This window comes from Chlorocebus sabaeus, chromosome 3, assembly GCF_047675955.1.
Source record: "Chlorocebus sabaeus isolate Y175 chromosome 3, mChlSab1.0.hap1, whole genome shotgun sequence".
In the NCBI taxonomy this organism is placed as follows: Eukaryota; Metazoa; Chordata; class Mammalia; order Primates; family Cercopithecidae; genus Chlorocebus; species Chlorocebus sabaeus.
The window spans coordinates 12,501-122,591 of record NC_132906.1 but is presented as its reverse complement, the minus strand read 5'-3'; the positions used below and the strand labels follow the sequence as shown (position 1 = coordinate 122,591).

The 110,091-nt window shown below is 43.2% G+C and overlaps 3 protein-coding genes and 1 non-coding gene across 7 annotated transcripts; 2 read left to right on the top strand and 2 right to left on the bottom strand.

The window, feature by feature from the left end:
• Positions 1-44,062: 44,062 nt before the first annotated feature.
• On the bottom strand, positions 44,063-44,134 carry LOC119620134 (small nucleolar RNA SNORD27). Its single transcript, XR_005236598.1, has one exon. It is a non-coding gene; the product is annotated as a small nucleolar RNA SNORD27 (small nucleolar RNA).
• A 162-nt stretch (positions 44,135-44,296) lies between these two features.
• On the top strand, positions 44,297-51,622 carry SAP18 (Sin3A associated protein 18). The gene is made up of 4 exons (XM_008021635.3): positions 44,297-44,849; positions 45,055-45,164; positions 50,841-50,963; positions 51,206-51,622. The coding sequence occupies exons 1-4, from the start codon at positions 44,721-44,723 to the stop codon at positions 51,360-51,362; spliced, it is 519 nt and encodes a 172-aa protein (XP_008019826.1). The 5' UTR covers positions 44,297-44,720; the 3' UTR covers positions 51,363-51,622.
• A 5,047-nt stretch (positions 51,623-56,669) lies between these two features.
• Positions 56,670-83,854, bottom strand: SKA3 (spindle and kinetochore associated complex subunit 3). Of its 2 annotated transcripts, XM_008021631.3 has the most exons (9): positions 83,752-83,854; positions 77,735-77,796; positions 77,454-77,619; positions 73,089-73,500; positions 66,959-67,044; positions 65,097-65,182; positions 62,767-62,970; positions 60,862-60,980; positions 56,670-60,000 (listed from the first exon to the last, which is right to left on the bottom strand). In XM_008021631.3, coding segments are annotated over exons 1-9 (1,239 nt in total). In that variant the 3' UTR covers positions 56,670-59,999. The 2 variants fall into 2 exon arrangements, with proteins under 2 accessions (XP_008019822.1, XP_072868732.1); XM_073012631.1 differs by lacking the exon at positions 62,767-62,970.
• On the top strand, positions 83,776-108,022 carry MRPL57 (mitochondrial ribosomal protein L57). Of its 3 annotated transcripts, XR_012091674.1 has the most exons (4): positions 83,776-84,077; positions 99,435-99,560; positions 102,682-103,280; positions 104,797-108,022. XR_012091674.1 is itself a non-coding variant. In XM_073012641.1 (3 exons), exon 3 carries the CDS (start codon positions 102,807-102,809, stop codon positions 103,170-103,172), a length of 366 nt encoding a protein of 121 aa, XP_072868742.1. In that variant the 5' UTR covers positions 83,776-84,077; positions 99,435-99,560; positions 102,682-102,806; the 3' UTR covers positions 103,173-107,028. The 3 variants fall into 3 exon arrangements, 2 of the variants coding, with proteins under 2 accessions (XP_072868742.1, XP_008019824.1); XM_073012641.1 differs by having other exon boundaries at positions 102,682-107,028; XM_008021633.3 differs by lacking the exons at positions 99,435-99,560; positions 102,682-103,280; positions 104,797-108,022 and adding an exon at positions 84,272-84,875 and having other exon boundaries at positions 83,941-84,077.
• The last annotated feature ends 2,069 nt before the right edge of the window (positions 108,023-110,091 follow it).

Sequence of the window (110,091 nt, the reverse complement as noted above, 5' to 3'; positions counted from 1 at the left end):
TTTTAAAATTTGTGGTAAAATATACATTATATAAAATTTACCATCTTAACCATTGTAACCATTACAAATTCTCATTTCGTACAGTTATGAAAATAATTTGTTTACCAGGGGAGAAAATCTTCAGTATTAAATTTCAATTCTTATGCATGTTTTCCAGTATTAAAATCATGAGACTGTACATTTTCCTCTGATAATTTGTTTCTAATTGCTTTGCTTTTAGCTATTTTGGAAAACTGAATCTCCAGGAAAATACAGAGCAGCCTCTAATGCATAGTTAGGGAAGGCCCAGGGTTCCAGCAACTTTCCAGGGCAACCACCTGACCAGTCCCCGCAGACCTCCCTCTCCAGCCACCTCCGGAGACTCCAAGTGTAGCTTCATTCTCCAAATAGCCACTCTGCTTCTCAGATGAGTAATCAAGTATGTGGTTGCGTAAGTCAGAATTGCTCAATAATTTGAGAAGATTCATTCCCAGAAAAGCTCAAAGATATACTATGAAGATACAAATCACATTCTGCATTTAAAGAAATCTTGTGTTGACACTTACGTTAGTAAGAGAAGAATTGCTAAAACAATTTTTTTTCTTACCACATCCCCCGAAAGCTTACTCTTTCTGCTGAGTGAGCTATGACAGCAACACCAACTATTTACTTATTTCTCATTACGTTTAGAGTTGGCTGCAGCTTCCATTTCATTTGCAGACATGAGCAGAATGCTGCTTTGTCTATAATTAAAAGAAACATCCCATTGAAAAGGTGAAGTTTTAATTCTATATGCTCCAAAACCTTCCATTTAAATTTTTTGTCAAACGTTTGCAGTAAACATTGGTAAAACTTGCTTTAGGAGCAACAGGGTAAGGCCCAAACTTTCATCTCAACAAAAATCCATTTCCATAACAAAATCAATATTTTCAGAGTTATCTGAGCTAATCTAAATTGACAATACATATTGAATTGTGTAACTGTAAAGGAATCATTTTCATGATCTGTTTTTAAACTTTGAATTTAAAATTAACTACTAAATGTTGTTTTGGTTGTTATTTTACAGTTCCTTTTAAGATCAGTATTTTGCTTTATCAGCCGGGCGCGGTGGCTCACACCTATAATCCTAGCACTTTGGGAGGCCGAGGTGGGCAAATTGCCTGAGCTCAGGAGTTCAAAACCACCCTGGGCAACACGGTGAAACCCGCCTCTACTAAAATACAAACAACAACAACAACAGCAACAAACATTAGCTGGATGTGGTGGCGGCGCCTGTAGTCCCAGCTACTTGGGAGGCTGAGGCAGGAGAATTGCTGAACTTGGGAGGCGGAGGTTGCAGTGAGCCAAGATCATGCCACTGCACTCCACTCCAGCCTGGGCGACAGAGTGAGACTCGTGTCTAAAAAAAAAAAAAAAGAAAACCTCAGTATTTTGCTTTATCAACCAGACCTGACACATACAGTTATCACAGAGTGAGTTATCTTTGCCTGCTTGATAAATGGGTTTTGATAATGAAAACCATGATGAGATTATGATAAGGTGATTCACCTGCAGAAGTGGAAGCCAGCCAGTAACCAAGAGGCTGCCAAATTTCAGAGAGCAAAGGGAAATCTACACAAATCAGGAGCAGTCTCTGCAGATTGTATTTGATAGTTGGTAACCCCAGGCCAAAAAGAGTTCCTGGGTTTGAGATTGGAACTCGAAAAATGTCCTAGAGCTAATAGCCTTCAGAAAGACAGAGGTGGGAGGAAGAACTAATGTTTGAGGTAAAGACACTTGGAAGGAGAAAAGGGCAGAACAAAGTCACAGAGAAAGCCTGGTATTTGAGGCATGCAGATAATAGACTTCTGAGAGAGTAGGGAGGATGTTAGAGAAATAGGGAAGTGAAGTAAACAAAGAAATAGACAGATGAGATGGCACAGCTCTGTGATTCTGTACAGTCAAACTAATACTTGGGGAGTAAGCTGTAAAAAGTATTTTGGAGATCCCGGCGTGGTGGCACATGCCTGTAGTCCCAGCTACTTGGGAGGCTGAGGCAGGAGGATCACTTGAACCCAGGTCCAATGAAATGGCTATTTCCTGGCCGGGCTCGGTGGCTCAAGCCTGTAATCCCAGCACTTTGGGAGGCCGAGACAGGCGGATCATGAGGTCAGGAGATCGAGACCATCCTGGATAACACGGTGAAACCCCGTCTCTACTAAAAAATACAAAAAAAAAAAAAAAAAACCTAGCCGGGCGAGGTGGTGGGTGCCTGTAGCCCCAGCTACTCGGGAGGCTGAGGCAGGAGAATGGCGTAAGCCTGGGAGGCGGAGCTTGCAGTGAGCTGAGATCCGGCCACCGCACTCCAGCCTGGGCTACAGAACGAGACTCCGTCTCAAAAAAAAAAAAGAAATGGCTATTTCCTGCATAGGATCTGTCCCCATACCCTGCTTGTGCCTTTCCAGGCCTGGATGTCCCCTACCCAGTTTCTCTTTTGGTTGAAATCCTTTTCATTTGCAGTAGCCAGAATAATAGCCCCCCACAAAGATGTCCATGCCTTACTGAATGGAACCTGTAACTATGTTACCTGACTTGTCAGAGCGGGAGCAGTAGATGCGGTTGTGGTTACAAAGCTTGAACTGCAGAGACTATGCTGGATTATTTAGGTGGGGCGCAGCATAGTTAAACGGGTCCTTAAATGCAGTAGAAGGCAGAAGGGGAGGCCAGAAACATGCGACAGCAAAAGAAGGCCTTGACCCAGCTGCCCGTTGTGAAGATGGAAGCCACAAGCCAAGGGATGCAGCAGCCTCCAGAAGCTAAGAACAGCCAGCAAGAAACACTCCCCAGTCCTGTAACCACAATGAGCTGAATCAGGCTAACAGCCCAACTAGCAGGAACAGCCCCTTCGCTAGAGCTACATCCCCTCCAGGAAGGGATGTAGCTCTCCAACTCCTTGGTTTTAGTTCAACAAGATCTGCATTGGGCTTCTGACCTCCAGGACTATAAGATCATTAAGTTATGTTGCTTTAAGCCACTAAGTTTGTGATTCAGTAGTCCCCCCTTACCTGTGGCTTTGTTTTTCACAGGTTCAGTTACCTACTGTCAACCAAGGTCAGAAAACAGGTGAGTACAATACAGTAAGATATTTTGAGAGAGAGAGAGACCAAATTCACGTAACTTTCATTACAGTATACTGTTATAATGGTTTAAAGGTTCTATTTTATTTTTAGTTATTTTTTTTTTCTGAGATGGAGTCTCACTCTGTCACCCAGGCTGGAGTCCAGTGGCACGATCTCAGCTCACTGCAGCCTCCACCTTCTGTGTTCTAACGATTCTCCTGCCTCAGCCTCCCGAGTAGCTGGGACTACAGGTGCATGCCACCATGCTCAGCCAATTTTTGTATTTTTTGTAGAGATGGGGTTTCACCATGTCGGCCAGGCCGGTCTCAAACTCCTGACCTCAAGTGATCCGCCCATCTCGGCCTCCCAAAGTGCTGGGATTACAGGTGTGAGCCACTATGCCTGGCTAGTTATTGTTGTTAATCTTTTACCGTGCCTAATTTATAAATTATCATACGTATGTATGTATAGGAAAAACAGAGTATATACAGTCAGGGCTCTCTGCAGTTTCAGGTACGCACAGGGGGATGAACGTATCCCCTGCAGATAAGGAAGGAAAACTATTTGTTATGCCATCGACATGAAACAACTACACCATCCTTCATGGTCTGCTTCTCGCTCCATGTCTCTGAGAAGTTGTCCTTGATCTTAGCTAGGAACAGCCCCCTTTGCTTTTTCCTGAATTCCCAGGAGCTCTGTGGGACTTCTGCCCCCTGAGAAATGGTCTGGTGTCATGATTCTTTGTAGACCTGTCTACTATTATTAGAGTTTTAGCTCTTTGAGGTAAGAGGTTAGGATGTAGGCAGGTATGGTAGCTGCCACAGTATCCAACCCCTTGCTTAGTACATAGAAGCCACTCAACAAATTGTGTTTTACATAAAAATGGATAAATGGAAGCCTCCATAAACACGGCAGAAACAAAATAACTGTAGTTGGTACACTCTTTCTCTTCTCTTTTCCCACAAGTTAGTTATTATTCTCTCTGAAATTAGAAGCCATTTCTTTACTATCGATTGTCTGTGGCCTAAAAATTATTTGAATACTTCCTGTTAATAAGAAATATTATTCTTTTCACATAATTAATTAGTTATATTTCATGTGTTTCCAAAGAAGAGGACCTTAGAACTTTAGGGAATTAATAATAAATAAGAATGCCTGCTTGACCTGGCACAGTGGCTCATGCCTGTAATCCCAGCACTTTAGGAGGCCGAGGTAGGTGGATCACCTGAGGTCAGGAGTTCGAGACCAGCCTGGCCAACATGGTGAAACTCCGTCTCTACTAAAAATACAAAAATTAGCCGGGTGTGGTGGCTCACACCTGTAATCCCAGCTACTCGGGAAGCTAAGGCAGGAGAATTGCTTGAATCTGGGAGGCAGAAGTTGCAGTAAGCCGAGATGGAGCCATTGCACTCCAGCCTGGGTGACAGAGCAAGACTCTGTCTCAAAAAAAAAAAAAAAAAAAAAAAAAAAAAAAAGAATGCCTGCGCCTGGGCATGGCGGCTCACGCCTGTAATCCCAGCACTTTGGAAGGCTGAGGTGGGCGGATCACTTGGGGTCAGGAGTTCGAGACCAGCCTGGCCAACATGGTGAAACCCCATCTCTAATACAAATAGAAAAATTAGCCGGCTATGGTGGCAGGTGCCTATAATCCCAGCTACTCAGGAGGCTGAAGCACAAGAATCACTTGAAGCTGAGAGGCGGCGATTGCAGTGAGCCAAGATGGCACCACTGCACTCCAGTCTGGGAACAGAGTAAGAAGACCCCATCTCAGAAAATAAAATAAAATAATATAATGGCAGGGTGCGTGTTTCACGCCTGTCATCCCAGCACTTTGGGAGGCAGACATGGGCAGATCACTTGAGGCAGGAAGTCAAGATCAGCCTGGCCAACATGGTGAAACCCCATTTCTACTAAAAAAACCCCAAAACCAAAAAAACCAAACCAAAACAAAACCGGGCATGGCGGCCTACATCTGCAGTACCAGCTACTGGAGGGGATGGGGTGCGGGGAGGGCAGAGGCTGAGGTGGGAGGATTGCTTGAGCCCAGAAAGCCAAGGCTGCAGTGAGCTTCAACTTGGGCGACAGAGTGAGACCCTGTCTCAAAAAAAGAAAAATAAATTTAAGGAGTCAAGACAAAAAGAAAGTATTTGTTAAGCATTTTAAACAGCTGAAACTACACTAAAAATCACAACTCAGAGTGAAACTAACGGGCTCGTTTTCTAAGGAGGGATCAGACATGGTAGATGTTTTTCGCAGCCTGTCTTGTAAGCATCCACATCACCCTCGCAGATGGCCCTTCCATCTGACAAGTCTTGTACTAATTATTTTTCAAAATGTGTATGAGTTGAAGATCTCTCTAACGACTGTGCAACTATTCAAATGTTGAACACAACTTAGCTGGATAAATCTGGAGAAGTCTGGCTGGGAAGGGAAGAAGAAGCTGGAAAACAGGGCTAAGCCAAGACGTGCAGCTGCAGCAGAAGCTGGGAGTCAGAACGGGCTGGCTGGCAGAGAGCGCTGAGCTCCCAGCAGGGAAGAAACCAAAGAACATTGAGGCTCCTGCGACTAGAGGCCTGTATGTTTTGGGCGCCCACCCTGCTACTGTAGAATGGTTCTTGGCAGTAGATTTCTCAATTTCCTTCTCCAGTTTAATTTTTTAATAACAGTACAGTTAAAAATAGAGTAAGATCACAGTCTCCCAAGCCCAGTTCCTTATTTATTTGTGGGCCCCAAGAGGAGTCCAAAGTAAGAGCAGGTACGTGGGGGTACCCTGTGTGTCCTGGCATCATTTCACGGAAGATAAGGCCAGGTCACCGCATCCCCAGTACAGGGCTGGCCCGGCATGGTATCCACAGGAAACAGTGATTGAGCCCTCCTTCCTCCTACGTCCCCACCGCATCCTGGGCAACATTTTCTCTCTTAACTAATAACAGCTGAGTATTTGTATTTTTCAGGGAACTTCAGGAGACGTAAAGCCTTTAAGGTTTAAAGGACTGAATCTCTTCCGGTGCAATTTCAGGAATTACAAGTATTTTTTTCCTTTCTTCATTCATTCCATCAATACGTATGTTCTGAATGCCAGGCATAGCGCTAGCCATGGAGACCACAGTGGTGGGCAACGCAGACGCGACCCTGTCGTCACAAAACTTAAAATTTAGAGAAGACAGACGTGATAAAACAATCACAGAAACGAGTATGTGCTGCGAAGCGGTAGCAAGTGCCCCGCAGTCTGATTCCCCCGGCAGAGAGACCGGCCTTGCGGCGGGAGGCCCCGCGCGGAGGGAAGGCCGGTGCGGCGAGGCCGGGCGGGGCGCGCCGTTGGTGACCAGGGCGCGGAGCCTGCGCCGGCTCCACAAACGCGGTGTGGACGCCTGAGCCAGTCCGCTCTTGCTGGACGGCTCCGCAGAGCTCAGACCACAAATCCGCCTCTGGGTGGCGCTGGCGGGAGTGACTTAGGGCCGCAGTTAGGACGCGGAGTGGGGACTTGTCCCGAGCTGCCTTGGCGGACCCGGCGGCTGCGTTCTCCCCGAGGCTGCCCGCTCGGCTGCGCGGCTGAGGCCAGGTGAGGACTCAGCCCGCCCCCGCTCCCCTCACCCCTCCGCCCCCCCCGCTCCCCTCACCCCTCCGCCCCCCCCCGCTCCCCTCACCCCTCCGCCCCCCCCGCTCCCCTCACCCCTCCGCCCCCCGTCCCCCTCCGCGCCCCCCCGCTCCCCTCACCCCTCCGCCCCCCCCCCGCTCCCCTCACCCCTCCGCCCCCCCGCTCCCCTCACCCCTCCGCCCCCCCGCTCCCCTCACCCCTCCGCCCCCCCGCTCCCCTCACCCCTCCGCCCCCTGCTCCCCTCATCCCTCTCTGGCCCCCGCCTGCCCCCCTCCGCCCCACCTCCTCACCCCTTCACACACCCCCCCCCTCCCCTCATCTCTCTCTGGCCCCCGCCCGTCCCCCCTCCGCCCCACATCCCCTCTGGCCCACCTCCTCACCCCTTCGCCCCGCCCTCTCTCCTCACCCCTTCTCCCCCCACTCCCCTCACCCCTCCTCCCCACGACCCCCTCGCTCTCCTCCCCCCCCGCCCCCTCCCCGCTCTCCTCCTCCCGCCCCGCCTCGCTCTCCTCACCCCTCCGCCCCCCCACTCTCCTCACCCCTCCGGCTCCCGCCTGCCCCACCCCCACCGCTCCAGCCCCTGCTCCCCACACCCCTCCTCGGGCCTCACCCCTCTGCCTCGCCCCTGGGTGGGGACCTGCCCAGGCGGCTTCCCCATAGGCCAGTGCTGGGCCCGCGGTGTTTTAGCGGCCCAGGGAAAAGTTTTAATTTTTATTTCTTTTAAAATTAAAAGAAATAAGTCAATGTGATGACATTGAATCTAAATAATAAAAACTCCAGTCTGGGTCATGTTCGCCTTTATACACTACATCGTGAAACCACTTACATCTTCAGGAGGAAGGGCCCATGGAGGCTGCAGTCGTCGCACAGCCCGGGGAGTGCAGGGGCGGAGGGGTGGTGGCCGAGGCTGCAGGGAGGAGAGGGGAGGAGAGGGGGTTGGGGGGCAGCCAGGCCAGGCCCTGAGAGGGGAAGAATGGAAGTCTCTGGAAGCCTTAAGGGGGTGAAACTTGATGTTATAAAGAGCACGCTGTGGCAGGGAGCGGTGGCTCACGCCGTTAATCCCAAAGCTTTGGGAGGCCGAGGCGGGCGGATCACCTGAGGTCGGGAGTTCGAGACCAGCCTGACCAACGTGAAGAAACCCCGTCTCTACTAAAAATACAAAATTAGCCGGGCAGGGTGGCGCATGCCTGTAATCCCAGCTACTGGGGAGGCTGAGGCAGGAGAATCGCTTGAACCAGGGAGGCAGAGGTTGCGGTGAGCTGAGATGGCACCATTGCACTCCAGCCTGGGCAACGAGAGTGAAGCTCCTCAAAAATAAATAAATAATAAATAAATAAAATAAAGAGCACGCTGAGGTGGGGCTCACACCCATACTCCCAGAACTTTGGGAGGCAGAGGCGGGCAGATTGCTTGAGGCCAGGCGTTTCAGACCAGCCTGGGCAGCATAGCAAGACCCCATCTCTAAAAAAAAAATACAAAAATTCCCCGGGCATGATGATGCGGGCCTCCGGTCCCAGCTACTGGGGAGGCTGAGGCTGGAGGATTGCTTGAGCCTAGGAGGTTGAGGCTGCAGTGAGCCAAGATTGCAGCACTGCACTCCAGCTCGGGCGACAGAACCAGAACCTGTAAAAAGAAAAAAGCAAACAAACACAGAAAACAAACAAAAACGCACTCTGATTACCGAGTGGGAGCAGCAGGTGTGGGGAAGAGGCCAGCAGAAGTGAAAAGAGCCAAGAGGTCCCGTGGCAGCCGAGCACCGAGGGTGAGGGCTTCTCAGGGCAGGCCCTGGTAGTCAGTTAGGGAAAGCTCTGCCAACAGCGGGGGCCCTAAACAACAGGAGTTCACTCCTCTCACACTCATGGAGTCTGGAAATCCGGAACCAAGGTGTGGGTAGGCTGGGCTCCTGTGAGGCCGAGGGAGGATCTGTTCCAGGCCTTTCTCCTAGCTTGACGTCTTCTGGTCATCTCAGGCATTGCCTGGCTGGCTGGTTGCTGTCTTTTCCCTGTGACTTTTTCCTTTGTTTTCTTTCCTTCCTTTCTTTTCCCTCCCTCTCTCTTTCGACAGGGTCTTGCTCTGTTGCCCAGGCTGGAGTACAGTGGCCCAATCTCGGCTGACTGCAGCCTCTATGTCCTGGCCTCAAGTGATCATCCCAACTCAGCCTCCCGAGGGCTGGGACCCCAGGTGCGCTCCACGGCACCTGGCCCCACCTTCCCTTTTGAATGCCCTCGGGATGCAGCCTTGGGGCACTTTCTCTTGCCATCCTCTCCTTTGGTTCCCAGGCCCAGCTCTGCCTCCTCCCTCAAACCGGATCCAGCTCTCCTGCACCCGGGCCTGTGTGCAGCCGCAGGAGAGGTGTAAGGCAGCCTCTCCAGTGCGGTGCTTTCTGCATAGGTTTAGTGGTGGGGACCAACACGCGAGCTGGCGCTTTCCGCGCGAGCCCAGCATCAGGCGGAGGCCCAGGGCCAACCAGACTCTTGATCAAAGGGAGCCGACAAATGAGAAAGCAAAGGCACCTCAGAGACCACGAAGCCCTTCAGATGGAAATAGTCATCTCCCAACAGCCTCCCTGGACCTCTGCCTGCAAGCCCGGCCCACACATCTTGGACCCAGGCTGGAGACACAGACAGCCGGGCGGTGATGCCCACGCGCAGCTCCACGACCCCGGGGAGCCTCCGCCAGGCCGGAACCGGCGTCAGGTTTCTCTGGAACCTTCTCTCCAGGACGCTCTTCTGCGGTTCCTGAAAAAGGGAGTCTATGTGAATTAATAAGTGAAGGTGAAGAAGGGAGTGAGGAAGGGAGGGAGGAAGGAAGGAAGGAAGGGAGGAAGGAAAGGAGGGAGGAAGGAAGGAAGGAAGGGAGGGAGGCAGGGCCTTACCTCGTACTTGACAACAGCTCTATGGCAGGGATTATTTTAGTCTTGGTTCCATCCCAGGACCTAGAAAAGGGCCTGGCAAGTAGGAGGTGATCAATAAATGTGATAGAATAATTGAAATTAATGACTTTCTAAAGAACCAACCAGGCAAGTGATGTGAACTCATGGTTCCTTCAGCGGCCCAGGAATGCTGTTTATTTCTTTCTGTTTATTTTCCAGATGGTTTTGATTCTTAATACGTTTTCCCACTTATTGCTCTGAAAGCTCCCATTGCTCTTAAAACTCCTCCCAATCCTGCCACTTCCTTCAGGAAGCCTTTCCTGATCTTGTATTGCAAACATATGGCCTCTGGTCTGGGAGGCAGCTGAGTATCTGGGAAAGACTCGGGCTTTGGAGCCAACATATTTCGCTGGTTGTGAGATCTTAACCAAGTTTCTGAAAACGTCATAGGCTTGTGTTTTTTTCATTTGTAAAGCAGGTATTTATATCTGTTTCTTAGTGATATGAGGATCAAAAGAGATAATACATGTGAAGTCCCTGGCATGTGGTAGGTGTTCATTGAATAAATAAACCTTTTATCCAAAGAAAAATTGGGAAGAGCTGGAGCTTACCAAGTATCAACAGAGTGAAAAGAATATTTTAGAAGGAAAGATAAAGTCAGTAACCTTTCTGTAAATTTTAAGTCTAATGAATCAAATTATTAATATCAAATTTGGGGAGGGAAATGCATTTCTACAGAAGGTAATGGCACCATATGCTGTCAATTACAGCCCATAGCTGTGCATTCCTAGGATCGTGAACAGAACATCTAAAAAAAAGGCATTTATGATGATCTTAAGTAAGGCATAGTTGTGACAAACATCCCGTTGATATTGAATAGTTTTAAAATAAAACTACTTAGCTACATTAAATTCTGCGTGCTGTACATGCCAGAAATCTAAAAGAATTTGGGGACTTTGAATGGAATTTCCCTAACCTTAGGAAGGAACACCACAACTTGAACGTCGCCACTGCCAACTGTGGAATTAATTCTGAGCCATTCTAGGGCCTGAAAGTATTTTGTTTGGCGAGACTAGAGCAATGTATTATGGAGGATCTCTGAAATTCAGGGTTCTGGTTAAGGGATAATCCTAGTTTTTCTTTAATGCTATCATACAAAGAGAAGAAACATAGGATTTTCAGGTTAGACTGGAAAATACGAGAAGTTGACTTTGAACTTGCTGGTATCCCATGTGTTATGTTACCACTTCACCCTTTTTGGAGGTTTGTTTTTACATCCATCACATAATTAACTGAATTGATCAAATTCATGCTATCCTTTGTCAAGAGGAGACCTACACACGCATGTGTATGTGTGTGCACAGTGGCCTCTCTCGGCTGGAAATTAGAGGTGAGAGTGGTTCAGGCAGGCAGCTCCCTGCAACATGCTCTGTGAGGCAACATCCCATTTGGTCAGTTCACATACCCGAAAGAATGTGTCACTGCAAAACTCAGAATGTCAGGAAACTGAGACTATGGGTGAGGAGAAATGGTCAAATGATTTCAATTCCTTCCTTGAGAAGCAATTCCTCACACCACGGAGAATGCTTGGAGGAATTTGCTCTTTCACTTCAGGAAACAGTCCTCCTATCTAATGGGCATGATCACAAATGCCAGTGGGCTGACCCGGGACAAATGCCAGTTCGAGGGGCTCAGCCCTGAAAATTCCCTGGCATTGCTGGACGTTAATCTGCAATGAAGTCATCACATGCGAGTTCTACAAAAAAGCACAAATGACAAAACACTGACGTACGGGCTTTCATTTGTGTAAACAACAAACACTTGTCTGCTCAGCTGAAAACAAATCTCATATTTAAAGTTGCGTTCATTGCTCCATGCTCAATGCTGAGCATAAATCTGGGCAATGCAGGGGTAATAAAACAGCCATTTGAGTGAAAGCTCTCCTAGCCTCTTTGGCATATAGTTACTGTGTTCTTTAAAATGCCTTCAAGATCCCATAATAATATAATACTTAGTTTCTGTAGGTGTGCCAGTTAATAAGATTGTCTAGGACTGGATGTCAGCCAATAGCATCTACTGAGCACTTTTGTGCCAAGGGACTATGAAGCGAACGAGCAGAATAGACTGATGGAGAGAGCCCCCCACAGGAGAGAGGTAATGACAAGATGCTTTTTATAGAGCAACAGAACAACAAGAAGCTCAATGTAATACACTGGCAAAGCAAGGGCTTAGTGCTCAGAGGGTATTGTATAGAAATCCAGGGCTCAGTTGGAATCTAAAGTTCAAATGGGGCCAGCTGTACAGAAAACACAAATGAGGAACTCAGGGGCAGCTCTGGTGGACCATTTGCATGGTTTAAACACAGGTGCCTGGGCTTGGAAACATGATTTTAAAATAGCAACCCAACAATTAGCCTCAGAGAGCTAGCTATAATTTCACCTCCAAAATCTGGAAGGCGGAAATAAATATTTTTTCTTTTATTTATTTATTTATTTATTTTTGAGACGGAGTCTCGCTCTGTCTCCCAGGCTGGAGTGCAGTCCACTCACTGCAAGCTCCGCCGCCTCCCAGGTTCCCGCCATTCTCCTGCCTCAGCCTCCCGAGAAGCTGGGACTACAGGCGCCCGCCACCACGCTCAGCTAAATTTTTTTTGTATTTTTTAGTAGAGATGGAGTTTCACCGTGTTTGCCAGGATGGTCTCGATTTCCTGACCTTGTGATCCGCCCGCCTCGGCCTCCCAAAGTGCTGGTATTACAGGTGTGAGCCACCGCGCCCGGCCTATTTTTTCTTATTGAATTCTAAAAAGAAAAATCTGCTTTTGTTAAACTGCTATTGGTAAGAAGAAAAAAAAAATCAGTTTGTGTGACTTTTCACAGTTAACTGATATTTGGTTTGAAGACAAATTACCACTTAAGGTTGTGGTATTTGATAGTGATAAGACAGAAGGTATAAACAAGTGGAATATTAATTTAAAAATCAATTCAATGATTTATGCTTGACCTCACAGCCTTGTTTGTTTGTAGAAGTGGTCTAATTATTGACTGGTAAATTAATAAAATTTACCATTCCCAGCAAACAAAATATACAATAGGTTAATATATAAATAACACTGTGCTACATCACAGCTTTTGGTGAAGGTAAAGGGAAAGCCTTCATCATCATCACTTCTTGAACACAGGTCTGGATTCGCCAAAGGGAGCCAACAAATGAGACAGCAAAGGTACCTTACACCAGTGTGGTGAAAACCTGGAATGTATCCTAGACTGGGATAAGAGAAACTCTGTTCATTTGTAATTCACAGACTGGGGCCGGAATCTTCAAACAGTATTGTCTGTAGGCATAGTCGGAGGAGCCTGTTAAAAAAGCAGATTCCTTAATCACTTATCTCAGAGATTCTGAGTTCAAAATCCGTGATGGCTTGGGCACAGCACGGTGGCTCGTGTCTGTAATCCCAGCACTTTGGGAGGCCCAGGCAGGCGGATCACAAGGTCAGGAGATCAAGACCATCCTGGCTAACATGGTGAAACTCCGTCTCTACTAAAAATACAAAAAACTAGCCGGGCGTGGTGGCGGTGCCTGTAGTCCCAGCTACTCGGGAGGCTGAGGCAGGAGAATGGTGTGAACCCAGGAGGCAGAGCTTGCAGTGAGCCAAGATCATGCCACTGCACTCCAGCCTGGGCAACAGAGTGAGACTCTGTGTCAAAAAAAATAATAAAATAAAATAAAAAGAAATAAATCTGTGATGGCTCTAGACATGTCCATTTCAGTTTTAGTGAAAATTTTATTTTATTTATTTATTAATTTATTTTTTTGGTTTCGGAGTCTCGGTCTGTTGCCCAGGCTGGAGTACAACCATGCAATCTTGGCTCACTGCAACCTCTGCCTCCCAGCTTCAAGCAATTCTCCTAACTCAGCCTCCTGAGTACCTGGGACTACAAGCACACACCACCACACCTGGCTAATTTTTTGTATTTTTAGTAGAGACGTGGTTTTTCCATGTTGGCCAGGCTGGTCATGAACTCCTGACCTCAGGGCATCTGCCCGCCTCAGCCTCCCAAAGTGCTGGGATTACAGGCATAAGCTACCACACCTGGACTTTAGTGGAAATTTCAAAGCATTCACAAAAGTAAAGAGATTAATACTATGAACCCACGTGCCCATCACCCTGCTTCAACAATTAACAACTGATGGCATATCTTCTTTCATCTATACCTCTTGCCTGCCTCCTCTACCCCATTATTCTGAAGCAAATCTCAGATATCATTTTTGTCTGTATTTCAGTATTTATTTCTAAAAAATGAGGACATTAACAAATAAAAGGTATCCAGATTAGAAAGGAAGAAGTAAAATTATATTGATTTCACATGACATGATCTTCTCTATAGAAAACCTAAATAATACATATGTATACACACAAAACTATTAGACCTAATAAATGAGTTCAGTAGCAAGATAGAAAGGCAAAAAGTAAAAATCAATGGTATTTCTATACTCTAGCAATGGAGCAATCTTGTCTTAGTCCATTTTATGTTGCTATATCAGAAGAACTGAGGCTGGGTAATTTATAAAGAAAAGAGGTTTATTTAGCTCATGATTCTGCAGGCTAGAAAGTTCAAGGGTATGGCACTGGCTTCTTGTGGTGACTTTTCTGCTGTACCATAACATGGTAGAAAGTTAAAGGGAGAGGAGGTTTGTATGGAAAAGGGACCAAACAGGAGAAGAAACCTCATTTTATAACAACCTCGTCTCATAAGAACGAATCCATTCCTGAGAAAGCAAGAACTCCCTCACTCCCATAAGCTGGCCTTAGACTATCCTGAGGTATCTACCCCCATTACCCAAACACTTCCCACTAGGCCCCACCTCCCAACATTGCCACATTGGGAGTCAAATTTCAACATGAATTTTGGCAGGGACAAACCACATCCAAACCATAGCAAATCTGAAAATAAAATTAATTTTAAAAATCCACACAATAACATCAAAAAGAATAAAATACTTAGGGATAAATTAAAGCAAGAAGCACAAGACTTGTACACTGAAAACTGCAAAACGTTTTTGAAAGAAATTAAAGTATATAGACCTAAATAAATGGAAATACATCTTTGTTCACGGATTGAATAACTTACTATTGTTATAATGAAAGTAATTCCAAAATTGATCTACAGATTCAATGCAACCCAATCAAAATTTCAAATTTTGAATTATGGAAATGGATACGCTGGCGCTAAAATTCATATGGAATTGCAAGGGACCGGAATAGCTAAAACAGTCTTGAAGAAAAAAAGTTGAATTCTTAATTTCAAACTCTACTACGAAACTACAATAATCAAGATAGCATGGTACTGGCATAAGAATAGAATCAATGGAATGAAATTAAGAGTCTGCAAATAAATCCATACATCGATTACCAATTGATTTTTCTTTTGTTTGAGATGGAGTCTTGCTCTGTTGCCCAGGCTGGAGTGCAGTGGTGCCATCTTGGTTAACTGCAACCTCTGCTTCCCGTGTTCAAGCAATTCTCCTGCCTCAGCCTCCCATGTAGCTGGGACTACAGGCATGTGCCACCATGCCTGGCTAATTTTTTGTATTTTCTGTAGAGACGGAGTTTCACCATGTTAGCCAGGATGATGTCCATCTGCTGACCTTGTGATCCGCCCGCCTCGGCCTCCCAAAGTGCTGGCATTACAGGCGTGAGCCACCATGCCTGGCCAACCAATTGATTTTTTATAAGGGCACCTAGACAATTCACTGAAGAAGAAAATAGTCATTTCAACAAATGATGCTGGGACAACTGCATATCCACATGCAAAAAAAAATGGAGTTAGATCCTTACTTGATACTACGTACAAAAATTAACTCAAAATGGATCAAAGATCTAAATGTAAGTGCTAAAGCTATGTGTTAGTCAGGGTTCTCTAGAGGGACAGAACTAATAGGATAGATGTATATATAAAGGGAAGTTTATTAGGGAGTATTAACTCACATAATCACAAGGTCCCACAATAGGCCGTCTATAAGCTGAGGAGAAAGGAAACCAGTCTGAGTTCCAAAGCTGAAGAACTGGGAGTCCAATGTTCGAGGGTAGGAAGCATCCAGCATAGGAGAAAGATGTAGGCTTGGAAGCTAAGCCAGTCTAGTCTTTTCACATTCTTCTGCCTGTTTTTATTCTGGCCTTGCTGGCAGCTGATTAGATTGTGCCTACCCAGATTGATGGTGGGTCTGCCTTGCCCAGTCCACTGACACAGATGTTAATCTCCTTTGGCAACACTTTCACAGACACACCCAGGAACAATACTTTGCATCCTTCAATCCAATCAAGTTGGCACTCAGTATTCACCATCACAAGATATAAAACTCCTTTTAGGGGTGAATCTTTTTGACCTTGGATTTGGTAACGTTTCTTAGATATGACAGTAAAAGCACAAGCAACAAAAGAAAACATAGATAAATTAGACTTCAAAATTAAAAGCTTTTGTACATCAAAGGAGTGTCAAGAAAACAAAAAGACAGCACAGAGTGGAAGAAAATATTTGCAAATCATATATTTAGTAAGGGTTAGTCCTCAGAATATATAAGAAGTCTTACAACTCAACAATAAAAAGACAAATAACCCAACTAAAAGATAAATAAAGGATCTGAATAAACATGTCTAGTAAAAATATATAAAAATAGCCTATAAGGCTGGGCGTGGTGGCTCATGCTATAATCCCAGCACTTTGGGGGGCTGAGGTGGGTGGATGACCTGAGGTCAGGAGTTCAAGACCAGCCTGATCAATATGGTGAAACCCTGTCTCTATGAAAAATACAGAAAAATTAGATGGGCCTGGTGGCATACACCTGTAGTCCCAGCTACTCAGGAGGCAGAGGTGGGAGGATGGCTTGAGCCGGGGAGGCAGAGGTTACATTGAGCCAAGATCATACCACTGCACACCAGCCTGGGAGACAGAGCAAGACCCTGAAAAAAAAAAAGAAAAGAAAAGAAAAAAGGAAGTAAAGAAGGAAGGAAGGAAGGAAAAAGAAAAAAGAGGAAAGAAAGAAAGAAAACCAAGTATCTTTTCCAGCCACAATGATCTATTGATCAATAGCAAAAGGAAAACTGGAAAATTCAGAAATATATGAAAATTCAAAAACATACTACTGAACAAACAACGGACCAAAGAATAAATCAAAAGGGAAATTAGAAAATTAATCTTGAGACACATAAATTTAACAAGTGAATCTTGAGACAAATAAAAACGAGGCCCAGTATGGTGGCTCACGCCTATAATCCCAGCACTTTGGGAGGCATGGAAAAGCTTCCAATTAGGTTGTACAGCCAGCAAAGGAGAAGCAGGGTTTATTGGTTTATTTATTTATGTATTTATTAAATGAGATGGGGTCTCACTATGTTGCCTAAGCTGGTCTGGAACTCCCGGGCTTAAGCCCTCCTGCTTCGGCCTTCCAAAGCCCATACCTGGGATTATAGGCATGAGCCACCTTGTCCAGCCCAGGAGCAGTTTATCATTCATTTCTGTATGATTGGCTAAGGTGAACTTCAGTGAAAACTGTGCAATAAATGTGTGAAAAATCTACTCTTGTTTTGGTACCATGAAAAATACTGAGGTTCATACCAAAAGTGAGGAGTTTGAGGATTATTATCTTTTAATAGAAAAGGATTTTACTGTAACAATGAAATACTAGCAAATCTCCAGGTCCAGATGGGAGACACGGTGGAACACTGAAGGAGGTGACAGAAAAGAACTGAGGCAGATGCCTCCTCTTCTGGTCTGGTTCCTTGAGCAACTGTTGTTTTCCATCGTCCTGAACTTTGCCATCTACCCTTCATCCAACTCCTCTGAATTCAGAATAATTGTTGAAGTCTGTCTGGCAGATCCTCAAGAGGAGTTTCCAATCTTTACATGCTTCTGAAATAAATCTCAGCAAAATACCTCTCAGTCTGGCTAGGCAGGGATTCTGAATCTTTTCTGAGCCAAGAACCCCTTTGACAATCCAGGGAAGTTGGTGGAGGCTTCTCAGAAGATTTTCTAATGCATAAAATAAAATACATATGATTACAAAAGAAACCAATTTTATTGAAATAACCATGATCATGTGTATTAGTCCATTCTCACACTGCAATAAAGACATACCTGAGGCTGGGCAATTTAAAAAGGAAAGGATCTGATGGGAGATCTAGCAACTTCCATAGTTTTAAAGTAAGATTAACCATAAATAGTATTTGAAGAATAACTACAACAATTATAACGTCATATGAAAATATCTACGATTTCTCTGGGAGACAGTCACAGGTACTGCTAATATACTTGGATGTGTTGCCTACATTCGTAACAAAAGAGAATGCTGAGTTTCAGCTAGAAATCCCTAGACTTGTGTCCCTTTCATGAAGGGGCAGCCTGGTAAAAAGCTTAAGGTAGAATTAAATATTAGGCATGATTACAATATATGGCAGGTAATTTGGTTTCTTTCCAAATGCAATGACATTTCTGGAGTAATCAGTAACTATTTTTCAAAAGTTTGGAAAAAGGAGAAGTCTGGCTAACAAAAGAAGGCTTTAATAAATCCTAACCAGATTTAAAAAAAAAAAAAAACAACAAAAAACCCAAAAGCCATGTATTTTTGCAGTCAATGCTTAAAAAGGGATTTAAGATGGGCATGATGGCTCATGCCTGTAATCCCAGCACTTCGGGAGGCCAAGGCGGGCGAATCACTTGAGGCCAGTTCGAGACCAGCCTGGCCAACATAGCGAAACTCTGTCTTTATTAAAAATATAAAAATTAGCCAGGCATGGTGGCGGGTACCTGTAGTCAGAGGCTGAGGCAGGAGAATCACCTGGGAGGTGGAGGTTGCAGTGAGCTGAGATTGTGCCACTGCACTCCAGCCTGGGTTACAGAGTGAGACCCTGTGTCCAAAAAAGAAAAAAGATTTTAAAAGTAGTAGCAGTAAACAGCTGAACTTCTGGTGAAGCAACCACACAAATTTCCAAAACTATTTGGATATCAAATAATCGGTTTTCTACTGTTGTAACTGACTTAACCAGATCACAGAGCTCCTAGGTTCATTTTGGTAGGTAATGGTAACTGCCAAAGAATTCTGAAGTGATTAGGATTGGCTATTCTCCCATATCTCACTACCATCTTATAAGGAAAACAAGTCTCAGCCCAAATTCACACACACACACACAGATTTTAGACAGACATTTATTAGCAAAGCAAGCATAAAACAGTTCATAAAACCTATTCTGTAAGCTTAAAGAAGTTCTAGCACTCTCTCTTTTTTGTTGCTCTGTTCAGACCCTTGCTGTACAAGTTGCAACAACATTCCTACGATGCAAAAAATGCACATTTTCAGGTCAGACCCACTGAATCAGAGACTCTGGGGGAGGCCCAGCAATCTGTGTTTTGACCAGCTCTTCAGGTGATTCTGGTGCTAGCTACAATTTGAGAACTCTTGATGTAGCTGGTGGCATATCGGTGTTCATTGTACAATTCCGTCAAGTTTTCTGTTGAATTTTTGTAATAAAATGTTGGGGCAGAGAGAAATGTTTGGCCTCTGGGCTGAGGAGCCCTCACAACTCAGGCCAGACCCTAAGAGTATAGTCTGCAGGCTTCTCCACTCTTTGCAAGAGACCAATCCATACTCAAATGTCTTTAATTTCACCAAATGGTGCCCTATTTCTATCATTTATCTTGCCAAATAGCAAGACACTGTTTTCATCAATAAAAGCCCATTTTTTATACCCAGTATGCTGGTTAGAGAAGTCGAGGTTGCTGATGGAGCCAGAGAACAGAGGGACCGGTCATAACCACCTGAGAGGGATCTTCCCTCTGATACGGTGCTAGCTGACCACTCCTGCACGATGCGTTCCTCTCTCTGCCCCAACATTTTATTACAAAAATCGTGCCCAGTCTGTTCTTTACAAATTACCTAGTCTCAGGTATTTTGTTACAGTGGCAGGAACAGACTAATACAAACAGCAGAAGTAACGATTTAAGATGTGGTGATAATAATGGCAAAGTTTAAGATGACCAAGAAGCACCGAGTGGTTTGGAGCCAGGAATGCTATGATTAACTTGATGGATTAAGCAGATCCTTGGGTGTAGTGTGGAGACTGGAAGGGAGACGGCAAACCTGGGACCTGGGAGGGCAAGCAGGAAACTTGTACACCAGGCAGGAGGGAGGGAGCCCTGAACCAGGCGATGGCAAGGGTGACCAGAGAGCCTGACCAGGACCTGGTTTGCATAGAACAAGCCCTATTTACACCTGTTATCCTGGGGCTCCATGCATTCTCAAATGCATCCCAGTTGCAAGGCCGGGCGCAGTGGCTCACACCTGTAATCCCAGCACCTTGGGAGGCCAAGGTGGGTGGATCACCTGAGGTCAGGAGTTCGAGACCAGCCTGGCCAACACGGTAAAACCCCATCTCTAAAAATAATATAAAAATTAACTGGGCATGGTAGTTCACACCTGTAATCCCAGTTACTTGGGAGGCTGAGGCAGGAGAATTGCCTGAACCCAGGAAGCGGAGGTTTCAGTGAGCCAAGATCGTGCCATTACACTCCAGCCTGGGTGACAAGAGCGAACTCTGTCTCAAAAATAAATAAATAAATAAAATGCATTTAATATGCTTAACCTAAACAAGGTATGGTGGCATGAGCCTATGATCCCAGCTACTCAGGAGGCTAAGTCAGGAGGATCACTTGAGGCCAGGAGTTTGCTGTGTGCTGTGATCACACTTGTGAATAGCCACTGCACTCCAGCCTGGGCAACTCAGCAAGATCCGTCTCTTAAAAAAAAAAAAAAAAAAAAAAAAAAAGACACCTAGCCAAGCACGGTGGCTCATGCCTGTAATCCCAGCACTTTGGGAGGCCGAGGCAGGCAGATCATTTGAGGTCAGGAGTTTGAGACCAGCCTGGCCAACATGGTGAAACCCCATCTCTACTAAAAATACAAAAATTAGCCAGGAGTGATGGCACATGCCTGTAGTCCCAGCTACTCGGGAGGCTGAGGGGGGGAATCACTTGAACCTGGGAGACAGAGGTTGCAGTGAGCTGAGACCATGCCAGTGCACTCCAGCCTGGGTGACAGAGCAAGACTCTCTCTCAGAAAAAAAAAACAAAAAAAACCAACACCTAACCTACTGAATATCATAGCTTAGCCTCGCCTACCTTAACATCCAAGAACACTTACAGTAGCCTACAGTTGGGGAAAATCATCTAACGCAAAGCCTATTTTGTGATGAAGTGTTGAATATCTCATACAATTTATTGAATACTGTGCTAAAAGTGGACACAGAAGGGCTGTATGAGAACTCCAAGTATGTACGGGCTGAAGAACGAGTGTTGCTTTCACGCCACCACAAAGTCGAAAATCTTAAGTTGAACGTCAGGGACGTCTGTACTAGATCATGTGTTACACTGGGGACAAGGGTGTCTTGGTGTGAGGGGGAGGGCAAGGAATGACCAGGGCTAGGGCCATGAATTTTAGCAGGGCCATGGCCATGCAGCCTGAGACTTGCCTGCAGCGCACTGTGGCTCCGTGATTGAGTGATTGAGTTCCTGCACTGAGATGTGATCGGAAGTGACGCGGACCACGTCCTTGCAAATGACGGTGAGGGCCTCCCCCATCTCCCCTTCTCCTGCTGTTTTGCAGGAAATGTCAACAACCAGAGGCTTCCCCCAGGGAAGGATGGCAGAGCTGCCCCATGAGCCTGGGCCACCACATCTGGACTGTATGGGAAGGAAAAAAGAGCTCCTCTATTATTTAGGCCATCCCCTACAGGTGGTCAGGCATGTGGGTGCATTGACATCAGCCTGGGAAGCCCTCACATTGCTATTGTGTTACCCTTCCTCCCTGCGGTCCTGCTCTCTGCTTCCCATCCCCCTGCAGTCCCTGAAGCTTCTGCCCCAAGGGCATTTACTCCACCCCAATGCTCCTCCATGCTCCTTGCTAGCCAAGCAGCACTTTTACTCAACCAGGAAAAGGCAAGCTGGCCGGCGGGATTTCAGACTGGCCTGTTCACCAACATAGCGAAACCCCGTCTCTACTAAAAATACAAAAATTAGCCGGGTGTGGTGGCACACACTTGTAATCCCAGCTACTTGGGAGGCTAAGGCAGGAGAATCTCTTGAACCCAGGAGGCAGAGGTTGCAGTGAGCTGAGATCGCGCCATTATACTCTCGCCTAGGTGACAAAGTGAGACTCCATCTAAAAAAGAAAGAAAAAGGTAAGCCTTTCTTCAGACCCCTTACCACCCGCTACAGGACACGGTCATGGTCATTGTACTATTTGATGATAACTATAATGGGACGGGGCTCACACAGAGTGGTGCAAAGCACAGTTTGCACAACCGTGAGCAGCAGCTTTTTATGCTGTCTATGGAGAACTTTGACTCTGCAATTAATCTGAGACTCCTATTTCCTGCTACTTTGGCCAACATACATCACACAAGTTAGTGTGCCTTTTTATAGAACAAAACTGATGTTAAAGCCAATAACTAATCAAAGCCAGATTCCTAAAAACATATCTCACAAAACTGCTGTCACACAAGCACAGAAAGTAGTTCCCCCACCACCCTCATACCAAACACGACACTTATCAGCATTTCCTAAGTGTCAGACGTTGTTAGTACTTTACAAATAGTAACTCATTTAACTGCATCCTCTTAGCAATCTTATGAAGCTACCATGATTATTTATTATAGATGAGAACTCTGAAGCATGAAAAGGCTAAGTGTTTTAGTCCGTATTGTGCTGCTATAGTAGGATACCTGAGATTGGGTAATACATAAAGGAATTTCTTTCTCGCAGTTGTGGAGGCTGGGAAGTCCCAGATCAAGGCAATGGCATCTGGTGATCTGGTGAGGGCTGTATCCTCCGGAGGGGATAGATGCTGTGTCCTCATATGGCAGAAAGTAGACAGGCAAATGGGCAAATGCTACATGAAGCCTCTTTTATAAGGGCGTTAATCCCATTAACCAGGAAGGAGTCCTCATGGTCTAATCATCTCTTAAACGCCTACCTCTTAATACTGTCACATTGGCAACACCTGAGTTTTAGAGGGGACACATTCAAAACAAAGGACTAAGTAACTTCCCCAAGGTCATCCGGAGTTAGCAAGTGGAGAGCCACGGGCGAATCCAGGCAGCTGGCCTCAGAGCACTACACAATGCTTCCTTTGTCTGTCTTGGCATTTTTCTTTTCTTTCCCTTTTTTTCTTTTTTTGAGGGTCTCACTATGTTGCCCAGGCTGGTGCATCCCAGTTTCTTATTTCCATTTTTACTCATTATTTCACTTATTTTTATTTTCACCCAATGAACACACCCAAAAGCCTAAAGCCATCTTTATATAGGCATTATAAACACACACATTTTTGAAATTTATGTAGATCAACACAAGTGGTCATGGAAGAATGATGAAGGTAAGCAAAATTAAAATGACTGATAATCTGCATTTGCACTACCTGGATTTGGAAAACAAGTGTGGGAGTTCAGCGTGATATTTATTTACAAATTAAGAATCAGAAAGACACCATGCTCAGCATTTCCTGTCACTCACCTCAGCCCTAACCAGTTGTGACCACCCAATTGCCCCAGGAATAAGAGATTTTTCACTGAACTTTCTGTTTGGGAGGCAGCACCCCTCCCACCCAGCAGCTGCTCCCTAGTGGCTGCCACATTTTCAGCTGGGGAATTCCAGCTCTGCCTTATCTCTGTGGCAGTGAGCTGACAACATGCTAGCAGCCCTCACTCGCTTTCAGCGCCTCCTTGGCCTCTCGGTGTCTACCCTGGTCGCGCTTGAGGAGCCCTTCAGCCCACCGCTGCACTGTGGGAGCCCCTCTCCGGGCTGGCTGAGGCTGGCTCCCACTGCTTGCGGGGAGGTGTGGATGGAAGGGCCTGGGCAGGAACCCGGCTGCATGCAGCGCTCGCGGAGCAGCCTGAGTTCTCGGTGGGCGCGGGCTCGGCGGCCCGCACTCGCAGCAGCTGGCTGGCCGGCGCCACCAGCCCTGGTCAGTGAGGGGCTCAGCATCCCGGCCAGCAGCTACAGAGGGTCCCCCGGGTCCCCCAGCACTGCCGGCCTGCCGGTGCTGCACCCGAATTCTTGCCGGGCCTCAGCCGCCTCCCCCAAGGGCAGGGCTCGGGACCTGCAGCCCGCCATGCTCGAACACCCTCCCCGTCCCCCGTGGGCTCCCGCGCGGCCTGAGCCTCCCCAACCAGCGCCGACCCCCTGCTCGGTGGCACCCAGTCCCATCGACAGGCCCAGAGCTGAGGAATGTGGACGCTCCGCGCGGGACTAGCGGGCAGCTCAGCCTGCGGCCCAGGTGCGGAACCTGCCAGGTGAAGCCAGATGGGCTCCTGAGTCGGGTGGGGACTTGGAGAACTTTTGTGTCTAGCTAAAGGATTGTAAATGCACCAATCAGCATTCTGTGTCTAGCTCAAGGTTTGTAAATGCACCAATCAGCACCCTGTCAAAACGGACCAATCAGCTCTCTGTAAAATGGACCAATCAACTCCCTGTAAAATGGACCAGTCAGCAGGATGTTGGTGGGGCAGGGGAGGTCACATAAGGGAATAAAAGCAGGCTGCCCGATGGGGCAGTGGCAATCAGCTCTTTTGTTCTTTTGCTTTGTAATGAATTTTGGTGGTGTTTTTTGTGGGTCCGCATGGCCTTTGTGAGCTGCAGTAGTCTCTGCGAAGGTCTGTAGCTTTATTTCTGAAGCCAGCAAGACCACGAACCCACCAGAAGGGAGGAACAACTCCAGACGCGCCACCTTTAAGAGCTGTAACACTCACCTGGAAGGTCTGCAGCTTCGCTGCTGACGTCAGTGAGACCACGAACCCACCAGAAGGAAGAAACTCCAGACACGTCTGAACATCCGGACACACCGTCTTTAAACTGTAACACTCACAAGGGTCCGTGGCTTCATTTTTGAAATCAGCAAGACCAAGAACCCACCAATTGCAGACACAGTAGGGCACCAGGAGCCATGTTGGACTGAAGTCAAGACACGGTCTGATGATACTGATCTATAATTACTGCTTGTCCCTTGTAACTCCACTTTTAAGCACTGTCAAGAAAAGTACTGTAACTTTTGTAGTGTGTTAACAGCTAAAGTGGAAGATTTTAAAGATTCCCATTCAATTTATAAGGCTATGATAGTGTCATGTTCTTAGCAATGACAAGTTGTACACGCATGAAATTTGTAACATAGATCAAGGTTTGGGAATTTTTACCTTGTAGCTAGAAGTCTAATTGAAGATGTACCTAAAGTAACCACCTTTGCTTCATACTTTTTCCGTATGTTCTTAAGCGTAATAGATAGGATCAATTTGTTGGCAACTCACTCGTTCATTCATTCACAGTTTCAACCATTAATGTTGAATGTTAGATCTCGGGCGCAAGCTATGCCCTAGGACGCAGGAAAAATAGACCCTACCATCCCGGAGAAAGAAAAAAAAAGAACAGACAAGAAAGTGGGGCAAGTGCCACTCAGCTCTGCCAGGCATTGGTCTAGAAAGACTGACATGGTAGCAAATAGAGTTTGAAAGATTTGGGAAATCTTCAAGATTTTGTGGGTGGCTGGGTGCAGTGGCTCATGTTTGTAATACCAGCCTTTTGGGAGGCCAAGGCAGGAGGATTGCTCAGACCAGCCTGGGCAACATAATGAGGTCCCATCTCTATAAAAATAGCTAGGTGTGGTGGCACACACTTGAGCCTGGGAGGTTGAGCCAACAGTGAGCTGAGATCATGCCACTGCACTCCAGCCTGGAAGACAGAACATGTCTCAAAAAAAAAAAAATTCGGTGGGTACAAGAGGAAGGAATGGTGAAGTGTCCTGCCACTTGCAATCACAGGCAGTGGTTTATCTTTTCTAATTTCATGTTTCTTCCATGTGATCTGGGACTCTTTTTTCCTGCAATACACAGGACCTCTTCAAATGGGAGATGATTTAGCAGCATAAACTATCAATAATTGAGCTAAATCTCAAGCATAATCTCAGTTTACTCAGCATTGCTTTGCCTTTTCATTTTTTGTTTTTATTTCTTTCTCGAGTGGTAAATCTGCCTACATGGTTCAAAAGTAGTATTTTTAGGCCAGGTGTGGTGGCTCATGCCTGTAATGCCAGTGCTTTGGGAAGCCAAGACAGGCAGATCACCTGAGGTCAGGAGTTTGAGATCAGCCTGGCCAACATGGCAAAACCCCCTCTGTACTAAAAATACAAAAATTAGCCAGGCATGATGGCATGTGTCTGTAATCCCAGCTACTCTTTAGGCTGGGGCAGGAGAATCACTTGAACTCAGGGGGCGGAGGTTACAGTGAGCCAAGATTTTAGCATTGCCCTCCAGTCTGGGCAACAGAGCAAGACTCCATCTCAAAAATAAATAAATAAATAAATATTTTAAAGTATAACAATGTATTTTCATGTATTTATATATTAATATATTACATGATTAATATTACTAAGTTATTTTATTAATGTTTTATTAGTAAATATTAGGTTTATAAAATAGAGTAACTGTAAAATAATAATTATATTTATGTGTATATAGACATATACATACATAAAACAAGGTATACAGTCTCTATAGGTAGCTACTTTTGTTCCTCATGGGCTTTTCCTATGTTCATTCATGAATAAACCAATGCAAATGTGCTTACTTACTCCTCCTCTTCCCCGTTTTATAAATAAAATGTAGCACTCTGTCTACAATACTCAGCACCTTGCTTTTGTTCATTTAACAGTGTATCCTGGACAATGATAATATCCTGACTCTTTTTTATGGCTGCATAATATTCCTTTTTGTGAATGGGCCATAGTTTATTTAACCAAACCCTGATGGATGAGCATTTGAGTTTTTTAGTTTAAAGTCTTTTGTTGTGTCAAGCTTGTAACCACAGTTTTTTGTATACATGCTTGTGTATCTGAATTATTAGTACTCAGAAAAGGGGTTGCAGGGTCGAACGTTTTAAAATTGGATTAAATACTGCATTGACAAAGTGTTCCCAATTGGGGTTGTAACATTTTACATTTTCATCAGCAACGTAGGAAAGCTCCTGCTTCTTCAATGTTTGGGTTTTCGTTGATGCAATAGGTACAAAGCAGTATTTTCATTAAGTTTTAATGTGCCTATTTCTCTCTTACATGAGAGAGGTTGAGCATCCTTTCATTGGTTCCAGGGCCATTTGCATTTCTTGTTCTATAAACTGTCTTGTGCCCATTTTTCATTTGGATTAATCTTTTCTATTTCTAAGAACTCCTTATAAGTCAGAGAGGGCAGGACAGATTGGTTCACACCTGTAATCCCAGCACTTTGGGAGGCCAGGACGAGTGGATTGCTTGAGCCTAGGAGTTTGAGACCAGCCTGGGCAACATGGTGAAACCTGGTTTCTACAAAAAAAAAAAAAAATCTAAAAAAATAGAAACTAAAATAATAATACGTTAGCATAACCCTGTGTCTGTGGCATAGTTTCCAATATCTTTTCCTGGTTTGTCATTTGTTTGCTGTTTACAGGCAGGGTCTTGCTGTGTCATCCAGTGGGAGTGAAGTGGCACAATCAGGGCTCATTGCAGCCTTGAACTCCTGGGGTCAAGTGATCCCCTCTGCCTCAGCCTCCCAAGTAGCTGGAACCACAGGCATGTACCACGCCCAGCCATGTCATTTGTGTTTTCACTTTGCTTATGGTGATTGATTTTTGTGAAGTGGGATTATTCATTCTGTCGCCCAGAATGGAGCGTAGTAGCATGATCATAACTCTCTGCAACCTCAAACTCCCAGGCTCACGTGATCCTCCCACCTCAGCCTTCTGAGTAGCTAGGACTACAGGTGTGCACCACACCCAGGTAATTTTTTATTTTAGTAGAGACAGAGTTTTGCCATGTTAGCCAGGTTGGTCTCAAACTCCTGACCTTAAGTGATCCACCTGCCTCAGCATCCCAAAGTGCTGGGATTACAGGTGTGAGACACCATGCTGGGCCAATGTCCCCACTAGAAAATGTAACATCCATGCCTACCCAAACACTCCAAGCCCCTTACCCTGCGTTACCTTTTCCACAATGATCACTTTGTAATACAATGTTATTTTTCTTTCTTTCCTTCTTTTTTTTTTTTTTTTGAGACAGAGTCTCATTCTGTTACCCACGGTGAAGTGCAGTGGTATGCTCTTGGCTCACTGCAACCTCTGCCTTTCAGATTCAAGTGATTCTTGTGCCTCAGCCTCCCAAGCAGGTAGGATTACAGGCATGCCACCACACCGGCTAGTTTTTTAATTTTTAGTAGAGATTGGGTTTCACCATTTTGGCCAGGCTGGTCTCAAACTCCTGACTTCAACTGATCTGCCCGCCTCGGCCTTCCAAAGTGCTGGGATTACAGGTGTGAGCCACCATGCCTGGCCACTTTGTGACATGATCTATTATTCACTTATTTATTTTATTCCTTTTATTGCCTGCAGTGGTGTGATCTCAGCTCACTGAAACCTCCACTTCCCGGGTTGAAGCAATTCTCATACCTCAGCCTCCCGAGTAGCTGGGATTACAGGTACCCACCACCATGCCCGGATATTGTTTGCCCTTTTTTGCCCTTCTACCATGTGAGGACAGAAGGTGCCATCTAAGAGGAACAGGCCCTCACCAGACACCGAATACCTGGCTCCTTGATCTTGGACTTCCCCACATCCAGAACTGTGAGCAAGACATTCTGTTGTGTATAAATTACGCAGTCTAAGCTGTTTTGCTGCAGCAGCCTGAACAGACTGAGACACCCACATTTGACAGTTGTTTCCTGGGGCCACTTCTGGCACCAAACACTTACACAGTGTTCAATTGGAAAAACAGAAACCATTCTAGATATTTTAAGCAGAAAGGGATTTAAATTATGGAATCAGATACTGTAAAAACTGCTAGCAGGTCTAAAGGAGCAAAAATCCAGGGAAGTTTGTCAAAACAGCATGAAGAAAGATGCTAAGTAGCATGAAAAAAATCCAGGAAAGGTGTTAGTTTCCAGCTTCATCATGGCAGCTGTGGGACATGGACCCAGGAAATTGCTGCCCCCTGTTCCCTGGTCAGAAACCTCCATGATGCTCAAACGCCCAGCAGTGGGAGGGGCAGCCTCGCAGGGGGTGCCTGGAGGTGGCTTGCAAGGCCTCAGGTGAGCTGAGGTCCCCACAGGCCCCCTGCTCATGGCCTCAGCATCCCTTTGTCTTTCAAATAATGCAGGAGTACCTGTCCTTGGTCCTTGGCAGAATGTAATCCTAGAATCCCGGAGGCAAGAGGCTCTGGGAAATACAGTTCTAGGATTCCCAGGAAGGCAGCGGAGATAAACCGTGGTTGAAGATAAGGAGAGAGAGCTCCATAAAATGGCTAGCACACGCCATTAAAAACCTTCTTTCTAATCAGGAATTCAGCTCTCTTCATTATACTCACTCTTTCTGTGAATCTCCTGACCCCCACCCCTCCCTCCACAGGCTGCCGTTTCTCAGGGCCTGGTCCACAGGCCAGATGTGCCTCATCCCAAACCTAGTAAAATGTGCTCTCTGCAGGCGGCCTTTTTAGGACTACCCTTAAGTATGATGACAGCCAAAACTTTCCTTTAATCCAAGCTGTGAAGCTAAGGTTTCTGGAGTTTCCAATGGTTGCAAAGCCCACAGAACTCGCTGAGCAACTGAGCTTGTGTCTCTTCCCTCTCTGCTGGCACTGCCCAGAGTGGCAGCTTGCGAAGTCAGGAGCAAGATGGGGCATCTGAGACGGCCCTGCCTCCTCAGTACGCTTCAGCACACTCCAGTGTGTGAGTTCAAGGCAGGAAGCGCTGGCTGCTGTCATTCCCTTTGTCCTGAAGAATGACAGATACTCCACTGTAGGGTCCCAGAGGCTTCCCTGCCATGCCCAACTCATACCCTCAGTAGAAATTACAAATTTACAGTTACAGACCCTACCCTCATACCTTAGCAGAGAAAAAAAATTAAGCTGAGCTACAAACTAGATGTTATTAAAAGCCTAAAGATTATGGTTACAAAGAAAAATATAACTATTACAAATTTTCAGGGCTTAATTATTTTTTATTTGTAAAGACAGGCAGGCTGGACGTGGTGGCTCATGCCTGTAATCCCAGCACTTTGAGAGGCCAAGGTGGGTGGATACCTGAGGTCAGGAGTTCAAGACCAGCCTGGACAACATGGTGAAACCCTGTCTCTACTAAAAATACCAAAATTAGCCAGGCATGGTGGCACGTGCCTGTAGTCCCAGCTACTCGGGAGGCTGAGTCAGGAGAATCGCTTGAACCCAGGAGGCAGAGGTTGCAGTGAGCCGAGACTGAGCCACTGCACTCCAGCCTGGGCGACACAGAGCAAAAACTCTGTCTCAAATAAGTAAATAAATAAAGGCAATTAATATGTAAATTTGTAAAACAACAGCAACAACAATGAAATAAAGGCTTGTGATACTATCCAGTGGAATAGATCAAGCAAAAATTTGGATCTGGTTTTTTTTTTTTTTTTTTTTTTGAGACGGAGTCTCGTTCTGTCGCCCAGGCTGGAGGGCAGTGGCGCGATCTCGGCTTACTGCAAGCTCTGCCTCCCGGGTTCACGCCATTCTCCTGCCTCAGCCTCCCCAGTAGCTGGGACTATAGGCACCCGCCACCACGCCCGGCTAATTTTTTGTATTTTTTAACAGAGATGGGGTTTCACCATGTGAGCCAGGATAGTCTCTATCTTCTGACCTCATGTGGATCCGGTAATTTTTAAGTCTTAAAAATTCTTTGAACTCAGAACGGTAAATAATGAAGAGATGTCCAAAGCATTGGCAGGCCTGGCACAGAAATTGCCTGGCTGCTTGAATTTCAAACTCTCGCCTCCCTACATCAGTGAGCACCAAGCTTTGGGAATGATTCCCAACCCCAGGGAGCCCTCGAAGCAGCTGAGGCCCCGGGCTTTCCCAAGAGGCGTTGGTTTCCACTGTTTGTTGTTGTTGTTGTTTTAAGATTCCCAGGTGCTTCTAATGTGCAGCCGGGATTGAAAACCTCTGGTTTAGGGGTTCAATAAGGCAGGCATCCCAACCGTTTTCGTATTGATACTCCACTACTTCTACTACTCCCAGAAATAATCTAGTAACTATTTCCAGTCCCACAATGTAATGGTCTTGAACTGATGGCATTTAAAGTTGTTTTCACCTCGCCTGTACCAGCCCCCTTGGCTCCTTTCATAGCCTGGGGTTGTGGCTGACTTTTGTGACTTTCCGTGAGTGAAGCTGTGTGTGCACTGGAGTTGCCGTCTTCTCTCCTGGCTGGCCATTTGGAAATATCTTCCACATACAATACCTGCCTACTTACTTGCTTTTTCTCCCTTTTGCTTGCTCAGAACTTAAGAGTTTTGAAAGTTGATTAAAATAACTATTCTTCAAAACTTGAATCTGGCTGTCAAGAATGTGAGTGAAGTCCCATACAGCGGCTCACACCTGTAGTCCCAGCAGTTTGGGAGGCCAAGGCAGGAGGGTTGCTTGAGCCCAGGAGTTCAAGACCAGCCTGGGCCACGTAGGCACTCCGGTGGGGGCATGCCCTCTGCACTAGCTCTGGGAGGCGATTCTGCCTGTTTTGCTGACTGCCCAGCCTCAGAGTGGTTGTGTGTTGTTCTAAGTCTAATTGATCAGCCGCCTTGGTGGTTCTGTGAGCTGCTCTTTCAGTCCATTCCTTTTCTTAAATTGGCCAGAGTCCTTCCGTGTTTGCAAGAAGAATCCCAAACGCTATGACTCTTATTCTAATTAAAATAAAATTCAGACTCCTGTCATGGCCTTGGATAGGTGACCTGGCCCCTGCCCACATCTCTGGCCTTTCTGTCCTTTGTCCTCCCTGCTCCAGCCCCTGGCCTGGCTTTTTAATTTTTTTAAATTTATTTTTATTTTTAATTTTTTTGAGACAAAGTCTCACTCTTGTCATCCAGGCTGGAATACGGTGGCGCGATCTTGGCTCACTGCGACCTCTGCCTCCTGTGTTCAAGAGATTCTCCTGCCTCAGCCTCCCGAGTAGCTGGGATTACAGGCACCTGCCACCACACCCGGCTACTTTTTTTGATATTTTTAGTGGAGACGGGGTTTCACCATGTTGGCCAGGCTGGTCTGGAACTCTTGACCTCAGATGATCTGCCTGCCTTGGCCTCCCAAAGTGTCGGGATTACAGGTGTGAGCCATTGCGGGCTGCTGGCCTGGCCACCTTTCATTCTCCGTGCGTGTGGCCTGGGCCATCTCAGCCCCTTCCCAGAGCTCACCTTCTGCCTGCAAGCCCCATCTCCCAGATCTCCAGGCTGTCTCTTCTCATTTGGCATCACTTCAGAGCCCTGTGTGTTTCTCTTTCTCTCTCTCTCTCTTTTTTTTTTTTTTTTTGAGACAGGGTCTTGTTCTGTCACGTAGGCAGGAGTGCAGTGGCGCAATCATAGCTCACTGCAGCCTTGAACTCCTGGGCTCCAGTGATCCTCCTACATTAGCTTCCCAAGTGGCTGGGACCATAGGTGCACACTACCACACCCAGTTAATGTTAAAATTTTTTGTAGCGATAGGGTCTTACTATGTTGTCCAGGCTGATATTGAACTCCTGGGCTCAAGCGATCCTTCTGACTCAGCTACCCAAAGTGCTGGGGTTATAGGCACAAGTTACCAGTTGTTTTGGGTGAATACCAAGAAGCGTGATTGCTGAATTGTATGATAATAGCATGTTTAGTTCTGTAGGAAACTGCTCAACTATCTTTCAAAGTGACTGCACCAATTTGCATTTCCAGCATCACTGAACGAAATTTCCTGTTGCTGTATATCCTCAGCATTTGGTGTTGTCAGTGTTTCTCATTTAGCTGCATAAACAATCATGTCACCTGCAAACTACAAAAAAAACCCCAAAAAACTATTTTATATAAATACAGAGTTTTGCCATGTTGCCCAGCTAGTCTCAAACTATTGGGCTCAAGTGATCTGCCTGCCTCAGCCTCCCGAAGTTCTGGGATTACAGGCATAAGCCACCACACCCAACCAGTACAACAGTTTTAATTCTTCCTTCCCAATCTGTCTACCTTTACCTTTCTTCTCTTGTCTTCTTGCATTAGCTAGGACTTCTAGTACAATATTGAAAAGCAGTAGTGAGAAGGGATATCCTTTCGTTGTTCCTGATCTTAGGGGAGGACTAATTTCTCACCATTAAGAATGATGTTAGCTGTAGGCTTTTTGTAGATGTTCTTTATCTAGTGGAGGAAGTTGCTCCCTATTCCTAGTTTGCTGACAGTTTTTATCATGAATGGGTGTTTGATTTTGTCAAATGCTTTTTTTTTTGCATTACTGATATGATGATTTTTTTTTTGTTCTTTATTATTATTATTATTATTATTATTATTATTATTTGAGATGGAGTCTTGCTCTGTTGCCCAGGCTGGAGTGCAGTGGCATGATCTCAGCTCACTGCAACCTCTGCCTCCTGCGTTCAAGTGATTCTTCTGCCTCAGCCTTCCGAGTAGCTAGGATTACGGGAGTGTACCACTACACCCAGCTATTTTTTGTATTTTTAGTAGAGATGGGGTTTTTGTATTTCGTTTTGTATTTTTAGTAGAGATGGGGTTTCACCATACTGGTCAGGCTGGTCTCGAACTCCTGACCTTGTGATCTGCCCGCCTCGGCCTCCCAAAGTGCTAGGATTACAGGTGTGAGCCACCGTGCCCAGCCATATTAACTGATTTTTAAATATTGAGCCAGCCTTGCATACCTGGGATAAATCCCACTTGGTTATGGTTTTTTTATACAACATTGTTGGATTCAATTTTTTATACAACATTGTTGGGTTCAATTTGCTTATATTTGTTGAGGATTTTTGCCTCTGTGTTCATAAGAGATATTGATCTATCTGCAGTTTACCTTGTTTTTTGGCCAGGGTCTCACCTTGTCACCCAAGCTGAAGTGCAGCGGTGCAATGCTGGCTCACAGCAGCTTCAATCACCTAGACTTAAGTGATCCTCCCACCTAAGCCTCCCAAGGAGTGGAGACTATAGACATGAACCACCATGCCTGGCTACTTTTTCGTATTTTTTTTGTAGAGATGGGGTTTTGTCATGTTGACCAGGCTGGTCTTGAACTCCTGACCTAAAGTGATCTGCCCACCTTGACCTCCCAAAGTGCTGGCATTACATGTGTGAGCCACTATGCCTGGCCCTAAAATGTCTTTAACCATTTAACACATTTTTTAAAAATTATAATTTAAGTTCTAGGGTACATGTGCACAACGTGCAGGTTTGTTACATATGTATACATGTGCCATGTTGGCGTGCTGCACCCATTAACTCATATTTACATTAGGTATATCTCCTAATGCTATCCCTCTCCCCTCTCCCCACCCCCCGACAGGCCCCAGTGTGTGATGTTCCCCGCCCTGTGTCCAAGTGTTCTCATTGTTCAATTGCCACCTCTGAGTAAGAATATGCAGTGTTTGGTTTTTTGTGCTTGCATAGATCGCTCAGAATGATGGTTTCCAGCTTCATCCATGTCCCCACAAAGTACGTGAACTCATCCTTTTTTATGGCTGCATAGTACTCCATGGTGTATATGTGCCACGTTTTCTTAATCCAGTCTATCATTGATGGACATTTGGGTTGGTTCGAAGTCTTTGCTATTTTGAATAGTGCTGCTATAAACATACGTGTGCATGTGTCTTTATAGCAGCATGATTTATAATCCTTTGGGTATATACTCAGTAATGGAATGACTGGGTCAAATGGTATTTCTAGTTCTAGATCCTTGAGGAATCACCACACTGTCTTCCACAATGGTTGAACTAGTTTACACTCCCACCAACACATATTTTAATACCAGGTATACATTTATTTGGGAGCGGTGGCTCCCTCGTGTAATCCCAGCACTTTAGGAGACCTTTACAGCTTGTCTCTGGTAAATATGTTGCTGACACTCTGCAGACTCTTGAGGAAGTAGATGTCTGTTTGAAAACCATTTTCCATCTAATCGTTCAAATGCTTAAACTGGGGAGTAAAATGAGAGACATTTCAACTCTCTGAAAAGACAATGCCACCACTTATTCTGTTCTACTGGCTTAAAAGTAAGTGGGTTTCCAAATCCTACACCTCAGGATCTACTTGGTAGGAGCAGCCTAATAATTTATCCAACTGTTTATGGATATAATTCAATAGGCATTAACTGAGCACTAGCTGTGTGCTGGGCTCTGTGGACTGGGCTAGGAGCTGGGGATGCGGAGGTAAGACAGAGCCTCTGTCCTCGGGGAGTTTACATTCTATAAAGAGAGGGTGACATAAGTCACATAAATCTGAAACGAGAGATGCTATGAGAAATAAGCGATTGTTGATGGTAGAGGGAGGTAGAGAGAACTCTATATTACTAAAGGTGAGAAATGCCTCTCTGAGATTACTTTGATAATAAAGTGAATGGGGACTGAGGATGGGACAAGGGTGTGGGGGAAGATTGTCTCAGGTCGATGAAGCAGCAAGTGTGAGCGTCCTGGGCTGGTAGGGAAAGCCCACAGGGCTGCATTAGGATGATGGCGGGAGAGGAGGGCGGAGGGGTCATCATTACCTTAGTATGAAAGTTAGCTTTTGTTTCAAAGTACAATGGATACTTTGAAGGTTATTAATCAAGGGATTAGGACTGTAAAAACACTACTCCTCTGGCTATAGTGTGAAGAATGCCAGTGGGGGTGACACAGCAAGACCAGTTAGGAGGATTAGGACTGGTTTGTGGCAGCATTGTCTGTAGTGCGGATGCCAAACAGGCACTTGTGCTCATTTATAAAAATACAGAGTTCTGGCCAGGCGCAGTGGCTCATGCCTGTAATCACAGGGAAAGGTGAAGCCAGCTGGACTTCCTGGGTGGAGTGGGGACTTGGAGAACTTTTCTGTGTTACAAAAGGATTGTAAAATACACCAATCAGGGCTCTGTAGCTAGCTAGAGGTTTGTAAAACGTACCAATCAGCACTCTGTGAAAACACACCAATCAGTGCTCTGTAGCTAGCTAGAGGTTTGTAAAATGGACCAATCAGTGCTCTGTAAAATGGACCAATCAGCACTCTGGAAAATGGACCAATTCACAGGACATGGGCAAGGACAAATAAGGGAATGAAAGCCGACCACCCCTGGACCACCCCCCCAACAGCCGCCGGCACCGGCAGGTGCTGGTGATGCAGTGTCCCTCTGGGTTGCCGAGGCTTTGTTCTTTCGCTCTTCACAAGCTCTTTTCGCTGCTCGCTCTTTGGGTCTGTGCCATATTTAAAAGCTCTAACTCTTGCTGTGCCATCTGTAAGAGCTGTAACGCTCAGCGCAAGGGTCTGTGGCTCCATTCTCCGAGTCAGGGAGACCAGGAACCCACCGGACACGAGCAGTTTGGGAACCCTGGGAGGCCGAGGCAGGTGGATCACCTGAGATCAGGAGTTCTGAGACCAGCCTGACCAATACGGTGAAACCCCGTCTCTACTGAAAGTACAAAAATTAGTGGGGTGTCGTCGTGTGTGCGCCTAGTCCCAGCTACTTGGGAGAGACAGGAGAATTGCTTGAACCCAGGAGGCAGAGGTCATAGTGAGGGAGATTGCGCCATTGCACTCCAGTCTGGGAAACAGGGAGACTCCGTCCCCCCCAAAAAAGAGTTCTTAGGACGGCAGAAAGTAACCACCAAGGCTTGGTGGCTCATGCTTGTAATCCTAGCATTATGCGAGGCAGAGGTAGAAGAATCACTTGAAGCCAGGAGCTCAAGACCATTCTGGGCAACATATCAAGAATCCATCTCTACAAAGTATTAAAAAATGAGCTTGACGTGGTGGCTCATGCCAGTAGTACAAGTTGCTCAGGAAGCTGAGGAGGGAGGATCCCTTGAGGACAGGTGTTGGAGGCTGCAATCAGCTATGATCATGCCACCGCCCTCCAGCCTGGGCGACAGAGTGAGACTCTTTTTTAAAAAAAAAAAAAAAAAGAAAAAGAGGCCAGGCGAGGTGGCTCACGCCTGTAATCTCGGCACTTTGGGAGGATAAGGTGGCCGGATCACCTGAGGCCAGGAGTTTCAGACCAGTCTGGCCAACATGGCGACTCTCTGTCTCTACTGAAAAATACAAAAATTAGCCAGGCATGGTGGCATGCGCCTGTAATCCCAGCTACTCCGGAGGCTGAGGCAGGAGAATCCGTTGAACCCTGTAGACGAAGGTTGCAGTGAGCCAAGATGGCCACTGCACTCCAGCCTGGGCAACACACACACACACCCAAAAGGAAAAGAAATGTATATTCTAAGTAATAATTGTACTGAATTGTTATAGAAATTTACGTATTTTTTGACTCCGAGACAGGGTCTCACTCTGTTGTTTAAGCAGCAGAGTTGTACAGTTACATAACCATGGCTCACTTGACCTCCTGGGCTCATACAAACCTCTCACCTCCAGTTTCGTGAGTACTTGGGACTACAGGCACATGGCACGACAGCTAATTTTTTTTTTTTTTGAAGTGACAGGCGTCTTGATATGTTGCCCAGGCTGGTCTTGAACTCCTGGACTCTAGCGCTATTCCTACCTCAGCATCCCAAAGTGCTGGGATTACAGGTGTGAGCCTTTGCGCCCAGCCTTTACTCTTGGTAACAAGTAGATGCTTTACTGAGACTGTTCACATACACCCCTTTGTGAAACAGAGTCCAGTAAATATCGTGCTTATAAATGCTGTACACCTTGTCTCCTACAGATGCACCTGAAGGAAAGAGTGTCATGTGAGGAATTTGAAAAGCATTAATAGTCCCCTAGAGATTCAAATTTATAATCCACAACTTTTATAAAGAACCAGAAAGTTCTATGGATAATACATTTAATTAAATCTTTTCGGCTGGGCGCGGTGGCTCAAGCCTGTAATCCCAGCACTTTGGGAGGCCGAGGCGGGTGGATCACGAGGTCAGGAGATCGAGACCATCCTGGCTAACATGGTGAAACCCCGTCTCTACTAAAAATACAAAAAACTAGCCGGGCGTGGTGGCGGGCGCCTGTAGTCCCAGCTACTCGGAGGCTGAGGCAGGAGAATGGCGTAAACCCGGGAGGCGGAGCTTGCAGTGAGCCGAGATCGCGCCACTGCACTCCAGCCTGGGTGACACAGCTAGACTCCGTCTCAAAAAAAAAAAAAAAAAAAAAAAAAAAAAAAAAAAATCTTTTCCAGAAACACATTTTGTATAGTGTTCACTTATTTCCCTGCCATTAGAAAGTTATTCTTCTTCATCTTAACAGCAGAGAATGCCATGGAGTTGTAGTGATTGACTGAGGCATATTCTTTAGAACTCATTACATATTTCTGATTTTAATTGGGAGAATCTGCCTTTTCCTAGATTCATAATGCTAGGACACGCAAAAGAGAGGGAGTAGAAAAAGAAGAGTGGAGAGAGTCTGATGACTTATTTTTTACATACTTCGGATGTTCACTTTTTTAATTTTTAAAATTGTGATAACATTTATGTAACATAAACGTTATTATTTTAACAATCTTTAGGTGTACAATTCAGTGACTTTTAAGTATCTTCACAGTGTTGTGCAACCATCCCCCCATTCATATCCAGAATTTTTTCATAATCTCAGACAGAAACTCTGTACCCATTAAGCAATAACTTCCCACTCCCCATGTACCCACCAGCCCCTGGTAGCCTCTCTTATACTTTCTGCCTATGAATTTGCCGGTTCATTCTATGTGCTTCTTATATGGTGGCATGAGCCTGTAATCCCAGCTACTCTGGAGGCTGAGGCATCACACAATGTTTGTTCTTTTGTGTCTGGCTTTTTTCACTTAGCATAATGTTTTCTAGGTTCATCCATGTTGTAACGGGTCAGAGTTTTATTCCTTTTGAAAGCTGAATATTCCATTGTATGTATATCTTTCCATTAGTTGATGGACATTCAGATTGTTTCTACCTTTTGGCTACTGTGAATAATGCTGCTATGAACACTGGTGTACAAATATCTGAGTCCCTGCTTTCAATTTCCGTGGGTATATTACTTAGAAGTGTAACACTTGTCCATGTAAATTCTAAAAAGAAAGAAAGGAAAGATGCATAGCCTTAAATATTACAATTTCAGACCAATTCAGAGCTGGTCTTACAAGGCCATGGAGGTAGAATGAGGGCTGCTAAAAAAGTATTCCAAGTATTCTAAAATATAGCTGCCCTTCTACTGTCTCAAGGTGTCGGAAAGTTTCATTTTGATGACAGCTGGTTATTTGGAAAGGTCCCAAAATGGGAGCTAATATCTAAGAAATGAACCCTCCCCAGTATCACCAATAAAAGGTTGTGAGGTTCTTCATTTTCATAGTTTCAGTGTTTTCCCTTTAATGGATTGATTAGAGTGCCCTCATGTGTCTGCATTATATTATGGAGGTTTTGAAAAAGATACAATACTGGAATCATCCTAGAATTCTTCTTCATTCAGAAAAATAATTTTTTTTGAAAGGATATACTAGAATCATAGAACTAGGGAGAAAATTTAAATATCTTTTTGAAAAAACAAACATTGCCTGCATGCAATTCTGCGTGCATGCCTACTCTAGGCACAATGAAAAAATAACTTTTTTATGGCTGGATGCGGTTACTCACGCTCGTAACCTCAGCACTTTGGGAGGCCGAGGCGGTGAATTGCTTGAGGCCAGGAATTTTTTTTTTTCTTTTTTTAAGACGGAATCTCTCTCTGTTGCCCAGGCTGGAGTGCAGTGGCGCCATGTCGGCTCACTGCAAGCTCCGCCTCCCTGGTTCACGCCATTCTCCTGCCTCAGCCTCCCGAGTAGCTGGTACTACAAGCGCCCGCCACCACGCCCAGCTAATTTTTTGTATTTTTAGTAGAGATGGGGTTTCACTGTGTTAATCAGGATGGTCTCGATTTACCGACCTGGTGATCCGCCCGCCACGGCCTCTGAAAGTGCTGGGATTACAAGCATGAGCCACTGCACCCTGCCAAGCTCAGGAGTTTGAGACAAGTCGGACAACATGGCAAAACCCCGTTTCTAGAAAAAATTAGCCAGGCGGGTGGTGTGGTCTGTGGTCCCAGTCACATGGGAGGCTGAGGTGGGAGGATTGCTTGAGTCCAGGAAGGGGAGGCTGCAGTGAGCTGAGACTGAGATTATGCCAATGCATTCCAGCCTGGGCAGCAGAGCCAGACCCTGTCTCAAAAGTAAATAAATACCTAACTAACAGTATTTTAAAAGAGTAATCTAAATCACACATACAAAAGAGTTTCTAAGATGTACAGCTACAATGTAAATTTTAAAAACCACACCCCTCCTAGTGAGAAAGAGTATATTATCAGTATCTTAGAAGCCCTGGATGCCCTTCATAAATTGCATCATCCAAGCTTACCCTCAGAGAAAACATTAAACTGAATTTAGTGTTTGTTTCCTCCTGCTTCTCTTTATAGTTTTACTAGTCACGTTTGTTTCCCTAAACAGTATTTTTAGGTGAGGGGTTCCTATTTTTCCCCCAAATTGAATAAATTGCATCAGTTGAATCCTATGGTATGTATTCTGTGACTTGATGCTTCTACTTTTAGAAGAAAGAAGGCCGGACGCAGTGGCTCATGCCCTTAATCCCAGCACTGGGAGGCTGAAGTGAGCGGATCACGAGGTCAGGAGATGGAGACTATCCTGGCCAACATGGTGAAACCCCGTCTCTACTAAAAATACAAAAATTAGCTGGGCATGGTGGTGCGCGCCTGTAGTCCCAGGTACTCTGGAGTCTGAGGCAGGAGAATTGCTTGAACCTGGAAGGCGGATATTGCAATGACCTGAGATAGCGCCACTGTGCTCCAGCCTGGCGACAGAGTGAGACTCCGTCTCAAAAAAATAATAATAAAAAAATTTTTTAAAATTCCATTCATTTACTTTCAAGTCTTTATAGTATTCTATTTTATGACTATACTTTAGGTAGACAGTTGAATTGTTTCTAGTTATTATGAATAAACACGTTATAATATTATTGAAACTGTTGCCTTGTGCTCATTGCCAACAGTTTTTATGAGTTACACATAAGGCATAGAATAGCTGAGTCTTTTTTTTTTTTTTTGTCTTGAGACGGAGTTTCGCTCTTGTTGCCCAGGCTGGACTGCAATAGCGCAATCTGGGTTCACTGCAACCTCCACCTCCCAGATTCAATCAATTATCCTGCCTCAGCCTCCCAAGTAGCTGGGATTACAGGCATGTACCACCACCCCTGGCTAATTTTGTATTTTTAGTAGAGATGGGGTTTCTCCATGTTGGTCAGGCTGGTCTTGAACTCCCAACCTCAGGTGACCTGCCCACCTCGGCCTCTCAAAGTGTTGAGATTACAGGCGTGAGCCACCGCGCCCGGCCAGAATAGCTGAGTCTTAAGGTGTACACATACTGAATCTTTCTAGGTGATGCCAATCAGTTTTCTAAAGTGAAAGAGAGCAATCTATAAGATTTCCCTTTTCTCCATATCCTTGCGAGCACTTAAGTTGTCAGACTTTCACATTTTGGTTAATCTAATAGAGTAAAATGTTATCTGTGTTTAACTTTGCATTTCTATGACTATTCTTGAAGTCGGGTATCTTCATATGTTTACCTTTATTTAATCTTCTATGAAATGCCCTTTTTTTGTTTGTTTGTTTTGTTTTGAGATGGTGTATAGCTCTGTTGCTAAGGCTGGAGTGCATTGGCAAGATCTTGGCTCACTGCAACCTCCGCTTCCCAGGTTCAAGCGATTCTCCTGCCTCAGCCTCCAGAGTAGCTGGGATTACAGGCGCCTGCCAACACACCTAGCTAGTTTTTGTATTTTTAGTAGAGAGGGTTTCGCCATGCTGGCCAGGCTGCTCTCAAACTCCTAACCTCAAGCCATCCACCCACCTCGGCCTCCCAAAGTGCTGAGATTACAGGCGTGAGGCACTGCTCCTGGCCCATCCATGTCTTTTGTCATTTTTTCTGTTGAATTATGTATTTTTAAAATAGCAAGGTATAGCATTAGTACAGAAGGGTGCATAAAAAATAAATGGGGTTGGGCACGGTGGCTCTTGCCTGTAATCCCAGCACTTTGGGAGGCTGAAGAGGGTGGATAGTTTGAGGTCAGGAGTTTGAGACCAGCCTGCCCAAAATGGCGAAACTCTATTTCTGCAAAAATTGCAAAAATTAGCCTGGCATGGTGGCTTGTGCCTGTGTTCCCAGCTACACGGTCCCAGCTACCCAGGAGGCTGAGGTGGGAGGATCGCTGGAGCCGGGAAGTCAAGGCTACAGTGAGTCATGATTGCATCACTGGACTCCAACCTGGGTGACAGAGCAAGACCATCTCAATAATAATAACATAATTGTACCCTTTTAAAGAGTAATTTTAATTCAGGCCGGGCGTGGTGGCTCATGCCTGTAATCCCAGCACTTTGGGAGGCTGAGGCAGGTGGATCACGAGGTCAGGAGTTCAATACCAGCCTGGCCAAGAGAGTGAAACCCCATCTCTACTAAAAATACAAAAAAATTAGCTGGGCATGGTGGTGGGCGCCTGTAATCCCAGCTACTGGGGAGGCTGAGGCAGAGAATTGCTTGAACCCAGGAGATAGAGGTTGCAGTGAGCCGAGATTGTGCCACTGCACTGCACTCCAGCCTGGCGACAGAGTGAGACTTCTCAAAAAAAAAATATTTTAATTCAAACAGCTATGTAACCACCAACCAGGTTAAAAAAAAAAAAGGAATGTGTCAACACTCTAGAAGCATTCCATTTTCCCCTGCCTTATTACAATTCCCTTCTATACTCAGAGGTCATTGCTACTCAGACTTTTTGTTAATTATAATTACTTCTGCATTTTCTTTATAATTTTGTCACCTGGAAATTCTCCTGAACAATATATTTTAGTATTGCCTGCTTTTGAATGTTTCAAAAATGAATTCACACAGTAAATAAGTTTTTGTCTTTGGTTTCTTATACTTATCATCATGTTTGTGAGATTCACATTGTTTCATATGACTGTAGTTTGTAAATTTGTGTTGCTTTATAGTATCCCATTGTTGATTGTTAGTGTTATTGCTGTCTAGTACAACACAATTCACTGAAGTGTCCTACTGTTGATGGACACTTGGGCTGTTTCCAGCTTTTTGTTATAGCTAAGAACATTCTTGTAATGTCTCTGGATACACTTAAGCAAGATTTTCTCTAGGGTAGGTACTACTTTCCAAAGCTAGGTGTTCCAGTTTACATTCTTACCAGCAGTATATCAGAATTCCCAGTAGCCTACAAACACTTGCTACTGTCAGAGTTCCTACATTTTTTGTTTGTTTTAAGATGGAGTTTCGCTATTGTTGCCCAGACTGGAGTACAATGGCGTGATCTTGGCTCACTGCAGCCTCCGCCTCCGGGTTCAAGCAATTCTCCTGCCTCAGCCTCCCAAGTAGCTGGGATTACAGGCTTGCGACACAAGTGGTTAGTATTTTTTAGTAGAGACGGGGCTTCACCATGTTGGTTAGGCTGGTCTCGAACTCCTGACTTCAAGTGATCCACCTGTCTTGGCCTCCCAAAGTGCCGGGATTACTGGGGTGAGCCAATGTGCCCAGCCGTATTTTTTTTTTTTTTTGAGATGGAGTCTTACTCTGTGGCCTAGGTTGCTGGACTGCAGTGGCACAATCTCCACTCACTGTAACCTGTAACTTCCGCCTCCCCGGTTCAAGCAGTTCTCCTGCCTCCGCCTTCCCAGTAGCTGGGATCACAGGCACTTGTCACCACTCTTGGCTAGTTTTATTTATTTATTTATTTATTTATTTATTTATTTATTTATTGAGACGGAGTCTCGCTCTGTAGCCCAGGCTGGAGCACAGCTGCGCGATCTCGGCCCACTGCAACCTCCGCCTCCCGCCTCCCAGGTTCACACCATTCTCCTGCCTCAGCCTCTGGAGTAGCTGGGACTACAGTCCCCCGCCACCATGCCTGGCTAATTTTTTGTTTGTATTTTTAGTAGAGACAGGGTTTCACCGTGTTAGCCAGGATGGTCTGGATCTCCTGACCTCGTGATCCGCCTGCCTCGGCCTCCCAAAGTGCTGGGATTACAGCCATGAGCCACCGTGCCCGGCCGTTTTTTTTTTTTTTTTTTTTTTTTTTTTTTGTATTTTTAGTGGAGCCGGGGTCTCGTCTGTTGGCCAGGCTTGTTTCAAACTCCTGACCTCAAGTCGGGAATCAGGAGGTCAGGTGATCCGCCTGCCTCATCCTTCCAAAATGCTGGGATTACAGGCGTGAGCCACCACCACACCTGGCCAGAGTTCCTAATTTTTGCCAATCTAGTGGGTGGAGCTTAAAAACCAATCAATTGAAACTAATCATGGTTTTAATGCATTTCCCTGATTTGTAATGCGCTTGCTCACCTTACATGTTTGTTGACTCTCTGGATTTTGTCATTTCCAAAGCACCTGTTCAATAATTTTATCCATTTTTCGATTGGGTTGTCTGTTTAGATCTTATATATTCTAGATAATTGTCTTTGTCAATCATATGTGTAACAAATTTCTCCCACTCTGTGGCTTTTTTCTCTCTTATGATGTATTTTTTTTTCCACTTTTCAGTCGTAAGATGATATCACTTTTAAGTTCAGTCATATACTTGGCATTTTGGGTTCATCATGGAGTTAGTTCATCATGGAGTTTTGAAGGTCAGATTATTTTTGTCCTAACCCAGTCAAATCAATTGCTTCTCGTTAGTTCTTTTTCTATCATATATTCCCACCCATAGGTCCTGCAGATATTCTAGAACGTTATTTCCTACAAGTTCTGGGTTTCCTGTCCGCATTCCGGTGTGTGGCTGGAAGGATCGCTCCATGACCACGGACGCTGACGGCGCCTCTTCCGGCTTACCTCAGGGGCGGGTATGGCGGACCTGTTCTTTTATCAGAAAGATCTATATTTTGCTAATAAAGGAACGTTTTGTGTCCAATAAGGTTTTCGTCATTACGCCTGAAAACTCCACCTTAAGCTTATTTCGCCTGTGAATATTTAAGGGAAAAAAAAAACACCCCGGCAACCAACTGCCAGGCGACGGAGGCTAAGCTGCTCCTCCCCATTGAGGCCAGCACCCGCCTTTTCCCGAAGTCGCAACACGCAGGCGCGCCTGGCTCGCACGCCACGAACGGAAGTGCGCCTGCGTCAGGAGACGCCCCGCCCAGCCCCTGCTCGACTATAAAGTGTCGAGCTTCTCCTCGCGAGAGACTTCGTGCTCATGCTCGCTGCAGGGGTCGGAGGTCAGGGCGAGCGTCTCGCGGGCCGTAGGAGGAAGATGGCGGTGGAGTCGCGCGTTACCCAGGAGGAAATTAAGAAGGAGCCAGAGAAGCCAATCGATCGCGAGAAGGTGAAGGTCCCCTCCGCTTTGGGGTCCGGGAAGAGATTGGGGGTGGGCCCGGCAGGGTGCAGAGGCGCGGCCTGTGTGCGGGAGGAGACGGTGTTTTTGGTATCCGGGCGGCTCGGAGGCCGCAACGCCTCGGGAAGAGAGGTGAGGTCGGGGCTCGCAGCTGGTGTCTTTAACTTCTGCCGTTCCGTTTTTCTCTCTCCCTCAGACATGCCCACTGTTGCTGCGGGTCTTCACCACCAATAACGGCCGCCACCACCGAATGGACGAGTTCTCCCGGGGAAATGTACCGTCCAGCGAGTTGCAGATCTACACTTGGTGAGGAGGGCGGGGTCGGGCTGGGACCCGGGCCGGGAACCTGGAACAACAGTTAATTGCCTTTGCCAGTGTAGAGTTATTCTCCTTGATTTAAATTTCATTCCTCCACTTGGGGCCTTCAGGCTCAACTTTCGGGAAGTTAGAAGTTTTTGTTGTTAGGTGAAAGGAGATTTGCCTTTATTGTAACGCTTTTGTGATTAATGTTGCAACTTTTGGGCGGTTAAGAATGCACAGACCCAAGATTGCTAGCACTGTTATGGCTGCTAGGTACAAAAGTGATAGGTAGATGATTAAGTTGTAGTCTCCGCCGTAAAGGGACTCATGGTCAAATAAATTGCACTAGGACAGCATGGTAAGGGAGAGTGATGCTGTCGAGTGGTGTTTGTTATTCTCAAAGAGCATTTCCACGTAATATTTATTAAGCCTTAGGTACCAAGGCACCAAAAGTGAAAAATAAGCTACCAAAACCCGAGTTATTATCTAAGGGTTAATGGAAGACCTTTTGGTGTGTGTTTAGTGAAGATGGTTCCTGAGTGTTCATCTCTTGGTGTATCTCCCTACAAACTACTGCCGGCTTGTCTTTTTTTTTTTTTTTTTTTTGAGACGGAGTCTCTCTCTGCCGCCCAGGCTGGAGTGCAGTGGCGCCCATCTCGGCTCACTGCAACCTCTGTCTCCCGGGTTCAAGGGATTCTCATGCCTCAGCCTCCCCAGTAGTTGGGATTACAGGCGCACACCACCACACCTGGCTAAGTTTTGTATTTTTAGTAGAGACAGGGTTTCACCATGTTGGCCAGGCTGGTCTTGAACTCCTGACCTCAAGTGATCTGCCCGCCTCGGCCTCCCGGTGTAGGATGACAGGCGTGAGCCAGCGTGCATGGTCATTAACTGTTTTTAAGTGTATAATTTGGTGGCATTAATAGCATTCAAACTGTTGTGCAACCACTATTTCTACAAGTTTTTATCCCTCCCTCCAACAGAAACCCTGTACGCCATCCTGCCTGGTTTTAATTTTTAAAGAGATGGAGTCTTGCACTGTTTTCCAAGCTGGATTTGAGCTCCCTGGCTCAACCAGCTGGGACTGCAGGCACACACCACCATGCCCAGTGTGCTGGTAACCTTTTAAGGACACACCGTGCCTGTTACAAAATAATTTCCCATTCCTCCCCCGCCCCATCCCCTGGTAGCTTCTAATGTATTGTCTGTCTATATATGAATTTGTCTATTCTGGATATTTCATTTCAGTGAACTCGTTACAGTGTTGGTCATTTTGTGACTGGCTTATTTCATGGTGTTTTCGGGGTTGATGTTGTAGCATCCATTCAGCCTTGTCAAGACTGAATAATATTTCATTGTATGTGTGCATCCCATATGTACTCATCTATTGATGGACACTTGGATTGTTTCACCTTTTTTGCCATTGGGAATAATGCTGCTGTGAACATTGGCATACAAATGTGTTTGTGTCCCTGCTTTCAGTTATTTTGGGTATGTACCTAGGAGTGGATTACTGGGTCATATGTTAATTTTGTTTAAGTTTTGAGGAACCATCAAACGTTTTCACAGCAGTTGCACTATTTTATATTCCCCAGAATGTGTATAATTTAAAACTGTTTAAGCCCTGTACACTAGAGCTAATCCCTTGAATATTGGGACCTTACTTACCTTATTTGGAAGTGCTTGTTAAATTTATGTAGTAGTATGATACTTGTATTTAAGCATCACTCAAGGGTAAGTGTTCCAGGAAGTTTGATTTAGCTTATATGGAAGAACTGTTGAATAATGACTTCATGAAAATATCTTTTCAGAAATTGAAGTGTATGTTTTTTCCAACAAATAAGAGTTCCTATTTGCTGGGTGCTGTGTGTGCTTAGATCCTGAGGGTATAAAGTCAAGAAGGTACTGCTCCTCCCCGTAGTCCTTTTATCAGGGAAAGCGGATGAATAGAGTGATTTTTAGGGTTAAGATGGCAGGGTGAGGTTGTTCCACAGACCACCTCCTCTGAATCAAGAAAAAAAAAATTGGCCGGGCGCGGTGGCTCAAGCCTGTAATCCCAGCACTTAGGGAGGCCGAGACGGGCGGATCACGAGGTCAGGAGATCGAGACCATCCTGGCTAACACGATGAAACCCCGTCTCTACTAAAAATACAAAAAACTAGCCGGGCGAGGTGGCGGGCGCCTGTAGTCCCAGCTACTCCGGAGGCTGAGGCAGGAGAATGGCGTGAACCCGTGAGGCGGAGCTTGCAGTGAGCTGAGATCCGGCCACTGCACTCCAGCCCGGGCAACAGAGCAAGACTCCGTCTCAAAAAAAAAAAAAAAAAAAAAAAAAAGAAAAAAAATTACAAAAAAAATCCTGTCCTGAACTACCTGTCCATAAATTGCAACCAAACAAAGAAGGAACAACCTTAAGTGATACCTCAAAATGGTGGCCAAAGAAGAGATTCTGAAAGACTGTATGATTAGTAATGGGGGTAACGCAAAGGCCTGCCCTCACTCCCAGAAATATTAATGGGGGAAAATTACTTAACTTATGCTGGAAATTCTCAATAGAAGTAGACTGTGAGGTTAAAGTAGGCAGCCCCAAGACAAGCTATGGAAAAAGGAGTGGGATTCTAGAGGAGCCCAGTGGAGGCAGGCTGTGCCCGCCAAAGTCATGGCTCAGCCAGAAAAACAGAATTGGGAGAGATGTGTTAAGAGATTTATTTCTGCTGGGCATGGTGGCTCACACCTGTAATCCCAGCACTTTGGGAGGCAGAGGTGGGCAGATCATGAGGTCAGGAGTTGGAGACCAGCCTGGCCAACATGGCAAAACCCTGTCTCTACTGAAAATACAAAAATTAGCCAAGTGTGGTGGCAGGCGCCTGTAATCCCAACTATGTGGGAGGCTGAGGCAGGAGAATTGCTTGAATCCAGGTGGCAGAGGTTGCAGTGAGCCGAGATCGGTGCCACTGCCTCTAGCCTGGGCGACAGAGCGAGACTCCATCCCCCCCCCCCCCAAAAAAAAAGAGCTTTATTGCAAAGAATTGGCCTATGTGATTGTGGGGGCTGTCTAGGCACTTAATTGTCAAATCTGTAGGGCAGGTTCTCAGGAAGGAAAGGCTGCTTTTAGGGCCTTTCAAATAATAGAATCAGGCCTACCCAGATTATATAGGATAGACCCTTGAATTTAAGGTCAGTTGGTTGTTGACTTTAATCACATCAATAAAGTATCTCACAGCAATACCTAGGTTAGTGTTTGGTTGAGTATCTGGGGGCTGTAGCTTCGTCAAGCTGACACAAGTACTGAACCCCACCCTGTCCTCAAGCTCCTGACTAGTGATGAAAAAGCAACACTTGGCACTCCAATTGTTGGTCTGGAAAGTTAGTCCTTAGAAGGTGGGAAGCTTGTGTAGGTTTCACACTGTCAGAACTGATAAAAGGTGTGATATAAATCCCCCAAACTCATTAAGAGCAAGACAATATTGAAAATATTTATAGAAGGAAAAAATTCTTTCTGGTATATATCATCATAAGTATGTACTCTGTATCAGAATATAGATTGAGCATTGCAAGTCCAAAATCTGAAATGCTGCAAAATCTGAAACTTTGAGAGCTGACATGACACCGGTGGAAAATTGCACACATAAGTTCTTGACACAAACTTCTTTTTTTTGAGAGAGTCTTGCTCTGTCGCCCAGGCTGGAGTGCAGTGGCGCAATCTTGGCTCACTGCAACTTCTGCCTCCCAGGTTCAAGTGATTCTCCTGCCTCAGCCTCCTGAGTAGCTAGGATTACAGGCGTGCACCAAACTTCCTTTCATGCACGAAATTACTTAAAATGATGTATAAAATTATATTCTGGCTGTGTATAAGGTATGTTTGAAACATAAATGAGTTTCTTATTTAAACTGGGGTCACAACCCCAAGATACCTTACATATCTGCAGAAATTCTAAAATCTGAAAAAAGCCAAAGCACTTCTAGTCCCATGTATTTTGGGTAAGGGATACTCAACCTGTAATTGATACAGAATAACATCAAAATATCAGGTTAAAAAAAAAAAAAAACTCACCTCTGAGACAGATAAACCAGTGTGACCTCAGGTTTTTTTGTTTTTGTTTTTGAGACAGTCTCACTCTGTTGCCCAGGCTGGAGTACAGTGGCACAATCTTGGCTCACTGCAGCCTCTGCCTCCCAGGTCAGGCGATTCTCTTGCCTCAGCCTCTCGAGTAGCTGGGATTATAGGCTACAGATGTGTGCCACCACGCCTGGCTAATTTTTGTAATTTTAGTAGAAACGGGGTTTCACCATGTTGGCCAGCCTGGTCTCAAACTTGAGCTCCTGGCCTCAGGTGATCCACCCGCCTTGGCCTCCCAAAGTGCTGGGATGACAGGCATGAGCCACCGCACCTGTCAAAAAAATGTATACTAGGTTATTTCTAAGATGCTTATATTTTAAAATATTTTTTCAGGTTGTGTCTTATTAGCTCAGGGGACTATATGAAAGTTGCATTCAAATCAATATTTGCAGGGTAAGAAACTTTATTGTGACAAGAGCCTGTGCTTCATCCTAAGAAAATTTTGTATATTTCATTGGCTCTAGGACTGTTATCTGTTGTAAAACTTAAGATTCCATCTGGCCGGGCGCGGTGGCTCAAGCCTGTAATCCCAGCACTTTGGGAGGCCGAGATGGGCGGATCACGAGGTCAGGAGATCGAGACCATCCTGGCTAACACGGTGAAACCCCGTCTCTACTAAAACCACAAAAAACTAGCCGGGCGAAGTGGCGGGCGCCTGTAGTCCCCGCTACTCGGGAGGCTGAGGCAGGAGAATGGCGTAAACCCGGGAGGCGGAGCTTGCAGTGAGCTGAGATCCGGCCACTGCACTCCAGCCCGGGCGACAGAGCAAGACTCCGTCTCCAAAAAAAAAAAAAAAAAAAAGATTCCATCTAAGAAAGAAGAAATACATCTGGCTGGGCACAGTGGCTCATGCTTGTAATCATCCCAGCACTTTGGGAGTCTGAGGTGGGTGGATCACTTGAAGTCAGGAGTTCGAGACCAGCATGGCCAACATGGTGAAACCCTGTCTCTACTAAAAATACAAAAATTACCTGGGTGTGGTGGCGGGCACCTGTCATCCCAGCTACTCAGGAGGCTGAGGCAGGAGAATTGCTTGAACCTGGGAGGCGAAGTTGCAGTGAGCCAAGGTCATGCCACGGCACTGCAGCCTGGGTGACAGAGTGAGACTCTCAAAAACAAAACATGTCAGTATGAAAATGCTTTCCTAGTACATTGATTCTAAGATACACTCCAATTTCAGAGATGCTAAAATGTGGAAGAGTACATGTCTTAGAACTAATGGAATACATATATTTTGCATATTTGGATTTATTTGGACTAGTTATCCTTAGGTAAATCACTGGGCCATAAGGTGTTGTGTAGCAACAGAAGATGGCTTATGGAATCTCTGAAGTCCCTTTTAGCACTAAGAGTCTAATTAATTGAAATTTCCAGCAGTAAGGCTGGTACACGGAGTTTTTGGAGGCAAATAGTATTTTTAGCAGCTTTAAAAGTAAATTCTAGTATAAGACCCTGGCAGTTTGTAACGTAAGTCACAACTCATATATGTGATTAACGCATTGTCAGTATCCTTTTAATAATATTGCTGAGTAAACAAATGTAAATATGTTTTTAAAAAAATCCAGGATGGATGCAACCTTGAAAGAACTGACAAGCTTAGTAAAAGAAGTCTACCCAGAAGCTAGAAAGAAGGGCACTCACTTCAATTTTGCAATTGTTTTTACTGATGTTAAAAGACCCGGCTATCGGTAAGTAACTTCTCATTTTTAAGTCCTGTAATCTCTTTGTTTTTAGTATGTTTTAACTGATAGAGATCACTCCTTCAGTGAGTCTTCTTAGTGGGAGAATAGGGTTTATACTCAGACCTGGTTTGGCTTAATAAAGTCTGTGTTATAAAGTGATGGAGCAGATCCGGTGCCGGATTCACTTCGTAGCACATGCTGGGATTCACTGGTTTTGATCCATTAACAGTTGATTTTTCTTCTTGCAGAGTTAAGGAGATTGGCAGCACCATGTCTGGCAGAAAGGGGACTGATGATTCCATGACCCTGCAGTCGCAGAAGTTCCAGATAGGAGATTACTTGGACATAGCAATTACCCCTCCAAATCGGGCACCACCTCCTTCAGGGCGCATGAGACCATATTAAATTCTATTTACAATTTCTTGAATTTATTTTTCCGTCAGTTATGTAAAATAAACTTACTCTTTTTCCTCCCCTGATTATTGCCATTAAGCCTTTAAATTCTAAAATTATAATGCATCATCTATTTAGGAATTAGATTCGGATGTGCTATTGTATGATTACTAATAGAAAGTCTGTATGTTTCAAGCCCTTCTGTAAAATATGAAGAAAAGTGCTCTTAGCATTGTGTAAAACTGTACTGTTAAATATATGTGTGTAATCAGCCTGAGTGTGAAAGTTAATGGAGGCCTGGGAACAGGGTTTATACTAAGTAGTGGAGGAGGGTATTGTTAAGCCCAAAGGGGCAGAACAAGAAAGCCACAGGATTGTATGAAATCAAACATGAGTTTGTGGTGTAGACTGCTGTAAGCAGTTGGAAAGGACGTGAGATTGAGCTCAAGTGGCAGCAGAGGCAGTTTGGAATAGTCCGAGCTGAGGCAAGTTGAAGAAGCTGTGTTGGAAGAGATGGCGCTGCCTTGATCAGGGTACCATGACATAAAAGGTTGAAGAACAAGCACCACAATGAGGACTTATATTTTTAACATGTGGGGAATAGGGCATTTTAAAGGCTGGAACCAGTTCAGAGGAAACAAGGGTTTCAGTAGAGGTAGAAAGATTTACCTTGGAGATCTGCAAATGGAGGGAGGCGTGAAGGAAAAATCTTAAAGACCGAGGGAGAAGAGCCAAGGACAAGGTCAGGTTGAGTGAGTAGGAGGTATTCACGCACCCTCTTGTGTGCTAGGTACTGGTGTGCATCTGATTAGAGAGGCAGTAAAGCAATGATGCATGCAGACCAGTGCAGCAAAACGTTTAAATCCTGATTGCAGTAGTGGCTCTGCAACTTTGGATAAATTATTTGAATCTTCATTTTGTAAAATGGAGATAATGGCCTATAGGATTGTCAAGATTGAATATTTTAAAAGAGCTTAGAATAGTGCCTGGCAAATGAGAAAACAATAAATACTGGTTATCGGCTGTAAAGTGGTGTTAAAACTGGAACTCTTCCATGGCACTATTCTCATTTTGAAGTTTATGAAGAGTATGACAGTGTACTGTAAATTCCCTTTAGTTTGTTACAGTAGCCAAGTGAAAATGTATATCCCAAAATTTAAAAAAAAGTACTAGCAGCAATTAAATTGCAGTAGTTTTATCTGGCACATAGAAAAACAGCCATTTAAAATCTAACGATTCTGTGGAATTGGTGTCCCTGTTAGTGGCAGAGACCAACCTGGAGCCTAGATCTGGTGCCTCTTCTGTGCTGTGGTTTACCCCAAACCTTTAGGTTTATTCATTCAGATTAGATAGAGTGGAGCCATAAAGTTAATTTACACCTAGCTTTTTGGAGAATAGCCATGATTAACTTCCTATTCGTGGGGGGAAAAACCCTATGATTTACTATGCAGATGAAGAGGGTAGGAACTAAATAAAGGACTTTGTAAGCCAAAGTGGTTGAGCTGGTTTGTCAAATTCCACCCTTTGCTTGGTTCCAACACGGAATTTTTCCTTTAAAGATTTCAATATTCCATTAAAAGTACAGTTAGAGAATACCTAGTAGAATTTATTGAATATAATGCTAAGAATCAAAAGACTTGTTTACCTCGGGCTTTGGTAGGTAAGTGTGGCTTTAAGTAATAACTGAGCTGTTTCCCCACATATAAAATAGAAATAGTCGTCATGACAGCATCTTGCTTAGTTCTTTAGCGTCTACCCTGGTTGCCTCATTGACTCATAGGTATTTTGGAATTGACGTTTTCCGTCTGGAATATGTGTTACAGTACATGACACTGCCTATGTCTTTTTTTTTCACGGTATACAAAAACTGGGACGGTTATGCCCAGCTGATCATTGACTCAGGTAATGCTTTAGGTATCAGTTTTATGCATATGAGAGGCAGGTGTGAATGGGGGTAGAAAGAAACATAAGACTAGGTTTAAGATTCTCCAAAATTGAACATACTAAATAAAGAGCTGAACTCGATATACCTCTTTCTTGGTCAATTAAACACATTTCAGAGTTGTTTTTGTGAAACTGAGAAGGCAACACTAAATCAAGTTTATAACTATGATTTAAGTGTTTACTTGCGCCAAACAGATGGCTCCCAAGTTATGATAGTTGAACTTCAGATTTTTCAGTTTTGCAATGGAGCATAAGTGATAAGGCATTCACTACGGTCCTCAGCTTATTATGGGGCTACATCCCAATAAACCCACTGTGAACTGAACACATTTTAAGTAGAAAGGGCACTTCTGACAGGATATTTTCAACTCATGATGAGTTTATCCAGACATGACCCCATAAGTAAGGAACACTGATACTGTGCTGAGGAACAACTTTACCAGCATTATCTCATGTAACCACAACTGAGATACAGTGACTATAGTGGCCATTTATAGGTGACAATGAGGCCCAGATGGAGGGGCTACTTTAACAGCTAAAAAATGGGTCATTGGACCTAGGTAGCCAAAAATAGAGGAGTAGTTGAAACATTTCCAGAAATAATGTTCTTTCATATTCAGTTTCTTATAGTCTGGCATCCACCCGCACTACACTGACTATTATTGCTGTGATGTTATCCCCTACAGTTAGCAATTTTTGCCTAGTTATCTAAAGTAGACCTCTTCTATTCAGTTTTTATACAAACTCAAAATGCCTCTCTTAAAAAAAAAATGACATGGTCATAGTTTCCACTTTGAATGTGTTAAGAGCAGCCAGATGTCTGCCTGTTCTGGTTTGTCTTCTCTTACTGAAATATAGGTTGCTTTTGCAAATAACTGATTTCCTGGAGTCTGCAAGGCACAAGCTTGAAGGAAGTTATGTTTATTGTGTTAGAAAGGATTAATCATGGCTAGGCAACTATTCTGTGAAGACAAAATCATGGATTCTCCCCCTTAAGACATCCTTAGGGGAAATAAGCTAAACATAAAAGTAATTTTAATACTAAAAAGTACTTGTAATAAGCAAAAGTCCTTAGCCTGGGAATGTTAATGCAGACTTTATTATAGGAAGGTGTAATGATATCCCTACTTCATAAAACTTGGGAGGAGTCAGTGAAACTAGGGGAGAGCCTAGTGGGCAGTGAATATTTAGTAAAGGTAAGCTATTTTAAAAAGAGGAAAAAGGTATTTCTAGCCTCTTCAATTTGCGCCTTCAGCTGTTTAGAATTTCTTACTCTACCCATGGTACTATGTCAACTCAGTTACAACCAACTCACAAGAAAATTTAACCAGAATTTGGCCAGGTACAGTAGCTCACACCTGTAATCTCAGCACTTTGGGAGGCCGAGGTGGGCAGATGACCTGAGGTCAGGAGTTCAAAACCAGCCTGGGCAACACAGCAAAACCCTGTCTCTACTAAAAATACAAAAATTAGCCAGGCGTGGTGGCAGGCGCCTGTAGTTCCAGCTACTTGGGAGGCTGAGGCAGGAGAATGGCAGGTGAACCCGGGAGGCGGAGCTTGCAGTGAGCCAAGCTAGCACCAATGCACTCCAGCCTGGGCAACAGAACAAGACTCTGTCTCTAAAAAAAAAAAAAAAAAAATTAATGGAATTTGATATTTGATGAAATTAGAGCAATTTAAGAATGAAGTGGGCCAGGTGCGGTGGCTCACGCCTGTAATCCCAGCACTTTGGGAGGTTGAGGTGGCCAGATCACGAGGTCACGAGTTCGAGACCAGCCTGATCAACATGGTGAAACCTAGTCTCTACTAAAAATACAAAAACTAGCCAGATGTGATAGCAGGCGCCTGTAATCCTAGCTACTTGGGAGGCTGACAGGAGAATCGCTTGAACCTGGGAGGCAGAGGTCGCAGTGAGCCAAGATCTCGCTACTGCACTCCAGCCTGGGCGACAGAGGGAGGCGTTAAAAAAAAAAAAATGAAGTGAACCTCCTGAGGGATATTCAAAAATCCTTGAAAATTTTAGATGAGTGCCTTTTTTTTTTTTTTTTTTTTTTTGAAATGGAGTCTTGCTCTGTCGCCCAGGCTGGAGTGCAGTTCGGGATCTCGGCTCACTGCAAGCTCCGCCTCCCAGGTTTACGCCATTCTCCTGCCTCAGCCTCCCGAGTAGCTGGGCCTACAGGCGCTGGCCACCTCGCCCGGCTAGTTTTTTTTGTATTTTTTTAGTAGAGACGGGGTTTCACCGCTTTAGCCAGGATGGTCTCAATCTCCTGACCTCGTGATCCGCCCGTCTGGGCCTCCCAAAGTGCTGGGATTACAGGCTTGAGCCACCGCGCCCGGCCAGATGAGTGCCTATTTTATGCACCAGATGCTGTGAACCTGGCAATACCAAGATTTGACACAGATACGGATCCTTCCTCAAAATCTTACAATCTAGTAAGGAGGAAAAGGTGCAAATATTGATAAAAGGTGGACAGAAAAATGTCACAAGAAAGACTTGCTACTGAAACTGTGGTAGGATAATGGAAAGTTTTCTACAGATGGCATTTAAGCTTGTTCAGCTCCTTCAAGTGGAGTGGGGTCTACACTCCAGTAAAGGGCACAGCACAAACAAGAGGAAATGATGAACTCACAATCAGTAAAGCACTTACCTACTGACCTTTGGCAGGAGTTCCAGATAATTCTAAAGAATTGTAATAAGGCCGGGCGCGGTGGCTCAAGCCTGTAATCCCAGCACTCTGGGAGGCCGAGGCGGGCGGATCACGAGGTCAGGAGATCGAGACCATCCTGGCTAACACGGTGAAACCCCGTCTCTACTAAAAAAATACAAAAAACTAGCCGGGCGAGGTGGCGGGCGCCTGTAGTCCCAGCTATTCGGGAGGCTGAGGCAGGAGAATGGCGTAAACCCGGGAGGCGGAGCTTGCAGTGAGCTGAGATCCGGCCACTGCACTCTAGCCCCGGCGACAGAGCGAGACTGTCTCAAAAAAAAAAAAAAAAGAATTGTAATAATCTAGGTGAGAATCAGGGTAGTGGTAAAAAGATGTTAAAAGACCCTCTGTAGGGCTTAGCAACCAACAAGACCTGGGATGGGAAATCGGACATGGAAAGTTAATCATTAAAGCCTCAATTTCCTCATTTGAAAAATTGGGTACCTACCTCAAAGAGTTAACTACACACGTTAATAAATGTATAGCATTTAGAACCATGCCTGGCATTGTAAGATCTCAACTCTTTAACGTAATCAGTAATTCACACAATAAACCTTTTAAACCTAGGTGCCTGGGTAATGGACAAAGTAAGCAAACAAGGTCCTTGCCCTCATTGAGCTTTTGTGGTCCAGTGGGGGAGACAAATATTAAATAAATGTATACCCAAATATTTTATTAAATTGAATTTATTAAATTCTACCAAATACAATGAAAGACGAGAATAAGGTGCTGAGAAAGAACTAAGGGGGATGATCTCTTTTAAACCAGGAAGATAGGTAAAGTCTTTGATAAAATGATACTTAATCGGAGAGCATATTAGCCAGGGCTCAAAGTCTGAAGTAACACAAAACTCCAGCTAGCTCAAGGGCAAGGAGTTTATGCAACAGAAAAGTCCAGGGTGGAGCTAGCTTACTTCAGGCCCAGCTGATCCTTGAGCTCCACCACCACAACTCTGTGGCAAGGGCTCCTCCACTCAGGCTGGCCCTCCCTTCACGGCTCCAGCTGTACCTCTGCATCTCCAGAAGTGTGCTGCTCTTTCCCAGTACTTCCCTAGTCCCAGAATAGGCTTTCATTGACCTAACTGGAGCTGGCCTGTAAGTTCTTAAGGGCAGTAGTGCGGGGCAGACAAAAATATCAAGTATCTACCAATTAAGGATGAGGGAGTGTTAGCAGAATGGGTGGGAAAAAGTATTCCAGGATGAGAGCAGCCTGTGTGAGGCCCGGGGGCAGGAAGAATGGAGGAGTGGAAGAGGGTGGTGTGGCTGGAGCACGAGGGGCAGAAGGGAGAAGCAAGCTGCGGTCAAATCACATAGGGCCATGTAAGCCAAAATTAAGATCTTGGATTTCATTTTAAGAGCAGTGGGAAGACACACTTGAAAGATCCCAATGTCTGAAGCTTGACAAGCTGGAAGCATCAGTTCTAAGAAACAGAAACTAGGGTCATAGGAGGGAGGTGGTAAGGGTTAGGGAAATATGATTTGGACAAACTGAGGGGCCACCATTAAACAAGTGGTGCTCCCGCCGGGCGCGGTGGCTCACGCCTGTAATCCCAGCACTTTGGGAGGCCGAGGCGGGCGGATCACAAGGTCAGGAGATCGAGACCATGGTGAAACCCCGTCTCTACTAAAAAATAGAAAAAAATTCGCCGGGCGCAGTGGCGGGCGCCTGTAGTCCCAGCTACTCGGGAGGCTGAGGCAGGAGAATGGCGTGAACCCGGGAGGCGGAGCTTGCAGTGAGCCGAGATTGCGCCACTGCACTCCAGCCTGGGCGACAGAGCGAGACTCCGTCTCAAAAAAAAAAAACAAAAAAAAAACAAGTGGTGCTCCCTTGCAGATAATCAGAAATGCTTAACAGCCTTTATTGCCCACTGATGTGGTTTGACTGTGTCCTCACCCAAATGTCACCTGAATTGCAGTTCCCAGAATTCCCACAAGGCGTGGGAAGGATGCAGTGGGAGGTCACTGAATCATGGGGGCGAGTCTTTCCTATGCTGTTCTCATGATAGTGAGTAAGTCTCCCAAGATCTGATGGTTTTATAAAGGGGGGTTCCCCTGCACATGCCCTCTTGCCTGCCACCATGTAAGACGTGTCTCGCTTCCCACTTCGCCTTCTGCCATGATTGTGAGGCCTCCCCAGCCATGTGGAACTGTGAGTCCATTAAACCTTTCCTTTATAAATTACCCAGTCTTGGGTGTCTTTATTAGTAGTGTGAGAACAGACTAATACACTCATCTTTAAAAAACCTCTTCACTACATAACCTCTTCTAGCTACTGCCCCTTCTCTTGCCTCCCTTCTTTAGCAAAACTCCTCAAAAGAGCTGTCTGAAGCCACTGTTCTACCTCCTCAGCGGTTTTCTCTTCCATTCACTACAGACTTCTAGTACCAGCACTCCATAAAAATTAATCAGTGTTGTCAACATCAATTTTGCCAAACCCAACAGTCAATTCTCAGTCCTCTTCTTCCTTGAATTCTCAGCAATACTGATAGAATCGTCACTCTCCTTGAAATACTTTCTTCCTACTTCACTGGCCTCCTCTCAGTCTCCTTTGCTGGATGACTTTGCCCCTTTCCATCCTCTAAAGTTGGGAGAACTCTAGGATTTGGTCCTTATATACTTTGAATATATTCCCTCCCTAAGCAGCTCATCCGGTTCTGTGGATTCATATACACACGGTACACAGTAAAAGGCTGGTATACATTTCAGAGCCAATGGCATACATAAAGCTGACTAGAGCTTTATTTTGAAAAACAAAACTAAGTATCTTAAAATTTTATTTTACATTATATTTAACAAAAATTATACTTACAACTACCCAGTAACTTCTAGAACAAGGACAAAATCAAGTTTTGTTTTGGTGAGTTTTCTGACAAGATTAATAGAGCACAATGGACAGGTCCCCCATTTGACTTTCAAGGAACCATGAAAAAACAGGGTAATCTTTACTGCATCAAATTCCCAAAACTAAGCCTTTGAAGCACATTGACATAATACTTAATTGTTTCTTCTAAAATTTTTAATGGTTCTCCACAGTACGTTAGGTCCTTATTTTGTCATTGGCTGTAATTTGACAAGTTCTCCAAAAGCACTATCATGAACTTAATTAGATAATACTTTCCAGTTGTAATTAAATCAGAAGGATCGTAGGCTTGATAAGCAGGTCAGACTGAAGCTACCAGGCAGCTCTAGAGGTTCCCGTGGCCATAGCTAACAGCACACAGGAAGGCCCCTGGCCTAGGACGAGCCCTCAGAACCTTTTAGAGAGAGTGAGGTTCGGGGTCTACTGGGTGTCCAAGCTCGAGAGTGGAGCATGAGAGGTCAGCTGCCATGTGATAGAAAGAGCTGACGTGAGAGAAAAGACCCCACACAGTGAAAAGCTGGGAGAAAAGAGAAACAAACTCACAACCTGACAGCAGAGTTCCTGGTTCCAACTGTCGAGACCTGTCTCCACCTCCAGTGGTCACAGTATATAGTTACCCAGGCCTGGAAATCTCTTTTTTCCTAATTAGTTTAACTGGTGTTCCTGTTGTTTGCAAACAACAGCAACTGCATCTTCAGACAGCACTGAGGAAGTAAAAGGTGTGGGACGGTCCTGAAAGGAGATGATGGGAAGGCAGAGCTGGCTGGCAGCAATGTCTCCCTGGCCAGGTCAGGGGCAGCCTCATCTGAGTAGCAAACACCTTTATATTTTTAAAATTACTTGTCCTACTTCCTGGTACTACTTAAACCATTCTGTTGATTAAGCTGGGTAATTTAGTATCAATGAAACACTAAAAATCCTTAAAGAGTGAATGACCGGACTACATGTCAACAAGACTAAGGTTAAACCTTATCGAAACTTCATAAAAAGCGTATTATGATGTTAATGTTCATGTTCCTGTAAAATGGGTCAATGTTTAAAAAGGGGAAAGAGGCAGGGGAATGTGAATGATAAAATCGGTCCAGCTCTGCTTTAATTTCATTCTGTTCAGTTTCTTGTAATGGATAGATTCACTAGAAATTCTGCAACAGATACAAATAAAAAATATCAATTTAATATAATTAAAAGCCATTAAGACAAATGACACAATACTGTGGCTATATATTTTACACTTATAAAATAATTGAGGATAGGCCGGGTGCAGTGGCTCAAGCCTGTAATCCCAGCACTTTGGGAGGCCGAGACGGGCGGATCACGAGGTCAGGAGATTGAGACCATCCTGGCGAACACGGTGAAACCCCATCTCTACTAAAAAATACAAAAAACTAGCCGGGCGAGGTGGCGGGCGTCTGTAGTCCCAGCTACTTGGGAGGCTGAGGCAGGAGAATGGCGTGAACCTGGGAGGTGGAGCTTGCAGTGAGCTGAGATCCGGCCACTGCACTCCAGCCTGGGCGACAGAGCGAGACTCCATCTCCAAAAAAAAAAAAAAAAAAAAAAAAAAAAAAATTTATTGAGGATAGATTCCCACTGATATCATTAAACTAGATAATTTGGGAATCTGAGATTCAGGGATCACAAGTCCTGTATCAAAAGATAGAGACAGGCTATTAAGCTGGCAAATGTCAATTAAAAACAAAATTTTTACTAACATTTAAATGTTTTTTTCTTTTTTTTTTTTGAGACGGAGTCTCGCTCTGTTGCCAGGCCAGAGTGAGTGGAGCCATCTCCGCTCACTGCAACCTCTGCCTCCCAGATTCAAGCGATTCTTCTGCCTCAGCCTCCAGAGTAGCTGGACTACAGGTGTGCACCACCACACCTGGCTAATTTTTGTATTTTTAGTAGAGACAAGGTTTCACCATGTTGGCCAGGATGGTGAAATGTTAATTTTTAAATGTCCTCCTCAAATAACACACGAACTTTCTTTACAAAGGTAACATACTCACCAGTTTTCTTTGTTGCTGACATCTCGGATGTTCTGTCCATGTTTAAGGAACCTTTTACTGGGTGGCACTGCTTTAATTGCTACTGGAGTAGCTAGGTTTGAGTTGTATTTTGATAAAAGCTAAAAAAAAAAAAAAAAAAAAGCAAATTCCTTTTTATTGAGCCATATGAACAACATAACCTAAATTTGGAAGAAGTTATAAAATGTTCAATACAAGCTATGGGCTGGGTGTGGTGGCTCACACCTGTAGTCCTAGCACTTTGGGAGGCCAAGGCAGGTGGATCACTTGAGGTCAGGAGTTTGAGACCAGCCTGGACAACAGGTGAAACCCTGTCTCTACTAAAAATACAAAAATTAGCCAGGAGTGGTGGCACACACCTGTAATCCCAGCTACTCGGGAGGCTGAGGCAGGAGAATCACTTCAACCCTGGAGGCGGAGGTTGCAGTGAGCTGAGATCATGCCACTGCACTCCAGCCTGGGAGACAGAGCAAGACTCGTTCTAAAAAAAAAAAAAAAAAAAAAAAAGACATGCTAACAGCAATGAAAAGATGGGGATATAGAAATTTAACTTGGATGTGAAGGACTGATTTTTAAAGCCTAAAATGTATTCTGACTGAGGTTAGTGAAAACAAGTAGCAATATATCCCTGAGAGCAAATTAAGCCTTAACAAAGATGTTAAAATACACAAAGGAAAGATGTAAAATGAATGCTCCAAAGGAAGGTCACCAATTACAAAAGTTATGACAGGAGAACATGAAATATTAGCTAGAATTTTTTCATGCATAAAGAGATGATATATTAAATATAAGCTTTCCTTCCTTTTACATAGAAATAAAGAGATGAAGCAACCGTTGGGAGTGGAAACTATATAATTTTCATAAAGATAGAAGATGCTCCTTCTTCATGCAATTTATTATTTCTTCCAGAAAAGCAGAAGAGAGAAAAAAGGATAACAAGTACTTTATTGATATCCCAGCATGAGTCAGTTCTAAAGGCATCTGAGTATTTTCCTAAGTGATTTATCCTTCTCATGGGTCTCCGTAAGTCAGGAAGATTTCTATAATGGTTATTAAGAATTCCATACGTGTAAGTAATAATTGCCAAACACTGTAACTTCTATTAAGGAGGGGGACTGTCAAAGAATCAGACTGGTTATTTAGAATTGGCAGTTGTTATAAGTCATTAGTAGACTAATGGTAACTGCTGTGAAATACTAAAGAATCGGATACAGTCAGGCATCACTTAACGATAGGGATACATACTGAGAAATGCATCATGAGGTGATTTCATCGTGTGTGAACATCACAGTACTTACACAAGCCTAGATAGTACACCCTACTGCACACCCAGGCAATATGGTACAGCCTATTGCTCCTAGGCTACAAACCTCTACAGCATGTAACTGTCTGAACAGTGCAGGCACTTGCTACACAGTGATAAGTACTTGTGTATCTAAACATAGAAAATGTACAGTAAAAATAGAGTATCATAATATTATCATTGCTGCGGCATATGCGGTCTGTTATTGACCAAAACGTTATGCAGCACATAACTATATTCTAATATACATCAATCAGTGTTTCCTAAACTGAGGTCCAACAAGTCTCAAGTTCAAGAAGCACTGACATGTTATTCATGATACCCTGGTTCTGGGAAATTGCAGGGTAAATGACTTTTCTGACTTTGCCAGCAACACTTCTAATGGAACCATGATTGACATGGAAACCACAGTTGAACAAGTACTAGAAAATAAGGTCCTGACAGCCTAGAATTTAGATTTTCTCATCACCAAAATTAGCACATTAGCTCAATGATAAATAAGACAGTTTACATGCAGTTTTAGGTCTTTAAGTATTTCATTTTGAAAAGAATATCAGAAAAAAAAAATATCCTGGAAAAATAACCTGGAGAATATCTTCTGGAATTTTAGTTACTTCTGGAGGCGTAGGTGTTCTGAGCAGATTCTCATAAGAAGAAATCGTAGGTGAAGAGGGATCTGTTAAATTCTCAAAGCATGTGTCTGAATTTAAAACCAACGAAGCATGATCTTTAACTTCCAAATCATTTGGTGAACTATTTATTTTTGATAATGGGTAATTTGTGGATACCTATTGAAAAAAAATACACCATTAAATTATGGTAATATAACATAATGTAGTAAACAAAAATGGTTAATCATTTGTTAGTTCTGTTGGGGTCTCTAAGTAGGCCCCCATATGCCCCATCTTCTCTGACCAAGTTCTAAACAAAATCAAGAACAAATGGCATACAGACGACAAAATATCACCTTCATTACCAATAAAGGCTGAGTTAAAGCTTAATGTCAGCAATGTGCGGTGGCTCACGCCTGTAATCCCAGCACTTTGGGAGGCTGAGGTGTGCGGATCACGAGGTCAGGAGTTTGAGACCAGCCTCGCCAACACGGTGAAACCCCGTCTCTACTAAAAATATAAAAAATTAGCCAGGTGTGGTGGTGCGTACCTTGTAATCCCAGCTACTCAGGAGACTAAGGTAGGAGAATTGCTTCAACCCAGGAGGCAGAGGTTGCAGTGAGCCAAGATTGCGCCACTGCACTCCAGCCTGGGTGACAGGGTGAGACTCCATCTCACCAAAAAAAAAAAAAAAAAAAAAAAAAAAGCTTAGTGTCATAACTAAATAGAATGAACCAAAGATTTAGATGGATACACCCACCCCATCTCAGGCAACAGTGAGTGTAGTCAGAGGAAAATCACAGCATGAATGAATAAGTGTTACCACACGCCCTCCCAAGAGGAAGAAAGCAGATCAGAGGTAAGTTTAGTATGCAGACTATTCATGCTAAACCAGCCAGTTTGGTAAGTCGCTCCATCTCTCTCAGGTCAGAGTTAACAGGGAGAGAGGATAGAGTGTCACCTCAGTAGGGTACCTTCCACGTGAACATAAGGAGTAGATTAATTGTAAATGGCAGGTACTAACAGGCAGATAACCTGATACCTCAATTGCTAACACAGCCCTATGTTCATCCACAGCTGCACTGTACAATATAGTAGCCATAGCCACACGGGACTCTTTAAATTTTAAGTTAATCAAAATTAAATAAAAATTAAAGAATTAAATATTAGTTCTTCCGATATACTAGCCACATTTTCAGAGCTCAATAACGTGATTAGTGGCTACCATACTGGACAGTGCAGATTAGAAAACATTTCCATCATTACAGAAAATTCTATTGGATGCCCTAACACAGTATTGGTTTTCTGTAGCATTGGTTAAGTGACCATACTGACTAAAGAGGGATAAGGTTTTGATTTGATGAAATCTGATTATTCAGTAGTAAAATTTAGGGGAAAAAAAGCACAAAATCACCCATAATTTTATCACCCAGAGATAACTACACTTTGCTGTTTCTATCCACTCTTTTTCCTTAAAACATATGTGTGTACGTATGCGTGTGTGTGTGTACATAGACACACATAATTTTCCATATGATTAATATTTCTTGAAAATATTCTTTTTATATGCTGTCATCTGTTTTGAAAAACACATGATAGTATACATAACACCTGATCTTATGGATATGCCTTGCTGTGTTTTAGTTCTTCAATATCATTCGATATTTATACCGTTTCCCATGTTTTGTGCTTACAAAAAATGCTGTTTCTTACTCTATAACTTGTTTTAAATCTTTGTCCCACTTTGCCTTAGAAAAAATTCTGAGATATGGTTTAAGGGTATGAAGAATATTTTTTAGCTGGGCGTGGTGGCTCACGCCTGTAATCCCAGCACTTTGGGAGGCCCGGGCGGGCGGATCACAAGGTCAGTAGATCAAGACCATCCTGGCTAACATGGTGAAACCCCGTCTCTACTAAAAATAAAAAAAAACAGCCGGGTGTGGTGGCAGGCGCCTGTAGTCCCAGCTACTCGGGAGGGCAAGACAGCTTGATTCTAGACAAGCTAGAATCACTTGAACCCGGGAGGCAGAGGTTGCAGTGAGCCGAGATTGCGCCACTGCACTCCAGCTTGGGTGACAGAGCGAGACCCGGTCTCAAAAACAAAAACAAAAGAAAAAAAAGAAAAATATTTTTTAGAGCAATTGACTTATGCTGCCAAGCTACCCTCCAGAAATGCACTGTAAATACACTCCTAAAAGCTGGATTCATCCATGTCTTCTAAATAGCCTCTTTGAGTCCGCAAGCAGTAGTGTATCTGAGTCTTTAGGAGAAAGATTGTGGCTTTCAATTTTACGGAAAGTTACCAAAGCTATGCTGTTCTTCGTAGATGGAATTTTCAAACCAGGAGTACAGAATGTAGGTACCAAAGGAGAATTGGTATACTCGGCATCTGAAAGACACATAAAATGGTCACAGAAAATTGTAACTATAGTATACTTAACTGGACAGGAAAAAAAATCTCATATTCACATATGTAATTACCATTAGCACTAATAAAATTCAGCAAGGATGCAAGAGCAATACACAATAACAAACAGTTGTAATGTATACTAAACATAAAAGCAACAAACTATTACACATATAATTTGAAAAAAGATACTTTTCACGTAGCAACAAAGACAAGATACCTACAAATGTATCTATTAAAAATGGTGTAAAACCTTTATGGAGAAAATTATCAAACTTCTGACAAAGGAGGAGGAAGAGGGAGAACAGGTCACTTGCCTTCCAAGATAGCAGGAGTTACTCCAAAGGTACAATAGTTAAAAACAGTGTAACATTAACCAGGGATGGAAAAATTAAAGTTAAGAACAAGAGAGACCCATGCATATACAGACAATTGCTATCTAGGACACATAGTATCATCGAGGTAACCTTAAAAAAACAACAAAGAGAAAAGGTAAATGTTAGAAAAACGATCTAACTGGCAAAATATTTTAAGTCGAAAAATCATCAAGTGCTGGAAAAGATGGAGAAACAGGAACTCAACATCACTAGTGAGAAGATAAATCTTAACAGCCACTCTTAGCTGACTATTCAGCATTTTCTAGAATAAGTAAAAATATGCATGCCCTTTGACCTGGCAATTCTACTAGATGAGAAATACACATATGCACTACGGAAAATTTCCTTAGGGCACTGCCTATAATAATAAAAAATAAAAACATTACCTCTTAATCAGCAAATGAATATGGCTCATATATACAGTAGAATACTATTTATCAATTAAAAAGGATGAAGTGCTTTGGGAGGTCAAGTGCTTTGGGCGGATCACTTGAGTCCAGGAGTTTGAGACCAGCCTGGGTAACATGGTGAAACCCCTCTACCAAAAAAATACAAAAATTAGCTGGGCATGGTGGTGTACGCCTATAGTCCCTGCTACGTTGGGGGCTGAGGTGGGAGGATTGGTTGAGTCCAAGAGGCAGAGGCTGCAATGAGTAGTCTACAACTGTGACCAGCCTGGGCAACATGGCAAATCCCCATCTATACAAAAAATACAAAAATTAGCTGGACGTTGTGGTGTGTGCCTATAGTCCCAGCTACTTGAGAAGATTGCTTGAGCCTGAGAAGCTGAGGCTGCAGTGAGCCAAGATCATGCCACTACACTCCAGCCTGGGCAACAGAGTAAGACCCTGTCTCAAAGAAAACAAAACAAAAAAATCATAAAACTCTAGGATTTTTAAATCTTGCTTTTTCATGAACACCAATGTTTTCATGTTTGCTGGGACAAATATGAAAACAATGTATGAAAATTTTCTAAGTTACAGAGCTATTCAAAAGAAACCAAAATTTAAAATGACAGCTGAGGTATTCTGTGTGTGGTTTATATAAAAAAGATAATGTACAACTCTAATCAATAGGTTAAAAGAAAAAGTACCATGGCTCTACATCAAAAGGTTGGTAAATAAATATATATGTTTCAAATCAAAATGTTAAAAACAAGCTGACAAATACTGAATATAATCAATAGTATTAAAAACATACCAGAAAATTTTCTTTCTCTTGAACAAAATCATGCTGAATGAAATGGTACTTAATGTAATCCAACATTAGGAATTAAACAGATGAAGAAAAGTATTAGAATGTCTAAGATGATGAAATCAATTTTGTTCAAAGATAGTTTGGGAAAAATGTTCCTGAGAAGTAACTTGATTCTTATACTTACCACTTTTTTCCAGCTGCTGGATAGTGGAGCTGGGAGTGGCAAAAACATTATCATTGGGCCTGGATTCTGTATCTGTGGCCTCCTCACTGGTGTGATTCATAGGGAAATTACAAGGTTAAAAAAGTTAACATCCAATCTCTTGGAAAAAATTTAACCTTACTAAATATCAAGTTAGGACAAATATTCAGTTATGCTTTATGGTATAGAAGTCCCATGAAACAAATTCATATATATCCATGGTATAAAATGGTTAAGGACCATTAACTTCAACTTATTAGTTCAAAAAAGGAACTATGTAGCTCATGGGGCTTCAAAATCCTAAAGTGGAATTTTATAACTGGGATACATATATAGATTAACAACTTGCCATTTTTTTAAGACTAAAATGACTGATCCTGTCATCTGATTATCATTGTCCTAGACAATTACACAGATGTCTGTAAAATAGTTATAAAGAGAATATCACTGAATACAAGATAGTTCAGGATTGATTTTCACTTATAAGTTTCCAGTTTTGAATTTAAACACAATGACCCATGCTGTCTTTAACATCTTGTGCAAACATTTTTTTTTTTTTTCTGAGACAGGGTCTCGATCTATTCCCAGGCTGAAGTGCAGTGGTGCAATCTCAGCTCATTGAAACCTCCACCTCCCAGTTTCAAGTGATTCTCCTACCTAAGCCTCCCCAGTAGCTGGGACTATAGGCACACACCACTGTGCCTGGCTAATGTTTTTGTATTTTTTTGGTAGAGACAGGGTTTCACCATGTTGGCCAGGCTGGTCTCAAACTCCTGACCTCAGGTGATCCACCCACCTTGACCTCCCAAAGTGCTGGGATTACAGGTGTGAGCCACCATGCCTGGTCATTGTGTAAACATTTTTTTAAAGTGTATATACAGTATGGCAAAAGAATATATGTTGTATAAAATCTCTAAAAATAAAAGGGCTGGGCATAGTGGCTTATGCATGTTGTGGGGCCAAAGTGGGAGGATCTCTTCAGGCTAGGAGTTGGAGACCAGGCTGCGCAACATAGCAAGACCCCATCTCTACCAAAAATAAAAAATATTAAAATTAGCTGGGAGTTGCAGCACATAACTGTAACCTCAGCTACAAAGGAGGCCGAGGTGGAAGAACCACTTGAACCCAGTTCATGGTTGCGGTGAGCTACCATCCTGCCACTGCACTCTAGCCTGGGTGTTGTGAATGTTTCATGGAAAGAGGTGGTTTTCAAATGTCTAAAACCTTTTACCCAGTCATTTTACCTCTAGGAAAACCCAACAAATATTTTGGCACAGTAGTATTTATTACAGCTTATTTACAATAGGGGAAAATTGGAAAGAACCAAAATAGGACAGTGAGACCCTGTCTCTAAAAATAAAAGAAAGAAAGAGAGAAAGAAAAACTACTACTAGTACCTGTGTAGTCCCCTGTGGAAGCTTCCCAACTTGGTACCCATCTCTGCCCTACAGAGGTAAATTTCTATCTAGATTTGCTTCGTACTTTAACTACTTATTTGTGTACTCTAAATATAATTTTTGTGCTTTTGAACTATAAATGAAATAATAGTGTTTTATATCTATATAACTGCACACTTTATTTTCCTTGAATGTGTTCATTTAAGTAAAATTTCATAGAGGCTTTTATATACACTGGCAACTTTCCCTAAGATGGATTCACCAATGGCCACCAGCATTATAAAAGCATTTTCTTATGTCTTTATCAACACTGAATATAACCTGTCTTTTTTGGTATTCTCTCTCTTAACATTAACAAACCTAGTTAAAACTTGGAAATAAAAACGTGCATCTGGATAGTTGAAAAATGACATCTTATTTTTGTATTTGAATTTCCTTCATTACCTGTAAGGCTAAAAGTGTTCATATGCTTATTGGTCAATTGTATTACTTCTGTTTTTTTATCTTGAGATAGAGTCTCACTCTGTCACCCAGACTGGAGTGCAGTGGCATGATCTCGGATCACTACAGCCTCTGCCTCCAGGGTTCAAGTGATTCTCCTACCTCAGTCAACTGAGTAGTTGGGACTGCAGGTGCCCAGCTAATTTGTGTATTTTTAGTAGAGCCAGGGTTTCACCATGTTGGCCAGGCTGGTCTCAAACTCCTGACCTCAAGTGATCCACCCACTTCGGCCTCCCAAAGTGTTGGGATTAGAAGTGTGAGCCACTGCGCCCAGCCTCTTCTTTTGTTAATTCGTGTCTTTGCTCGTTTTAAAAATGGGATGTCTTTCACTAATTACTACATATGGGTTTTTAAAACATGTTATGTAATTATATAACATATATATGCACATATATTATATCATGTTATAAAACTTTTCCTGCTTTGTCATTGGTCAGTTTATGATACAGTAGTTTAAATTTTATATGTGATCAAATCTATCCATATTCTTTACTATGATTTCTAGCTTTGATGTCATGCCATAATTTAACTACTTCCTACTGTTAACTATTTTGGTTCTTTCCAACTTTCCCCATTTAAAATAAGGCTATAATAAATACTACTGTGCCAAAATGTTTGTCAAGTTTTCGTAGAGGTAAAATGACTAGGTAAAAGGTTTTAAAAACTTAAGAATCAACTCTTTCCGGCCGGGCGCGGTGGCTCAAGCCTGTAATCCCAGCACTTTGGGAGGCTGAGATGGGTGGATCACGAGGTCAGGAGATGGAGATCATCCTGGCTAACCCCCGTCTCTACTAAAAAATAATAAAAAAAAAAACTAGCTGGGCGAGGTGGCGGGCGCCTGTAGTCCCAGCTACTCGGGAGGCTGAGGCAGGAGAATGGCGTAAACCTGGGAGGCGGAGCTTGCAGTGAGCTGAGATCTGGCCACTGCACTCCAGCCTGGGTGACAGAGCGAGACTCCATCTCAAAAAAAAAAAAAAAAAAAAAAAAAAAAGAATCAACTCTTTCCATGAAACATTCCTGACAATGATATATGAACACACATTTCATTGTACTCTTCTAACAGTTAAAACAAATATGCTTTGTACCATTTTGATAGACAAAACTTTTTAAAATATTTATTAGTCATATCTATTCCTGTCCATTGCCTAGGTAGCTTTTGGTGTGTTAGTGGTTTCTTGTCAGTATGTGTGTAACATATTATTTTCTTGGTTTATTTTTTATGCAATTATTTTCTTGGTTTATTTTTTATCCTTTATATGCTTCATGTTCCAGTCTATTTATTTTATTTTTATTCTTTTAGAGGTGGGATCTAGCTATGTTGCCCAGTCTGGTTTCAAACTCCCAGGCTCATGTGATTCTCCCACCTCAGCCTCCCAAGCAGGTGGGACAAAGGCATGAATCACCATGCCTGACTCATGTTCCCTCCATATTTCTGAATGGAACAAACAAATATTGTTAAGATGTCGAATCATTACCACTTTCTTGCAATTACAAACATATTGATAGTTGCAGTATACCCTTTCACTGTTTAAACAGCTAATTTATCTATATTTTCTTTTACTTTTTGAATAATTTATCTAAATATTTATCTTTTTGATCTATCTTTATTTTATATTGACTCGAGGTAGAGAAGACTTGTTTTTTTTCCAGTTAACTAATTGTTCCAGTATAATTTACTGAATCATCTTTACTTCAAAAATACCTTCAGGATCACTTGAGGCCAGGACTTAAGAGACTAGCCTAGGCAACACAGTGAGACCCTGTCTCTACAGAAAGTTAAAAAAAAAAAAAATTAGTCAGGCCTGGTGGTCCACACCTGTCGCCCCACCTACTACTTGGGAAGCTGAGGCAGGAGGACTGCTTGAATCTAGGAAGTCGAAGCTGCAGTGAGCTATGGCGATGCCTCTGCACTCCAACCTGGGTGACAGACTAAGAACCTGTCGAAAGAAAGGAAAGAAAAGAAAACAAAGAAAGAAAAGAAAAGAAATAGTTGCCCTATGTAACTATATAAAATATATATCTTCTATCAGTCTCTTACTTGAATTTTATTATTTCTATAAGTTTTTCATGTGATTTTCTTGAGTTGCCTAGGTACAAAATGGCCTAGAAGTGCAACACAGAAATATGTCTTATTTCCTATCTCATTACACTGGCCAGAGCATCAAGAATGATGTTAGGCTGGGCGTGGTAGCTCACACCTATAATCCCAGCACTCTGGGAAGCTGAGGCAGGTGGATTACTTGAGCCCAGGAGTTCAAGAGCAGCCTGGGCAACATGGCAAGACCCCATCTCTACTAAAAATAGAAAAATTAGTCAGGCGTGGTGGCTCATGCCTGTAGTCCCAGCTACTCAGGTGGCTGAGGCTCGAGAATCACTCGAACTCAGGAGGTGTAGGTTGCAGTGAGCTGAGATTGCCCTAGCGCACTCCAGCCTGGGAACAGAGCGAGACCTTATCTAAAAACAATGACAACAGCATGACATGACATGACATAACATTAGAAAGGATTCATCTAGAACACCATCCATGCCCAGAGCTTTTTGGAGCTTATTAACTGATAACCTTTTTTAATTTTTTTATTTTTGGAGAGAGTTTTGCTCTTGTTGTCTAGGCTGGAGTACAGTGGCTTGATCTCAGCTTACTGCAACCTCCACCTCCTGGGTTCAAACAATTCTGCTGCTTCAGCCTTCCAAGGAGTTGGGATTACAGGTGCCCACCACCAAACCCAGCTATTTTTTTGTATTTTTAATACAGACAGGGTTTCATCCTGTTGGCCAGGCTGGTCTTGAACTCCTAACCTCAAGTGATCCACTGTGCCTGTCCTGTTATCTGATAACTTTTTCAGTTTTCTTCTCTGATTACTGCTCTACCCAGGTTTTCAAGTCAATTTTTATCACTTTGTATTATTTTCCAAAACTTTATCTGAAATTTTCAAATTTCCCAATACTATACCCTATGATATTTTCTGATAGCTTAGAAAAATAAAAACAGAGGCCAGGCAGTGGCTCACGCCTGTAAACCCAGCACTTTGGGAGGCCGAGGCAGGTGGATCACTTGAGGCCAGGAGTTCAAGACCAGCCAACATGGTGAAACCCTGTCTCTACTAAAAATACAAAAATTAGCCAAATGTGGTGGCGTGCCCCTGCACTGCCAGCTACTTAGGTGGCTGAGGCACGAGAATCACTTGAACCCAGTGATGGAGGTTGCAGTGAGCTGAGATTGAGCCATTGCACTCCAGCCTGGGCGACAGAACAAGACCATCTCAAAAACAAAACAAAACAAAACAAAACACACAACACAGTCCTTAGTTCTTAGTTCTGTTATTTGTATTTATGTTTAGATAAGGACCAGTTCTTAGGTTTATCAATTCAACTCTTTTAAAAATCTTTTGGATTAAAATTTTATGTTATCTTTAGTGTTTCTTCTTTTCCCCAGAGTTGTGGGGTTTTCTGACTCTTTGACATGAATGTTTATTTTCTTTCTTTAATAGTAACAGTTTTTAATGGTAAGTATTGATCTTTAGACACTGCTTGGCTACTTTGATAAGTGGTACTTTCATTGTAACTCTCGCGGTTTTAATCACCATTTCCATGCTAATGGCTCCCAAATCTAGTTTAGCACTGACTTCTTCACTGAGCTTTAAACTGATATTAGAATGCCTAAGCATGAAGAGGCACTAACAATGTCAAAATCAACATGTAAACACATCACCTACCCCCCGTACTCCAGGTATTCTTCTCCTGTTCTTTCTAACATCATCCCAAGCAAGAAAACAGAAACTCGGGGTTTATCCTAGATCATCCTCTTTCCCCAAGTCTCCAGAGCAAATCAATCACAAGTTCTTACTAATTTTACCCCTTTAATTTTATTCCCTCTTTTCTATCCCTAAAAATACCATCTTTTTTTCAGGCCCTTATCACTTCTTCTATAGTCTCTCACCTGAAGAAACCGACGGCTCACACTTTATTGACAGTATTGGTGATTCGAGAAGATCTGTAATATAAAGTATCTGAAAACCTTACCACTAAATAACTTATTGATGTAACCAAACAGCACCTGTTCCCCTAAAACCTACTGAAATAAAATAAAATAAATATCTGAAAACTTTTTAAAGGAAAAATGTTGTCTGAAACATTATATTTCTTCTGGAAAAAAATCAATAAATACAAAAGGTTTAGAAAGCTAGAGAAAATTGCCATTTAACAGAGCTGCTTACCGTTTATTATTCCTCACATTTTTAAGTCCCATTGTGTAATCTTCATTTAAACACATAGTATATTCAGAGATACCAAAGTGTTCTAATTTAGGAGTTACACACTCAAAATCATCCATTTTTAGTGCACATTTTGGAGTTTTTAGTACTTTTACTAGTGATGGCTTGCTAGGTGGAGTTACAACTACAAGCTCTTCCTTATAGTTGTTCACTGCCTGTGGAGGGTTTGGTGGAACTTGGGATACCATGTACCGCTCAAGTCCAAAATCTGAAAGTTGTGGACTACGTGGAGACTTCTCAGAAATACAACTACTTGCAACAGGAGGATCAGAAAGATCATCTTTCACATCAGGCTTCTGAACATTTTCACAATTAGACAACTCTGGGTCAGAGTTAATGGCTTCTTGCTCGTGTACTAGGAGGAAAAATCAGAATATTCTGGTCAAACATCAAAACGGAAAATTTCATGTTTACAAAAACAATAGAAAACAGCTTATCTGAAATTTCCCAAATCAGCAAAAGTTCCGATTGTCTAAACATTTTATTTATTTATTATTTATTGAGACAGGGTCTCGCTCTGCCACCCAGGCTGGAGTACAGAGGTGTGATCACAGCTCACTGCAGACTTGACCTCCTGGGCTCAAGTGATCGTCCCATCTCAGCCCCTGGGGTAGCTGGGACTGTAGGTGTGCCACCATGCTCAGCTAAGTTTTAAATTTTTTTGTGGAGATGGGGTCTTATCATGTTGCCCAGGCTGGTGTCAAACTCCTGGGCTCAAATGAGCCTCCTGCCTTGGCCCCCAGAATGATGGCATTTCAGGCATGAGCCACCACACTCAGCTGAAATGCTATTTCAATTGTCCCTTTAATAAAGTTCCGACATGTATCTCTTGTGCACCCATATCCCATTGTGATTATACATTAGAGGAGGAAAGCAAGTTAAAGTGTTACAAGATGAAAAATTAATATTCACAAATAAAAGTCCAGTTTTCTTATATCCTTAATGTGATTTACTAGTTTTTCTCAATATTTTCTTTTTTTCTCTCAGACTTTAGTGAGCATCAGAATATATTTTCTGTAGCTCTGACTGTTGCCCAGGCTGGAGTGCAGTGGCACTATCGCAGATCCGATGTAGGCAACAATGGGGGAGGACCCAGGTTGGGGAGAACAATGAACAATTGTTCTGAGAAAAGGCTAATCACAAACAACCTGCAGGTACTTTTTTTTTTTTTTTAATTTTTGAGTCAGGGTCTCACTTTGCCCCCCAGGCTGGAGTGCAGTGGCAGTCTCGGCTCACTGCAGTCTCAACTTCCAAAGCTGGGACTACAGGCATGCACCACCATGCCCAGCTAATTTTTTGTATTTTTGGTAGAGACAGGGTTTCACCATGTTGCCCAGACTGGTCTAGAACTCCTGAGTTCAAGTGAACCGCCCATCTCGGCCTCCCAATGTGCTGGGATTACACGTGAGCCACCATGCCTGGTCACAACAATCCTGCTCTGTACCTAGCCCACCTCCAGTATGACCCTATAAAACTTCCCTTCAGCCTCTGCCTCTTTGCAGACAGCCTCTTCTCTGCTGTACTGCCCACTGCAACCTTGCAATGTATTTTCATACTTTAATAAATCTGCCTTTCTCTACCTACCACTGTCTTGGTAAATTCCTTTACCACCTGTGACACTAGCCCCAGCTAGTCGCACACACAACACTGGGCTCAGGTGATTCTCCTACCTCAGCCTCCCAGGCAGCTGGTACTATGGGTGTGTGCCACCATGCCCAGATAATTTTTTGTACTTTTTGTAGAGATAGGGTTTCGCCATGTTGCCCAGGCTGGTCTTGAACTCCTGGGCTCAAGTGATCCACCCGCCTCAGGCTCCCAAAATGTTGGGATTACAGGCGTGAGCCACTGCACCTGGCCTAAAACTATATTTTAAAATTTCATGACAGTATGGAATCAACTGTGTTCCATATTTAACACAGAATATGATATTATTTTAGATTCATAACTTCCAGATGCCCAAGCTAAACAGCAAAGACTGCTATATAAAGATAAGTTTTTATCCTAAGTTAGTCTGGAACACCTATATCAAACACCTAGTTGAGAAAAATAATAGGGGAGCATTTCAAAGATATACAGTTTCTCAACCATTAATAGGTTATATACTTTTTTTTTTTCTGAGATGGAGTCTTGCTCTGTCACCCAGGCTGGAGTGCGGTGGTGCAATCTCAGCTCACTGCAACCTTTGCCTCCTGGGTTCAAACAATTCTCCTATATGAGCCTAAGGAGTAGCTGGGATTACAGGCACACACCACCACACCCAGCTAATTTTTGTATTTTTAGTAGAGACAGGGTCTCACCATGTTGGCCAGGATGGTCTCGAACTCCTGACCTCAGGTGATCTGCCCGCCTTGGCCTCCCAAAGTGCTGGGATTACAGGCATGAACCACAGTGCCTGGCCGGTTATATACTTTCTTGTTTGTTTTGTTTGGTTTTAAAAGCCTTGAGTTTAAATCTCTGAAGTTTCATATTTTGATTTCATAGTTTTTGTTCCTTTGAAGAGATTCTGAGTCACTGAGTTGTTTTGGCATTATGCTTTCTGTAAATTTTGAGAAATGTTACAAGAGTTGCCAAAAACCTACTGATGTATTTATCACAGGACTGTCATTTAAGAGAGTAATAAATCATCATTATCAGTATTCCATAGGGAGATATTATTATCCCCATCTTATAAGTGAGGAAAAAGCAACTTACAGAAATCACCCAAGGTCACACATGTAGTAACTGGTGGAGCCAGTATTTGAATCTATGGCTCTTTCACAGCAAAGTCAACTAAATTTTATGATACCATGTGGGGGGTGGTGGTGGTATGGGTTGTTTGTATGTAGGTATGTATGTATGTATGTATGTATTTTATTTATTGAGACAGGGTCTCGCTCTGTCATGCAGGTTGGAGTATAGTGGCGTGATAATAGCTTACTGCGGCCTTGAACTCCTGGGCTTAAGGGATCCCTTCTGCCTCAGCCTCCCAAATAACTAGGACTCCAAGTATGCACCATCATGCCCAACTAATTTTGTAAAACAATTTTTTGTAGAGACAAGAGTCTCATTATGTAGCCCTGGCCTCAAGTGATCCTCCTGCCTCAGTCTCCCACACTGCTGGAATAACAGGCATGAGCCACTGTGCCCATCTCACATGGACTGTTTAACTTACCTGCCACACACATCCTCAATATATACTTGTTCGGCCAGGCGCGGTGGCTCAAGCCTGTAATCCCAGCACTTTGGGAGGCCGAGATGGGCTCGATCATGAGGAGATCGAGACCATCCTGACCTACACGGTGAAACCCCGTCTCTACCAAAAAATACAAAAAAAACCTAGCCGGGCGAGGTGGCGGGCACCTGTAGTCCCAGCTACTCGGGAGGCTGAGGCAGGAGAATGGTGTAAACCCGGGAGGCGGAGCTTGCAGTGAGCTGAGATCCAGTCACTGCACTCCAGCTTGGGCAAGAGAGCGAGACTCCATCTCAAAATAAATAAATAAATAAATAAATAAATAAATAAATAAATAATAAAATAAAATAAAATAAAATAGTTTTTCAATTTAATAATAGAAATGAAGACACTGAAGTTAGTCATTCAGAGGTATGGGCATAACAATAGCAGTTAATAATTAACCTTGGGTGACTGACATGCTAGGCACTGCTCTAAGCAAACTTTATCTTATTTAATCCTTACACAATCTCATGAGATAGATACACTAAATACTCCCACTTTACAAATGAGAAGCTAAAGCACAAGATTAAGTAACTTGACAAAGATAATAATACAGCTATTAAGTGGTGGAATACAGATTTGAACTCAGGCATTTTGGCTCCAAATTCTAAACCACTATGATAGACTGCCCTTCATTAAAATTTTAGAACCAAAAAATGACTTTGTCAAATTTTTATAGCCAATATCTCTTTCTACAGAAGAGAAAACTGTGAACAAGAAAAATGAAATAACATGCCTTGAGGTCTCTCAGCTTTTATTGGCAGGGCTAACTAGAAACCACCTATCCCAAGTTACGAAGATTTATCTTGTAGTTTTTCATTTAAATAGGCCATCTAAATGTGCTAAATATAGCATTGTGCTAGCTTTCATTTGGCATTTTGGAAAGGAAAGCAAGGACTGTCTTTATATTGCACCCCTGATTAGCACTCCAAAAGCATAGCACACAGTGAGAGTTGACTAAATGTTTATCAAATGAGCATCAGTAACGACAGAGCTAGAATTAAAAACCATGGCCAAGCCTACAGTTGTCTTAGTTAATCATGCTGCCTTGTTTCTTCAATACTAAAACACATGCTATAAAATGAAGTTATTCAAACCTGAATTTTTCTTGGCACGTGGACTATATCCATACTTCTGGAAATACTCTCTTATTTTCATAATATCCATTGAATTTTTTTCCATTAGTACTTTTGTTGCCTTTATGAAATCAATGCCTTCTTGATTTTCCAATCTTGCTTTATCAAGAAGAATATTAACATCATCCTTTTATGAATAAAGAAAATACATTTTAATTTCTCTAACTTCTGACTAAATCTATTTAGGATCAAAAAATTACTCGCGACAGAAAAATCATAAATTAATATTGTAGGAGTGATACCTTTAGAGTCTGAACTTCTGAATGAAGGTCATATAAAATTCTCATTGGATAATCTTCAAAGTCTTCAATATGAATATTGAAAGAAAAAAAGTCCAATAAGTGTAAGGAAAAGGAGGAAGAAAAAGAATACTTAGTATACAATCATATACCTTATAATGACATTTTGCTCAATGACAGATCACATATGACAGTGGTACCATAAGATAATACCATATTTTTTACTGTACCTTTTATATGTTTAGATACACAAATACTTACCATAAGCTTACAGTTGCCTACAGTACTCAGTGCAGTCGCATGCTATACAGGTTTGTGGTCTGGGAACAACAGGCTACAACATATAGCCTACGTGTGCAGTAGGTCATATCATGTACGTTTGTGTTACATATGCTCTATGATGTTTGCACAATAACAAAATTGCCTAACATTGCTCAGAACGCATCCCCATTAAGTAACATGACTGTATAACATACATACTGAAAAGCATACAAATCCTAAGTACGTAGCTTAATGAACTTTATAAAATGAGCATACCTGCATAACTGGCCCTCAGCTCAAGAAACAGAAGTAGAAACAGAGCCTTATTAGAACTCTTGAAGCCCTCTTATAGCCTCTCCCTTCCCCCACAAGGGTAAACTTTACCCTGATTTCTTTTTCTTTTTTTGAGGCAGAGTTTTGCTCTTGTTGCCCAGGCTGGAGTGCAATGGTGCGATCTTGGCTCACTGCAACCTTTACCTCCTGGGTCCAAGCTATTCTCCTGCCTCAGTCTCCCAAGAAGCTGGGACTACAGGTGTGTGCCACCACGTCTGGCTAGTTTTATATTTTTAGTAGAGACAGGGTCTCACCATGTTGGTCAGGCTGGTCTTGAACTCCTGACCTCAAGTGATCCACCCACCTCGGCCTCCCAAAGTGCTAGGATTATAGGTGTGAGCCACCACACTCGGCCACCTTACCCTGATTTCTAACACCATGAAGTAGTTTTACCACTTACAAATTTGATGTAATGGACTCATACAATACGCACTCTTTTGCGACTGGCTTCTTTCACTCAACTGTTACATTCTTCCAAGTTCAAATCTAATCCATGTTCATTACTGTGTAGTATTTCCACTGCGTGATACCAGATTTATTTATTCTACTGTTGAAACACTTTGGATTGTGCCTAGTTTGGAACTATTATGAATACTCTTGCTTTGAATTTTCTAGAACATGTCTTTGGTACCAATGTATTCATATTTCTGTATGTTAAGAGACTTAGAAAAAGTGCTGGATTACATGTTACGCATATGTTCAACTTCAGTAAATACTGCTAGTTTTCCAACGTGATTTTTACAGTTTGCACTCCCACCAGCAGTGCATAAGAAGTGCATTTGTTCCACATCTTTCCAAACACTTGGTAATTTTCTCTTTTTCATTTTAGCTATCCTGGTGGGTATGCAACTATACTACATTGAGACTTAATTTTCATTTCCTTGATTACTAATGAAATTAATGTCTTTTCACATTCCTAATGGCCATCTGAAGATAATTTTTTTTTTTTTTTCCTGAGATGGAGTCTCACTCTGTTGCTCAGGCTGGAGTGCAGTAGCTGATCTCAGGTCACTGCAACCTCCACCTCCGGGGTTCAAGTGATTCTCCCACCTCAGCCTCTTGAGTAGCTGGGATTACAGGCGCCCACTACTATGCCCAGTTAATTTTTAGTAGAGACGAGGTTTCACCACGTTGGCTAGGCTGGTCTTGAACTCCTAACCTCGGGTGATCCACCCACCTCGGCGTCCCAAAATGCTGGGATTACAGGTGTGAGCCACTGTGCACAGCCGAATCTTTTATTTTTTTCTGGGACGGTGTCTTGCTCTGTGGAGAAGGCTGGAGTCCAGTAGCATGATCTTGGCTCACTGCAAGCTCTGCCTCCCAGGTTCATACCATTCTCCTACCTCAGCCTCCCGAGTAGCTGGGACTATAGGCGTCCACCACCATACCCGGCTAATTTTCTGTATTTTTAGTAGAGACGGGGTTTCACCGTGTTAGCCAGGATGGTCTCGATCTCCCGACCTTGCGATCCGCCTGTCTTGGCCTCCCAAAGTGCTGGGATTGCAGGCGTGAGCCACTGCGCCCGGCCCAAATCTTCTAATTTTAAGGCAGTCCTACTTATCCATTTTTTCCCTTATGACAAGCACTTTTTGATTTCTATTTTTTAAATGTTTGCCAATGACAAGATATGTGTCTCTCTCACATTTTCTTGTAAGAGCTTTATGGTTTTAACTTTTGCATTTAGAGCTACACCCATCTGGAATTGATTTCTGTATATGGCATGTCGTAAGAATCAAGATCCACTCTTTTTCTCCATATGGATATTCAATTGACCTGGCACAACTTACTGAAAAGGCATCCTTTACCCACTGCATGTCACCTTTGTCATTAATCAGTGGGTGTTACATATGATGTAAAAGTAGCTTTTTCGTTTAACTTTTTTGAGACAGGTTCTCACTCTGTCACCCAGGCTGGAGTACAGTGGTGCAGTCATGGCTCACTGCAGCCTTGACTTCCTGGACTCAAGCAATCCTCGCACCTCAGATTCCCAAGTAGCTGGGGACTACAGGCATGCACCACCCCACCCAGCTAATTTAAAAGAAGTGGAGTTATTTTTTGTTTCTTTTTTGAGACAGAGTATCACTGTCACCCAGGCTGGAGTGCAGTGCCCTCATCTCAGCTCACTGCAACTGCCACCTCCCAGGTTCAAGTGATTCTCGTGCCTCAGCACTGCCCCCACCCAGTAGCTGGGATTACAGGTGTGTACCACCACACCCAGCTAATTTTTGTATTTGTAGTAGAGACGGGGTTTCGCCATGTTGGCCAGGCTAGTCTCAAACTCCTGGCCTCAAGTGTTCTGCCCACCTCAGCCCCGCAAAGTGCTAGGATTACAGGCCTGAGCCACCACACCAGGCCTAAAAGTAGTAAAATAATTATATTTCCCTTTTCTAAAACACATCTCCCTTGAAGGTCTCCTTCTTCTTCCACCTGTTAAAAGTTGACCAGTTTTCATTAGGGAAATGCAAGTCAAAACCACAATCAGATTCCACTTCATACTCACTAGAATAAGTACAGCAAAAAAGACAGATAATAAAAAACATTGGTGAGGGTGTGGAGAAACTGCAACCCTTATTCATTGCTAGTGCAAATGTAAAATGATGCAGACACTTTGGAAAAACAATCTGGCAGGTCCTCAAGAAGTTAAAACTATATGACCTAGCAATTTCACCTCTAGATATATGCTCAAGAGAATTAAAAACACATTAACACAAAAACTTACATGTGAATATTTACAGTAGCATTATTCATAATAGCCAAAAAGTGGAAACAACTCAAATGTCTATCAACTAGTGAATAAGGAAAATGTAGTAGGACCATACAATGGAATATACTCAGCAATAAAATGGAATGAAGTGATGACACATGCGACAACATAGAGGAACACTGAGACATTACACTAAGTGAAATAAGTTAGTCACAAGACTATAAATTCTATAATTCCATTTATATGAAATGTCCAGAATAGACAAATCTATAGAGACAGAAAGTGGATTCATGGTTGCTTAAAGCTGGTGTGGTGGATGGGGTTAAGGGGAGTGACCGTTAAGGGGCACAGGGATCTCTTCTAGGAGTGATGAAAATCTAAACTTTTTGTTGTGATAATTGCACAACTCTGAATATCTTAATAACCACTAAATTGTATCCTTTAAATGGTTTTATGGCATGTGAATTATATCTCAAAGATATTTAGAAGTCAACCAACTGAATTATTCATCACTGTGATCATAAAAGGTGAGATTGTTTGTGACCATGTTCTCTAATTACAATTCCACATTTTCTATAATGCATATGGGACAGGAATTGAATGATTATCCCAAGTTTTCCTTGTAAACACAGAAGAAAATGCAGATTATGCAGAGTCAATATGTCGGTAGGAAAATAAATTAGGATGAGCTTTATGGAAAGTCTCTCTCTCTCATATATATATGAGAAAGTATATATATATAATGTATATAAATATACATAAAAATAAACAAATATAAATATATAAAAATATATGTAAAATATATATAAAATATATAAATATACAAAAAACATAAATATATTATATAGCTGTCTTATATAAATACATGTAAATATATGTGATATATAAATATACAAATATATAAAAATATATATGAAATAAATATATAAAAATATATAATATATATAAAATGTATATTATATGTAAAATACATAAATATATAATATAAATATATAAAATGTATAAATATATAAAACATATTAAAATGGAGATTTTATACATTTTATATATAGATTTTATATATATTATATATGTATATTATATATATATATAAAATCTCCAGGCTGGGCCCAGTGGCTCACATCTGTAATCCCAGCACTTTGGGAGGCCGAAGCGGATCACTTGAGGTCAGAGTTTCAGACCAGCCTGGCCAACATGGTCAAACCCTATCTCTAGTAAAAACACAAAAATTAGCTGGGCATGGTGGCGTGAGTCAGTAATCCTAGCTACTTGGGAGGCTGAAGCAGGAGAATCGCTTGAACCTGGGAGGTGGAGGTTGGAGGAGTCGAGATCGCGCCACTGCACTCTAGCCTGGGCAACAGCGAGACTCCATCTCGGGGGGGAAAAAAAAAAAAGAAAAAAAAGAAAAAGCATCCAAAAATGTCAATGCAATTTTGTGTCTATTATTGTACTATCACAAAATCAAATAAAAACAAAAAAGCCCTAAAATAAGAATGGTAGAAAAGCTACTAAAATATTAATAGTGGTGTGGCATGACCCATGGATACGGGGTATTTATTTTCTTTATACTTTTCCATAACTTAAATTTCCTACAATGCACATATGTTGATTTTACAGTCACAGAAATAGACATTTTTTTTCTTTTTCCTTTTTTTTTTTTTTTTTTTGAGACAGAGTCTCTCTCTGTCGCCCAGGCTGGAGTGGACTGGCGCGATCTCGGCTCACTGCAAGCTCCCCCTCCCGGGTTCCCGCCATTCTCCTGCCTCAGCCTCCCGAGTAGCTGGGGGCTAATTTTTTTTGTATTTTCAGTAGAGACGGGGTTTCACCGTGTCAGCCAGGATGGTCTCGATCTCCTGACCTCGTGATCCGCCCGCCTCAGCCTCCCAAAGTGCTGGGATTACAGGCGTGAGCCACCGTGCCCGGCAGAAATCGGCATTTTCAAGTGACTGGAGATCATTCATTACATAATTAAAGTAAAAGTCTGCAGGGTGTAATATTTTAAAGCACATTACAATTATGACATTTATGAAATAATTCCAAAATCTGAACTACTGTTTCAACAATTTTAAAAATCTCCAATAAAAAGGGGAATGGTGAATTTTGCTTTATTTATACACATTTTTTTTAAACCCCAGCACTGTCGAGTACTAGTGTTTGTGTTGGTAATACGGTTTAGTGGGAAAAACACAGAGGTTTACTGCAACTGTTGACCACCTGGGTGAGAAAAAAGTCACTATATGTGTAAAGTATCGTGTAAAGAACAACGTTAAATAGCTTGATTCTAAGAGAATCTGTTTAGGTTTACATGGTATTTCATTGACAAGCACATATATTGTATGTGACGAAAGCATATCACGTATAAATTAGTATATGTATTATGAGCTCAATCTGTCAACTTAGGTTCTTATTCTTAAGCGCTGCTGTCTCTGTTCACAACATAAATAGTGCTACTTTCATTATCTCAGGAGAGCCTTGGGGTTGTACATGGGACTAAAACGGACACGCGATAAGGGTTCCTAGGAATAAACCATAAACAGGCCCGGGAGCTATGCTAACGCCAAACGCAGAGCATGGAGACACTCAGCACCCACTCTGCGCCTTGGAGGCGGCCGTCCACGCCGTCAGTGCCTGGCGGTTTCCGCGGGGCGCACCCTCCACTCGCCACGCCCCTCCGCCCGCGGCGCACCCCGCGCACCGTGCCCTGGCAGCCCGCCTCACGCACCGCTTTCCTCTCCGTCCAGCGCTCGCTGCAGCCGGGCCGTCTCGCAGTCCAGCGTGCTGGCCAGAGACCGCAGCTTCCCACAGAAGCTCCGGATAGGGTCCATGCTGAGCACAGCCGGGAAGGACTCCAGGCGTACGCGGACACCACCACTCAGCTCACAGCCTCCCGCCACTAGTTTGAAACGGCGCCGGAGGCGTCCTTGGCTCTGCGCAGACGCAGTCCTCTCTCGCGAGAGCAGAAGCCTCTCGCCGAGGCGCCAGGAGCGAGACGGGTGCGCTAACGCCGCAGCGTCTGCCGGCAGCCGCGGAGTCCTGAGGAACCGACCGGTGAGTACCTGTGCGAATTCAGTCCTGTAGGAAGCGCCTTGTTCGCCTGCTGGCCTTAGCTGGGCTCCCCGCTTCTCTGGAGGGGAGGCGGTGCGGGAACTCCCGTAGGCGTGAGCTGGAGCGCGCGCCCGCTGCTCTCTCCAGGTCCGGCCGCGCCATTTCGCGTCCGCAAAGCCCGTCCCTCTCTTCCGCAGGCACCATGTTCCTGACTGCGCTCCTCTGCCGCAACCGCATTCCCGGCCGTCAGTGGATCGGGAAGCACCGGCGGCCGCGGTTCGTGTCGTTGCGCGCCAAGCAGAACATGATCCGCCGCCTGGAGATCGAGGCGGAGAACCACTACTGGCTGAGCATGCCCTACATGACCCGGGAACAGGAGCGCGGCCACGCCGCGGTGCGCAGGAGGGAGGCCTTCGAGGCCTTAAAGGCGGCCGCCACCTCCAAGTTCCCCCCGCATAGATTCATTGCGGACCAGCTCGACCATCTCAATGTCACCAAGAAATGGTCCTAACCCTGAGTCGTCACCCTTGGATTTTATGGATCACGGGGCTGCCCTTCTTTACCTGGTCCTGGAACTGAAAAACTGTAGCTACTGTGAAAATGAGCCTTTGGAGCAGTGTTTATTAAAACAAACAAACATGAGTAGTCTGCATATAGAATATCTAGGGCTCTAAACCCTCCAATACTTAAAAGTGTAATCGCTGTCCTGTCGTTTCTTTAGTCTGATAGGAAGATACGGATTTCCTCAGTCACATGATATTTTGAAGGAAAGCTGCAATAAAGCCACAGACTATGATTTGAGGTCTTTGCTTAAGTGTGAGATACTTGATAGGGGTTTATCATGCAACATTAGTTTGCTTACCTTAAGAATTGCCCAAAAATAAAAGGAAAGACGAGCTTTTTAGTTAAACATACTCCCACAAACATTTTCTGGGATTTTACTACTAAAAGTGGACATTGAAGCGAAGTAAAAGAGGCCGGGTGCGGTGGCTCACGCCTGTAATCCCAACACTTTGGGAGGCCAAGGCGGGCGGATCCCTTGAGGTCAGGAGTTCAAGACCAGCCTGGCCAAGGTGGTAAAGCCCTGTCTCTACTAATACAAAAAAAAAAAAATTAGCTGGGCATGTTGGTGCAGGCTTGTAATCCCAGCTACTTGGGAGGCTGAGGTGGGAAGATCGCCTGAATGAACCTCATGCCTCAGAGGCAGAGGTTGCAGTGAGGTGGAGGCTGCAGTGAGCCAAGATCATGCTACTGCACTCCAGCCTGGGAGACTGCATCTGAAAAAAGGAAAATAAACGAAGTAAAGATATTTATCAGAACTGTTACAGGAAGGTGTATTTTGTAGCTATTTAAGGCGGGGTGCTGTAGTGCCTGCATGTAGTCCCAGGTATTCGGGAAGATTTCTTGAGTCCAACTTGGGCAACATTGGGAGACCCTATCTAAAATAATAATAATAATAATATATGGCCAGTCGGGTGGCTCACGCTTGTAATCCCAGCACTTTGGGAGGCTGAGGCGGGCAGATCACTTGAGGCCAGGAGTTCAAGACAGGTCCAGCCAACATGGTGAAACCCTGTCTCTACTGAAAATATGCAAAATTAGCCGGGTGTGGTGGCGAGGCCTGAGAATTGCTTGAACCTGGGAGGTGGAGGTTGCAGTGAGACAAGATTGTGCCATTGCACCCCAGCCTGGGCGACAGAGCGAGACACTGTCTCAAAAAGTAAATTAGTAAGTGATTATAATAATAGCTCTGAGCTTTTCATACCTGGAAATAGTGGCAGCTGATACTGTTGAGGAGAAAGGTGGAGAAAGATTGCCAGGGGGACCTGCTTAAGCGTCACTACTACTATTACTCTAGTCTATGTATGAGTCAGAAACCTTGGAATTTGGAATTTGTAAAATGGTAATGGTTAACTTGAATCTCAGAGGACAGTTGAGAAGCAAAAGGATGCCAAAATAAAACCACAAGTATGAAGAAGTTAAAGGCAACAAATGAGAAGATAGGCATTGTAATGTACAATTATCATCTTTAAGTTTTAAAATAATCTTGTAAAATAGATACCTCCACACTACAGATGTGAAACTGAAGCTCAGAAATGTCAGCAACATTCCCATAAACGGTAAATGTATAACATAGGACTAGGCTTACTAAAGACCATGCTTGTTTTAACATAGCACTCTGGGTGCTGCAAATAAAATACAGCCATTGGCCAAGGCAGTGTCGTTGAAACATGTAACTTTTCTCTTTGAAAACCTATAATTGTTAGCATCATAGCCATCATAGTCCTTGATCTTTTTTGTCAACAGAGGCTAATTGGCCACCCAGAGATGTTCATAATTACACATGTAACAAAACATCAATGCCAACCTGGGCATTATGCACAGTCCCTGTCTCATATCTGTAATAGAGGTCCTGGGGCTCTGTTTTATCCAGTTGTTGACTGAGGGAAAGTGCCATTTCTCAACCTTGCCTGAGTAGGCAGGAAAAGTTTCATTAAGAAGTGATCCTTGAACAAATTCATAGTTTGCCTGGCCAGCAAGTGGGTGGCAGGAATTACAGGCAGAGGGAACGATCTTGTAATTGTTTAAGAAGTTGATAGTATTTTAGTATTGTTACAGGGTAGGGTATTTGAGAATGGGGAAGAAAAGAGAGAAAAGGCTGAAGAAGTAGTCAGGAACTAGAACACAAAAGGTCTTGCATGACACTATAAGAAGTGTAGCTTTTATAAAAACGTATCAGCAATGTGGAGCCATTGAAAATTCTTAATTAGTGGAATAATGAAAAACACGATGAAGCCACGCATGGTGGTGCATCTGTAATTCTACCTACTTGGGAGGCCTAGGCAGGAGGATTGCTTGAGCCCAGGAGTTTGAGGCTGCAGTGAACTGTGACTGTATCATCGCACTGCAGCCTGGGCAACAGAACAAGATCTCATCTCTTTAAAAAGGAAAGAAAGAAAAAAAAGAAATGCATTGGTAATGGTACCAAAACAGATGTATAGACCAATGGAACAGAACAGAGGCCTCAGAAATAATGTCACACATCTACAACCATCTGATCTTTGACAAACCTGACAAAAACAAGCAATAGGGAGAGGATTCCCTATTTAATAAATGGTGTTGGGAAAACTGACTAGCTATGTTCAGGAAACTGGACCCCTTCCTTACACCTTATACAAAAATTAACTCAAGATGGATTAAAGGCCGGGCATGGTGGCTCACGCCTGTAATCCCAGCACTTTGGGAGGCCGAGGCAGGCAGATCACAGGGTGAGGAGATTGAGACCATCCTGGCTAACACAGTGAAACCCTGTCTCTACTAAAAATATAAAAACAAAATGAGCTGGTTGTGGCGGGCACCTGTAGTGCCAGCTACTCAGGAGGCTGAGGCGGGAGAATGGCATGAACCTGGAAGGCAGAGCTTGCAGTGAGCCGAGATCGCGCCATTACAGTCCAACTCCAGCCTGGGCGACAGAGCAAGACTCTGTCTCAAAAAAAAAAAAAAAAAAAAAAAAAAGATGGATTGAAGACTTAAATGTAAGACCTAAAACCATAAAAATTCTAGAAGAAAACCTAGGCAATACCATTCAGGATACAGGCATGGGCAAAGACTTTATGACTAAAACACCAAAAGCAATGGCAACAAAAGCCAAAATTGACAAATGGGATCTAATTAAACTAGTGAGCTTCTGCACAGCAAAAGAAACTATCATCAGAGTGAACAGGCAACCTACAGAATGGGAGAAAATTTTTGCAGTCTATCCGTCTGACAAAGGGCTAATATCCATGATCTACAAGGAACTTACACAAATTTACAAGAAAAAAAAAAACAACCCCATCAAAAAGTGGGTGAAGGATATGAACAGATACTTCTCAAAAGAAGACATTTATGCAGCCAAGAAACATAAGAAAAAAACAAGCTCATCATCACTGGTCATTAGAGAAATGCAAATCAAAACCACAATAAGATACCATCTCAAGCCAGTTAGAATGGCGATCATTAAGAAGTCAGCAAACAACAGATGCTGGAGAGGATGTGGAGAAATAGGAACTCTTTTACACTGTTGGTGGGAGTGTAAATTAGCTTAACCATTGTGGAAGACAGTGTGGCGATTCCTCAAGGATCTAGAACCAGAAATACCATTTGACCCAGCAATCCAGTTACTGGGTATATACCCAAAGATTATAAATCATTCTACTATAAAGACACATGCACACGTATGTTTATTGCAGCACTATTCACAATCGCAAAGACTTGGAACCCACCCAAATGCCCATCAATGATAGACTGGATAAAGGAGATGTGGCACATATATACCATGGAATACTATGCAGCCATGAAAAGGATGAGTTCATGTCCTTTGCAGGGACATGGATGAAACTGGAAACCATCATTCTCAGCAAACTAACACAGGAACAGTAAACCAAACACCACATATTCTCACTTGTAAGTGGGAGTTGAACGATGAGAACACATGAACACAGGGAGGGGAACATCACACATTGGGGCCTGTCAGGGGGTAGGGGCCTAGGGGAGGGATAGCATTGGGAGAAATACCTAATGTAGATGACGGGTTGATGGGTGCAGCCAACCACCATGGTACATGTATACCTATGTAACAAACCTGCACGTTCTGCACATGTATCGCAGAACTTAAACTATAATAATAATAAAGATGGCTGGGTGTAGTGGCTCATGTCTGCAATCCTAGCACTTTGGGAGGCCAATGCAGGCAGGTCACCTGAGGTCGGGAGTTGAAGACCAGCCTGACCAACATGGAGAAACCCCATCTCTACTAAAAATACAAAAAATTAGCCAGGCTTAGTGGTGCATGCCTGTAATCCCAGCTACTCAGGAGGCTGAGGCAGGAGAATCGCTTGAACCCAGGAGGCAGAGGTTGCGGTAAGCTGAGATCACGCCACTGCACTCCAGCCTGCAAAACTCCGTCTCAAAAAGAAAAAAAATGTATGATGGAAGTGGCTTGGTGGAGGTAGAGACTGGGAATAGAACATATGGTTAGTGTGGTAATCCAGCTAAGTATTGAATTTGGATGGTAGAAGCTTAAGGGGGTTAAAAGGTAGAATTAACATAAGTTTGTGACCGATCAGATGACTTCTAATTTTCTGGCTTGGAGGGTGTTTTATGATTTATATGGGATAATGCAAGTAGCTTCAGTGACTGTCTCTCCAATATATTCATTGGAAAGTTCCCTAGGATGAACCCTACCGTTTGCTTTTCTTTGTTTGAAACCAAGCTTGCTGCTGGAAAAAAATCACTTAAGTAGGGTTATTACTTTCTGTTGAAATTCATGATCACAATCACTCAGAACTCAACACTTCCCGGCAATCTTTATTTTTAGATTTTTTATTAAAGAAAAAAATTTTTTGAGACCAAGTCTCACTATGTTGCCCAGGCTGAAGTGCAGTGACAATTTACAAGCACAATAATAGCTTGCTATATTCTTGAACTCCTGGACTCAAGCAATCCTCCTGCCTCAGCCTCCCGAGTAGCTGAGACTACAGGCCCAGTACCACGCCTGGTTAATTTTTTTTATTTTAATTTTTTTGTGGAGACAGGATCTAGTTATGTTGCCCAGGCTGGTCTCAAACCCCTGATCCTCCTGCCTTGGCCTCCCACAGTGCTGAAAGTGGATGCCGGCAGGCATTGTTCTTGTTACCACTCAGCAAGCGCCACACTAATACACCCGGGTGTGTCTGCCCTCTAGTGGATGCTGGCAGGCACTGTTCCTATTACCACTCAGCAAGCACCACACAAATACACAGGGGTGTGTCTGCCCTCTAGTGGATCCTGGCAGGAACCGGGAGCAAATGTGACCATAAAAAAAGAATGATTTAAAAAATATCCATTATCTCCAGAGGGAATTTAATTCTAACAGGAAGCTTTTTTTTTCCTTTTTTCAAATGGGCTGATGGGTAAAAATAATACAAGACTGGAGATGTTGGAAAAAAGCACACTGCGTTTGCCTTTTGGCATCTGTGATGACTGAATCCTTCCTCAGCGCTGCCACAGGGAGCACATTCACGCACATGTCACACGAATACCAGGGTTAGGTAAAAAACGCAAGTGTTACCTGGAGGAAGCCACAAAGGCTATGAGACCAAGCCTTCACCTGGAAGACACTTGAGAGTTCAGAAGCTGAGATCCTGCGAGGTGTCTCGGAGAGCTCAGCTGTGACCCTGCACTGTATGGAAGGGTGGGCAGTGGGGCCCAGGCGGGTGAAGAGAATTGTCCACTGTTGAGCATCATCAGCCTAAAACCCACATGCAATGCTGTTGCTGCAAAACCACCGACTGTTGAAGCCACAAACCACAGAAACAGACTCCCTTTATGGTCCTCACTGTGCAACTGGTGACTTTTCAGAAGATGAAGATTAAAGATATTAATCATAAATTCAAAGTATCAGAAGAAATACTAGGAGATTCTCTAACCTCTGCTACCATGCCTTTTTTTTTTTTTTTTTTTTTGCAAGATTCGTGAATTATTGTAAATAAACTCACAGAGGTCAAAGTGCTCACCTGAAGTCATCCAGAAAGAGGAAGACTGCTAATCCCCACGTCTGAGACATCTGTGTTTTCTTCGGATAATACAAAAATTAAAGATAAGGGAGAGAGAGAGACAGAGACAGAGAGAGACAGAGAGTTGGAGCTAAGAGGAAACACTTTCACGTTTTGCCCCCCAAAATTCCCAGTGAACATTACCATTGCCAGCGGGTGAAATCCAAGGCCCTGGCTCCAGGATCCTGCTCTTTCCTTTGGTGACTCCTGTTCAGATTTCACGTAGAAACAACATGGAACTTGTTACACTTCTCTGGACAAGTCATTATGCTCATACTTTTGGCTCACAGGCTCCACTTCCCTGGACACCCCTTCACCCTAAGCTTCAAGTAATTCAGCTTCACCCTTCAGAGAAGAGCTCAGCTGTCACTTCTTCTAAGGATCCTCCCAGGCCACCTCTCCAGCAGAAGGGCCCCCACCTTGCTCTTTGCACATCTGTCCCTCGAGGTGCTGTTGTCCTCTGTGGAGGGTGGGACCCCGGGAACTAGAGCCCCTCTCATGCTGGGCAATCAGTAAGTGTGTGCTGAGTGTATACAAGTGCAGCAAGCTTGCACAGCCTTACAATGTGTACTCTCATGTCTGGAATAGATCCCCATTTTCATTCTTGGTAAAATGAGTAAGTGGGACTGGGTGACCCATACTCTCTTTTCAACTCAGAAGTCCACATTGAGCCTGACATCAAGTAGCTTCCCAGCCAGTGCCAGGCCAGGACCCAGGTTGTTCAATGTGCCTGTGTCCCCCACAGAGTGGTGAAAACATGGAGAAATGGGACCAGCTCTGCTGCATGCTGCCCAGTGCCAGTCAGCAACTCCAGGCTCACAGAGCCAAGGCAGAGGTACCTGCAGGAGATCTTGGTTATTCATTAGCTGTGATTGGGCTAGGAGGGGAGTATGTTCACTTTTAATTTTCCAGGGAGTAGCATGAGACAGTAAAGTTTGAAATGTGGTGTTTTTGTGTCTTCGCCAAAAAAAAAAAAAAAAAAAGAGAAAAAAAGGCCTTTTTACTTTCTCATCCTTGGAGCCACTGGCATTAGCTGTGGGCCTGATAGTTTAAGAAAACTTGAACTATGTTGAACTATGTGAACCAGTATTCTTCAAAGTAATATTTTGATAAACAGTGTAATTCTTTTTTTTTTTTTTTGAGACAGAGTCTTGCTCTGTCGCCCAGGCTGGAGTGCAGTGGCGCAGTCTCCACTCACTGCAAGCTCTACTTTCTGGGTTCACGCCATTCTCTTGCCTCAGGCTGGGACTACAGGTGCCCGCCACCACGGCCGGCTAATTTTTTTTGTATTTTTAGTAGAGAAGGAGTTTCACCGTGTTAGCCATGATGGTCTCGATCTCCTGACCTCGTGATCCACCCATCTCGGCCTCCCAAAGTGCTGGGATTACAGGCTTGAGCCACCGCGCCTGGCCAATAGTGTAATTCTTTATTACAGCAAAACCATTGCTTAAGTGGGCAAAACTCTAGAGGACAGGAAGACACACTCTTGAAAAAAGGTAGTGATGCCCAGAAATTCAGCAAACTGCAGGGGCACGTGTTGTTCTACCCCAGGTCAGAGTGTGTCAGTCATCACTCGATGCTACTCACAGACCACCAACTTCAGAATACCTGTGTGTAAAGGTCTGTACAAAAGTCATAACATAATAATGTAAATAATTTTACAGTATTATTAATAATAAATTATTTATATTACACTATTACATAATGTAAAGACTGTTAAAACATGTTTGTCTTCAAAGAATGGCTTTGGTTTCTGTGGGCACTGTCTCCTCATGGAAAGGTAGTGCATTCCTGCTAAATCATGGACAAAAGGGGCCTCCAGGAGCTGCAGGCTGCAGCAGCAGCTTCTCATCTACGTCCTTCACTGCATGATACTGTTGTTGACTTTGAAAGCTTCTTTAGGTCTAGTTTTATCAACAGAGCTAGTATTTCATGAGGATCTACTACATACCAGCTTCCAGAAAGCTAAATGCCTTTTGTTTGTTATTATTCACTAAATACAAATCACAACTCTCTTCTCATTACTCACACAACAAAATTTAGCTGAGGGAGATTGAGTGACTGTCCCAGGGTCACACAGTTACTAAGAGTAGAGTCGCCGGGCGCGGTGGCTCAAGCCTGTAATCCCAGCACTTTGGGAGGCTGAGATGGGCGGATCATGAGGTCAGGAGGTCGAGACCATCCTGGCGAACACGGTGAAACCCCGTCTCTACTAAAAATACAAAAAATTAGCCGGGCGAGGTGGCGGGCGCCTGTAGTCCCAGCTACTCGGGAGGCTGAGGCAGGAGAATGGCGTAAACCCGGGAGGCGGAGCTTGCAGTGAGCTGAGATCCGGCCACTGCACTCCAGCCTGGGAGACAGAGCGAGACTCCGTCTCAAAAAAAAAAAAAAAAAAAAAAAAAGAGTAGAGTCGTGTTTAGATTCATGTGGGAATGCTGAACACAGAAATGAACCAGTGAAAATATCATACATTCCAAAAGCCTACTCAAGCCATTTGTTCTTATTTTAAGGAAAATCTTTATGCTAATTTTAAACTCCAAATATGTATGAAAGGCAGAGATCTACAGATTTGATTCTGATGTAAGAAATGATGCTCACCAGCTAGTTACTGCTACCACCCCACAACCCCGAGCATAGTGGACAAATGTCTAAGCCTTGTGGTTAGTGGGGACAATGCTGGTGGAGTCTGAAGTTGTCATGCAGTGACTCACGCAAGCTTAGGCAGATTTGGTGATATATGACACAGAGATGCAAAGAAATACCACAGCTGACACAGGATGGCTCTGGGAGATACAGAAGGAGCATGTCACCCAAAATAGAGCCAGACAGGCATCCTTAAGGAAGGAGCAAAGGGGCTGCATCTTAAAGAATGAAGAAGAGATCTGTCATGAGAGATGGGACAGGAAGTTCTTGAGAGGCAGACGGAGAGCATGAGAATGTCAAGGGAGGAGAGATTCTCGCACATCTGGGAAGCTGACAATCCATCAGCATGACCAGAAGGAAAATAAGGAGGAGGAGCAGAAATAATAGATGAGGCTGGATATAGAAGCAGGGCTGAAGCTGTGTCGATTGTGGTAAAGAGCTGTGATTTTATCCAGAGGGCAATAGGTAGCATTTTAAACAGAGATCTTTTAAAACAAGAGTCAGCAAATATTTTCTGCAAAGGGCTAAATGTTAAATATTTTAAGTTTTCCAAGCCTTATGGTCTCTCTCTCTCAATGACTCAGCTCTTCCATTGTACCATGAAAGCAGCCAAAGAGGTCATATAACACATGTACGTGGCTGTGTCCCATTACAACTTTACTTACAAACGCAGACTGCGTCAGACATGGCCCGTGCATGGTAGCTTGCCAAACCCTGTTTTAGAAAGCTCAGGTTTGTGATATGATGGAGAATGCCTACGAGAGCTCTTGTTTTAAATGGTAGAGTGAACATACACTGCAATTCTATCCTGCTTGACCCAAGCTCTTGATAGTGAAAGGTAGAAAAGATAGATAGTAAATAGATAGATGATAGGCAAGTAGATAGATGACAGATAAAGAAAATAAATATCCAGAAAACAGAAAGGGATAATTTCATGAACCAAAAACAAAGTAATATACTTTAGAAAGGAAGCAGGCCGGAAAACCCACAGTTGCAAAGCGAATAGAATTTCCAATTGCTTCTTGTAGTCCCTTCCTGGAAGTAGTCCAGAAAGAAATATTTGGAGAACAGCACCAATGACTATCATGAATGCCAACATGCATCCCAAACAACTCAGTGCTGTCACCCTCCAAACCTTTTATGTCTTGCAAAACATTAGAACTTATCTGAAGCCATACCACTCAGAGAGACTGCAAAATACATAATGACATCTCCTTTAGGATGTCCTTAGAGAATTCAAGGAAAAGAAGTTAAATAATTTAAAAGTGCTTTTGGGTACAGCTATTTACCACTAGAGGGTAAGACTAGAGATAGATCGTAAACATAATAACAGGGACTATGCTCAGAGTCAGGGCCAGAAGTATAGTTTGAGGTAGGGTCATGGTCAGGGTCAACACCAATGTCAGGGTCAAAGTAAGGGTCAGAATTAGGGACTAGGGTAGGGATCAGGGTTTAGGTTCAGGGTCAAAGTCTTGGGACAGGGTTAAGGTTAGGATTAGAGCCAGAGCTTTGTTCTCCTTGGGACCCACCCGAGAGTGGGTCACCATGGCTTTGGAGCACCTAATAGCGTGTCCACCTTGAAGACCAGAGTTTCGTTGTCCTTAAGACTGACCTGGGGAGACGTGACTGCAGGCCATTGAGGAACGTGAGGCAAAAGCTTCCTGTCTGCTCCCCGTGTGCTGAGGAGGGAGCTTTGCTATGGGCTTTACTTTCATATGTTACATTCTACAAGTCTTGTTTTACAAAAGCCTCCCTTCCCTGAGGCTTTGGCTGTTTGTCGCTGTTCATCATCACAGCATGCCATACCATATGGTAAGATTTGGGCTTGTTTCTGGGGAGAGGTCTTGGTACAGAGAAAGGAGCAATGCTTAGAGCCACCATCAGGACAGTTGGGATGAAAGCTGGGGATGGGCAGAGGCTGAAGGAAACATGTGCACCCCCTGTAAACACTTTTATTCATGTTTTAATTACTAATTTTTCTGACAGTGTTAAAGTAGTTAAAATTAATATAGAAAAATTGAAAAGTAGCCATATTAAGACTTGCAACATTATTTAAGTTTAAATATATTATTTGTGTCTCATCAACATTTTTTATTTTGTTGAGAAAGTCTAAGGTTAATTGGCAGCATATTTGTAATAGTAGATAGAATAATGTCTGTTTTATAAACATTGACATGCTACATTACACGTGTGAATCCTGAAAATCTGAGACAGCTCTCAGATTTTTTAGAAAGTGTATTTTGCGGCTGAGCGCAGTGGCTCAAGCCTGTAATCCCAGCACTTTGGGAGGCTGAGATGGGCGGATCACGAGGTCAGGAGATCGAGACCATCCTGACTAACACGGTGAAACCCCGTCTCTACTAAAAAAAATACAAAAAAAAACTAGCCAGGCGAGGTGGCGGGTGCCTGTAGTCCCAGCTACTCGGGAGGCTGAGGCAGGAGAATGGCGTGAACCAGGGAGGGGGAGCTTGCAGTGAGCTGAGATCCGGCCACTGCACTCCAGCCTGGGCAACAAAGCGAGACTCTGTCTCAAAAAAAAAAAAAAAAAAAGAAAGTGTATTTTGCCAAGCTTGAGGATGCGCGCGTATGATGCATCCTCAGGAGGTCCTGACAACACGGGCCTAAGGTGGCAGGGGCTCAGCTTGGTTGTATACATTTTCAGAAGACATGAGACATCAATCAATATGTGTAAGATGTACATTGGTTCAGTCCAGAAAATTCAGAAGGCCAGACAGGGGGCTTCCAGGTCATAGGTTGGTAAGAGACAAATGGTTTCATCCTTTTATGTTGCTGATTACTCTCTCCAAATGAGGCAATCAGATATGCCTTTATCTCGGTGAGCAGACGGGTGACTTTGGATAGAATGGGAGGCAGATTTGCCCTCAGCAGTTCCCAGCTTGACTTTTCCCTTTAGTTTGGTGATTTTGGGTCCCCAAGATTGATTTTCCCTTCACAAGGTCTAACATGTTTTCCTATGAGCATTAATTATTCATAGTGCATTTTATTATACAAATAAGGCACAGATTTTTAAAAAATCATCAACTTCGTGGCTAGCTATATAGGCATAATTACACAGAAGCTCAACTAAATTTGCAAACATTCCAGAGTTTGGGTTTCCAATAATTCTTTGTGATTCTTTAAAAGGTAAAAGTATTTTTTTTCCCACAAAACATACCAACATCTAAAATCACCTGTAGAATGTCCTGCCGTTTTTGTTTCTCTAGTTTCCTCATTTTCTGCAAAGCCTCACTGAGGAAATTGATTTTGAATATCCTTTTACACTCTTCTGTTTTAAAAAGCATTGTGGTAAAACATTGAATCATCATGGTCATGAGTTCTCTCCACATTCTTTCTTTCTTTGAATATTTTTTCCCAGTGGCTAATATTTGATTCTGTTGTATTATGGCTAAAAGGTAGGCATGGGCACAAAATAAAGACAAGAAGTCTTTGGAATAAGTGATTCCATCACAGTGAATCAATTTTACATTAGAACATGTTTTTACAAAGTCATTGTTTTGAAAATATTTAGCCATGAATTGTAACAGAGTCTGTAAGATTATTTTTTTTCCAGGTCTAAGGCAAACAGCATTTTAGAGAATGAACCCAGGACATAACCACAGCACAAGAAAAAAAGATAATAATTAAGTTTACACATATGTGTGACTACTGTAACAGAAAACATGTAAAGAGCATTTGTTTTGATTTATATATCAGTCTGCACTGTTTAATTTTTTGTATCATAAATGCTCTTATTTTAAAAAAAGGACTAGTTAACAGTGTCAATTACTAGTAATTAATGGTATAAATAATTAAACAAGGAAGTGTTCAAAAAATATAACTGTGTTTTAAATAAAGTTTTATTTTACATCATTTTTTTACTCACACAGAAATTGACAGAAAAAAAAAAATGCAGACATTTCCCATATAGCTACAACCTAGTTTCGGCTCTTATTAACATCTTCTATCAGTGTGTCTCACATGGCTTATTAATATCTTATATAATTTGTCATAATTAATGAACCCATACTGATAGACTATTATTAACTACAGTTCATATTTCATTTGGATGCCCTTGGTTCTGTCTTACTCTGACCCAGGATCCTATCCAGGATCCCGCATGACATGTAGTCATCACATCCCTGTGGGCTCTTCCTGGCTGTGACAGTGTGTCAGGCTTTCCATGTCATGATGACCTTGATAGTACTGAGGAGGATTGGTCAGGAATTTTGTAGAATGTCCCCCATTGTCACTGCATGTTCTCCAGGTGAACTGTCACCTTTGATGTTCACTTGGATAATTTGGTAGAGCTACTGTTTGTCAGGTTTCTCCACTGTGAAGTTATTTTTCCTCCTTGCCCATACTGCATGTGTTCTTTTGGAGCAAGTCACTGTGCGGAGCCCACACGTACGGAGTGAGGAGTTGGCTCCACCTTCTTGATGGCTGAGTGTCTACATAAATCATTTGGAATTCTTTTGCAAAGGAGATTTCTATGCAACTCCATTTGCTTATTCACCTGTATATACAAATACAGACAGCTAGATAATTACTTTCAGCTTTAGTTATTATTCAACACTACAATTCATTCCTGTGTTGGCCATTGGTAGCTGTTTTTATTGGCTATTATTTTTCATTGATATATTTTAATTTTTTTTTTAGTACTTACTTACTTTCTGATACTTCAAGATTATCCTGGCTCCTATATTTAGTGTCCCAGTTCTAGTATCAGACATTTCTTCAAAGAGCCTGATTCCTTTCAGAATGGTAGGAAAACTTACATCTGGCTGCCGAATGAGCACATTGTTGAATGAGCACTTGTCCCTCATTAGCAACGCTAGGAAGTTTATGTGTGTGTCTAACCTACCTATACACACCTAATTATAAAGTTTTCTATGTAGAACTGTGTGTATCTATATTAAACTAAACATAAGTTTACGTTGATGTCTCCATCTCTGATCTACTATCACATGAATCATTCTAGCCTTCTCCCCTTGCTAATTTGTAACCTCCCACTTCAACAGTGAGAGACCTGGTTCCTACCATCTGTGACTTATGTAAGTCATTGTTTTATTCCAGATATACATAGTGTGGTTTTACAATTGTTCACAAATGCTTCTGTTGGAAAGAACTTTATAAAATGGAATCCAGTGATGAAGTATAGTTCATTTGCCTTCAGCATACGGATTCTATTCATTTTCAAAGTGACTTAGGTCAACACTATTTTCCCTACACCTTCAGTGAGTTTTTTCCTACATTTGTGTCTTAGTCTGTTTTATGCTTCTGTAACAGAATACCTGAGACTGGGTAATTTATAAGTAAAAAAGGTCCTTTTGGCTCACAATACTGGTGGCTGGAATGTCTGAGATTGGGCAGTTGCATCTGGTGGAGTCTCAGTCTTTTTCATCTCATGGTGGAAAGTGGAACGGGAGCAAGGGGTGCACCAGAGATCACATAGCAAGAGCAAAAGCAAGAAGGAAGCCAAGCAACCCAGACTCTTGTTAACTACCTACTCCTGCAGGAATTAATCCATTCCTGTGAGAGTAGAACTCACTCACCCCCATGGAGGACATTAACCTATTCATGAGGGATCTGTCCCCATGACCCAAACACGTTCCACTGGGCCCCACCGCCCCACACTGCCACACTGGGGGTCAAGTTTCAACACGAGTTTTTGCGGGGACAAACCACATCCAAACCATAGTAATTTGTAGCATAGTTAAATTCTTTTTCACATGATATATTCTGTCCTGGGATACTCCACATCCTGAGTAATTTTATTTAATTTGAATAGAGTTTGATTTATCCATTTGGTTGTAAAATTCTACGTAGTTTGACCAATGCATAGTGTCAGGTACCCACTATTAAAGTATCATATGGAATGCTTCAAACCCCACCCCATGGAGCCAATGGCTTCCCATCTGTGTGGTTTGCCTTCTGCAGTGTCTCATTAAATGAGGTCACACTGTGTGTATTCTCAGACTGTCTTCTTCCACTTAGCAATGTGCATACAAGATTCACTCATGTCTTTGTGTGAGTTGATAGCTTGTTCCTTTCTATGGCTAAATAGTATTCCATTGCATGAATGTACCACAGTTTGGTTATGCATTTTGGGGAGCAAAACCTTCCTCTTCTAACTTTGTTCCAGGGTTGGAGACCTTCAAATTAACTGACAATAGATACAGTAGTAGGAGAGACAATACTTGACTTCTTATTCCACAAGTATCATCGTGGGACAAAATTCATCAGATGGCAGGATCCAGTTTACAAAGAGGTAAAAATAGCCCCAAAACAATAAACAAGACTAGAATCTGATAACCCACAATAGCTATAGCTTTCCTTAAAAAAAATTTTTTTTGTGACAGGCTCTGGCTCTGTCGCCCAGGCTGGAATGCAAAGGTGCAACAATCTCAGCTCACTGTAACCTCTACCTCCTTGGTGCAAGTGATCCTCCCTCCTTAGTCTCCTCATTAGCTGGGACTACAAGCACATGTCATCGTGCCCATCTAATGTTTGTATTTTTGGTAGAGACGGGGTTTCACCATGTTGCCCAGGCTGATCTTGAACTCCTGGCCTCTCAAAGTGCTGGAATTATAGGCATGTGCCAGCATGCCCAGCCAAGTTATAGTTTTCCATTGTTTTGGAAATAGTTATAAATTTCTCTGTAGTAACCATCATTTTTGATCATAATCAAAGTAAGACTATTCTTGTTTTAAAAATAAGTCTAGTTTTGTTAGATTTTGCTTGATTATTTACGTAAGTGCAGCAAGAACAGGAGATGACCACATAGGTGCTTTCAAGTTTCTTTGCTGGAAGTTTTCATACAGAATCTCAGATTTGACTTTTAAAGGCCTTATTCAGGCTAAAAGCCAAGCTAAGAACATACTATCAAATTTCAGCTGCAGTCCTTATAGCTTTGTGTGAATTCCTCTCTTCTTGAGGCCCCCAAAATATCTCTAAATTCCTGGGCCTACTAGGAAATGACCTTCTTTACTAACCTGTAAGGCTGTGAACCCTGTAATCTAAGTATCAGCCTGGCTTTTCTCAGAGTGCTGTTGGGAATGAAGTTTCTGGTGTTCCAAAAAACAAAACAACAAAAAGAATTAACATGGGAACAAATGATCTCTTAGCAAGGTGAGCTTTACTTTCTGCAGAAAGGGTGCTACTCAATAGCTGTCCAGCCACAAGAGCACACTGAACAAAGGAGACAGAGTTACTTATAACCTGATGCGTCTACCCTACTGCTGTGTCCAGTTTCCATTGGCTGGAATAGAACCTCACATTTTACACTTTACCCAATTGGCTATTAGTTTAAAACTTTCTTAATTAGGTAAGGGGAATAGAACAAAGAAAGAAAAGGAAGTTGCCAGGTATAGTTAAGGAAGCATCTCCAAATAAGGAATGGCATACACTATGGGCTGGGGCTTGTCTAGTTCTGTCCAGACATGCCAGAGCAAGCTAGGACAACAGATTTAGAACACACACACACACACACACACACACAAATAGTGGATAGCAATCTTATAGTAAGAAATTGTGACTTTTTACAATCTTTGAAGAACTTTCCCATTTCTCACAGTGCTTTGTAAGCATTGTCTCCATAAAAGTCAGCCTTACTTCCTTAAAATTGCTGGTCGTAACTGATCTTAGGTACACTTCCAAAATATGATATTCCAGTAAAAACCTTGATAATATAACCAAATTTTCCAATTATGTCCTGTTATAAGGTGAACAGATTCTTATTGGACTTTTACTAATAACTATATCATCATGAAAATAAGAGTATTCAGTAAGAATTTCAAAATTCTGGAGAGATTAGGCAGGGAAAAAAAGATAAATGCTTCATTTCTGTTTACAAAAGTATAACCTATTAAATTGTTGTAAGTTACAGTTAGATTAAGAGAAAGAGATTTCTTAAATCCAGAAATTAGAACATTAAAGAACCAGCAATGCTCTAAAAAGCTATAAAATTATAATCAATTTTCATCAGTTCATTCAGTGCCATGTAATCAATTCCAGTCTTGCTGGATCTTGGGTTAGCAGTCTCATGAACCCACCAATTTCTCCACCAGGCTTCTGGAGATCTTCACTGAGTCAAGTATATGGTCTTAAAGTTATTTAAGCAATATCATCAGAAGTCTTTAACCAGAGTACCTGTCATACTCTTTTCCATGAGTCTCAGAGGGAGTCCTGTATTGGAGATGAACATTCTGACCTGTAGCTGATTGCAGGAGCTTTCAGGAAAGCATCAGGGGGAAAGAATATCTAAATGACAAAGAATATGAAATGGCTGTGATTATACCACAATTGAAAAGGATATTCGACTTTTTCTGTGGCATACAACATTTATTTATTTATTTAGAAATGGAGTCTTGCTCTGTCACCCAGGCTGGAGTACAGTGCTGCAATCTCGGCTCACTGCAAGCTCCTCCTCCCGGGTTCACGCCATTCTCCTGCCTCAGCCTCTGGAGTAGCTGTGATTACAGGTGCCTGCCACCACGCCCGGCTAATTTTTTGTATTTTTAGTAGAGAAGGAGTTTCACCGTGTCAGTCAGGATGGTCTTGATCTCCTGACCTTGTGATCCACCCGCCTCGGCCTCCCAAAGTGCTGGGATTACAGGCATGAGCCACTGTACCTGGCACAACATTTAAAATAATAATTGGAATTATGACTCATAACTCTATACTGGCACATAGCATGGATAAGGAGGACACTGACAAATTTCCAGGAATTTTATATAATTTCTGAAAACATAACATTTTACCCATACAAATATAACCCATACAAATATAAGGTTAGATATCCGTTTTTATTTGTATCTTTTGTATGGTTTTCCTTATAAAAAATACATCCTACTTTACTTGCGAAACATGCCCTACTTTTCTTGTATGCTTTGCATAGAGTCGTTTCTAGTTATTCTATTATTTCTAGTAGTTTTATTTACATATATTGATTATAATTTTAATACTTAGTAATCTTTTATTTTCCAGAGAAAACTAGGAAGTAAACAGTTATAAACTGTCATATATTAGTATTCTATAGTAGGTTAGAAAAGGTATGAGTATACCATCTCCCAACATCTACAGGGATGTGTTTCCTCATAGTACAGTTTCTCATTGTGGCAGATAAAACCATGTTTGTTAAAGGGCCAAAATATCTTTAGTCTCTCTGTAAAAATAAGAAGCCAAAATTATATAAACTTGAATTATTTATGTTCAGTAATTAATGTTTTAGTATCGTATCTTATTTATAAATGGTCTAGATATTTAATGCAAATCTTTTACTTAGCTTAACTTTAAGGTTAAAAATTACCAAAAGTATTTTGGAAGCTACTATTAAGCAGGTTTACAGTAAACAAATTATTTTTGAAATAATGTTTTTTGCTTTTCACAAGATGGCACCAAAAGTGAAGAAGGAAGCTGCTGCCCCTCCTAAAGCCAAAGCCAAAGCGAAGGCTTTAAAGGCCAAGAAGGCAGTGTTGAAAGTTGTCCACAGCAACACACAAAAAAGAAGATCCGCATGTCACTCACCTTGAGGTGGCCCAAGACACTGCGACTCCGGAGGCAGCCCAAATATCCTTGGAAGATCACCCCCAGGAGAAACAAGCTTGACCACTATGCTATCATCAAGTTTCCGCTGACCACTGAGTCCGCCATGAAGAAGATAGAAGAAAACAACATGCTTGTGTTCATTGTGGCTGTTAAAGCCAACAAGCACCAGATCAAACAGGCTGTGAAGAAGCTCTGGGAAATGGATGTGGCCACAGTCAACATCCTGATTCCACCTGAAAAAGAGAAGAAGGCATATGTTCGACTGGCTCCTGATTGTGATGCTTTGGATGTTGCAACAAAATTGGGATCATCTAAACCAAGTCCAGCTGGCTAACTCTAAATATATGTATATCTTTTCACCGTAAAAAAGAAATAATGTTTTTTATAAGAATGACAACTTAATTAGAATCAAATCTATAAGCTTTAAGATTTTACGTTTCTAGTAAGTATAATATTAGCTTATTTGACTAGAACTCAAACAGAATAGGAATTTATGCTTGTTTTAAATTCAATAGTGGTAACTTTGAAGACACAGTTGTTTTATTATACCAAAAATATTATATTAACCTTATTTAACTTAGTTTTATCCAAATCGTGTTAACTTAACATTTGATCAGTTCCTATATTTGTAGGAGTTTGGTGAATATTTATTTATAAATGCTTATTTTTTTCCAAGCCAAGTTAGAATGGAGCACCTTTAAAGGATTTTATAAATGAATTTTGCAACGCTATCCTGAGTTAAGAAAATATCACATATACATAACACACATTAATAGACATACAAACACAAATAGAGATTTCATAGCTTTCATGCTGAAATTTCAGCCATGAATCAGGCATAAATATTCTGATGGTTAATTTTAGACATCTACTTGATTGGATTAAGAGATACACATAGCTGGTAAAACACAATTTCTGGGCATATGTGTGAGGGTGTTTCCGCAAGACACTGAGATAACCCAGCCCCAATGTAGATGGGCACAGATATGGTTTGGCTGTGTCCCCACTCAGATCTCATCTTGAATTGTAGTTCCTATAATTCCTACATGTCGTGGGAGGGACCCAGTGGGAGGTGATTGAATCATGGTGGTGGTTACTGCCATGCTGTTCTCATGATAGTGAGTGAGTTCTCATGATCTGATGTTTTTATAAGGAGCTTTTCCCATTTGGCTCAGCTTCTCCTTGTTGCTGCCATGTGAAGAAGGACGTCTTTGCTTTCCCTTCCATCATGATTGTGAGGCCCCTCCAGCCATGTGGAACTGTCAGCCCATTAAACCTCTTCTTTATAAATTGCTCAGACTCAAGTGTTTCTTCATAGCAGTGTAAAAATGGATGAATACAGGTACCATCCAATTGGTTGAGAACCCAGATGGAACAAAAAGGAATAGGAAAGGGGAATTATCTCCTTCTGAAATGGAAACATCCTTCTTTTCCTGCCGTTGACATCAGAACTTCAGGGTCTCAGGCCTTTGGCCTCAGAATGAGAGTTACACCATTGGCTTCCCTCATTCTGAGTCCTTTGGACCTGGACTGAGCCATGCAACCCTTTCCTGGTTCTCCAACTTGGCGCTTTCCTGGTTCTCCAACTTGGAGACAGGCTATCGTGGAACTTCTCAGCCTCCATAATTATGTGAACCAATTCCCCTAATGAGTCTTCTCTCATCTATCTATCTACATATATCACATTGATTCTGCCTTTCTGGAGAACCCTGAATAATGTGATTACAATAATACAAAATTCACTAGTTTATATAGAAGACTTGGTTTTTGTCTTTGCCCCATTTTATATTTGTATTATAACTGTGTTTCTGGAAAATGGAACAAATTTTTATCTTCTTCATATGAGGGCTAAAGCTTTTTTCTCGCTAATACTTTTGGAGATTTGTAACAGTTTCTTTTGTTTTGACATACAATCTTACGGAGGCAGAGAAATAATTTTTTTCTATTTTATTTTTCAGCCCCAGGTGTTTGCTTTTGCAGATTCTTGAACATGGTGAGAGCCTTCAAGGCATGGAGCAGGGTGCCTAAAGTTTCAGTGATTATAAGGAGTTGAGAGACTCAAATGGGAAAGGAAAGGCCTAAAAGGAGGCAATTTGGAAGATAAAAATTTTCTCAAAGGAGTCATTAAAGTTCTAAATAATTCTTATTCTTAGTAAAGTCATGCAAACAGGAAAGGAAGTAGACAGAATTAGTTCCATATTGGTGGAACACATGGTCAGCAGAGGTTTGAGGAGGGAGAATTTATTCAACTGAGAAGTTCCCATGAAAGGAGCAAGATCAAGATCACAGAGACACCATGAAACAAAAAGCCAGGAATAACTTCCAACCCAAGAGGAGAACACAGAAGCCTCAAAACCAAAGCTAGGACAAGAAACTTGTAGCCCAAGAGTTACCTTCCAGACAAAGAAGCCTGAGATTCCAACCCAGCTTCACAGAGTACTCACTCAAAATGTTACTGAAAATGTAGGCTTTTCAATGACTTAGCCATGCATGCAAAAGGCATTCCCTAAGGTGGCACAGAAGATGGAGCCCCCATATCCAAAGATAGCTAAGGAGAAAGAAAGACCCCTGTTGGCAGAGCCAGTGGGTAAAGGCAACAGAAAAGGAGACAAAAATCCTAATGGGATGAGATCCTTTCAGATTTAGGTTTATACAAACTCCTGAGAATTGGCAGGTTGACAGCAATAAATGGGGTATTAACATTTCTACTCATTGGATTACAAGTTCTTCAGCATCCAAAATGATTAACAAAATGACAATTTCTAGGGCTTTTGTGGGAGAGTATGGAAGGTCTTTTTGAACGTTTTAATGCTGTCAACGGAAGAATGATGACATTCATAAATTTGGAAAGGAGACATTTCTTTATTTTTATGTTTTTTTTTGTTTGTTTGTTTGAGATGGAGTTTCACTTTATTGCCCAGGCTGGAGTGCAATGGTGTGATCTTGGCTCACTGCAACCTCCACCTTCTGGGTTCAAGCGATTCTCCTGCCTCATCCTCCCAATTAGCTGGGATTACAGATGCCCATCACCAAGCCTGGCTATTTTTTTATATTTTTAGTAGAGACAGGGTTTCATCATGTTGGCCAGGCTGGTCTCAAACTCCTGACCTCAGTTGATCCACCTGCCTTGGCCTCCCAAAGTGCTGGGATTACAGGCATGAGCCACCACACCCAGTGAGAGATTTTTTTCCTATAAAGGGTTGCAGCCTGCAGGATTGTCCTTCTGACAGGCTGGGAAGCATAGCCTCCAGCCAGAAGCCAGAAACAGATGCTTCAAGGGTGATGTAAAGGAAATAGCAATTTATGCTGAGTGGAATTGGCAAATACATATATTTAATAAACTCTAGGAGGAGTCATGAATATTTATGAGAGGAGAAATGCATGTTTGTGCAATTGAGTTTCTTGTTTCTTCATGGGTTCCATGTACAAAAAATGGCAGTGTTAGCATGATCCCAGGGTGGAGTTTTCAGCCCTCTGACATTAAAAGGTGAAGCAGAGGACATGAAAACTCGCTCTGTGCATCCTCTGTATGCAGGCCAGAACCTCTCCGTCATGGGTGGTCGCTTATCAGGCAAGAAAGGAGAGGTTGATATCAGTGGTGGAGCCTTTGAAAGGGCTGGTTTCTGTTTAATCCTTAGGGAATAAAGCGTCATCATGGTTAGCAAACGAGGGGGTATAACGAGGTGTATCTGACCCGCATCATCCCATCCTGGCCAAGCTGAGAATTCAATTTTGAAAATTACTCTGGGGTTCCCTCAGCCACGAGTTGGTCTGTTCAGTCAGTTGGGAGCTTAGGATTTCATTTTCATTTATCAGTGTTAATGGGAAAGAGTACACTGTCTTCATGGCAGCTGAATTTGCAAGAAACTCCTTGGATGGAGTTAATGGCAGCCGTATTTTTCCTGGGTACTCTGGTTTAATTGGATAAAGTAAGTTCTGGTAAGATTTCTTCCTTTGTCTTCAGTATCTCAAATGCTTTCATTTAAATAATCCTTATAAGAACTCTTGATGTCTGAGTGGATTCCCACACAGTCATCTACTATAAGACTTTCTGATTATTTTTTTCCTTTGGTCATTATGAATAGAGCTTCTGTAAATAATTGCATGGTAGCTTTTATTTAGAAATAACATCAAAGTAGTTGTCAAAATATTTAGGAATGTGATTTTTGGATTGTAAGGTGAGACTTGTTTAGCTTTGGAAAAAACTGCCCAACTTGTAATAGGGGAAGAAAAAGAATTTTCTATGTTTTCGGAATTCTTATATGGGACCCTCTGTAACAAATGACAGATTAAAATGAGAAAAACAGGAAAGTTTAAAAACATGTATACCTTATGGATACATGGAAGGTACTCAGGGAAAAATGAGTAAATCTCCAACAGGTGGCTTTCGATTCAAGCATAAATACTATCTGCAACATAAAGAAAGAAGATTTGAGGTGCAGTAGTGGGGAGTTAACCACCAAAAGCATAGTAGACAAGGGTAAGGTTTGTTATACAGACTTAAGTCCATGCATTCTCCATTGATAAGACTCTTTAGTCATTTAGTTATCCTTCTCTTCTTGGTGCTGAGAGGGGTAGCTTTTAAATGGGGATTTCCTTTATAGATGTAAATTTTCCTTACACAAGGGTAACTTCTACTCTGTTTTCAGAACTTCCTTGGTTAGCTTTTTTTTTTTTTTCAAAATAATCAGCTTGGAATAATTCTTAAGCCAAAGGGACATATTTTTGGGTGGCATATTCTGGTTTCCTACCATTATATGTTGGAGTGGCATATTTTGGTCTTATACACTGTGTTCCACCAGCAGTGAAAAGAGTTCTTGTTTTTCCTCCAGCCATTTGTCATTTTTGAAAGAGTTTAGCAGTTCTAACAGATATAGACCAGCTGTGCTATCTCATTGCGGTTTTCAGTTATCTACTATGTTGAGCATGTTTTTGTATGTTTACTTGCCATCTGTAGATCATCTTTGGTGAGGTGTCCGTTCAGATCTGTGTGCATTTTTAATTGGGCTGTTTAACTTATTGTTCAGTTTTAAGAATTTTGTATATATTTTGAATACAAATTCTTTCTCAGATCTGTCTTTTGCAAATATTTTCTTTCAATATGTGGCTTGTCTTTTTGTTCCCTTCACAAGGTATTTTCCAGAGTATAAACTTTAAACATTAATAAATCCACATTGTCATTTCTTCTGTGTATATCAACCTTTTGTGTCATTTATTAAAATTCATGACCAAACCCAAAGGCACATAGTTTTTCTTCTCTAGTTTCTTCTAGAAATTGTACAGCTTTGCATTTTTAGTGTAAGGATGATTTTGAGTGATTATTTGTGTGAGTTGTAAAGTTTTCATCTACATGCATATCATTTGCTATGGTTTCCAATTCATTGTTCCCTCACTACTTTTGGGAAAGACACAGGATAGTGGGCTCGGTTAGAGTAGACAGACAGCTAGAGATGAACAGGAGGGGGAGCTCCTGGAAAAGGGAAAGTCTGGGAAGGCTCACCTGGAGGGACCACCAAAAATTCACATATTAGTAGCATCTCTAATGCTGGAGTGGATGGGCACTTGTCAATTGTGGGTAGGAGGGAGAAGAGATACTTAAGCAGAAAGAAATACCCTAGAACTCGTCTTAAGACGCCCCAGTCATCATTCACTCTGTAGTAAAAACGTCACAATATTGCTAGCTACATGCTGATAAGGACAAAGGGGACATTCTTAAAAGAAACCTGGCACCATAAATACAGATTAGGGCAGAGAAGGACATTCAAAAGAGATAGGTGCAGTAGGTACATATGTGACCACTGTCAGTCTGCTTGGGATGGCGGGAAGGAGCCTGGTGCCAGAGTGGATTCGGATTGATCGCCACACATGTGCCTCAACCAACAGTGAGGAGGTCCCATAAGCCTAAGTGGGGACCTAAGGCAGTAGCAGGAAAACCAAAGAAAACAGGGGCAGACCTGAGACAGAGGCAGGACTGTGAAGTCCAAACTAAAATTCCCTGCACAGGACTCTTAGGCTGCTTTCCTGCACAATCAGCCTCCCTATTTTTCTACAATAAGCTCTTCACACTGTATTTTTGTCAATGAAGTTATCTGTCATCTTTGTACTGTCTCTTGGTGAAACTCTTTCTTCCAAGTTAGAAAAGAACTGGGATATCAGCTCTCCCCAGTAATAGCTCCGTTTCAGTTTGAATTTCCAGAACTGATAGCACTTAATAACTGGTGCTCTGACTTGGTGAAGTGGTGCAGGAGGCGGCCAGTAGGGGGCGCCAGCCGTGACACCTGGAGCAAGAGGGCCCTGCATAGTCCCTATTTGCCTGCAGGTGTTGTGCTGCCACGACACTGCCAGCAAGAGGGCCCGGCAGTGTCCCCAGTTGCCAGCAGGGGGCGTACGATGAGTATACTGTCAGCAAGAGGATCCTGCAGTGTCCCTAGCTGCCAGCAGGTGGCGCACGGGCGCCACACCATGAGCAAGATGAGCCTGCAGTGTCCTGGTTGGCAGCAGGGGGCGTGCTGCCACCACATTGTGAGCAAGAGGATCCCGTAGTGCCCCCAGCGGCCAGAAGGGGGCGTGCCCCCACTACAGGCAAGCAAGAGGGCCCGGCAGTGTCCCCAGCCGCCAGCCGGGGAGCCAGCCGCCACTTCACTTGGAGCAAGAGGGCCAGGCAGTGTCCCCAGCTGCCAGCATCGGGAGTGCTGCTACTACACTGTGACCCAGAGAGCCCTGCAATGTTCCCAACTGCCAGCAGGCAGCGTGCCGTCACTATACTGCCAGCAAGAGGGTCCTGCAGCGCCCCGTCGCCAGCAGGGGGCGCTGGCCACCACTGTAAGAAAGAGGGTCCTGCAGTTGCTCTAGTCGCCAGCAGGGGGCGCACTGGCACAGCACTGTGAGCAAGAGGGCCCTGTAGCGCGCGGCTGCAAGCAGAGGGAACCCGAGGACGGCTTTTCAGATTACTGATGTTCCACCCGTCTCTGAGCCGTTCCCCCAGCGCCGAGGGTCTTCGCGCCTGCACCGCGCCCCCTCAAGCCCACGCGGCGTGCGTCTCTGCGCCTGCGCACCGACTGCCCCCACCCCACGAGCGGGCCTGCGACTCTGCGCCTGCGCCTCCCTCGCCTGCGACTCTGCGCCTGCGCCGAGCGACAGGGCGCCCGCGACTCTGCGCATGCGCCGCTACGGCCTGCCGCTCTGCGCCTGCGCCGAACGACACGGTGCCTGCGACTACTGCGCCTGCGCGCCCCCGGCCAGCGACTCTCCGC

Coding starts and splice junctions, on each gene's coding strand:
- MRPL57 (XM_073012641.1), top strand. CDS start 102,807: ATGTCACTCACCTTGAGGTGGCCCAAGACACTGCGACTCCGGAGGCAG.
- SAP18 (XM_008021635.3), top strand. CDS start 44,721: ATGCTCGCTGCAGGGGTCGGAGGTCAGGGCGAGCGTCTCGCGGGCCGT. Junction 44,850..45,054: donor AGCCAATCGATCGCGAGAAG/GTGAAGGTCCCC, acceptor TCTCTCCCTCAG/ACATGCCCACTGTTGCTGCG. Junction 50,964..51,205: donor GTTAAAAGACCCGGCTATCG/GTAAGTAACTTC, acceptor TTCTTCTTGCAG/AGTTAAGGAGATTGGCAGCA.
- SKA3 (XM_008021631.3), bottom strand. CDS start 83,854: ATGGACCCTATCCGGAGCTTCTGTGGGAAGCTGCGGTCTCTGGCCAGC. Junction 77,620..77,734: donor CAGAAGTTCAGACTCTAAAG/GTATCACTCCTA, acceptor TATTCATAAAAG/GATGATGTTAATATTCTTCT. Junction 62,971..65,096: donor CGAAGAACAGCATAGCTTTG/GTAACTTTCCGT, acceptor TTTTTTCAATAG/GTATCCACAAATTACCCATT.